We start from the raw sequence: 144179 nt of genomic DNA on the forward strand, positions 1-144179 counted from the left end.
AAGTTGGTACACAAGTTCTCCAAGTCAATGTGCATGACATGTTGAAACATGGCACCAATAGTCCCCACCTTGTGGCCATTAGTGAAACACCAACAAACTAGTAATTAAGTTCCATATCTTTTAAATATATTGTTCCATGGTGACCAAATCCAGCAGAATTGAATAGATGTGGATGCTGAACAAGACTGTAGCATTTGACAAAATTTCACCTGTAGGCAGCACAACAAGATTTTGATTAAAAAAAATTACTGCTGGGAGCAGCAGCTTGCATTGGCAGTAGCAGTAGCAACAGCTAGCAGTTCGCAGCTCTCACACGAAATTTCTTTAGAAATTGTAGGATTTTCTAGTCATTATTATTGTGTGATTCGCACACTATGTCATCTTCTATGTTATCTTCACTCTTTATTATCATTGTATGAGAGCTGCAATGCAGCTCAATCACTGTGTTATCTTCGCTCTTTATTGTGTGAGAGCTGGAAAGCAGCTCGCACACTACTACTTATCTTCAGTCTTTATTAATTATTAGTGAGAATGCTGAAAGCATTCAAACTATTGTTATCCAAATCTATATTTATTATTATTATTATTATTAGTGTGAATGCTGAAATCACCATTGTTATCCAAATCTTTATTAGTGTGAATGCTGAAATGCTGAATGCTGAACATCAAAATGTCCAGCTCTTTAAGGACATTCATGCTATTACTTTTCATCTTTCTAGCATATTCCATGGATTTTTTATATATTTTTAAAATATTAAAATTTATAACGGAAAGTCTATGGGAGGAATGTCTGAAAGCTAATATCTGGAAAACTAAAAAGTGCTAAACTATTCATATCTGACGTACAGGTCCGCCATTTTGGATTTTTTGATAAACACATGTTTTGCTTCTGTTGGCACATATTTCATCTAATCTTCACCAAACTTGGCACATACCATATTTAGAGGACCTATACAAAACTTGTTCATTTGTTTTTTGATATCACTTATGGTTTGTTTGTTATTGGTTATCAAAGTTTTGAAGGAGGGGCCTAACGCACTTAATGTGGGAATGTTGTACACAAGGTGACATTACAGAAGTGTGTAACATTTCATAAAATTCTGACCACAGGGGGCGCTAAAGTAACTTTATAACATGATATTTCTGCAATTCGGGTGTCTTTTATGAAATGAAACTTGGTATACAAGTTTCCATGAGAATCTGCATGATATACTGAATCATGGCACCAATAGCCCCACCCTGTGGTCATAAATAACACACCACCATACTACTTAACTGCCAAATATCTTAAATGTAACATGCCATGGTAATCAAATTTTATTTGTACAGATGGTGATCTTGAACAGGTCTTTAGTATTTTCAGCAATGCTTTATGATTTATTCCAGTTTTCAGCATTCACACGCATTTTCTGCAGGAAATGCATTTCTAGATTTGTTATCCAAATCTTTATTTATTGTGTGAAAGCAATCTCAGCAGCTCATTTTCTGAAATGTAACGTTTCAGTGATTTTATATAATTTTGTAAAACATTAAAATTTATAATGGTCTATGGGACGAACTGTCCAACTGAGTTTGAGCCTTTGTCACTTTCACTCAACTGCTCGGATGTCCCTTACCCCGGGATTCCACCGGGCTCTGACGCCGTTTTGCTCCATCCTCTGCACAGTGCCCTATTCCACCGGGAGCGTGTCAGAAGCAGAGCGTCTTAACAGCAGGGAAGCCATCCACGGTTTAAAGTCAGTTGCACTCCTACTACAGTAATTACAGCAGCCTAGTCAAAGCTTATAGAGTGCCTTATAGCTACTGTAATTACTGCAGTAGCAGGGCAACTAGCCAATTTTGTTAACTTGCTCAGCTTTCGTTGATTTGGTCATTTTCCTTGATCTTTGTGCTTCTGCTATGGTTAAGTAGGCTGCATAGTTAAATGGTTTCTTTATTCATCTGTTTTAATTGCATTTATTGTTGATATACAACCAGGAGTCTGCACAGGGTGTTTTATTTTGAAAATTGACCAGATGCTAAATGCTGTTTCTGTGTCTGACGCTTTTATCTCGGACACACATATCCCAAAACTCATGAAAATTGGCAGATGCGTCAGTTGAAGTGTAAATCGCATATTTTATTGGTCTCGCAAAAAGTTGGGGCAAAATGGCACAACAGCGCCCCCTGGAAAATTTCAAAATTGAAGCCCCGCCTTCCAGATTAACGTAGAAAAATGAAATTCACAGGGCATATGTATCATGCACAAAAAAAAGCCTCTTTAGCTTTAGCTACCGTTGAAGCGCGTTGCCGTGGCATGGCGTTGAGTTGTGATTTTTCGCCATGACAGAGATAATTGCTATAACTTTAGTGTAAATGCTCCAGTCTGCACCAAACTTTACATATTTGACAAGAGTCCCGCCCTGAACACGTCTACATGACAATATTTAATCAGTGATAAAAACTATAACTGTGCCACACCCTGACGTATGCAAGGCTGCAGAGGGTCCATTCATTGCTGCTTTAATTATTATTATTTTTATTCCCCCACGCTATTTCATTTTTACGGGGCTTGAGATGCTTGAAAACTCATGAAAATTGGCATGCACATCAGAACTGACAAAATTCCAAAATTCTGTAGTGATTGGACTTGGGCGTGGCAAACAGACTCCATAGCACCCCCTCCATTTTGAAGTTTCTTTGATGTGCATGAAATTCGGTGGGTTCATTGCTCTCATCATTATCAACATACATATTTGTACGTAAAAAAGCTTCTTGGAGCCATATCCTAAGTACATCAGGAAGTCAACCATTTTGAATCTACTTTGCATTTTTTTCGCTAAGTGAAGCCATCGACAGGCGTTGTATTTGAACAAGCTCTTCCTTAACCCAAGCGACTTCAAATTTGGTAGGTTACATCTAAACAGCTTTGTTATGCTAAACTGCAAAGCTTTTTAGTTTTCATGGAATGCCCTTGGCGTGTCTGGCCAGACAATTTTGCCCAAAACATGTTTGGGGCATTAAACAGGACGTTGTTGTAACTTGGCTTTACATTGTCCAATCAGCCCCAAATTTGTCATGCTTGATAAGAGTCTAAGCCTGAACACATCTACATGTCAATATTGAGTCATAGTCATACCACCACCTACTGGCGACAAGAAGTCATCCTTATGAGTGAAACGTCCTCCGATTGACATGAAATTTATGTGGTGTGGTCTACACATAATATATATATCAAAATGACATATTCTCAGTGGGTGTTCTCTAGCACCACATAGTGGACACAGGAAGTGATAGCTGTTTCCTACATGCAATGTCCAATATTCACGAAAATGTATATTCCTGTCATTTGCCTTCTGGTAGATATATTGCTGCATTAATATTTCTCTTAGTAGTATTTCTCTTAGTATTGCCTATGTACAACAGAAGTGAGGCTTAAATGATGCAAAATCCAGTTGTGTTAGTTATTTAATTATGAAAGTTGTAAACGTAAAGCTGTAAACGTAAATGAGAGACAGCAGAATCAAAGTGAAGGTGAGTGGATATGATAATAGTACAATATTAGTCTGCTGGCATGGCCCCAGGTGCAGCCATCGCATTCTGTTTCATTACTATTTTTGTGAATAAAGATTACCTTTTTTGCACATATTCCTGCCTACTGATCTTCACCAAATCACTCCAAATGTACTGTAGCCTACATCCACGGCAAAGGTTAACAATTGCTTTATTCCCCATACTTCTTCCCTTTTGCTCATAGGTACCCAGTGGCTGTTTCATGGGTCCTTGGTAATTACAAAATATTTACACTGTAATTTGCAGGCTGTAATCTAAAGTGTGGAAAAGACATGAGTGAATTGTATTATGGGAATAGGAGGATCAAGCATTTTTGGATTTGGACCCGTACTAGAAACTAAATGTCAGGATATTTCGACCTCTGCTGCACAGATTTTGACCATTCTTTTTTAAATCTGTCTCTCGCAGTTCATCCAACTTTATGGAAGTACAATATTAAATCACTGAAGTATCCTGATCAACCGCTCAGCACTACATAAAAATAGTCAACGGTGGAATAATACTCCATTAGAGTCCTGCATTCAACATATTATTGAAATACAAGTATACAAGAGAAATTGTACTCAGTTACTTTACAACTCTACCATTTACCACTGTTACTGTAGATTTTATACTGTATCTTCTTTAACCAGAGTTTTGTTCACTGAACTTGAATGCTCCTATTCAGAAGTGCCTGCCTCACATACAATCAGACACAGTCACACCAAAAAGAATCCAAAGTGCAATTCTGAATGATTTTACATGTGGAAAAATCATTCCAAATGTTTTGTACACCATAAATCATACAATCATAGATTTAATGTCTTCAGGAACATTTCTAGAGCAGCCAAACCTCCATACACACCGTGGAGTGAATCAGCAGACACACTCAGCTGAAAGTGTGTTCCTGTGTGGAAACAATACACCAAAATAGCTGTGGGAGTGCGTATATCGTGGACCATCTGTTGTTTCAAACAACGTGGTTCAGCTGCAGTACTCAGGTCACCTCAGATACTGGCGATCATTGGTTTATACATTTACCTTTCTGTGGAACTTGTTCACATTGATCTGATGCAGAACTAGCTTTTTCCAGTTTGCTTCTATTGCAGGGTAGGCTCTTATGCAACCCTGTGCTGATCACCATATTTCCACTGTTACCACAACTCACAAGGCAGGGAGTAGGAAGAAAGCTGAAACATGGAAACAATTCAATTGGCCCAGTGTGTATGAGCAGACCATAGGAGCCCAGTGAACTCCCCATAGAGCAATCCATCACCAGATCCCCGAGAGAAAGTCACAGTTAACTTGTTTTCTTTTTTTGGAAAGGAAGAGGAGTGCCCATACCTGTGACATCACAAGAAATTTGAAACCATCATTTTCAGCAGCCCTCCCTCCTCACTGCCTGCTCCCACATTTGTAACCCTCTCCCCAAGCTCTCCCTGAAACGCTGTGTGCTTCTCTGCAGGGCTCCAAAAACAGGCCAATGTTACCATCCTCCCAGCCCAAATTACACCTCTGATCCCAGGACTTCACCACACAGGTTCCCCTCTGCTTCAGAGAGTCAGCTGGGCCTGCTTCTGGAGGTAAGTCACTCCATTCCTCTGGCTGAGTTGGAGCTACTGTATTGCCACGTGGTTTTGCTACTTAAGGAGGTCTGCTCGGGAAGAGTGAAGGAGCATGGGAGAAGAGCAGAGCTTTACTGCGTTGCAGGCACCTCCTGAGCTACCAGCCAGTGCTCAGAGGCTTTAATTTTGAAAGGTCTATCTGACTTAGATTAAACTAGTTGTAGAACACAGTGTGCAGCTGTGTTCCACTTGTGATCTAGTAGTTTTAATAGTTCTTGTTCCAGTTTTTGTAATGCTTGGTAGCCCTTTTATTTTTTACTATAAAGTTGCTTGACAATAATCACTCTTGAGATTATAACATCTTTGAAAAGGCAATTCTCTAATGTATTAACTATTCAACTTTTGCTTGTTTTATTAACTTTGCTAACATGGTCAGGGGGTAATTGCAACACAATGATATTTTTTAAACTAAGGGAGCTAGGGAAAGTCACCTCTTGGTCGTGGTCTGGTTTGTTCTATAGTAGTGAAGTTAAGTGTCTTTGCTTATGCATAAGAAGGTTTCCCAAATATTCCCAGAATTGTTAAAAAAAACTATTATTATAAATCTTTCTGTAGTAGCTTTCTAATCCCCTTCAAAGTACTCTCCTTGGGATGCGATACACTTGTCAAAGCACTTCTCCCAGTCCTGGTAACATTTCCTGTAGTCATCTTTTGTCACTGTCTTGTCACCACTGGATTTCTTCCACGGTGGCGAATCTTCTCCCTTTCAGTCCTAATTCACTCATAGGCATACGCTACGTAGCGGCAAATCCGATAACTACACCCTACCCCCGTGCTATCGATGTTGTCCTTAAATTTTAGGCTCCCCCCTCATATGTATTTTCTCTATTATGTTTACTCTTATTACTATTTTACTATTTTACTTTTTCCTACTTTTACATTTCAAGTGATAAATGGTGAGTATAGGTGTCAAAGAGGGTTGCTAAGTGTAATTTTTTTAGATCTGTTCTGACTAAGAAATAAGTTTGAACACCTTAAGCTCTGTTGATAGATTATGAGAGAATGTATCATGTACATTTACTCATGATATGTATGTTTATTTCAGCAACTACGTAGTAATGTACAGTAATAAAATTTCAAAATGCAATTCAGGAAAAATCCAAATAAGAAAAACAAGAGGAGACAGTTTTGCTGATGTAGAGGTAACTTGAGTGTTAGCAGATGCCTCCCATACTATAGACCTCAGAGGTTACGGAGCTGCACATGAAAAAGGGTGACAGTATTACATAAGCTGCAAATGTACACAGTCCATGTAGGAAAACAGGGCAGGGCCTCATTTAGGCACACATTGTACACTATATGTTCTCTCATACCTCACTCTGCGGCAGGATCAAGTCCTGTACTATCCCTTTCAGGTGAAAACAGTATCTGTGATTTCTATGCTGTGAAATACGTTAAAGGTCCCATATTGTAGGAAGGGAGATATCCATTTCTTTTTTGATTATAAAGCAAGTTTACGTGCTATATGAACACTGTGGAAGTATCAAAATGCTCAGTCCCTGGAAAAATGCACACAGCCCGTATTCAGAAACTGTGCCTTTAAACGAGTTGCTTAGACTTCCGTAAGATTGTGATGTCGCAACTATATGCTCAGCTTTTGCCTTGGAGGGGCGGCCCACCCCTCCTGAAAGAAACAAAATATCTTTATGTGTTATTTACCTAATTTATATGCACTCGTTCCATTTCAGCTCAGTGTGAGAATCTCTGCTGCGTTTTGCTGTCATTTATGGTCGCGCTAGTTTCTCTCCTCTTCTCTGCTCTCTGTAATTCTCCTGAGGGTGGGGCTTGGCCCCTCCACACACACATGGAACGGAGCAGAGGAGAGACAGACAGCTGAGGAAACACTGCGCAGTTGTTGGATGTCAGGAAGCAAATTTGTAGTTGCACAGCCTTCCAAAGGTTGGATAACATTATCCTCAGCCTGGCCATTGCAATTTACTGGTGAGTTTTACTGAGAGCCCTACAGTAGTTTTCCCTACATTAGCTACAGTACACTACAATCCGTTACCTGTGGTTGGCCTGGGCATGCATCACTCAGAAAACAGTCAGCCAATCAGAAGAGAGGGGCATTGAGCAGACACAAAACAGCCTGTTCTTGTTAGAGCTCCAAAGAGAGGTTTAAGAGAGGAGGTGTAAAACTATATTGAGATGGTTTTTGGTACTTAAATCCACAAAAATATCTTATGGATATCAAGACTTCAAATAAAACAGAAAAGTGTTAAATATGGGACCTTTAAAGGCTTGCATTTAATTTCTAAAATGATGAGGAACATGGTTTGTTATCATTTGGCACACATGGGGGAGTTTCTTAAAGCAATGATACCAAACGTGACAAACTCACTGTGATAACAAGACTTCAGGAAGCTGCACACAGTCACTACAAAAAACATTTCTGTTTGTGTACAGATTAAACAAACATGATAGAATTAGTGAATCAGTGAGCTTTATTCTTTGAATAGTTCCCAAAATGTTGAACTATTCCTTTAACCGGATTATTGGCTGATTCTACTCAACATGTCTGTTCAGCCAGTGAAATAACTGTAAGCTCTGAATGTGAATGAGCCAATTCATAAAATGAAGTGTAGTTGTTTTACACCAGCTGCAGAATTAAACCCATATGTGGACATTTAAGACATACTGTGTATTGTAAATTGTAAAGTTAAAAAGATTTTCACAGACTGTGTTGCAAAAGAGATGTTTAAACATTTGATTCTCAATGACCCAGGCTACGGCACAGAGTCTGTCAGGAATAGTAGTTTCTGTTTACAATTGTCAATGTGTCTTTGGCCAGAAAACATTGGCATGGAACTCTCGAGCCTGATTGGTGCACAGGATGGGTGGGTGTACCTGCATTATTATAAGTCACATTGTGTCGGGTGAGCAGGCAGCCACAGAAAACCACCTGTCTTTGACTTTTAAATACTCTCACGTAATTGTTTGTTTTCTGTTTTGCATTTAAAATTGAATATTGTCCTTTTGCTGAACAATAAAAATGCATCATCCATCTAAATTCAACCAAATCCAAACTGTAATCTAATCAATTATAATTTGATTACAATTTAAACATTAATTCCCCATAAAATTTGATCCAAGTCAGGTTAAATTTTTTAAAATGCTGAAACACAGTGCAGACATATATCTGTCTGTATCATTAAACTAAGACCAGTGCTGTGTGAGAAATCCCCTTTGAATGGACAGACAGAACCTGACCTTAATCCAGACCACCCCCCAATCTATATAAAGTGTGAACTATTAACAGTGTGAATGTACAGTTTTGTACAGTTTTAAATGACATACTCTCAAGCACACAAACCTCAATAAACAACGTGTTTAACATTGCCACCACCTGAAACATATCACCCAAAAATATGTATTTTTCATATAATTAAATATATCTAGATGTTTCATTTCTGTGTCAGGAACATGAACATATTTAGTAATGACACTATGAAAAGGTAAAATGGCCCTCTGTATAGGGACCCTATTTACAAATAATGTCCACGTGACGACTACTGTACAAAATGTCAATGTCTGAGGAAACAGCTCAGTCATGTTTGAGCAGGGAGGTCATTCTCAGCTGTTATCACTCTGTCTGTCATTACTGGGGCCTACAGGGAGGAGTGGAGCCATCCAGACTTGGTTTCACTCCAGCCTCTTATCTGAAGAGCCACGTTGCCTTTCACATGGCTTTGGGAATATTTTGGCCCACCAATACAGGACTGAATTCTTATATATTACACTGGCAGCTAAGGTTTGATTCTGTTATCCAGTTACATTGTTTTTCATCAACAAAGACCCATGTACAAACTATTCAAGTGGTCACCAAAATGACAAAATTTAATTCTGTGAATGTCAAGCTAAACAGATATGAATTCAAAATGCACAGTTTCCACATTAACAATCAGTAGTTGGTTAATTGTTAACAATTTATGGATGTTTTTCCATAAAAGTTAATATTCATACATACAGACGTGGCCCAAATTATTGGTACCCTTGTGTTTTATTAAAATAATGCACCATTCACCCTGAACAGTGTTGAAATTGAAAGATATTTTATTATCAGTGCATGTCTATGTTTGGTTTGCAACGGAACAAAACAAAACTGAATTCATGCTTATTCCACAAAGACAAAATTATTGGTACCCTTTAGTAGTGATACTTAAAGCAGACTATTGTGTTTTAATTAGTATCACAGGTGTTTTCAATCTTATCATCACTCATGCAGCCAGTTTAAAAGGAGAAAATTACTCACTCTGTTGTGTTGTGCCACTGTGTGCATCATACTGAACATGGAAAACAGAAGGAAAACTAGACAGCGGTCTGAAGACATTTGAAAAAAGGTAATAGCCAAGCATGGTCAACGTTAAGGTTACAAGACCATCTCCAAAGAGCTTGATGTTCCTGTGACCACTGTTGCCAATATTATTGAGAAGTTTAAGGCCCATGGAACTGTAGCCAACATCTCTGGACGTGGTCGCAAGGGGAAAATTGGCCCAAGATTGAACAGAGGGATTGCTTGAATGGTCGAGAAAGAACCAAGGAAAACTTCAATACAGATCCAAGCTGATCTTCAAGGTCAAGGTACAATAGTTTCAAGTCGCACCATCTGTCACTGTCTGAATGAAAACGGGCTCCATGGTAGAAGACCCCATTTCTAAGAGGGAGATAGTCAGACTGGACTTTTCCAAAATGCATGTTGACAAGCCACATTCTTTCTGGGAGATTGTGCTTTGCACAGATGAAACAAAATTAGAGCTTTTTGGTAAATCACACCAACCCTATGTTTACAGAAGAAAAAATTAAGCTTTCAAAGAAAAGAACACCATGCCTACTGTGAAACATGGAGGAGGCTCAGTTATTTTCACAGAAAGTTCTTGACTGCAGTTATTGCCTCCAAACACTGTGCTACAAAATATTAAGTTAAGGGTACCAATATTTTTGGTCATGCCATTTTCATTTGTTTTATTATAATAAATAAAATGTTACGTTATAATTCAAAAGCAAAGTTTCAGTTATATTCAATATGAAATAAAGAATGTTGGATACCACATACTTCTGTCACTTTCAACTTAATACAGAGAAAATGTAATTTTTTTTTAAAAAAGGTGGAAGGGTACAAATATTTTCGGACACGTCTGTACATACAGGTGGACACAAACACAACGAATGTATGTTAATGTTGCTCAGTAACTGCTTGATGCGTAAATAGGGAACTGCTTGCTAACACACTCACCATAGCAACTTTATAAAGTGATAATATGTTAATTTTGTGTTTACAAATTGTTATACTGCCCCCAAGTGGCCAAAAATCTGTCCATTGCTGGTCGGACAGTTGCTTTGTGTGACTGCTATGTACTTGGAAAACCAACAACTGGGAAGCATGTTGCATTATTATCTGCGAGCTGTTACTTGCAGCACAGCTGTATCTCACGGTTTGTGATTTTCAAAAAATGTATTGCTTAGTTCTTTTTTTGATGGGTTTGAAAACATAAAATATCAATATATATTTTGATTAATTAATTAATTAGTTGTTCGGTCCATATAATGTCAGAAAAGGGTGAAAAATGTTGATCACTGTTTCCCAAAGCCCAAGATGATCTTGACCAAGAGTCCACAATCCAAAGATGTTCAGTCTTCACAAAATATTCACATTTAAGAAACTGGAACAAGATACTTTTAGCAATTTTTCTTAAAAAATGACTCAAAAAGATTAATAGATTGCCAAAATAGTTGGCAATTAATCCTTAAATTATTGCAGCTCTATTCTTGAGGCACCCCAGGGTGCTGTAGCAATCTTTGGGAACCACTGAATTACCATAAACAACAAACCAGGGGCTTTTGGGCCCCCTGAGAGTCTGGTATTCAAGCTTTGTCAAATCTCAACCCTACTGCTGGCAGCACTGAGTCCAGTAATACAAACTTAGTTATGCTTAAATGTTTAGGTCATTTTTAACAGTACAAACATTACAAGATGATACCAGCTCTAACCCAACTTAAACTGAAAATTGTCATGTGTGTGCCCTGAAGTGTGTGGATAAATACCGCGGTGTTTGTTGTTTTGTCTTTTCTTTCTTTGATACATTCAGACCAAACAAACAGACACATGGACAGAGGTGGGTCTTGGCTTGGTGGACTCAGATGTGTACTTTGATACTGATGACATGGGACTGACTGTAGCTGCCAAGTTCTCCTTGCGTAATTCACTTTTTCTCGTCATTAGTCGTCTCTCACCGACTGTATGCTGTTTTATAAATCAGCAGTAACAGGATAGGGAATGGATAGTTTGGCTTTTGAGACAGACCATGAACCTGCACAGATGTATTATGAAATGTATCAATGTAACAGTTAATCCAACTGTTTTTCTGCTTCTGCTTGTTGACAGATCAGAGTTTCTTTTCATTTGGCATAGCTTTTGCATTTTCTGTTAACCAGTAGCACCAATGTCAATATATTTACCATCTGACATCTTCGAGATAGATGAGGATAGAGAAAATGGCCCGCTTTAAGAGTTTTTCATTTTATTTTGGCACCTTCGGTACATTGCTGTGTGGTGCGAATGCTAACATGTGTCTTTGTGGTTTTTTTCCTGTTAAAGGTTTTTTTTTGTGGAGTTATGGAGGATAAATTGTTGTGATTTGTTATTTTGTGTTATATAAATAAAATGGCTTGACATTCTGTCATTAATTTAAGTTTTGCTTGTTGGTCAATTTCAGTACCATATTCATTGGGTGCCCAGATATTATTTCGGGTTTTGACAATAAACCTTATGTGCATTGCTAAAGCAGTTGTAACCAGCTGACACTGTGATGGTATCAGTGTTCTACACTGATCAACTGTTCAATATAAAATGACTTAAATAAGCCATGTGAGCTGTGTTTTGTCTCTTCTTTTTCAGATCTGTCTCCATGCCTTTCTATTCTTTTTGAAATTTTCATCTATCTGAAGAAATAAGTCGGCCTACCGTACCTGTCATAAGTATGGAACTACAGAAGCTATCAAATGGTAATCACCAAAATGACGTTGCCACGCTAGTGGAGGGAGGGTATGTTCCCTATATGTTTCCTAGTTTCTCAAATTGTTCTGAATTCATACTAAATTAAGTATGCTCATATAGTTTAAAATTTCAGAGGTTCAGTGTTTCTTTTGTTCTTGATGGATCGCAGAGTGCCACCAGAGGAAGAGAAGTTCCTGCAGCACAAGAGTGATGGGTCAAAGAGACCTGAGTTCACAGATGTGAGTATGAGTGAGGCAGAGGCCATGCAGCCTGTTGTTCCATTTGTTCTTTCTGTCTTTCAGATAATGGCTTTGCTTAAGATACAGTACATAATTCATAACAATAAACATTTATTTTTTAAATGTAAAAGTTATCATCATGTGCTAGGGGACAACAGACACCTGATCTCACAAATACCAGGCTACAACATCATCTGAACTATTTCATCTGCCCTTTTATTATTTGGAATCCAGGGATGGTGCACCCACAGAGCTGCTATATCTGCCTACTTCACTCATTCGGTGGCTGTGATAAGTCTTGCTTTTTGATGGAAAATAGATAGAAATATAAGATTCAGCCCCTTTCCCCACGCCAAAAAATGATGTACAGTCCCTAATGCAGTTGCAAACAGGATTGGTATAGAAACCTTCCCGTTGGTGCACTCACGTATTGGGGGGAATTTCCAACATTCAAAATTTAACCCTGTCTCCTATAAACTACAATCATGAGCAGCTATCTTGCATCAGTGGTTACATTTAGAGCAAATGTAACGCTGGAGGTCAAATGTTTGGCCTTAAGACCAGCATCCTCACTTCACATCTGGTCTCATGTTAGTAGTCAGGGCTAGACATCCTCTGACATCCCATTGAAATGATATTTCAACTTCACTCAACTTTTAATCAGTGTCCTGTCAACTGGTGGACATAATTTTATCATGGTGACAATATTTACCTAACATTAACTGAAAAATGTTGACAATGAACATAATCAAGGAAACATTGCTTCCCTCCCCCAAAAAACATGCATGTTAATGGAAAACAGTTGCATATCAAAGTATGTTGTAGATGACATGGTTGCATGATTTGTAAGAAAAATGCTGAAAGGCATTGCATTGCCTTGGACACTGTACTTAAGTGAATTGTGATGTTAAGACACAACACGCAGTTGAACATTAAATCACTGATATTGTGTCTTTTAGTTTATATATTATATTTTTTATAATTAGTTTATATTTTATTTTTATGTTTCTTCCAGTTTGAGGGTAAAACCTCCTTTGGGATGTCTGTCTTCAACCTGAGCAACGCCATCATGGGCAGCGGCATTCTGGGTCTGTCATACGCCATGTCAAACACAGGCATCGTCCTTTTCCTGTAAGTCCCAGAGCTATACACACTTTGGAACAGGGAGGACAACTGAACGTGACACAAACACACACAAACACCCACACACATGTTCTGTACCTCAGTAGTTCCCCGAAAGAGAAGGACAGTACACAAACAGAAATGACAAGGTAAATATTACACAACACTTGGTTAGAAAAACATGCTTATGGCATACATAGTTATGACATATATGAAGTTCCTTAAATGTTTAAAAGGAAATGATATCAAATCTAAAAAGACAACATCACTCAGGTGGTTGTAAAACCCAGCACCTGGACTCTTTAATGCTGAACACTGAAGCATGGATTTTATTTAAAGTGCTGATGTTGTGCATGTACATCAGAAGATCATTATCCAGTTAGCACAGTTTTAAGTCCACAGATGTGCCTGTTAGCCATGTCAACATTTTCACATGATGATTTTGACACAAAAACACTGTGACGTAGAAATGATATGCAGTACTGTGCAGGTTTAAGCACTGAAGTTTATCAATTAACTTCATACAAAGTTTATTAACAGAAGAAACTTAGATGAAATCAATATTTATTTGTGTTTTTTTGCTTAAAAACATCACCAATTCTTCTCAGTACACAGGGAGATCTAATGTAGATTCAAGCCTCGCGTACTGCCCATAATTCATTGTGTGGGTGTGCCAGCATGAGTTGATATCAAACTAAATCAATTTTTACATAGTGTTCTTGATGCTGTGTGTTAAACCACACTATCTTTGTTCAGAAAAGTGCAATATAAATATATATAACTGCAGTGCACAGACAGATAGGCCAACAGCTCTGTCACCATTACTGAATAGTGTTCTACTCTCAAACTAATCAACATGTATGAGCTGAGGTAAATGACATTATCTATCATTACTGTTTGTGTTTTACAGGGTCCTGTTGACATGTATTGCCTGTCTGTCCTGTTACTCTGTCCATTTGCTGCTACGCAGTGCTGGAGTTGTGGGTAAGGCAATTTTGAAAATACTGTCTGACTATAAGACAACCCTGATTGAACAGCTGTTTTTGTAAAAAAGACTTTCTCTTACAACACATTTTCATACTCGTCCTGTTGGGAAAGTTTCTCTGAGATACTATTAATACAAGGAGAAGAGAGTCCTCATCTGGGAAGTCTTTTCTCTCATATTAAATTGAAAATAATACCATTAAAGCAGAACGTAGATCCCTAATTTGTCAGTTACATGCACACTCTCTCCTATCAGGCTCTTGGAAGCGGTCAAAATGATTTTCTCTGTCAGTTAGCATTCATCATCAGGCTGTCTGTGCTTATCATCTGTAACAGTAGTAATCTTGGCTGCTTGACAGACAAGGATGTCCTGGTCCTTTTCTATAGTAAAGACCCTGTCGATTTATTTCAACTCGTTTTCAGTGATCATGAATTTATTTCCCCCACAGTAGAAAAACACCTCACACAAGCCCCCAGAAACTCCTGTAGGTTAAACTGAGCAAACCAAACACTTTTAGGGCTGACAAACTCCAGACCTCATTTACACCTGTTATTAACATGTGATCTGTATGTGGATATATTATCTGGATAATTGTATCAGATTCATACATTCTCATTTTCTCAATTGTGCCCATTTTGTGTTCAAATCTCAATATGCCAATGATTTAGGTGGGGCATTTATGCCTGCTGAGATCTGATTTCACTGCAAGCCTGACCACCTCTAAATGTGGTCTTGCAGATCCTATGGCATTCCAATGCTGATGTGTTGTGAGTGCATTTATGCCTGCAGTAACATACATTTTTACTCATCCAGATACAGATCACATTTTAATGAAAGGTACAAATGGGCTACAAAAAACTCTATAAACGGACTTGAATACACTTGTTAGCAACAATAATGTTACAAACTACCCATAATGCAACTGGGGTTGCAACAGAATGAGATTTTCATGGTATGATAACCCTCTCAGGAAATATCAGTTTCCCGGTATCACGGTATTTCACAATTATAATTATTATCAGTTACAATGACCCTTAAAGGAATGAAAACAGAAGCGTTTTTTTTGGTTGAACACTTTATTATAGTTGAAACTCAAAACATTTTTTTTAATGTTAGTACGTGTAAAAACTTGGTTTGCATGTTAGCACCAGTGATGGAGGAAGTATTCTCATCCTTTACTTAAGTAAAAGTACTAATACCACACTGTAAAAGTACTCTGTTACAAGTAAAAGTCCTGCATTGAAAATGTTAAATAAAAGTATGTAAGACTTATCACAGAAATGTACTTAAAATATTAAGTAAGTACTCCTGTAATGTCCCCTGTGACTAATATATATAATATCAATAGATTATTATTACTCCTTATTATTACTCATTACTACATTAATGTAAAAACAGGATTTTACTGATCTAGTTGGTTGAGGTGGAGCTCTTTTGAACTATTTAGTATCCAACTGCAACTAATGATTATTTTCATTATGGATTCATTTGCTGATTATTTTCTCCATTAATCGATTGTTTGGTTTGTAAAAATTCTCAAAATAGTGAGAATTGCCGGCACAAGTGCTCTAAACGATAATCAAAACAGTTGCCAATTTACTGTAGGTGTGTGACAGCACAGCCAGACTGATCTGGACTGGACACCTACTTTGATCTGCACAGAGGGAAGTGTTCCCTCCTTTGGCAACCACTTGCATCCACATTTTTTACAAATTGGATATCCATCCTTGAGGACGACCCCATATTCATTTTTGCGATATCCAAAATATTCCCACGCTGCTGATTTCAACTTCTTTTTGGGGGGATGGAGACTGAACCAAATATGTCAGTCTTGCTTCTCTCTGCCATTTTCTCCACTCCATATGTGTATGTGGCGCCAGTTGCTGAGTCTGACAGGCAGTCCAGGAGGAAAGGAGATGCACACGTCTTTTTACAAAACCGGTAATAATCAAATGTACATGGTATGATAACCGTCAATTTTCATACCATGGTATACCGTGAAACCGGGACACCGTTGCAACCCTTAATGCAACACACTCTGTAGGAGCCACTAATGATTATTTTTATTATTGATTAATCTGCCAGTTATTTCTTCGATTAATCAATTAATTGTTTGGTCCACAAAATGTCAGAAAATAGGGGAAAATGATTATAATATAATTATAATTTCCCAGAGTCATATATGATGTCTTCAGATGTCTTGTTTTGTCTGAATAACAGTCTAAAACACAAATGTGTATGACAAAGAAAAGCATTAAATCATCTTATCTTAGCAGCTGATACCTGCAAATGTTTGGCATTTTTCTTTATAAAATGAATAAAATGATTAGATCATCAAAGTAGTTGCTGATTAATTTTCTATCAGTTGACTAAGCGATTAATCCACTAATCATTGCAGATCTAGAGCCAGTGTTACACCAGTACACTCCATTAAAAAAAGATGTGATCTTGTGAACATGTAGTTGTCTAGTCCTTGAATGTAAGACAACCTCTACTCTTTGAAATTTTATTTCCATAAAATATCATCTTATATTCAAGCCAATCCAGCAAATTTGAGATTATCCTCAGATCTCAAACTTCTTCTATATAAGGCTCATTCAGCTGTTATTACTGTGCAGGTATCTGATGGTTTTGAGTCAGTTTTCACACTTTGCTGTTGGTCTGTTCAGGTATTCGAGCCTATGAGCAGCTGGGCCTGAGAGCTTTTGGTCATACAGGGAAGATCCTTGCAGCTGTCATCATAACGCTACATAACATTGGAGGTAAGACACTACTGGTATCTATATGGGGTATTTGAAATGTTTCTGTCAACCACCAACAGGAGTTGTGTGAGTAGGTGGTGGTGGTACAACTTCATGATGGCGCCAGGGAAACAAATAAGCCAGAATAGCTCTGTTTAGAGGGAATTCCGTGTTTTCCTCTTCTTCAGCCATGTCCAGCTACCTGTTCATTGTGAAATCTGAGTTACCACTGGTCATCCAAGCCTTTCTTGGCCAGACATCCAGCTCTGAGTAAGTACTGCCAACAACTTTGAAATCCACAAAATGTAAATGTAATAAAATTCAATCTGAGTTTCAACTGTGTATGTCCATTACAGAGATATGTGTTGCACGATATATCGTCTACTTATACTTTTTCAGGATTTTTAGATATCTTTATCTCTAATTTAATTTTGACTAGTACAAAGTTGTAGATACAATTTTAAATACAATTTCTACTAGTAAAAATGTCATTGTGTATCTTTAATTACCATTCTGACTAGTGAGAATACAATTTTGACTAGATGAAATGCTATTATGGATATCTAAAATGTAATTACAGATCGGAGTGTGGTTTGATTAAATTTTAAAACAGATTGCCATTATAAGTGACCATTTTTACATTTAATAGCTCGACCGGATATGTATTGCAGATATCTGTAGCTCAGTTCTTCCTAGTCAAAATGAACATTTCAGATATCCACAATGACATTCTTTCTATCCATAATTGTCATTCTTCCAAACGTCATTTTTCCAAGGACAAATGACGTCACTTTTGCCATTCATGTGTATTGGGCTTTCAATTTCAGACATCCACAATTACATTTTTGTTATCCAGAGTGAACATACTTTTCAAGGATTTTTAGATATCTTAAATTTATTTTTGACTAGTAGAATCAAAGTTGTAGATATCTTGAAACACAATTTCTACTAGTAAGAATGTTATTGTGGATATCTTTAATTACCATTCTGACTAGTGAGAATACAATTTTGACTTGGGGAATTGCTACTGTTCAATTAAATATTAAAATGGCTTGCCATAAGCACCATAAATGAATGAAGCCTGATAAAATTATGACATCAGTACTGTCACTGCTGGTGACACCAAAGAACCATGTGACTGTAGTAACACAGTCAGCTCCTCCAGTGTCGCCATGTTTAGTTATGTTTACATTGTAGAAAATCTGAAGTTCTTAAGAAAGATATTCTGGTGTTCTGCCCTCATCTGCCACCTTGTCAATATACTTGTTGGTCCTTCAGGGGCACACAAAGTACAGTCAACTATGTGAACAATGACATTAATGTCACAGATGCTTTTCTGCATGTATGTGTTGGTAAAAAAGCTTATCTGTGTGATGTCTTATGTTCTGCACGCAGTGATTGGTTTATGAATGGAAACTACCTCATTATCATCGTCACTGCCTGCGTCATCCTTCCATTGGCCCTGATGAAACACCTGGGTATGTAACTTCCCTTCAGTCTCATTTTACTCAACAACCTGTGTATGTGTACAACTTTCTTTCATTATATTATGTTTTTTAGAAAGAACACAGCCCCCTTGTTTCCTTAATGTTTATCATTTTAAGCAGCCTTCACAAAGACTGTCTCTGCTATCCAATATATCTGCCTGTAAGTATTTTGAGGTGTGTCTGAAGCTTATTTTCTTGCATTCTTCAGGGTATCTTGGTTACACCAGTGGCTTCTCTCTCTCCTGCATGGTCTTCTTCCTCTCTGCGGTGAGTCACTATGAGTGACTTCATACCTTTTGTGTATTGGTAAAATGATTTGTTCTTACGTCAAGGGAAACTAATTCCCAATAAGCTACAGTATACCAGCTATAACAAATGGGACATAACATATACTGACAACCACTGGCTGTGATGTATTTTCGTTTGGTTTTTGAAAAGGTTTATTTTTTTAATTACAACTTTGGTGTCTTTAAAATCGTTTTGTTCAGTCATGGAGTAACAGGTCAAATCAGCAGGGTTTTAATTGCTGAAAGTATGGAAACCTGATCACTGTAATCTCAAAAACGTTGAAGAATATTTGTTAAATATTGTTCAGAAATTACATCATTAATTTTAATCATGTAAAGAATCATTAACACAGTTATCAGGACTTGATCAGCTCTCCAAGGTGCTGATCCTGCTGCTGGCAGCAGCTAGAAGCTGTCTCAAGAACCACATGTATTTGTATCACTCAACAAAGGTATCAATTAAAACGATACGGATTTAATAACTGAAATGGTTTTAATCAAGACAGAGACTTCACCAGTGAGACTAAACTGAGGCTTAACTGTAGAAGTAGTTTATGACATTCCATTGGTTGATTCTGCTGTCATCAAATGTTTCTGCGCTCCTACTGGCTAGTTTTACTGCTTCCGCCTCTGTTTTTTTCTCCTATGTATGCTCGTTCTTCTCTCTCGCGCAGTTTAACTGAAACTTTGCCTCACTCAGCAAGTCAGAGCCCAGAAGCCCCACTCCACTGTAATGTGACAGTGTTTATATCAAACAGCCCCTGTTGCATAAAATGAGGTGTAAAACCCACAACAAAGCCTAACATTTAACATTATCAAATGAAGAGAGATGTCATCTCCTTGAGTCACTCACGGCAGGGTTTACAGCTCTCATTTACAACCATTGCATACGCACAGAACGGGGCTTGAAAGAGACGTATGCCACTTTCCATGCAAAAGTTGTGATCTATAAAAACAAACTTGACAGGAGAATGTACGTAAACTCTGACCCATGCATACGAAAATTTAGAAGACAGGGGAAACTAGCGATGCAGATGGTGAGGTGGTGAATTGAAGCCAGATTGTATAAAAAATCCTCTCACACATTTAATTTCATTTAATATCAAACTTTAATTATAGATACACATTATCATAAACATTCAAACCAGCAGTGTTATCTGTACTTGTGTTGGTAGTGAGCCATAACTATTTCATAAGCACCTTTCAATTTGAAAAGATATAAGCCAACTCAAATCTTAAAACAAAAAAACGCTCAACATTTCATCAGCGCTGTCTCACCCGGAGCGCAGAGGAGAGGCTCAGCTAAGGAGCAGCACAGCAGCAGCAGGAAAGTCTGGCTCTCCTTTCCCCGATATTAAGTGTGAATATACTGATCCTCACCTCAACCACATTAAATAACTGATGAAATTATCATCATCGGTTGTAGAAATCCAAGATGATATAGATTTGATGACTTAACGTTTGTTACGTTAAACAAACATAACTTTAAAAAAATTGCAGAACAGAGCGCTAATAGATTTTAATATCTTCTAATGCTGTGCATATATCATCAGGTATGATTTTAGTTTCCATATAGTTTATGTGTGTAAAATTGCTGCAGTGAACACGACTGTCACTGGAGACACCACGGTGGTGGCCACACAAACTGTCTTCTCCAGTCACCTCATCGCCACATCTTTACCACCTGCACTCATATATGGACTGTGTAAATTAGAGAAACATCTGTATGCTCGATTTTCAAGTAAATATCAATGAATACAGTGTTTATTGTGTAAAAACTAATTAAAACTGATTAACTGGGAACTGGTCCACTGCAGGGTGTACAGTAAGAAACTTAACTAGAGATGTCTCATTGTACGATCCACAGGAATGTTTATTGAAGTTGTATATGGCTGTTTTGGGTTACAAACAAGCTGCAGCATTTATTAACTGACACACTGTAGCCTGTACTGTACATTTACTGCTAGATTGACAACTTACTGTTAACCTTTTCCTCTGCTCCACTTGCATTCACCATCACTTTTCTACTGCTCACTCTCTCACTTAACCACTCACATGCTGACTCAATTGGCTTCTCTCAGAGTGTAAATAAACCCACTCACTGTCTTAATCACACCATAGATCTTGTGCTGACTTACGGCATCGAAATGGAACATTTGATAGTTTTTCCACAAAATCCCATTTTATCAGACCATTACTTGATAACTTTTGAATTCCTATTACCGGATTACACATCATTAGACAAAAATGTCTTCACTAGATGCCTATCTGATAGTGCTGTAGCTAAATTTATGGAAGCAATTCCATCAGTACTGAATTCTGTGCTATGTCTCAATACTTCAGAGGACTCCTATGCTAATTGTAGTCCCTCCCAAATTGATAATCTCATTGATAGTGTTGCAGGCTCACTGCAAATGACACTCAACTCCATTGCCCCCTTAAAAAGGAAAATAATAAAACATAAGAGGTTAGCTCCATGGTTTAACTCCCAAACCCACAAATTAAAGCAAATATCACGAAAATTGGAAAGGCGTTCCACCAAACAGAAGAATCTCGCCTAACCTGGCAAGATAGTCTTAAAACACATAGGAAGGTCCTCTGTAATGCCAGAGCAGCCCCTTACTCATCATTAATTGAGGAGAATAAAAATAGCCCTAGACAAGGTTTCTTGTCTGTCTTTAGTAACGGGCTATGTACCACAGTCCTTTAAAGTATCTGTAATTAAACCTCTTCTTAAGAAGCCTACTCTCGATTCAGGCATCTTAGCCAACTATAGACCTATATCTAATCTTCCATTTCTCTCTAAGATCCTTGAGAAAGCTGTCACCAATCAGTTGTGTGACTTTCTAGATAACAATAGTTTATTTGAAGATTCTCAGTCAGGATTTAGAGCGCATCATAGCAAAGAGACAGCACTGGTGAAGGTCATAAATGACCTCCTGCATCAGACAAAGGACTTCTCTCTGTACTTGTCTTGTTAGATCTTAGTGCTGCATTTGACACAATTGATCATCAAATCCTATTACAGAGGCTGGAACATTTAATTGGCATTAAAGGAACTGCATTAAGCTGGTTTGAGTCCTATTTATCAGATCAATTTCAGTTTTACATGTTAATGATGAATCCTCCATGAAGGCAAAAGTTAGACACAGAGTTCCACAAGGTTCCATACTTGGACCAATTCTATTCACCTTGTATATGCTTCCTTTAGGTAATATTATTCAGAAACACTCCATAAATTTTCATTGCTATGCAGATGATACTCAGATATATTTATCAATGAAGCCAGATGAAACCAATCAGTTAACTAAACTCCAAGCATGCCTTAAGGTACATAAATACCTGGATGACCTGCAATTTTCTGCTACTAAACTCAGACAAAACTGAAGTTATTGTGCTTGGCCCTAAACACCTTAGAAACACATTATCTAATGATCTAGCTAATCTAGATGGCATTACCCTGGCCACCAGCACCACCGTAAGGAATCTGGGAGTTATCTTTGATCAGGACATGTCCTTTAACTCCCACATAAAACAAATTTCAAGGACTGCCTTTTTCACTTATGTAATAATGCAAAAATCAGGCACATCCTGTCTCAACAAGATGCAGAAAAAATAGTCCACTTATTTGTTACTTCTAGGCTGGATCATTGCAACTCATTATTATCAGGCTGCCCTAACAAGTCTCTAAAGACTCTCCAGCTGGTCTGCACGTGTACCGACTAAAACTAGAAAGAGAGATCATATTTCTCCCATCTTAGCTTCGCTGCATTGGCTTCCAGTAAAATCCAGAATTGAATTTAAAATCCTTCTCCTCACATACAAAGCCCTTAATGGTCAGGCACCATCATATCTTAAAGAGCTCATAGTACCGTATTACCCCACTAGAACACTGCGCTCCCAGAATGCAGGCCTACTGGTGGTTCCTACAGTTGCCAAAAGTAGAATGGGAGGCAGAGCCTTCAGCTCCTCTCTTGTGGAACCATCTTCCAGATTCGGTCCGGGGGTCAGACACCCTCTCTACATTTAAGAGTAGGCTTAAAACTTTTGATAAAGCTTAGGTTGGACCAACCCCTAGTTATGCTGCTATAGGCCTAGACTGCCAGGGGACTTCCATAAACCATGCTGACGTGTTGATGTCCTTCTTCTGTCCTTCTCCAGCTGTTCCTGCTGTTGTTGCTGTTTCTTGCTGCAAGTCATGTATCTGTTGTTGTTGTTGTTGTTGTTGTTGCTGTTGTTGTTCTGCTTCTCTGTGTCCCCATCCCCCCACCCTCTTCTCTCTCTCGACTCAACCAGTCAAAGCAGATGGCCGCCCACCTGGAGCCGGGTTCTGCTTGAGGTTTATTTCCGTTAAAGGGGAATTTTTCCTTACCGCTGCAAGTGCTTGTTCGTTGGGAAATTGTTGGGTTTCTCTCTCTGTAAATTAAAGAGTATGGTCTGGACCTGCTCCATGTGAAATGTGCCCTGAGATGACTTTTGTTGTGATTTGGCACTGTATAAATAAAATTGAATTGAATTGAATGAAAATGCTACACGCACACATTACATACTGCCCTATGCCTTAAAAGGAGCTATGCTACCAAACGTTTCACAGGCAACAACAGAGGGTTGAGCTGCTGTAGTGGACTGTTAGTACCTTTGGGGAAGGTATAGTAGTTGATAGGTTCAAACAAATTACCTACATACAAAGGCATGGTTAAGATACTAACCAAAACAACATGTATTTTGGGAAGGTTTGTTTTTTTTGTTCCCAAAGGCAGCAAAGTTGACATTTCTTCTACCTCCTCAAACTCTCTTTCTGTCACACCAGGTCATCTACAAGAGATTCAACATTGCTTGTCCTCTGGAAGTGTTTGGCAACCACTCTGTGATCACAGAAGTTCCAGAGGACTCGTGTACTGCCAAATTCTTCACCATCAACCAAGAGGTCAGAGATGAGCTCCCTGAATTTGAAGCACAGACACAAAAATGATCATCTGCATTTCAACTGTTTATTTATGATGTACTCTGTTCAAAGGCTAATGTGTGCTCTGAACACATTTATGGTCAGAAACTATTTGTGGATGCATCATGTTACATGCAACACATGGCTAGACACGTTCAGAGTTGATGTGCTTCCTGGAAAACAACCAAGTAAAGTGACTCTGTTATTTGATTTGCAGACAGCTTATACCATCCCCATCCTGGCATTTGCTTTTGTCTGTCACCCTGAAGTGCTTCCCATCTACACTGAACTGAGCAAGTAAGAGCCACACATAGATTCTGACATTCCACATACACAGCATGCATTTCTCAGTGGTGGAAGAAGTATTCAGATCCTTTACTTAAATGAAAGTAACCAATATAACAATGTAAAAATACTGAAAGTTGAAAATTGTTTAAACATTAACATGGAAACCAACAGAAAAAATAAATCAAAGCAGAGGTCAATAATTTCTGACAGTTGGATGAGCAGACCTGATGTTCCCTCCACAAAAATTACACTTTGACTCTGCAGTGTGTTCCAAAATGACAGACACCTTTAAAGTGCTGCTAAATGTCTAATTTATAATCAAAGTCCATTATACCAGGAACTTCAAAAAGCGCCACACTGTGCCACACATACTGGAATACACAAAAAAGAGCAGTGCACAAGCCATGTCAGGCCAACAGCTATGTTATATTATATGAGTTAGGATAATATACTTGTAGGCTGGTTTTGGACTCAATGGTTTGAATCTCATGAAGAGTCTTTGAAAGATTGGAGAAGTTTGAAAAGTTTGGAAGGATATTTCGGACTGAAGGTGTCAGTCAGGACGAGGACAATGCGGCATTCATCAGCCACATTTTCAGGACTAATCAGCACTGAGCTTCCCACCATGATGATACACATGACTTTCTGCTGTTCCTCTAAGACACACAAATACAGTTCAATTATTAGAACAATATACTGTCACAATTTTTGATGAAAGCACAAAGTTCAAGAGACAAGTGATGCTTCATTCCTTTAGTCTTGCTGGAGCAAAACATATAAAGATTTATTTATAAAAATAAATTAAGAAACACAACAAATAACATCCACAAGAAGCTTATTTGGGCAATTTTTTGTGAGCTTTAAACACAAACACAGTGCCAGTCTGTATTACCTCAGCTACCAGTTGTATTCAGACCAAATCACCACCACAGGGTTGAGCTGAGGGGTGTGGGCATGTTTATTTGTGCTCTAGAATGTAACAGCTGTGAAACAATCAGAAAATAACGTTTTATTGATCTGACTCACCGGCTTTCTCTCTACCAGCACTCCCTCTCTTCATTCACTCTCCAGCTCGCTCAACCACAGCTCCTCTCTCTCTCACTGGTGCTCTCAGCTTTCTCTTTTTTTAAATGAGTCAGGAAGCTGACAGCAAAGCCTAACTTTACTTTTAACATTATCAAACAAAGAAAAATGTCCTCCCCTCCTCCTAGTAACATCTTTGTACTCCCTCATGGTAGGGTTTTACAGTTCTGATCTGATCTTACAGTCTGATCTCCAGCTGCGATTAGCCACCGCAGCCTTCAGCCGCAGTGACTTCAGGTTGCATTTCTCCAAAAGTTGACTCTGGCTCAACTTTCCAGCTGCAGGACAGTGAGGCGCATCCGCACCCAAAATGTACCACCCCCATTCAAATGAATGGAAGGACTGGCGTTTTTGCTGCACCACCTGATGCGGTTTGAATGCGACCTAAGCTACCAAAATAAAATGCATGTGCAATATTAGTTTGTACTCAGGAGTTATGAGATTTTACCTGAAACATGGGGAAGAAACCACTGAAGACCAGGTGGGGATAGGTGTGGACAGGCTGTGGGTGGATTTTAGGCTGGACACTGCAGCAGACCAACACAATTAGCATCACATCTTTTACAAATTACATAAAATTGGTATAGTATTAAAAATACACACATGAATTTATATACTGTAGACTGCAATAAGTCCTCATTCAGGTGATATAACTCTTCATTAATCTAAATTACATCACAGACATATCTGTTTACCACTGACATGCTAATGCGGGCTAGCATGCTAACACCATAATCACGATCAGTAGCACACTTTTTACAAACTTCATCAAATTTGTACAGTGTCAAAAATATACACACGTACATTTACCTTCTGTATATTGCACTAACTCCTAAACAGGTGATATAACTCCATTATTCTGCCGAACAGCTGTGTCTATTCCCTACACAAAAGGCTAAAACTTGGATTTAAACAGTGAATAAAAGGAGCCTACTAAAGTGTCTTTAGTAGAACTTAATTCCTAGGAAATGTTGTATTTTGTATCCCACTTTGGCGCCGTCAGCCATTGAGGCACATAGCTATTGACTTGCATCATAAAGTGACATGCAACCATGCATGCAACATGGTATTTACGTTTTTTGTGGAGCCAGGGGGACAGGTGTAATAGCCGAATAGCTACCATGCATGGCAAGCCGTTTTAATAGCTAGACTGGATATGTACTGCAGATATCCATAATTCAATTCTTCCTAGTCAAAATGAACATTTCAGATATCCACAGCATCATTCTTCCTAGGACAAATGACATCACATTTGCCATTCATGTGTATTGAGCTTTCAAGCACAGCCCAAGGACACATCTACATGTGGACTGGAGGAGCCGGGAATTGAACCACCGATCCTCCGATTAGTGGACGACCCGCTCTACCTCCTGAGCCACAGCCACCCCATATATTATCCAATGTGTCAAATTTTCATCTGAAAAGTAACTGGTGACTAAAGCTGTCAAATAAATGTAGTGGAGTAGAAAGTAGGAGTGTGCCCAAATACAAATATGTTATTCGACAAAGCACAAATAGTGTTGTATTTTTAAAATATTTGATATTATAATAATATGAATATTATGTTTCATACAAATATTTTTAAAATTATTTGTCTCGGGAAGAAAACACCATGCCAAATACAAGTGCGCAGGTCGGTTACATCACTATCTCAGTCTTTGTCCTCTACTCCGCTGTTACATCTATCAGCAGGTTTCCACGAGGAGAGTCACATCCACCTGCTACATGATACACATTTCCTAATTTGGACACTCCCAGAGTTGGGGGTGTTTGTCAGAGATAAAGCTGAGTTACTGATACATGCAAAGTGCTCCCAAGGGACTCTCCATAACCTGTTGCTCCCCTTCTCCTTTCCCCAAAGTTAAATTGTAAAAAATAGGTAATAAATGAAAAGTGCAAAGCATTAATCGCCTATCAAGTTCTTCCCTACACATTACACAGTGTGCTGTCTCTGTGTTATGGGTGTATAAACAGGTAGAGGTCTGTCTGCAATGAGGCGATGAGTATAGTGGCTCATAGTGATGAACCTATAGAGATTTACCAGCGACTCTGTAAATCCCTGTGGCTTTACAGTTTCAGCTCATTGTTTAGCTGTCCAGCTGCAACTTTACCTTTTTGGTTCACTCTCAGTGCTCTCATAGTGTAGTTTTCAGAGAAAAAGTTCTAAAAACCCACTGTACACTACCTGCTCAGCACCAAGTGGCAAACAGACACAGTTAGCTGTAGACTAGCTGGTGAACATATGTGGAAATAAGCAACTGTTCGCTAACAAGTTCAACATGTCATCTTAAAAGGTGATGGTATGGCAGTGTTGTGTTCATTATTCACTTTTGTTGTTTCCAAGTGGGAAAAAAAGTTATTGCAGGTTTAATTATAACCTTTTCATAAAATAAACTATAGTAACAACTTTTTTTCTTCCTCTTAGCATCATGTACTGGATTCGCTAAAAGTCTGCTATCTTCTCCCCCTAAAGCCCAACCAAGAGAAGAATGCAGAATATTGGCAATGTTTCCATCCTCGGCATGTTCACCATGTATTTCTTCACTGCCATATTCGGCTATCTGACCTTCTACGGTGAGAGCTATACCTCTTTCAGTCTCCTTCAAAGCATAGCTCAGTTTGATGACAGTAAGGTGTCACCGGTTCTATATCTGTGTGTGTTTGTGTGTGTGTGCAGGGAACACTGAAGCAGAGCTCCTCCACACCTACAGTAAGGTGGACCCCCTGGATACTCTGATCCTATGTGTGCGGCTGGCTGTCCTGGTGGCTGTCACTCTGACTGTACCTGTGGTCCTGTTCCCTGTAAGAATATGTCTGTCTGCCCTTCAGTTAGACATCCATACATTCAATACAGAAGTAAAGTGGACAAGGGAAAGCTAGGCCAACACAATGAGAGGAGGTGGAAATATTGGTGGTACAACAGTTCACATGATAAATTCAGCAAAATGTCCATTTTCTTTAACATTTGGAGATCTACCAAACAGAAAAGAAACTCTTCTTCATTCAATTATCAGTTAAATTGACAACTTTATCTCATAAAGCATAGTGTGTAGTGAAGAGTCGTGCAACATGTTTTAATTCTGATGAATCATCAGTACATTAAGAGACCACTGAGAGATTTCTGAATGTACAAAACTGTGTTCATGAAAACTTGAGAGCTCTACAGAGATAAACATCCAATCACAGATCTTTGATCGATTGCAGTGCGACAAATAGCAGAGTGAAATATGAGGTAGAGCTGTGCAGAATTTGTTAAATAAATTCAACAATTTATAATATAATTGAATAAGTTCACTTGCAGATTTTGGATACATTGTTGGTCCTTTGCAAGGAGCACGTACACTGAATTATCTGTTTTACCGAGCAAAATTATTAAGATAACTGATAAAGTGACAACTGTGCATATTTCTATGTGTAATATTTCCCCAGTATTTGGAAGAGAGAAGAAAATAATATTCTTGTGCTTGCTGTGATACCTGAGCAGTATCATGCATGCTTATGTCTGTGTTCCTGTCAGATCCGCCGAGCTCTCTTGCAGCTGCTGTTCCCAGGGAAACCCTTCCACTGGCTCCGTCACATCGCCATCGCTCTGTGTTTGCTGTTTGCTGTCAACCTGCTGGTCATCCTCGTCCCCAACATCCGAGACATCTTTGGCATTACTGGTAGGACATTATACTTAAAAGCTTAAAGTTGGAGACTTCGCCATGTAACTAAATAATGGCACTCCATACTGTCCAATATTCTAAAAATTGTATATTATTATTATTGCTTTGTAGTGTGATATGGAAATCTCTGTGGGTGTGTGTACATTTGCTTCGGCATGTTGCTTTTAACTCTGCTCTGCTCTGACTTTTAACCCCAACAGAGCAGCCTACAATATGAAAAATTAGTCTAACTGGTTCACTACTTTCTAAACAAGGAACTGCACTTTACCCGTGTTAGTTCAGGTCACACTGCATGGTACTTTCAGGTCACCATCAGCACATTCTGGTTAAGCCAAACCTGCGCATTCACCTATCTGTGTTGTCTCGGGCCATCTCCCTGACCTTGGTTACCAGGACAACGTCGGTTCACTCTTTATTAGAGTGGCTCCAGTTTTCCCCAAACAACACAGACGGTTACTCTGAGTCTCAAGGAAAGGAGAAAATACCTCCTTCTGCTTAAGAATATTAGTATAACCCCTAAAGATGGAAAATTCCACAACACTCAGCTCATTATGAATTATTTCATGATTTTATTTCTGTTTTACCAGAGTTCATTCTTATTACATAACTAATTTTATTTAAAAATGCTCTTTTTAGAAACACTTTTTATTTCATAGTCATTCTTCTTGTTTTTTTAAAAACAATTTTTTATGAAAGCTGTGTTGTCACCCATCCCAGACTGACCTCATTCCGTACCTTACTCCATAATTCAGGCACATGGTGTTCTGAATGCAAACCTTAGGAGAGGACCAAAGCCTTTTTTAACTTTTTTAACACATTCAGAGGTTTTTCCATGCTCTCACAGATATCTACAGTCCATATGGAGTAATGAAAAGTATTTAAATCCAATATTTCCACAAAGATGTACAGCCATCTGGTGAAAAAATGCAGCAGCACAGTCCATGAAAATAAAGTTGGTTTTGCTCTTCATGAAAATTAGATGTAACAGGTTAAACAGTTCATCTTTTTCTCAAGGTGTGAGACAGTAACATACGAAGTGCAAGGGTCACAAATGAGGCTAGTGTGAAGAGGAGCTAACTAGGTAGCAGTTACTCAGCCTGGAAGAGAGGTGAGAGGCAGGAACAGGCAACAATATTATAAAAGACTGAAAGAAAAGAAGCATTTGGAAATAAAAAGTCCACTGTATAAGTCCATTAAACAGTGTTACCAGTTTTGTTGTATTGTTTCCAGTTAGTTAGTTATGTTTCCACTGAGTGTTATCAAAACTCATAGTTTGTATCCTTGGGGTCTGAAAACCTTTAGAATGCTTTAAAACACAGCAAATCTGTTTTTTAAAGTATTTTTAATGCTACACTGCTCTACATCCATGTTTACTAGCTTGCAGTCTTCTTCTCTGCCTTTGCTGGCATGTTAATGCGTATCATGGCGCATTCTAGCCACCTGTAGATCAGTGCAATAATGAATTACCTGCATGCACGCATGCACATGTGTCCTTGTGCGCATGCATGAGACAAACAAACCAGGTACCAACACATAACTGGTACATTTAATTTTCATAACGTCTTATTTATGTAATAATGGCCATAGTGTAATTCTATATTACAAGTGAACAATGTGCATCTGCAGTATGTGCAGTAGTGAGTGCAGTAGTCGAAAGTCAACTTTAATGACAGCTTAAAATATGTTTTTAAAGCACTGAAAAATTTGCCACAGCACAGGGATTTATCCAAAAGACAGTTTGTTTGTTTGTTTTAGAGCTTTATTGGTTTCAGACAAAATCTATTTGAGATTTAACCAATATTTTAAAATGAAATGATTTATGCCATCTCCTCTCTCTGTGTTCAGGGGCAACTACTGCTCCCAGTCTGATCTTCATCCTTCCTGGACTCTTCTACATTCGCATCATCCCTACCAGCCGTGAACCCCTGAAATCCAGACCAAAGATCCAGGTAGAGTTATGAGCCTGGAGGTGGAGCTCAGATTCAAACAGATAAAAAGGAAGTATGACTGTATTTATATAAACATAGATAGTAGTGATTTCATTTTAATATTTTCCTCTTTATTTGGTTTTCAGGCCGTGTGTTTCACAGCACTGGGTTTTATATTCATGACCATGAGCCTGACATTTATTGTGCTTGATTGGACGAGCGGGGAAAAACGAAGTCTCGGTGGACATTAAGGTGCATCTTCCCAAATCCCACAGCAGTAGCAGCCCCCCGTGGTAACCCTCCTCCAGTCTTCCAGATGGAAAGCAAGATTCAGCTTACTGCTGGAAGGCTATACCACTGCCTAGTGGTTTATTAATCACAAGGACAATCTGTTCCTCTAGACTGTTGAGAGGCCAGTTGTGTCCCGTCACCCACCCAGGTTGATATGCTCCACCAGGATTGGGCAAATGTCTAAATGCAAAAACATGTTTAATTATCGAAGTTTGATATTTGGTATGTGCTTTGCTTTATAACAGTGCTATTCAAAACAGATCCCATCATGACATTTAACATTTTAGTCCAATTATCTCTGCTCATCAGAGAAACATACAGAATGAGGAACCTGAACAAATGTATAATTCACTTCAGTTGATGTGATTGTGCAGAGCAGTGTTGGACTGACTGAAACTGGAGAAAAAATGTTGTCTTCCATCAGCCAAAATCTGGCATTTAAGTTTATATAACTGTGAACCAATTAATTTGATATCATTAATTTGTGAATTTATTTGGGACATGTGGATATTGTTTAATAAAAATTCACAAAAGATGAAACCTGTCTGTTTTTATTTATGTTTTTTCTATTTCTTTTAAGTGATATGATGAATAGTACAGATAAAAGACCATTGTATAGGCTTTAAAAAACGTTTCAATTACATTAAACAATGTGGCTGTTTGCTCTTATTTGCCACAACAACTTAGCCAGTTGTAAATTGGAACTGTGTTTCAGTCAGCTTATTTTGGAGTTTTTCTGCCCCCTGGTGGTCAAAACAGTTCAATGCAGCTTTAAGATTATATATATCAAGATCAAGTTTGAAGCACAGGGGAGATTTGCAGTTGAAGCCCACAAACTCTGGAACGAGTTGCCTCTGAATGTTAGGCTGGCCCACACACTGCCTGTTTTTAAATCCCATCTTAAAACACATTTTTACTCTACTCAGTATGAGAGTTGCATTGCTTTGTCTTTTTGTCTGTTATATTAGTCTTTGTGTGTTTTGTGTGTTTTTATTATATTGTTTATGGCTTTTGTTATTTTGATTGTACAGCAATTTAATCAACTGTTTTCAAATGTGATTCATAAATAAACTCAAGTTGAGTTGAGTATATATTGTTAAATTTGTGGCGGAACCAAACATCAAATGAACAGCATTATAAAAGGATGGAAGCCATTTGTTAGTTACAGAACAAATTAGGTATGAGTGGCAGTTTTCTCCTTAGTCACTGGCTACTGTGTTTCAGCAGCAGCTCTGAGATCAGTGGCTAATAGTATTTCATTCTCATTTTTCTGGCATATACTGCCTCTTTGGTATGGTGCTGCTGCTCTACTGGCATACAGTACCCTGGTTATTGTAAAGCTGTGTATAGGCCTATGTGCAGCAAATCTGTAACCAGATTTCTCCCTTGACCTCTAACCTTATTTGGAACCATGGCATGAAGGACAAGCAACAACTGATAACATTTATCAGCCAGCGGCAGCTAATGTTACGGGGCAAGCAAGTGGCAGCAAAGAAGATCAGTCAGAGTGTACAACACAACTTAAGGTTGTGTTGTATATGGCAACAGTGCTCACACATACACCCACCATGTCACAGTCAGTCAGATGGAGGAGGCAATATCAGTGACCATAACCAGCCCTATCGATGACTGCATCGCCAACAGTAAATACGTCGGGGTGATAGTAGGTGAAACTACTAATATCATGGTTGAGAAAATACTGATCACCTAGTGATACCTAACACTTCAGCAGAAAGGGGAGGCTGAAACCTTGTTCACTGGCAAGTATGCAATGCCCTCTGGCACTGCAGAATGCATTACGGCAAAAATAAAAGATGTGCTATTGGGCCGTGGTGTAGCTATGGCTTGGGTCGTTGGACCGGGAAGTAATGCAGCGAGTGTGATGGTGGGTTGAAAGGCCAGAGTTGCACAACAGTTGCACCAGAATGACTGTCCCTACCATATAACCATTCACTGTGCGCACAGAACAGCACTGGCTGCCCGCAATGCCTCTAAGGCTGTGTGTGAAATAAGTGCATATGTCACCACAACTCCAAAATGAAATGGAGGGACACGATCCACTGAGCCTAAAACAACCATTGGTTACACACTGGCTGTCTCTGGAGAGAGCAGTTAAGGGCACATGTGCCATCTGGGTTGGTCTGGTGTTGGAGTTGAAGGAGGAGGAAGCTGCGAGAGACCGTCTGGTAGCTAAGGGTATTAGAAAGCACCTCCAAATGTATATGTTCCCTGCCTTGACTCACCTGCTGACTGACACCTTGGCCGTGGTGAATCGCATGAATCTCATGTTCCAAACAGAAGATGTTAACATCTCCTCCATCCAACCTGTTGTGACCCTAGCTTGCCTAGAGAACATGTTCTGTGGCATCACACTCACGCAGGCAGATGCGCAGACCTTTTCAATTTTGTACACGGAGTACACCCAAGAGGCAACTAAATCTATCAAAAAAAGATTCCCTTCACAGCATTTGGGCATCATCGCTGACCTCGACACCGTACTCAACACATCTCGCTATCTGGGTACTGACAGTGCCTTGAAGAGCTACGGACTGGATGCTTTGGAGCACATCTGTGACCACTGCAGGTCACAGAGGGGTGCACTTGCGCCACTGCTGCAGAGAGAGCGCATGCTGCAGGACCTAAAAACTTTGGCTGAAGTGGCACTGGTAATTCCAGTATCCAGTAATGACAGTCTACTGACAATTTTCTCTGCAGCAATCTCCCTTGATGCATTTGATTACGCACAAGCAAGCACCCAGTTTAAGCCTATGTGGACCAGGAGGAAGGGGTGACCTCAGGCTAGGTTAGTTTAAGTCAGATAAATTCTTGTAAGTGGTTTGTTCATATTTTAATTGTAATTGTCTAAAATTGCATTGTTTATATTTGCTTGTTAAGGCGCAATGGCCGCAGTGTTTTTTAGCGGCCCCTGCTGTGAATGTGGAAAAAAATGTGGTGTTGACATGAAAACTGACCGCATGTGTCTCTGTTCATCTTTTCTCTCCATAAATAAATGCATAATCTATAAATTTGTTCTGTAAATCAATGATTAAAAATGAAAATTAATGAATAAAAACAAAAGCTATTAAACATCTTATTATCATTAAAAAAATGAAAATGAAAATGACAGGTAATAATAGATTATGGCAGATTTTTTACAACCCTGTACATCAAAATGACGGTGTTGTGGGGATCTTCAGATGGCCCAGAGATCTTCATGTCACCTACAACCTAAAAATTAATTCACCATTTGTTGTGAAAAAGTCTCACAAGAATACACTGGAAACTGATAGAGTTCGATGTGAACAGGTTTACTGTACACCAAAAGAAATACAAAGCAAACCGAGGCCTTGACCCAGGACAAAGAACCTGAAACCGAATGAGAAATCAACATCTTATACATTATTTTGTGATCCCTCCTATGGTGGAGCCAGTTAGGACTCCACTTAGTTTTGTACAGGGTCTGTCTGGCTTGAAAACAATAGTGTCAGAATTCCCCCAGAATTTACAGTTTGCACCTGGCTTGGAGATAATTGTGTCTCCTGACATATTGTCTATAAACCGTAATCCAAACAGCTTTCTGTGTGCAGTTTTTAGGTGAGTTCCATAAGCTCAGCAGCACCAGTGGTCCTCATTATTTACCCTGTTGTTCAGGTGCACATTGTTGAAGTGCTGTACAAAAGTGGATCATGGGTAAAACCACTCATCATGATCTGCATGTCATCCTGTTTGTGGTGTTGACCAATCTGCAGGCTGGGACTAAGTGGGAAAATCTGTGCTGACCATTTCAAATTCCCTGTTGTTGGCCTTCTTGCACTACAGATGTTAACCTCAAGATGACCATCCATTCTGTGTTTTATGGCACTGTTGGGATGAAAATTTAGATCTTGTCCTTCTAAAATTTATTGACTCCAGTAAACTTTTTGTATTCGGTGGCATTTTAAAAGATAAACAAATGGACAACAAAATCACACAGACATATTTTTTATAATGACACGCTTTCTCTCCTCCCGGGCAGTCCCACTTCTGCCGTCATGGATTATAAAAAGTTTACAGTAGTTACCCCATGGAGTTTCTGACCTCTAGTGGTGCTATGGAGCAATTTTTAAAGAGTGGGTCTCCATTTTGTTTGTCTCATGTACACGAATGGGAACGTACGTGCACTTAATACGTAAACAATCGACTTTCAATCGTTTCATGGGGAAGGAAATGGATTCAGTACCTCTGCAGGGCACCTTTAAGATACGCTTTTAGATACATCAAGGCTCAGAAATCTTAGAGATCCGAAACATATTGCAGTGCAAGACCAAAGTTAAGTAGTTTTTCATGCTTTAATGTCTATTTGTCTTTTTTACTACTACTTACTGTTATGTAAAGATTGCCTATATATTCATGCATGAATATTTTTTTGTGTTTGACATGTGTTTATACATGTTGTATATAAATTATGTGTCCCTAAATAAAGTTTTAAGATAGTCTTTAATTAGAATTTATTAGGAACACCTATGCAATATAATGCAATCCAATACAACAGCTCTGCAATAAGTTCTGCTGCTATGTAGCTTATACATTTTCAGTTTTGAGGTCATAATGGGTGCTAGTAGTGTACTGGAGTGCATTATATTTAAAAGTGTTCCTAATATTCAGCCCCCCTCATGTATGTTAATGGGGTGGATTGTATTCTATTGCATTAGATTACACAGGTGTTGGTGAGTGACCATTTAAACAAAGTAAAATTAATAAGGCCTTTATGAGGACACCTACGTGTTCTAGGTGTTTTCAACAGCTGCTGTCACTACGAGCAACCATGACACATTTGACCAAAAGTCACCAGTAAATTTAGTCACTAGTAGATCTGAAACACCGGTCACAAAGAAAGAGATTGCGCCATGCAATAGCTGCTGCTAGTGTTCTGCCCTTAAAACAGGGAAAATACTGAGGGAAGAGGGATGAAGAAACCCGCACACTTCTCTTGTTTTCATTCGTTTGTATTGAGTTTTAATTATGCACAGTAAATAAAGTATGGATACACTCAGTCTCAGGACCACAGTTTCCACAACTAAGTTATTCTCTGTTTTTTTTCTAAATAATGTAAATTATATTTTTAACCAACATAGACTGTAACTTAAATGAAATACATTTACTTTTTAAACTTGCGTATTTTACCTAACACATGAACTGAGTCCTCTCAGTAATAAAATAATGTTTTTAAGAATCTCACAGAAAATATCTCAGTGACAAGCTCAAATGCAGAAAATGGCGGGACAACAGTTCCACGCTAGATCGAGACAATAGCAGTAGCTGCTTACATGGTGACGGAGTTAGCCCGAAACTCTTTAACAATATAAAAGTACAAAATTCACCTCTTTCACTCACAATGAACAACAATGACAAAACAACAAATATCAACAATGTGTGTCGCTAAGTTTATAGTGCTTTGTGTACGGTAATTACCTTAAAACAGGGAAAATAGTGAGGGAAGAGAGATGAAGAAACCCGCACACTTCTCTCGTTTTCACTCGTTTGCATTGAGTGAGGGAGAGGAGCGCAATTCCCCCTACTGGAGCCCTGAGGCATTACCAGTAGATGGACGCACAATCAATCCAGAAAAAGAACGCATATTACCTATTTGTATTGTTTACACTCTGGCTGGATATTCTCCACAGTAATAACCTTAGCAACATAACCGAAATAACAATAAAATAATGTATTAAGAACATAGAACAGGAGAAATATAATTACATAACTCTGAAAAGAAATAAAATTATGTTTCTGAAAAATCTAATTATTTTTAAATTCTTAACTACCACACTAGTCAGTTGCTGGACACCAGCTTCACATTAGACTCAGGCTGCTCCAGCCTCTCAGTATATAGTATAGTCCTATAAATGTCTGGTTCCTGCTGCCGCTGTGCAGTCACACTTTGAATGTGAAACAATCCAAGTGGAAACTATCATGGCTTGAGACTCAAACCAACGTGGAAGTACCTTAAAGTGCAATGCCAGAGGCACCTGGCTGCAGCAACATGGTGGACTTCATGGCTGAGATCATGCGGGAGGACATCAACAATGGTCATCCATACACAGAAAGTCATATGATGACATGCAGCAGAAGTTGTTCTTGGCGGTATTTGTTACATTGGGTTGTGCATGAAAGGATGGCAGGAACCTTGAATGCATGACAGTGAATACATGCATGTTGGAGTGTTTGCGCTTTTTCCTACTGCAGTTGGATCAATATAGGTCAGAGGAGGCTTGTCCACAGAGGCAGAGGAGGTTGCTCCTCCTCTATTTTTGAGAGACAAGAGGGAGATGATCAAAATATAAAAAAGAATAATTAGTAAAGTAAAAAGAGAGTAATTGGTTGAAATAAACCATTAGAAAATCTTAGTATCATATATAAAATAATTTTTCTGTCTTCTTTGGAAAAAATCCATTATTGAAATTCTGATCAAAATGTTTCAACAGTGACACTTGCAGGGCAGGCGAGAGGAGAAAGAGCAGTGTGTGTAACGCCGACATTTCACCAGGCGTGTGTGCGCCGCGTTCCAGCTCCAATGCAAATTTGCTCTGTCCTCTGCACAGCGTCCTGTGTGCAGGAACCACAAAATCACGCAATAATCTGGATGTATTAAGAGAACAACAAGCAAACAACAGGTTACTGTGCCTGTCCGACGACAATTAAACCTCTAAAAAATAAATTAACAAATGAGGCATTCTCAAAACCCCAAAAAACTAAATTATTTTTACATTGCAAACTAATAAATATATTTTTTAAAAAACTGTTAAACTTTAAAAAATAGCCAAAGTAAAAAAAGAGGCATTTTCAATACCCAAACAAAAACAACCTTTTTAACATTGCAAAATGACAAACATATTAAGTAACTGTTCAGATTTCTAAATTAGCAGAAGTTAAAAAAACAAATGAACACTTTCAGATTTTTACAAGTAACTATATACAATTGAGCACTTTTTGCTTTTTTACTAGAGGTCTGTGTAGTAGGACCCCCCAGTGCTTGTGTCTTCCCATTGTGGGTCACAGTTGGAGGAAAGTATTTCTGTGAATGGCCCCATCAGTCTTGTGGTGGTTTGTGGGGGATGGTTAATTTGCCGAAAGCCAACTGGCTTATAGGTGTGACTGGAATGCCCTCTGATGTTGTGAGTGGGGGGAGGTAGTGGTGTTTGTGGTGGAGGGTGAACAGGATGCCAACCAGCAGTGTGTCGTGGGGGGACAGTAGTTTGGTGGAGTTGTGCTCTGCTTTTTTCAAGGACATACCAAATTATAAAAATTCCTATTTTTGCTTATTTCCTCCTGTCCATGTCCAGTCTGTGCAACACTAGCACAAGGCTCAGTGCAAAATGATATGATTCATCTAGTTCATTATCAGGCATGTGTGGTTTGGTTTCAAAAATTTAATTAATTTAAATTATGTTTAAATAATTTCATACAGACCTTCTCGGCTGTAGGTGGGGCAAAAGGAAGGACATAATCTTGGCATACTTCCATTCTTTTTGATTGCCACCTGCTGATCCACTTGGAAGATTTCTTTTTCTGCTTTTTACTTAAGAATCCCTTAAAGCCTTCCATCTTGCCTTGCAAGCATCAAATAAAAAAAGAAAAGACACAGATGTATAAAAAAAAAAGACTTTCACATGTAACTTAGATTTTCTTGTTTCTCCCCTCACAGGTACTTGGCTTCTGGGGACTCACTTGTCAGCCTAGTTTTCAGCTATCACCTAGGGCACACAACCATGATCAACTCTGTCCATATGGTGTGTGCAGCCACTGAGAAGGTCACGATGGAGAGGTTACTACCCAAGCCAACACAAGACACTTGGGAGGAAGTGGCTCAAGTCTTCTGGTAAACATGGAATTTCCCAAATTGTCTGAGAGCAATAGATGGAAAACATGTTACTATTCAAGCATCACCACTGTCTGGAAGTCAGTACTTCAATTACAAGAAGACTTTCTCCATTGTGCTTTTGGCATTTGTGGATACTGACTACAGGTTCTGTGTTATTCAAGTGGGAGACTTTAGAAGAACCAGCGATGGTGGGGTGTTTGATTGGATTTGGGGAGAGGAATGGAAAACGGAACACTTCATGTACCACCCAGCACCTCTCTGCCAGGTGCTGCTCGCCTGGGTGACGTGCAATTTGTCATGGTGGTGTTGCAGCTTTCCCACTCAAGCCCTGCTTGATGAGACCATAGCCCGGATGGAACCTCACTCACCAGAAGAGGATTTTTAACTACAGACTTTCAAGAGCAAGGATGGTGGTGGAAAATGCCTTTGGCATTCTGTCCTCCAGGTGGAGGATATTTCATTGCAGAATCAACCTGCACCCACAAAATGTGGACACACTTGTGGTGGCTGCATGCAACTTCCTGCCTGCCCCTAGTGACAACATGAGGTTGCTGGATGAAGCAGAGCAGCTGGGGAGACACATGCCACCAGTAAGGAACATGGGAGGAAACAGGGCATCAAAAGAGGCCAGTAATGTGAGGGAGGTCTTCTGCACCTTCTTCAGCTTTCTTGAGGGCAATGTGTCTTGGCAGGACAGGATGGTATGATAAAATGGCCAAAGAGGTTATTGTGGACTGAAAGACATTGTGTATATATTAATTTGTACATGGCTCTCTTTTGTTATTCAGATGTTATTTGTTTTCATGCTCATAAAGGATTGAAAGACGCTGATAAATGATTACGCTAAGATAAGTTATTGTTGTATGTGAAAAAGCCTTCATTCTTTGTAATGTCTTTTTGAAAATAAAACATTAAAAGAAACATTTTTGTTTGAGAATATAAGTCTGTGAGCCTCATGGGAAAAGAGGTGTTGCCACTCTGTGGATCCCCTTCAGCAATTAACATTAGTATAAGAAAGCTAGAGACCGCAAGTGAAAGCACTTCCCCCACGGTAGACTCCATTTGAACAGCATTTACACTGGGTAGTTACAGCCTTTAGGCCGTATTCCTACCAAATCAGGCGTTGCAGTGAAAACGGCAGTCCTCCCATTCATTTGAATGAGGGAAGTGCGTTTCAGGTGCGGGCGTTTTGGCCACAGCAGCGCCGCACTGTACTGTGGCTGGAAAGTTGAGCCAGAGTCAACTTTTGGAGAAACGCAACCTGACGTCACTGCGGCTGAAGGCTGCTGTGACTGATCACAGCTGGAGATCAAGTACAAAGACGTTACTAGGAGGAGGGGAGGACACTCCTCTTCATTTGATAACGTTAAAAGTAAAGTTAGACTTTACTTTACAGCTTCCCGACTCATTTCAAAAAAGATGAGAGAACGAGAGAGAGAGAGAGAGAGAGAGAGAGAGAGAGAGAGAGCAGCTGTGGTTGAGTGAGCTAGAGAGTGAATGAAGATAGGGAGCGCTGATTGCGAGAAAGATTCCTTAGGGTGGAATCTCTTATTTCAATTTAATGTACTTCATTTTTTTCATGCTAATCTATGATTGGCCAAAATATGTAAAATGATGCTCCAAGGGAGGACATCCTCCCTAACCAATCAACAACCAGAATACAATATTGACATCAAGTTGGTCCAATGACAGTTTCCAAATTTCATCTTCAAACTTCTTCAAACTGTGTGCGGTAGAGCGATAGTCAAAGCAAATTTTAGCAAATTTTAGCAAATTTCATTTCCTCTGAAATAGTCTTTAGGCCAGCTTCACTTCTGGTTTGCAGTATTGCTCTCAGAGAGCAGGTAGAGGTTCAGTTTCAAGCATTCTTCTGCTTCTTCTTCTTCTTCTTCTTCGTTTTCTTCTTCTTCTTCTTCTAGAGTCTAAGTTGAGGTTTCAGGCTTTAGTTAACTTGTAGTAATTTAAGTTCAGTGTTGAATAAAGTTTACTCTGACTACGCTCAAATTTTCAGGGGTGTCTACTTCAAAATAAAATACTGTACTTGTTTACTTCAAAATTAAATTACTATACATGAAAATACGAGACTTAATGTTACTAATAAAAGAAAAACAAATCAACTTGTTGCAATAAAAGATTAAATAGATATATTTGGTTGAAAAACAAATAAAAGAGACGTCTTAAGAGTTTTTTCGAGTTCTTGGAGGCCAGCTCAAAGAGGAATCTCTTTGATGCTGTTTTTAAAAGTTAGGATAAAATGGGAGGAGTTTGGGTGCGTTCTAAAGGGTTTTGCGCCGAATTATTGATGAATATTCAATTTCTTTGTTCTACGGGCTTTAGGTGTGGCTGGTGCTTTGTAGCCTGCGTCTCTGAAGTAAAGGAATTTTGGGGAAGTCTAATTCTGAGTACATGCAAAAATCACCCTTCAGAGTCACTGTAGCCTAATATTTCACATTAAAGCTGTAAATACATTCTTTTCATAATGTCCAAGCATTTCATGATGTTTTTTGATTGATAAGGGTTAAGCAGTTTACATGATTAATGATAAGTCAGTTCTTCTAACAACAAACATTAACCTTCATATTAACACTTCATGATGTCTAAGCATACAATCTTCATTGGTTCAACTTTCTCAAACTATTTACACATCTTAAACCATCTACTGAAATAAAGTTTAATACTATAGTGAAAGGAAATAAAGTTAGGCAACACTTATGTGATAAGATCACTTTCAGAAACATATTTAAATATAAGTTGAACATAACTCTTACTTCATAATATAAAAGCATTCAACGTGACTATTGTTTAATAATAAAAGAAAACTTCAAACTGAAATCTTTCAAACATTATATCTTTACATTCCTATTACTTCAGAAACTTCATTATTTCAACACAACTACTTGTCTAACTTAACTATTAAAATATGATTGTCTATGAGGTTAATAGATCACAAGTTAAACACTTGGGTGATTTTAAAACGACCCAAAAATGTGCACACACTGCACAGCTGTACTGTATTTTGACCCAATGTGGAACTGCTTGACATAGTGTAAAATGAGACCTATAGCGCCACCGTGTGGTCAGTTATTACGTGTTTTGTGTTTTGGCTTATAACTCATGAACCGTGAGGCCTATCCAAACAATCTTTGCACAGAGTATACCTTGGATGATACCAAGTAGACTGATATAGGTCACACCCATTTGCTCCAAAAAAAATTCTGCCATTTTGAATTTTTCATAAAAACATTTTTTGCTTCTTTTGGCACATTTTTGATCCAATATTAACAGAACTTTAGTTGCACATACCACATTTAGTTGACCCTGAACAGAGCTTTTGCGTTTGTTTTTTGGTATCACTTACCGTTTTTCTGTAATTGGTTACCTTTGAAGGCGTAGCCTGATGCATTTAACGAGCCAGAATTCTTCAATGCTAATTTGGATCAACACCAAATTTGGGAATCTTGTACATACAATGACAGTGCACCATTTTATAAAATTTGATACAATTGTACCCACAAGGGGCGCTACTGTAATACATGATATTTCTACAGTTCTGTTGTCTTTGATGAAATGAAACTTGGTACACAAGTTCTCCATGTCAGTGTGCACAACATATTGAACATGGTACCAATAGCCCCACCTTGTGGCCATTAGTGAAACACCACCATACTACTTATCAATCAATCAAATTTCATTTATATAGCGCCAAATCACAACAAAAATCTCATCTCAGGGCACTTTTCACATAGAGCAGGTCTAGACCGTACTCTTTAATTTACAGAGACCCAACAATTCCCCCATGAGCAAGCACTCGGCCTACTCTTAAATGTAGAGTGTGTCTGCCCCCCAGACCGAAACTGGAAGATGGTTCCACACGAGAAGAGCCTGATAGCTGAGGGTGCTGCCTCCCATTCTACTTTTGGAGACTGTAGGAACCACAAGCAAGCCTGCATTCTGGGATCGCAGTGTTTTAGTAGGGTAATACGGTACAATGAGCTCTTCGAGATATGATGGTTAGCGGCTAAGCTAACTGCAGAGCTAAAATAACAACTGTGGGACTAGCAAGAAAAGTTGCTAAAAGAAGGAGAGAGCCAAGAGTGCTTGAGGGGAACTAGCATGAGTTTACATATACAGTGGGTATTTATCTATGGAGCTATTTCCCTATCTTTATTCAAGAGCGCGGTGTATCAATTTGAGAGCATAATTTATTGATTTCATGTTCAAATTTTGTAATTTGTCCCTCAAACCTCTGCCCTCACACTCAAATAGCCTCTGCTTGCGCTTATATTTGCTGTTTCTGCTCAAACGGTGTGCTTGCACTCAAATATAATGTTGCTTGCACAGATTTCCTGCGCTCCAGCTTCAGCTCTTCTCCTCGCACTCAGGCTGCTTCTGCGCGCTCGTGGAACTTCTGCTCTCAGATTTCTCCTCTGCTCTTGGATTTTTTGTGCAACAACCCTGTCAAGATCCCCCAACCAATAGAAGGTCAGGTTTAGTGTTGACCAATGAAATGATCCCTGCCTCCTTGCGAGTTTGTTCGCTTTACTTCTTAGAGCGTCCCGTATGGGCGGGTACTCTTTAACTGGGTTCATCCACTCCCGCCCTCCAGGGCTTTATAAAATGTACTTCTCTTGCTTTATTTATGACTTTTGGAATAAAAGGGCGGTTCATTTATACACCAGCACCTGTGAATTTCACTATAGTCGTTGCATATTTATCCACAGTAATGAGGAATATAGCAGAATTAACTGAGTTAAGAGCAGCAAAAACACTATCAGTAAACACAGTCAGCAACCAGAAATGACACAGTACGCTTACTGCAGCAGGTCAGCACATCTAACCACATCAATGGAGGTAAAAGACCAGCTAGTTCATCAATAGCTGAGGAGGAAATATGCCACTCACTTTACCTCCTGTCAATACAATCAATCTATATACATGCAGCAGGGTGTTCTATGTTTCTCCTCAAGTCCAGTGAGTTTCACATTACAACAACTTAACTCTGACTAGCCTATTATCCACTAGATCAATGAACTCACAATTTTAGACGGTGGGGAAATTGATGACTTTAAATACTTACAAAAAACTGTGGTGATGTTTTGGTATTTCAACAGCTGATATGACAATGGATGTGGATATGAATATTTTGAGGGTTTGTAAAATAATTTACAGTGTTCGATAGTAGTGTTGTAGTAGCAGCATTGCTGTTCACAGCAGGGTGGACCATGGGCAGACAGACAGACAGAAATGCACGTTGACTGCCTTTGAGAGACTGATGGATACCCAGCAAACTATTTCAGGTTTGGATTTGGGTTCTATGAACATTAAGAAACTTTCCATAGTAACCCTCAGGGAACGTTCGCTGTGGGGGTCCAGTGAACATTCTGCAACCCTGCAGGTACCGTTTGCGGGATGTTCCCCTAACTGAAATTGTTTGCTGGGAAGTACTGTAATAGTAAATACATGTTATTTTCTCATTAAGGGCAGCATTTAAAAATAAAATAATGTGCATCCGAAAATAAAGTGGATCGATGATATTGGGTTCTTAGATCAATCCTAGTTCTGTGCTTTCAGTTATGATTTGAGTGGATACATTTGCTCAAAATATTTGTGCTGTGTAGTGGCGCTTTACAATCACCAATCACGATAATTAAATGAACCGATGATACACAGACCATATAGGATTAGCATCACCAACGACCACCTTCACACTTGTCAATTCCATTCTGGAAAAACACAGGAACACAGTGGAAATCTAAAGATTTATTTACTTTGTATTACTTTACGTTCAAACAATAAGAAAATTACAACTCCTTTTCTTCTCACTGTTTTCTAGTCTATTAAGTAATGATACAAACACCTAATGCAAAATGTATCTAAGTTAATGGTGATGAAGCCTGCATTGTAGTGGTTCTCTGAGCCAACCTCAATGCAGGCAACATGACAGTACTGAACAATCATTCAGTGAAATGAAGTCTGGTTTCCCCTGTGTGCTCTGCCCTGCACCTCTTCACTACGTCAGTTCAGCCTGGAATGTGTAAACTTGTGTTTAGTGTTGATGTACAGACAGACTGTCACGTCTTTAAACATGTCCTTAGCTATGCAGCACCAGTTGACATAAAACAGTCTAATAAGGTCATATATGACTTGAGGTCCTGGAGTTGTGGGTACCTTAAAAGCATTGACCTTATGAGGGGCCCTCCATGTGTTTGTAGCAATTGTGTTAGACACAGTGTATTTAGGAATATACACTAGTAAATTTGGCAAGACAGCTAATTAACAACTCAAAACTAAATGACAAAATAACTGTCACTGCCTTCCAAAACTATATGACAATTCTCTCAGCATCTCAGTGCCTTCCACTAACATTACATCTACTTCTCTGATTTGGTTAACAGATAAAATTACAAAAGACCAATGTTGCCATTTTCCTGGGAAGGAAATTATGAGGTCTCCTCATAACGCAGATCCCACCTTGAGGACCCTTATCATTTGAGATATTTTGCTTAAGTGGTGAATATTCCCAAATTTGTAACTGATCAAATTACCACAATCCAAATGCTAGTATTTTTGCAAGTACTCCATAAGATCAGTCTATAAAATGTCAGAAAAGAATGACGAATATCATCATTTCCAGAGCCCTCTCTAAGGTCTTCAAATACCTTATCTGTCTGCTTCAAGGGTAACAAAAAATATTCAATTTACCATGATGTGTAATAGATTTGTAGCAGAAAAGTAGTGCAACTTCACACTGGAGGAGCTGAAACCAGCAGATGTTTGGCTTTTTTTCTTGACACATTTGCATCAATGGGCAGGAACACCAATTTGGAAAAGTAAGTGTTGCTTTTAGGTGAACTGCAAGTATTGTCTGTACATTAATTCATAAACAGAGTACACATTCCAGAATGAAGAGGCACAGACAACATTAGAACAGAACAAATGCAGTGTGAACTGACAGGCAATGTGGTGCTTGTGTTAGACATCATTCTGCTGTGAGCTAACCTCAGTAAAAAACTATGGAGCTACAAAGTACATGTGCTTGCTCTGACAAAAATAAAACTCTACAGACATTTTCTCTGCAGTTAGATAGACAGTCTCCTGTCTCTTCTCTGAGGTAGTAAATAAGTAGAAATATCATTAAAGGCAAGTATAGAGAACAATGCTTGACTCTGGAATACACCACCAGGACTTGAGTGTGTACCCAGTCCTTCAAAGTTGAATTTTTAAACACACCCTCATCTTCAACAGTGGTAAAACTGCCTAACTGTTACAGGTTAAAACATTTTCTAATGATTCTGCAGAAAGATATATGGCAAGGTAGAGGTAGAAAGTTTGAATTATAATGTCAATGTCTGCCGCTAGATAAAGACTTTAGATTCATAAAATCTACCTTTATAGTTTCAATCTAATGGCACAAGTAAGAGCCAAAATATCTAAAAGCAAATACAAATAAAAACAGAAACCCACGGTTCTGCGTGTTTGAGGTACAGATCTAATTCATCCTTTTTTTTTAGAAATGTCATAAGTGCTTAAATCCAGTCAGGAGATTAGACACTCAGGGAGGCACAACAGTAGCATTTTAAGACATTGGTGCAACACTTGGAAGCTTGTGACAATGCTAATGAGTCCTTCAACACAGTCAGTGGAATTAAGGCAGAAGAGAGAGCATTGTCTCTACATATCTTCTTTCCAAAATCACATCAATCACTTGCAACATCCATCCGGAGGGCTCCTCCGTCTCCACTGCAACTGTCCGACTTCATGAGTGGGGCGTCCACTATTGGAAGGCTGCCAGTTAGGATCCATTATTCTTGCCATGCTGCAGTGTGACTGTTAAAAGGGAACCTGCAAAATCCAATTGCTTGTCCACTGCTTTACCAGGCCTTGGAAGTGAAGAGGGGGCCGTGACAAGAGAAGGAGGGAGGTGTGTGTGTGTGTGTGTGTGTGTGTGGGGGGGGGGGGGGGGGGGGGGGGTTCACCTTTCATTCCCCATTGCATTAGAAACTCTTGAGCTCCAACTTCACAGCCTTGGAGAGAGGGCTGTCAATACTAGCAGTGACATTAATAAAAGTAGGAAATAGGTACAAGTGCTCTGGGAGAAAATGCTAGAACTGATGCTGCACTACATCAAAACTTCTTCTCAAAACTTACTTCAGTTGTCCAGATTGAAAATAAAAAAAACAGGCTCTGAGACTTCCTATTGCCTAAATTAAAATTGTGTTCCAAAGTGCCTCAGGTCCCCTCATGTAGTTAGGGCTGCCCCCTTCTACTTAGGAAAATTCGGAGATGGAGACAGCTGAATGACACACAAATGTAGACAGATATTGCAAAGCACTTTTATGGTCCTCCCTATGTCATGAGGCATGAGTATACAGGTGAAGTTTGATTTGAAAATGACGATAACATTTTGTTTCCCACAGGCTGAGGTTAGTGGTGAACTTTCCACCCACATTTTCTGTGAGCAGTGGAAACATTCAAGCTGCTACAGGGACTGTCAAATCCTAGCTTTACATGCCACAACCCTTTAACATTTCACATATTTCTCTAGCCCTGATTCAGAGCTATCATACTATGTGTCACAGTTGTGGATTGCCATCTCATGGAACGTGGACATTCAGTCACTCAGTGGCTAAATTTGTTCTAGGAAGAATGATGAAGAACCTCAGAGGGTGCAAGGGAATTTTCTTAGTGACTTTGAGAGCATAAAAAGCTCAAGCAGGTGTAAGGTAACAAATAACATGAGTTATTCTAAAGCTTCTTTCACACATAGTTCCCAGTAAATTACTGGGATAACCTTTCAGGCACTGCTTGTGATTTTCACTATTCACACATGACATGGCAATGCTGGAATAGATGGTGCAAGAGACAGTCCAGCAGATGGCAGTAATGCAACTTATGGGTGCCAACGGCCATAAAACTCAACAGAAGATGGGGCAAGGCCGGATATAAACATACGTAAACAAGTCAGGGATTCAAATGACTCATCAGCAGAGTCTTGTGATTGGTTTGCTCACTCTACGTGAAAGCATCTTTCATCAGACAGACGTAAGCCTTTACATGCTTGTCCCTGCAATGTTACTTTCATTCACAACACAGATGTACTAGCATTTACCCTGAAATGTTACTAGGTCTTGAGGTGGGAAATTGACGGAAATTGGCAGATTTCCCTAAATATTGATCCCTGCTCTCATTCAAACATCACCCCATGCAGGAAATGTTCCTGAACATTTCAGGGATAAACTGCATATGTAAAAAGGGTCTTAACAGAGAGGTGTTCTATTAAAATCAATGCAAACCATGTCAAATCTGCCATTGGTGGCCTGAAGATAATAAAGATTAGTAATACTGCCATGTATCTTATGGACACTGATAGCAGCACTGAGCACATGCTGCTGAGCAGCAGTCCAGCAGTGAGTGAGGAAGTAGTCTTGCAACATCATATTTTACAGGGTTTGCGTTGACTAATGGAAGACACATTTCACTGTTGAAGTCCCTGCTACTCGAAAATACTTTTTTTCTTGTTCCTTCATTGTGGTGTTGTTCTCTTCACTGTGCAGAATGATGAATGTGCATTATGTTCACATTCATCTGCTGAAAGAGGAAAGTTTCTCTGAGCTTACCCTAAGTCTCAGTTTAAAATGTGTACCTATGAGCATGATCTCTGACATCACAACTAGTTTGGAGCCAATCATGGTCCAGTATGCAATTTACACAAGTTTGATTTAGAAACTTGAAGTCTCCAGAGCACATAGACTGAGAATGGACTTTACAGTGAAGTAGGAGACATCAGGGGCCAGATGCATAAAACTCTGTGTAGATTCATGACTAAACTGTGTGTACGAAGCCAGTAGACATACGCATTCTTTTCGTGAGGTTTATAAAGCCGTGCGTACACATGGTTATGCTTTATGACCATAAATGGATGAAGACACACCCTGAACCAGCCGTTTTCATATCAATTAATCACCTGCCCACCAGAGTACCACCAACTAATCAATGATTAGTTGGTGGTACTCATATCTTAACTGGGGGGGATGTTTAAAATGAATTATGTTTTTGGTACTTAACACTAACCTGACAATTGTTTCCCAACTTAAAAATCACTAGGGAGAATGCTTACTACCAGGTGAATTCATAGTCAACATAATTCCCAAAACAAACTATGAACACCTGAGTGACTTCATGTCTGGGTTCTGTGGGATGGCTTTTCTTTTTTAAATAGGTGTTTTTATCTATTTCAAGGGACAGGCAGCAACCCTGAGATCAGTGACCTGGTTAGCTGTGACAGCAACTTTACATTTCAAAGTTCTCAGTTTGACCTTTTAATACAGCGGATTAAGATTGAAGTAGTTCTACAACAAAGAACAACTGCACTGCTCTCTGAAGGTCTGCTCAGACAGAGACGCATGATGGACTGAGGATGCTCGGAGCATCGCAGGAGGGGAGCCACAGATGAGTAGTTGACTGGCAGTGATTAAAAAGTAGGCAGGAATATCAGATTGGTTCATCCATTGGTTGCCAGTTGGATCTGACAGGCGATCTGTGCTGCCTCAAAATCTTCAATAATACAGTATATGGAGTTCAAGAAAATGTATTCTAAGCAACACTTCTGTGTCTTAACAGTGCCTATTGTGTCAAACATTCTGGCCCACAGAACACTTAAAAACAGGTTTAAAAAGATACCCATAGACAGCAGTGGAGCAGCATGGTTTGGTTTGATTTGGCATGACTTGATTCTTTTAAGGCCTGCGATGCTGAAAATGGAACTTAAGTGCATTTTAATCTAGTGACGCTACATTACAGCAACAAAATGGGGGAAAGCAGCTGTGTAGCATTGAGTTTGTGTCACAATGCTGATGTGACCTATCATAACATCATTCGTCTTAAAAATTTGCAGTGCTTCCAATTTAGAGTTCTTACTTGAGAAGCTGGTCTGTTACATCAGAATTTTCAGGCTCTTAAGTTCAAGCCCCTCAACAGTGTACCATTTTCGACTGACAGGTTGTTCACTTAACTAATCATGAATGACAAGTATGGGTTTACAGTACTCTTCCTAAACTTTAGTAAGTGCAGTCTTACTGAACTTACACTTAAAATAGACTGATTTTTTTATGAGGCCTAATTCTGAATTCAATAGAAATGAACACCACTTGCAATAGTGGTTGATGGTAGCATTTGGTTATTTTAGATTTAAGTCTTCTGATGCACTTGGACACATCAATTAGTGTAATGCGGGGTGACTGGATGGGTTACTGCATGTTTTAGTGATTTAACCAGCAGAATACAGACTGCTGCTGAGTTTGCATTGTCTATCTTTTTCCCCATGCACTCAATAGTGTGTAAATCTTGAACCAACCGTTCTCAATCTGTAAGACTGTTAATGCTCTGATACTCTCAAAATATAAAGGTCATCCTCAGTAAGGATGGTGACACTGTCTTACACAGGATACATCACTGTATACAATTTTTTTCCCAACACTGTATTTTCCATAATTTCTCTTAATGACCTAAAACTGGAAGACGTTAGCATTGTGCTGCACCTGTGACGAGTGTGTTAAGTGCATCCATGGTTGTTAACGGGTAAAGAAATAATAGGCTACTCCATTTTGGTTGTAGTGAGATCAACTACATTTCCTCCAATGTTCAAGCTTCCTTTTTAAATTATGAGGTAATACTGATGAGGTGACTTGTTGTGTTCAACAAAAAAAAAAGTTTTGTAATAAAAAGATGCCATTCACATATTTGACCCTTTTCATGAAAAATCCATGAGCACGTGTGAAGGCAACAAATTTTGAGGGGACAGAGCTGCTTACTGCTGAAAGGCCTGGTAGTAGTGAGGTAGGGAGCTGGAAGTGCTCATAGCAGGACTGCTGTATGCCTGAGGTAGCTGGCTGTGGTTATGGGCTCCAGGGCCCTGGGGTACATGAGCCTGGGGGGGCTGGAAGAAGGTAAAAGGCCCTGGAGCCTGAGAGGACAGCCCAGTTGAAGAGGATGGAGAGGGGGTGGAGGTGGTGGTAGGTGGATAGCTCATCACTAACCCTCCCATCCCCATGTGAGGGCTGTAGGCCGGCAGGCTGAAAGGCAAGAAGCCCAGCAGAGGCCCAAGGTCCATGTTAGTGGTGCAGGACAGCTCGGTTGAGGGGATAGTGGGGCTCCTAGACAGCAGGTGGGGGTCGCTGCTGGCACCCACCCCTTCACCCAGCACCTCCCTCTGAGGGGAGGCAGAATTAGAGGTAGAAGAGTTGACTGCACTCAGATGAGGTGGGGGGGCGCTCTGCAGGTCCAGCAGGAAACTGTCCACGTCGGCGCGAGGATATGAGGTAGATCCGTGCTGGTACCTGGACATGTTGCTGTAGGACTGCTGCTGCTGGGCTGCTGGTGGCTGCAGGTGATGGTGGTGTAGGTGAGAGGATGGGGGGGGCATGTGGTGACCGACATTCATGCTCGAGGACAAGGAGCCCTGCATGAGGCCATGAGGATGACCCATCCCGGGGACAGGATTGGCCATTGGGTATGAGTTGTACATGTCCCTGGAGAAAGTCTCCATGGCCTCCTTGGTGACAGAGCCCATGTCAGAGGTCACAGGGTTAGGCTCCTCCTTCGCTGGGCACTGGGTGGGGGGGGTGAGTGTAGCCACGGGAGTGCTGGGTGTACCAGGTGGCATCAACCCTGACTCCTGGGCGTGACTCTTCTTTAAGTGACGGGTCAGGTGGTCTCTGCGGCCAAAGCGTTGTGCACAGCGGGGGCACAGGAAGTCACGGCGCCCAGTGTGCACCACGGCGTGGCGCCGTACATCCTTACGGGTGTAAAAACGGCGGTCACATCGCTCACATGAGTACTTCCTTTCTCTCACGGGCAGAGCAGCGTTAGTGTTGCCCTCTGATGGTGGAGGCCTGTCAATATGGCCACCCAGGTGCTCCAGCAGGGATGGGGCCCCCTCTGTGCAGGGCAGGCCTGCTGCAGCGCTGTGGGCTGCCACCAGGTGGCGTCTATAACCCAGCTGGGTGTTGTACTGCTTCCCACACTCCTGGCAGTGAAAGAGCTGCCTGTTAGCTGGGTGGCTCTCCTGCAGCTGGCTCTTCAGATGGTCCTGCTGGTGGTACATGGTCTAACAGAAGGAACAGTGCTGGCTTTGCTGCTGCACAGGGACTCTGGCCAAGAGCCTGAGCAGACACAGACAAGACTCATGAGGATTCTCCAGAGAGCTGACCATCAGCGTACTGATCTCTGGCTGTCTAGTTAACTTAGAGTGCTAGAGTTAATGCTAAATGCTGTTTGTTGACTGTTTGACTGTCTCTTGCGGCAATGACTAGTGGTCTGTCCTGCCTCACTCGGGCATGCCTGTGTCCAGCAGTTGGTTCCTGTGACAGCAGCTGCCATAGCAACCCCAAAAGGGCTGCAGTGATGAGGAGCTTTCGAAGCTCTCACTGGGTCTGTGTGTTTCCTGAGAAGAGCTGTTGTGTTAGCCTGCAGTCTATTTTAGTATTCAGCAGCCCTGAGTGCCACAGTCACAGCAGCTGAATCAGAGAGGCAGGAACATCTTTATCCACCTGGAAAGCAAACAAAGAAAACAAACAAAACTTTTAATCCATGTTCCTTCATCTAAAACGATTTCCTATTCTGAAACAAAACTCGGAAAACGAAAAACAGCTTTTTTTTTTAAATTATCAATGTTTATAACACTGTTTTAAAAACAGAAATAGAGCCATTTTCCATTTAATTTGGTCCTGAAAATAGAATTTTGAGTTGTTTCCTTATTACGGATTTTCATACGGTGATGCAAAATGATTGGGGCAATTTTAAATTATCTTTGTTATCAAAAAGTGACCTGGAAGCTTTCATTGACGGTGTTTTTAGCAGTAGAAGCAGGTCGGGGCAAGAAAATCTGTGTCGGCATGGAGTGGTGCATTGTGCACCCCCAGCTTAATGCTTGCCACACACACACACACACACACACAGTGAACTTTTATTTCTATAAAATGTCGTCTTTACATCCCTGGCTAGATAATACAACCCAAATAATAAGAGTATAGTTAAGACAGGTTATGCAACAACCTGACTGGTTGACTGACTGCATCCATGTAGTTTTAGGCTATTTATCTAAATATGCAACAGTAAATATGCATATCAGAAAATGGAATCGCTCTCCTCCAGTAGTTAATTCAAGACAAGATGAAAGTTAGGAAGTAGATGATGCACAGGCAGACACTGAGCTCACACAACATTGCCTGTGCATCCACTATGTGCCACAGAAATGGATGGAGAGGCCACAAAACAAAAGCAGACGATCTTTAAGGTTCTTGCAGCACATCAAGGGCACTGAAGGCTATGCCTAATATCCTTGCAATGAAATTTGCCCTTTGATGCCTTCACTGCAATGTGTGAGAATTTCTATTTCTCACTGTCAAGATGACTAAATGTGACCGCAGACTTGTCAGTGCTCAGTGGCTTTGGCGTTTTAGTGCGCACTCTGGAAGCACCTGACAGGTGAAATCCAAGCATTCCTCTCTGCTCCGTTTGCCTGTTGACTAGCTACTGTATTGTCAACAAGGCTGTAAATTGCTTGGCCATCTTCCGAGGTACCTGAAGGACTTTGATAATGGTTACTACTTTAGCTGAATGTAGTTCATAATAAGTTGAGTTAAAATACTATTCAGCTGAATCGGAAAAAAAGTATTTTTCTGTTGAATATAAGATATTGTTTGTTTAAGTTGAAACACGGTAATAGTACAAGTACTATTATAAAAGACTGATAATCTAACTAAAAGGAATGGAAATAAAATATAATAGTGTTAAGTAAAACAAACATCTTCGTAAAGACAGTAATTTGACTATACAGTACAGTACACAGAGAGGGGAATGAAGTGTCATCTGAGCTGTTAAGGTACATCACTGCCACCTAGTGGACAGATACAGATGGTACTATGTAATGGAGTTTTGTGTTAAATAAAGGTTACAAAGTGAAACACAAGACGTGTATGGTCCTGAGCTCTCACTTCTACACTCATTTCTTGCCACCCTAACATAACAGTGATGGAAAAACCAGGATACATTACAGCCGATTTACTTGGTCAGGGATTAATATTTTTAATGGTTGGACATTTCCATTTTGGCAGATATGTCTGCTGAGATTAAACTAACTATGATCAGAGGGCGATAGGATCCGTGGCCTGTGAGGACATTTATTATATTCGGTTAATATTTCCAAAACTATAGCCTATGTTCTGTTAATATGCAGGCTACAAGGTTTTTATTTCTTCAAACTGGGAAATTTTTCCACCTGAGAAGATAATTACTGTTAGCAGCTTTTATCAGTAGGCATATTTTCAACCAAATTATCAATAATGGACTGTGCAATGTCGGACCTACTCCACACTTCTATTAGTGTAACGGTGGAAGAAAACTCTCAATGGAATTTCAAGCCAACAACACGCCACCATCAACTTTTATAATAGGTAGGTAGAATGCTCGAGATGTGCTATTGTAGCTTTGATTATTCATTTGACGACAGGATTAGGCTACTGTTGACAGATTAGTGAATGTGATATATTAACAGAGGATGTATGATAATTTTGCAGCCAATTCATGTTGAAGTTGGAAAAGTTTAGAGAGAGAAATTACATGAGCGTTGGTAGGCTATTAAGTTTGATAAAATAGTCAGGAGATTACCCTGCATATTGTAGGCAGTTCGTCCACGGCTTATTCTAGACTTGAAGGTATTACAAATTGCAAGCTTTGTGTCTCCTACACTCACACTGAAGAACTTTCACACCAACTACATGTTTTATGTACAGTGTGTGTGGCTGTACTGTCTGTGCTGCAGCCATGGTACAGACAGTATGCAGTAAGATTCCTTAACTGCTGGAAAAGTGAAGGGGATAGCCCCGAAGTTAGCAACAACAATGCTAAACAGAGAAATACAGAACAGAGAAATGTGTGGCTGCTGCATTTGGATGATGATTGTCCTAAAAGGCTGACTTCCTCTTGTCAGTAGGTGGTGCTATGACTATGACTCAATTTTGACATATAGATGTGTACAGGCCGGGAATCTTATCAGGCATGACAAATTTGGTGCAGGTTAGACAATGTACATTCAAGTTACAACTTCCCACTTCATAAACACAATGCCTGCAAATGGCAAAAATTGCAAAAAAAAATTGCAAAGTAAATTCAAAATGGCTGACTTCCTGTTGGACTTAGGGTACAGCCCCAAGAGGCTTTTTTGTGCATCTGGACATGATACATGAACCTACCAAATTTCGTTTATCTACGTCAAATTTAAGGGGTGGGTTCTTTTAATTTGAAATTTTGTGGGGGGCACCCTCGAAACATTTTGCCACACCCATTCCCAAGACCCATATCATTTGTCAAGTCATGCCAGTCCTGATGGATGTGCAAACTTTCGTGAGTTTTCGAGCACTCCTAGCACCTCAAAAATGCTAAAAGTAATTAGGGGGCACTATAGAGCCAAGGTGTCACGCCCAAGCCCGTTGTGATATGAAATCTAAATATTACTGCAAACATACTTGCAAATTCTCACGAGTTTTTGCGCATCCAAAAAGGTCTCAAACATTTGTTAATATAATGAAAAATTATGTATGAAATCCAAAATGGCAAAGTGGCTTCTTGTCTGGCAAAAAATTCCCAAAAAATTATTTCTGGGTAGAATGAAGAGAGAAATTAACCCACCAAATTTCATGAAAATCAAAGCAACTTTGTTACGAAATGTCTGCTGACTTCCTATTGTCAGTTGGTGGCACTATCACTATGTCAATATTGATATGTAGATGTGTTCAGGCCTGGACTTTTATCAAGCATATGACATTTGGGCCAGATTGGACAAAGTCTAGTGGAGTTACAACAATTCCCTGTTTCATGGCGAGACATGCAAGTTGACCAGCAGCCACGTCAAGGGCGTTACCCGAAAACTCATGATTTTGATAACTTTTCATCACAAAGCTCTTAAGATGGCACCTACCGAATTTGAAGTTGGTCAGTTCAAATCTCTCTACGCTGCACAAACAAGTTAAATATCACTTCCTGTGTGCTGCTAGACAACACTAATTATACTTCATATTGCTATATATCAAGTGTGGCGAAACATTGAAGTTTGCCGCAACGCCACAGCAACTGCACATAATGAAAACTCTAGATTTTGATAATTTTTCATCGTAAAGGTCTTTAAATGACACTGACCAAATGTGAAGTTGGTCGGGTTAAATCTCTAGAAGGAGTTTGTTAAAATACTATGCCTATATATTGCAAAAAACTGCGCTACAATCAAACTGTATAAAAATATGGACGTTGTTACTGTGACGTCACCCGTTGGTTTCTGAAGAGCGGTTTTGAAGCTGAGAGTAAGCCACTCCGGCTGTTGCCATCTTGGCAGTGAGTGACGCTGCCTAACTCCCAGCCAATCAAAAATGGGCAAAGAGGCGGGCCGAATGGCTGAAGCAAGCCACCTAGCGGCTGGCAGACCTGTCACTCAAAGCAGCCATGTCCTTCATTATGCAGAACTTTACGGCTTAATAAAATTTAAATGGGTGAGTTATAAAAAAAAATTCACCCCCGGTGCAGTTGTCATGAATGGGTAAATTAGCTATAGAGACCAAAACCGTGTTTTGTACCAGGTTGTAAACATGTTTATTTCTGCTGTAAAGTTGGGCATTTTAACATGGGGGTCTATGGGGATTGACTCCCTTTTGGAGCCAGCCTCAAGTGGCCGTTCAAGGAACTGCAGTTTTTGGCACTTCCACATTGGCTTCATTTTACAGCCCCAGAGGTTGCCTCTTGGCTACAATTGCAGTAAAAGTAAATTCAAAATGGCTAACTTCCTGTTGGACTTGGGGTAAAAGGCTTTTTTGTGCATCTGGACATGTGCTTACCAAATTTTGTTGATTTACTTTACATTTAAAAGTCGGGGCCTTCATTCTGAAATATTGTATGCGGCACTATTGAGCCATGTTGCAACATCTCAGCTCAAGAACCATATAGCCTAATTTGTCAAGTCATGCCAGTTCTGATGGATGTGCAAACTTTCATGTGTTTTCGAGCACCCCTAGCACCTGTAAAGTGCTATTGCACTGCACAATGCGTCTTGGGTGCATTTACACCTGTATTTAGAGCTGTCCACTTGTGATGGGATCACCCGAGACACCTGTTAGTACCAGGTGTAAACAGGGCCATATGCTGGTAAAATATGCAAGTGGCTGGCAGACTTGCTTTACTCACTAGCCAAAAAAACAATCTATTGAATGGCTGGTAAAATTTGAACATTCACTAGCCATTTGGCCAGTGGATAAAAAAGTTAATTTGCACCCTGCACACACAGCACACACATGCATTTACATGCACATGTACACACCCACACACACAGTGTGATGTGATCTGTTGAAATGTAATTGGGGAGATGGTTACTTGGTGAATTACTATGTTCCTCCATATGATGCATAATATTACTGTTAACTGGGGATTCGTTTTAATACGGCTACTGTAGCCCTTCATCCTTCCCTAAACATAAACTCTTAATCAACATGCACACATACACACACAGAGGATATATTTTATATCAATCTTAATGTTGTGTTAATGTTCATATTACTGTTAATGTGCACTGTCAAAATATTTGAACAAATTGTACTTCACGGTTCTTCTTAATATTGTTCTTGAAACCTTCATGCTAATAAAGCCCTTTGAATTGAACTGAAACAGTAGTCAGCAAATATGCTGGTAAAAACGAGCTTGTTGTATATAGTGATTATGTGTTTGTCAATGAGAATTCTGAGCAGAAAGGCTTTAAAAAGTACTGAAAAAATGTTTGGTAAATTCTGTGTAATAGGTTTTGAAGGCATCATGAAGTTAGCCACACATACAGTAAGTCCCTAAAATCCAACACCATCACTAATCACTAGATGAGGAGTATGTTTTCAGTTTCATTTCAATGGATATATTTTGCTAGAATCTGTTTAACAGGCTTTATAGGGCTAACAGGCTAACAGCTTCTCCAGCAGGCTAACCTGAATCAGTCACCTAAAATGATTTAACATCAACCAGGTTGTATTTTTTTTTCAGTAATTTAACAGTATTTCTTTCACATAAAACACACCACAAAAAAAAATGCTTAGCTTTTTTACCCCTAACAAAAAATTACATTAAATCTCTTGAGCAGAGAAATGTGACTGTTTTCAAATATGGTAAAATAAAACTTATGATAACAGATAAAACTGTTTGATTTAAGCACCAACCTCTCGATTTAATCATGTTGTTGTCCATTTAAGTGTGTTTTTGAGTTATAAATTTGAGTAATAAAATTATTTATTTTTACTTGAATTTGATTATGAACTGTTTATGGGTTAATAAACACATTTCTTCTGTTAAAATATTTTTATTCCATTTATAATAATTAATACTGTTAAGAAGAAGAAGAAGAAGAAGAAGAAGAAGAAGAAGAAGAAGAAGAAGAAGAAGAAGAAGAAGAAGAAGAAGAAGAAGAAGAAGAAGAAGAAGAAGAAGAAGAAGAAGAAGAAGAAGAAGAAGAAGAAGAAGAAGAAGAAGAAGAAGAAGAAGAAGAAGAAGAAGAAGAAGAAGAAGAAGAAGAAGAAGAAGAAGAAGAAGAAGAAGAAGAAGAAGAAGAAGAAGAAGAAGAAGAAGAAGAAGAAGAAGAAGAACAACAACAACAACAACAACAACAACAACAACATACAGACGGGTGACAAATTTAAGGAAAAACTGGTCCAGGTCTGAATGCTTGACCCCTATTGAGGGGATCTGGTGGCTCTGTTATGCTTTGGGGGGCATTTTGTTAGCATGGTTTCAGTGCACTTGTCCCCTTAGAAGGAAGGGTCACTGCAAATCAATAAAGTTGTTCTGAGTCGTCACCTTTATCCTATAATGAAACATTTCTATCCTGACGGGAGTGGTCTCTTCCAGGCTCCCCTTTAAAATGTAGTCTGTGCATCTGCGCTTGGTGCGACAATACCATAACAGCAAAGTTTTGGTGAGGCGTATGGAGAACAGAGATGCGTACAAGATCCATGGTAAAGCAAATTGATTGCTTAAAATTAAGGGTTTAAAATGAATCACTCATGCTGATTAACATGGATCTTTACCACAAGCAGACATGCTGCTCCACCAAAAACATCTCCTCTAAATGCACAGTAAGTCGCAGATTTTAGAGATTCTTATAAATCATTTTAGTTCTAATAATTAAAAAGTATAAAAATTGAGTGAATTATTTGTAAAATTATTATAACTAATTTAAATTAGTTATTGTTTAAAGGCTTAAAAATTGCTTTAACCATTTAGGGAACATCAATCGTTGATCAGATTGCTAAATCGCTCAAGTCTAGCATGCAACGTTGTCAACTATGCTCATCATTAAAAGTCTGACATGACTGACATGCACAGCTTAACATTAATTAGGTTCAGACTCAAAAACAGTTTCTAGTTCACTTTTTTATTTCAACCTACCAAACGGTCTATATGTCGATATATTCATAAAAGGAACATTAAGCCCATGTAATACTAATGGTGTGAAGAAAAATAGCCTTTTATTTTCAGTCCTCATAGAGAATAGTAGAGGACTAGTAGAGAATAGAGAATTCAGTTTTAACAACCGTCAACAAGTGTTAGCAAACCATACTGTATGTATTCCACACATCCCACTCAGTCCATTTACCATCTATAGCACCACATGTTTATCTAATTTTTCTAGTTTTTGGACTTTTTTGTTCAGTGATCAAAACTTATTTCTTTGAATTCCTTTACTTTCTCCATCTGGAATATGCACAGTAACAGTGCATATAGGACTAAACTTAGCACAAAAAGTAAGGAAATTTGTATTTGGTAGATTATTTCTTTGTTGTAACAATGCTTCTTGGCAATAAATCTTATACCATTGGAAAGCCTGTTTATTTCCCTTTTAAATGGTGCCACATTTGTAATGAACATGCATTTGTGGGATGAGCAGCAGAGCTGAGGATGTGGGTTGCGCCCATGAAAAATTTGCCAGATCTTCTCTGCCAATGCCAAACAGCTTATTTTCCTGTTGCTACTGACTGAATTTAGTTGTTTTCTTCTTGCAGTACCATCTAACTTCACTATCCTTTCTGTGGCTGTCAGCCCCAACCCCATTGGTTCCTACTTAAGATGTTAATCTTTAAGAACGCCTGACAAATATTTAGCTTCTCTCTCTCTCTCTTTTTTTTTTTTTTTTTTTTTTTTTTTTAAAATGGCTCAGTAATTTCCTTGTAAGGCCCACAGTTGCAAAATTACAACAATTACTAAAACTAAAAAAATCTGTAATTTTTTTTTTTTTTTTAAAGACCACGTTTACATAGTCAGTGGGTCCTATTGTTTATCCTTGCGATGCTATTGGATAGTAAATGTTTTTGGCCATGAACTCACTCTACCTGCAAACTTTCTGTCAACCTCATCTTCTTGTTTTATTGGACTGGATTTGTCAAGAGAGAAGTGAGTAAAATTCCTTAAATATTTTTTTGAGGATACTTAGCTATTCTGGAATACGTTCACCAAATTTGATTTTGAGCTTGTTATGTCTATGTTGCCATTCTACAACGCTGGGTGAGGTTGGTAGTCAAAATAGCATGTGCATCTTACACATTACATGTGGGCATTGCACTTTTCACATTTTCACATATGGAAAAAAAAATACCAAGAGAAATATAATGTCTTTGATGACTCACAATAAGTTTTAAATTTGTTTTCTCTTGTTAACATTTTGAGTTTAGACAAGAATTAAACAAATGAATAAACGGTTTCTGGTTGCAGTATTTGAAACTATCTGTATCAGAAACTGTATCTGTATCTTATCAGTTAAAAAAAATACATTTAACTGATCCTGGGCTTTTTCTGGGCTTTGTTTGTTTGCCCAAATAGTTACCTGTTGCATTAGTTAGGAACAGATTCTGAATGTTTTGGGGTATGGTTGTTGCATTGTTCGGGGACAGGTGAGAATGGTCCTGATGTGGGGATGCAAGTACTCCTTTAGGTATGATAAGTAGAGAGCATAATAGGCTAGTCAGATAGTATTGTGTGAATTTAGTGTAATGTGTAAATAGGATTAGGATTAATTTGCATTGATATTATTTAGCCTGGAAAATACTTAGCTCTTTATCCTGAACACTTGGTCCACCACCCTATCTATTAATATATATATATATATACACACACACACACACTATATAATACTTATGCGCATTATTAATACTAGGGCTATAGTCTGCTGGTCGACTGGTCAATTAGTTGGTCGACATGTTCTCGTCCGACTAAATTCTCATTGGTCGAATAATCTCCATGTTACTTTCATAAGGAGAAAAGTGCTACATCAGTAGCTTTCCAGGATTAATCCATTATTTCCTGCAGTGGGAGGAACAGAATAACAAATTACCTGTGAAAACGGGGGTGTATTCAAAACACTCCCATTGTTTTCACAACTTTGAACTCACCCAACCTAATGGAGACTGCTGGGTCTAACTGTACTCAACGTTTACTGAGCATTTACTGAACATTTACTGAATCAGTGTTTCTCCTATAATTATCACTACAAGGCCCCCTGCCAGGCCACAAAATATGTTTTAATGCCAAAATGAACGCCAAATATCCATTCATTCAGAAATCAAGCGTTTGTGCAGCAATGTTCGGTACTTAAGTCAACCTCTGTGTTGTTGCCTGGGAAACTATTGGTAGCTCCATTAAGGAATACGGCATTGTGTGTGTGTTTGGGTAGCGAGTGGGAAATAGCGAGCAGCAGGAATGGATGCGAACGGAGCAGAGGAAAAGGTTAGTAGTAAGTTGTCCGTCTGGCAGTAAATGTACAGTACAGACTACACTAAAAAGTCACGTCTGTTGTTTCCCCAAGTGCTGGAAAAGGGAAGGGAGTTATCTCCAAAGTTAGCAACAATGGGTTAGCCTAACCTGAAGACGCAAAAAAGAGAAATGTGTGGCTGCTGAGTTTACTGTGCACTCTGTCATTGAACGGTCTTTGGGACCATCATTGCAAATGAACATGGCTGAACACTGGGATAGAGACAAAATTCAGTTTTGTAAATACAATTTTATTCTGTTTTTTTAATTAATAAATGACTTCATAAAAAAATGACTGCTGTGTGATTATTATTCATGATATATACTGTTATAGGGCTAAATAAGTCAACCCTGCAAATTAACCCTTAATTTTTCTGTATATTTGTTCAGAGAATGTGAGTACAAATACAGAAATTCTGCTCCCAACTGGCCCGACATTGCAATATTACAACATTTCCCTAAAAACTTACTAAAACATAAAAAAATGAAAACCTGTTAATTTCTGCATCGGAGGCCTCCTACAACATCTGAAAGGTGAAAAAAATGCTCTTTTTTTCTATATTTGGGCTTTACTGGGTAAAAAGCTGGTCACTAGTTTTTAAGAAAGATTACTTAGAGGGAAATTGTACATTTTAACCAGCATATTAATCCACATATGGTGCATTAGTTTGGACAACAATTGAGCTCTATGGCACAGATGAGTAAGAACAGAAATGAATAAAATTACACTTTATTGTCCACAAAAGTGGAAATTTGTCTTTGGCCCATCAGACAGTTCATGATATATCAGGCTTTGGATGCACACACAAAACTTAATAGGATCAATCCATTGTTGGCTTGACTCTGTACATGGAATTTATTTACATGAAGAAGAACATAATATCACCAGACTGGCCCTACAACCGAACTACCTTTGAGTTGGCAGTGTTGCACTTGTAACAACAGTATCAGACAACTGTACCAGTTCATTTGGTGTTATAAAGTACTGTCTATTGTCACAAACGTGTGATTTGGAGCTACTCATGAGTGTACATAAACTATTTAGGCCTGCAATGACCTGAACCACTACTTACATCAATCATTTAACATTCTGAACGGGACCATGCCTTAGAATGAGTACATTTACTATCAGTAGCTACTGCAAATACCTTCACTACTTTTCCTTTACAATGGTCTAGTCCTCTGTTGTAAATTAGACTTTAAACATTTTTTGCACTGTTAGATGTTCTCCATGTAATTATATAATAGGGACAAGCAGTGAATATCGTAATAAGAGGACTAAATGATGACTTTGCAACAAGAGTAAGGTGATGGGAGGTGGTACTGCCATCTTGTGGGTCCTCAGCATGGAGCTACTATGAAGGTTGAATTCCCACATTTTTTCTGTTTTTTTGCTGCTCCAATATGTCAAGCCAACGACAAAAATGTTTATGTTGTTGGAACCCAATGAAGTGAGGGAAACCCTCCACCCAGGCTGATGAGAGCTTGACTGAAATCAAAAAGAAGTCTGAACTGGTAGAGACTGGTGAGAGGGACATTAACAGACCGGGGCTACATTTGACTGCTAGCTTTGCTGAGCTCACGAAAGTCGGCGGCGGAGGTGAAATTATGGTCAATGCTTGAAGATTTAGGAGTTTATTACGCTGGGTTTTATATCGACGGAATCCGCCGACTGATGTTAGTGTGGCTGTGGATGAAGTTAAAGAGCTAGCCGAGGCAGCATGCTGGTTAAAAAACAAAAGATGAGCGGTTCACTAAGTTGTACCGGAGTTTGTCTTGCGGGAGCTAACTCCTCTATATTTCACCGACCAGGGTTAAAAAGTCCTGCTTGAGTCAAAAGACACGGATACAACGCTACTTACCGACTGTGCCTCTGTCCAGTTCTCCGTCCCGCCTCCATTCTGTCTCCATCTCGACATTTTGGGACAAGTTTTAAAGATGTTTATGACAGTCCGGGCCTGGACTGCTGGGCGCCGCGCTGGAAGCCATGCATTATGGGAGAATGACGTCACACCCCAGGCTCAGAGGAACTTCAGAAGGAACAAGCTGGTGGCTCCCATGGATGTATTACAAGAGCTGGATAGGGCTCCGCCGCTCAGCCTTGCAGCCAATTTTCCCAGTGGCCATTCGCGGTATTACAGCGAAAGATCGCCCTGCGGCCCAACAAGCATTTTCCCCATAGACCACCATTGTAAAAGAGACGTCTGTAAAACTGTTGACAGGACACCTCGAACTGGAAACACGGCCAATTATGACTCTTTCTATTATGAATTTCTGATCCATGGAGGTTTTATATTTGTAAAACTTTCCTCGATCCGAGAAAAGCGTCTTTAAAAACCCTGACGTCATCACAATGTAAAGTCTATGGGTACATCCCAAGCCTCTTAAATTGCGTTCACGTTTCCCTCACTTGCATCTTAGTCCCTCTCACCGTGAATGCATGGAGAGACGCAAGAAAACCAAGCAAGGAGAGAGGAAACTAGGAAATTTGTTTTTAGAGACATGAGACGTCCTTTCCTCTGAAGCGTCACATGAGGCGACGTCCGTTTCTGATGACGGCGTCAGTTGATCACAGCTGGATCAGTTGTCAGTCGGCTTTAACGGTTGTAGAAACTTCTGATCAAGTTTGTGTCTGTGCCCATGTGCACTGTGCTAATACTAATAAAGGTGCACAGTTATCACCGCTAGAGTAGCTGTTTTCTCTCTGCAGCCTGTTACCTGTTTAACAAACACCTAAATAAAAACCTGCATACTGCATTTATACTGTGTCCTACTCAGACGCACAGGAACCATTTTTACTCGCGGAATGCGTTTATACTATTTATTGATTATTTGCAACTGTATTTTTGGATAATCCTGATAGTGAATTCATAATTCAGTAACCCAGAATATGATCAGGGTGTCTTCTGTACACTGGAAAATATGTATTTGGCCAAATGTTTCTGGGAAAGTGGAAATTATGAAACCCGACGCTCAGGAATTTTCAGCCTCACATGTGACCGGATGGAAATTACGATAAATGATGTAAAATATAAATTTGTTTAACTGTTATTATGGATAGAATTCATCAACAGGAAGAGTCTGTCTGTCAGCAAAGAAAACAGTTTAATGGAGGAAATAACATCATGAAAAGAAAAATCTTTCTAATAAATGAAGACAGTTGTTTATGGGTCTTTTGTTGATGAGACTGACAATTAACAGATTTTTAACTATATGATGAATCAGAAAACAAGTAAGCATAAAACTTGTGGGTGATACACTTAAATTTAATATAATCTGTCTCCACTTCAGTGATGTATCAGATCAGTCAGATCAGCTGCAGCGTCCAATCAGTAACTGATATCCAATAAGGAGGCGTGTCGGCCAGTAAAAGACTTCCTGAAGGCTGCTCTCATGTTTCCTCGCTCCTTGATCCTCACTCCCATGGATGTATTATAAGAGCAGGCTACTGGACTAAAAAAGGGGCCTAATCAGTCCTATAGGAATTGCTCGACTGGCGCGTTCGCCAAAAAAAGTTTCTAGCTTCCAGGTTTGCTTCCGCGTTGTGTGCAGTAGTGTTTCCCCCACTGGCCCCGCCCACGAGTTCCTGCTCGGCCCATAGACTTTACATTGTGGTGACGTCACAGATATTTAAATCGCTTTTCTCGGCTCAAGGAAAGTTTTACAAATATAAAACCTCCATGGATCAAAAGTTCATAATAGAAAGAGTCATAATTGACCTTGTTTGAAGTTTGAGGTGTCCTGTCAACAGTTTTACAGACGTCTCTTTTACAGTGGTGGTCTATGGGGAAAATGCTGTTTGGGCCGCAGGGAGATTTTTAGTTACAATACCGTGAGTGACCACTGCGAAAAACTGGCTGCAAAGCTGAGTGGCGGCACCCTATCCAGCTCTTATTATACATCCATGCTCGCCCCTCGGAGCAGAAATAAGAGACTAGGGTTGTGGTCGAATAGTCTTTTTTGCTTTAGAAGGCTCCTAACTGAGTGAAATGACCCGGAAGTATCTATGTGGCAGCCATGATAAGAGCTGGTTGAATTCTCTAACTGCTAAGGAAAGGTGCTCCAATGCTTCCTTTCTAATCTCCTTTAGCATAGGGTACACTTGACCATCCTTTACGAAAGGAAAGGAGATAATCCCATCCCACAATTCCTTGCGGCAGCAAGCGACGCACCAGTCACAAACTCAAACAATTAAACCCACATTACACATCCACAGCGGTCCGTGTCCTCTCCGTCCAAAGCTGTGTTCAGCTTGTTTGATAACAGAATAAACAAATGGACAAAGCGTTAATACTAATAAATACGTTTTTCGTATGAATTAAAAAAAACAGAAATGTGTGTGCTTTTCCCGTTTTCGTCTTCAAGTCAGCAATTAGAATAGAAATTAAATCAAAACCAGATGTTGGATCTCACTAGCTGACCACTTGTTTCAAGACTGTAAGAAACCCGAGCCTTTGGTTGTTCGTATCTAAGGTGTGAAACTCCACCCATGGAACCACCTTAACAAAACCAGAGAACCCCTTCCTCTCTGCCTCTTTTTACCTCCAGCTGCTGAAGGAGCAGCTCTCAGCTCCTCTTTCTCCTCACAGCCCTCTGCTGGAGCAGCTCTCTGCTCTCTTGTGTGGCCTTCTCACAGCAGACACACACAGAACTCTTTTCTTTAAAGCAGAAGACACGAGAGCCTGCCTAAGACACAGAAACTGAAGTTATTTAGTGCCAGCAGCTACCTCTCAAGTCTGCTGGCTGATTTAACAAGTACAGGAGCCACGAAACAGAGTTAGCTTGCCACTAACGCTACACAGAGGCATGACCTGGGCCCTCTGACCTGCACGACTGGAGTGCTGTCTCCCCAGCAATGCCTGCATCTTTCAGCTTTGGAGGCAAACCCTTCTCAGCCTGTCTCTTCCACGGATTCACCAGCTAAGAAGTAGAACACCACAAAGCATCTCTTTTTTCATGGACTAGTAACAACTGTGCATAGCCTAGAAACACAGTGAAGCATAGCACGGCTAAGCAAGAATGTTTAACTTAATCACTGTACTGTACCTGTATTGATTTGGTTAAGGTTATTCATTGAACTATTGTTGTGATGTCCTTGTTGTTCATAGTCAGGTTATAGCATAGCCACACCGCTAGGTTAATGTTAGCATGCTTAACACATGTTACGTCCAGTAACTAGGCCTTGCATGCAACAGACCTCTTCCTAACCTGGCACCTTTAGCCTACACCAATTGGCCTTGAATAGAGAACCACACAGTTAAGAGGTTTAAAACCCAGTTTTGCAAACTTTGGTTCAAGCAGCAAATATGGTTCAAGACACCACATGGGGGGCTTTTCAATTCGCTAATTCTATGCTTCCTTGCATCCTCTCTCCTCTGTGACCCGGAAACCGATCTCCCTCCACCATCATGGAGGATCTTCCAATCCCTTAAATATACCTGGAGGAGATGAGGAGCAAGGAGAGAGGAAGCTCCTGGAGCAGCTTAGAGCGAGGAAACACAGGTGTATCATATGCGGAACTTTTTTAACGGATAGCAACACCCCTTTGATCCAATCTGTTTATTGATTTGTCAGCTGATCTGACAGGACAGTAAACAGTCAGGCTGTTATTGTAATACAATCAATCAATCAATCAATCAATCTTTATTTATATAGCGCCATATCACAACAGAAGTCATCTCAAGGCACTTTTCACATAGAGCAGGTCAAGACCGTACTCTTTAATTTACAGAGACCCAACAGTTCCCCCATGAGCAAGCACTTGGCGACAGCGGTAAGGAAAAACTCCCCTTTAACGGGTAGAAACCTCAAGCAGACCCCGGCTCTTGGTGGGCGGCCATCTGCTTTGACCGGTTGGGTTGAGAGAGAGAAAGAGAGAGGGAAAGGGGGAGGGGGGACAGAAGAAAAACAATGACAACAACAAACAACAACAAGCACAAGCAGCAACAGCCAGGGAAGGATGCCATCAGGACTGTGAAGGACCGCGAAGGTTCGGCCCGGGAGTCAGGTTTTTCTGTGAGATGAGAAAGCACAAAAAACTCCAGGGAAGAAGCAAAGTTAGTGACATGCATTGATGTTACATGAATGCATACAGATGGAGAGGAGGAGGAGAGAGGAGCTCAGTGCATCATGGGAAGTCCCCCAGTAGTCTAGGCCTATAGCAGCATAACTAAGGGCTGATCCAAGGCGAGCCTGGTCGGCCCTAACTATAAGCTTTATCAAAAAGGAAAGTTTTAAGCCTACTCTTAAACATAGAGAGGGTGTCTGCACCCCGGACTGAATCCGGTAGATGGTTCCATAGAAGAGGAGCCTGATAGCTGAAGGCTCTGCCTCCCATTCTACTTTTAAAGACTGTAGGGACCACCAGTAAGCCTGCATACTGGGAGCGCAGTGTTCTAGTGGGATAATACGGTATTATGAGCTCTTCAAGATATGATGGTGCCTGACCATTAAGGGCTTTGTAAGTTAGGAGAAGGATTTTAAATTCTATTCTAGATTTTACAGGAAGCCAATGTAGTGAAGCTAAAATGGGAGAAATGTGGTCTCTTTTTCTAGTTTTAGTCAATACACGTGCAGCTGCGTTCTGGACCAGCTGGAGAGTCTTTAGAGACTTGTTAGGGCAGCCTGATAATAAGGAATTGCAATAATCCAGCCTAGAAGTAACAAATGCGTGAACTAGTTTTTCTGCATCTTTTAGGGACAGGATGTGCCTGATTTTTGTGATATTACGTAAGTGAAAAAAGGCAGTCCTTGAAATTTGATTTATGTGGGAGTTAAAGGACATATCCTGATCAAAGATAACTCCCAGATTCCTTACGGTGGTGCTGGAGGCCAGGGTAATGCCATCCAGAGCAGCTTTATCATTAGATAATTTGTTTCTAAGGTGTTTAGGGCCAAGCACAATAACTTCAGTTTTATCTGAATTTAGTAGTAGAAAATTGCAGGTCATCCAGGTCTTTATGTCGTTAAGGCATGTTTGGAGTTTGTTTAACTGATTGGGTTCATCTGGCTTCATTGATAAATATAATTGGGTATCGTCTGCGTAACAATGAAAATTTATGGGGTGTTTCCTAATAATATTACCTAAAGGAAGCATATATAAGGTGAATAGAATTGGTCCAAGTACAGAACCTTGTGGAACTCCGTGTCTAACTTTTGCCTTCACGGAGGATTCATCATTCACATGTACAAACTGAAATCGGTCTGATAAATAGGACTTAAACCAGGTTAATGCAGTTCCTTTAATGCCAATTAAATGTTCCAGTCTCTGCAAAAGGATTTGATGGTCAATTGTGTCAAATGCAGCACTAAGATCTAACAGGACAAGTATAGAGACAAATCCTTTGTCTGATGCAGTTAGGAGGTCATTTGTGACTTTCACCAGTGCTGTTTCTGTGCTATGATGCGCTCTAAATCCTGACTGAAAATCCTCAAATAAACTATTGTTATGTAGAAAGTCACATAACTGATTAGAGACTGCTTTCTCAAGGATCTTGGATAGAAATGGAAGGTTAGATATAGGTCTATAATTGGCTAAAACACCTGAATCAAGAGTAGGCTTTTTAAGAAGAGGTTTAATTACAGCTACTTTAAAGGACTGTGGTACATAGCCTGTTACTAAAGACAGATTGATCATATCTAGTAAAGAAGTGCTCACTAAGGGTAAGGCTTCCTTAAGCAGCCTAGTTGGGATGGGATCTAAGAGACAGGTTGATGGTTTAGCTGAACAAATCATTGAAGTTAGTTCAGACAAGTCTACTGGAGAAAAACAGTCCAAATATATGTCAGGATTTACTGCCGTTACCAAGGTTCCTGTGTTTGGGGAGAGAACGGTGCCTGTTGAGGGCAGGAGATGGTTAATTTTGTCTCTAATAGTTAGAATTTTATCATTAAAGAAGCTCATAAAGTCGTTACTACTGAGAGCTATAGGAATACATGGATCAGTAGAGTTATGACTCTTTGTCAGCCTGGCCATAATACAGCAGATCTGGAAAACTACCTGTGGAGAAGGAATGAAAGCACAACAGCAGCTTCTCATAGCCTATTTATTTATAAAAATAAAAATTACTGAATCATGAATCAATCATAAAAACACTACTATTTTTCTTCATGAGCCAAAAGGCTTCTCCTTTCTTCTTCTCCGTTTCAGTGCGTCTCAGCTCCTTCAGGAAAACATGACGCTGCACAGCTGCATCTCCTATAAAATCATCCTGAGCCTGAAAAGCACGTCAGACTTTCACAAACTAAATAAGCAACATTTTATTTAAACATATTCTGCAGGCTCTATGTTGGCAGATGTGGTTATCCATACAAACCGCCCAGGGCGATAAACATCCAAAAACAATTAACAATTCAATAAAGTACATAGAAAAAAGCAGTAATATAAAAGCCATACTTCAAAATATCAAACATACATCTTACATATAAACATTATATCAGATTCATCATCACATATATCAGAATGTACATCACCCATGTTCAAAAATATATTGTTTACTAAATCTAAACAATACATTTCTTTTCCACCCGTCTCTTTAGGTTGACTGCATATAGGCAGTTTACCCTCTGGGCCAGGGGCCATTTGGGGAAGAAGAACCGGATCTCGATTCCAGCCTGTGTGGTCAGCTCCATCAGGGCTGTTTTTCCCTCCCCAGAGTACCATGGATTTGAGTATGCCTATATGTATGATGATTTTTAAGTGTTGCATTCAATGTTTGCCATTAAATATGATTTACTGTTTATATTTAATTAAGTGGTTGAATTTGCATTTAAATGCTATTTAGTAGTTGTGTTGTCTATTACCATCAAATAAATAATAATAATTATTATTGATATTATGATTGTTAATATTATTATTGTAGTGATGTAATGACAAGAGCTTCTTTGACACTGACCTGAGCTCGGACTTGCACTAATATTATAACTGTGGAAAATTCACACACATTAATACTGTCTGCAAGAAAGACTTATTCCAGTAATATGATATATAACATATGTATGATTTGAAATGTGAACAGAGGATCGAGGCTGGATTAGAATCTCAAAACAGAATCTAAATATGTTACATCAATAGAACATTCTGCAGGGTTTCTACAGTAATGGAAATACACAGAACTCTGAATTTGAACATTTTTTTCTCAAAATTAATTCTGATTCTTAATTCTTATAATAACAGAACAATCATGGATCAATCAGTTAGTTGAACTTGTTAAGTAACTTATTTAGTGTTGTTCTTTCTGCTCTTCCTCAGTGAGCTGTGTTATGGTGCTGTGAGGATGTAAATCTGCTCAGGTGCTTGGCAACAGACAGTGCCTTCTCTGGTTTGTCCACACCTTTGTGCTGGGCCAGGGTGATAAGAGTCTCAGTTTTCAGCTCCTGTAATGTTGCGCAGATGGATTTGGACTTACACCTAGTGATCACTCCTGTCACAATGTTCTTCCAGAACGAATAATCTTTGTCTGCTTTCAGTGGGGTCACCACATACTGTTGAGCAGCCTTTGAGTACTGGTGTTTATGTTGCTCCGCACCTTCCTTTGTTGTAGCTATCTCCCTGTTCACGTTACTGTTGTGATCCAGTGCAGCAACACGCAGACGCCTCCAAACTCTCCCTCAGAAATTTCTTCCTCTTCATTGTGTACTTTGTGTACAAAGAGTGAAGACTTTCCAGCTGTCCTGTGTGAATGCCCAGGGTGGTTTTTTCCAGTTTCATCAGGAGCTGCTTGTCAAGCACTATCTTCTGCAGGTGCTGAAAGGCAGCAGAGCTGGGGAGGAGCCATGGACGCTGACTCTCTTCCGCCTGGGTGTAGGTAGGGTGCTCACACTTTGTGATTGTCTCACCAGACACCCAGTGATGCACATTGATTATGTGATGCAGGAGCGAGATCCACTTCCCCTTTAACCTTGTCACATATCCCTCACATGTTGAGACACAAAACCAGAGATGGTTTGTGATCATTCTGATCCTCTCGAACAACTCCTCATTGTGGCACTGCAGCAGTCGTTTTTTTGACAGACTTCACAATGTGCCAGAGGTCATACTCATGCTGTATGCATTTATATTCCTGACGCATGACTTTCTGCACCGATGGGTGGCAGTCGGTTGCCAAAACAGATATGGCCACATCATACTCTCCCAACTTGGAAAGGCACCTCTCTCCAGACCATGTCAGGGAGGTGGGTGAGTGGAGCAGGTGGACCCAAATGCAGAGACGGCAAGCAGGTTGGATACAATGCTGAATATTTAATGAATGAACTCAAAAGTCACAGGAGACACTGGAACCAGGACAAAATCCATAAACACAGGAAAAAAACGCAGGAAAAAAACTCAGAACACGCACAGCACAAAAGCAGACGACTCAACAAAGACCGAACTGAAAACTGGACTATAAATACACAGGGTGTGATTGCAAACTAAACACAGGTGAGGGAAACGAGACACAGGTGAAACACATGGGGTAATCAAACACAGGAAGTAAAGGTGAAAAGACACAAGGAGAAAATATTTCAAAATAAAACAGGAACTAAAGTAAACAGACAACAGGTGACACAACACACGGGCAGACTGGGGGCAGATAAACTGGGGAAGACACTAGGAGCAGGGCTGAGCTAACCAAGGTGATGCAGGGCAGGTGAGAGGAGGTGTACATAAACACAGGAAGAACACACAAGGGAAACCAGGCAACATAAATGCAACACTGAAAACTCAAGAGAACAAAATACACAAAGAGTCCAAAAATAAGAAAAAGTCCAGGCAGGACGTGACAGACCATCCACCTCAAGCCAATAACTGTTTTTCACCTCTGTGACTTTTACAGTTTCCTGTGCCACCGCCAACTTCAACTTGATGTCCAGAAGCGAGTAAGTGCCATACGAAGCGTTGTGACCTGGGCTGTCATATCTGCAGTCTCCTGACACGATTAGTGGCTCATCACATACAGCACTCAGTACAGCCTCATTGTGTACTGTCCAGGCATTGTTGACATCTGGGATGACATAGGCCTTCTGTATGTTGAACCACTGTCTTATAAAGATGGTTTCCATACCAGTGGTGTCACACACCTCCATGAATGGACTGCACTCATTTCCACTGCAAAATACAGCAGCAGGGACAGAAATAGTGCATTCCATTATTCCTCTTATGAAAGGCTGAGAATGCCACATATAATCATGGCCGTCCCGTCAATGCATTCCGTATTAATCCTAAGCCCAAATCCACTTTTGGTGACTGTTGGTGGCCTCACCAAATATTTGCCACAACCTTCCCAATGGCACACACGAAAGAGCTTCAACAATTCCCCTGTTGACACAATACTCTTTCTCTCTTGTGAGACATTTGGTTCCTCATCCTCAACATCACTGACACTTTGATCCTCATCACTGAGGCTTCCCTCACCACTCAACTCAAATTCATCATCATAAGCATTATCTTGACCCTCTTCCATTGCACTTTCTTCCTCAGACTCTTCATAACCCTCACTGCTAAGGTCAAGATCTTGCGGAGATGATGGTGCCCTAGCTGGGGAGAGGCCTTCCACAGATGTACAGTATGAGTGGTCATTGTTTATAACTTGGTTGGTAAGTATGTCATCTGTCAAAGTGCCTGTGCAAATGTACTGCTTATTGCCTCCCTCCTCTGTATCCGGTTGAAATGAATCTGTCAGGGTGCGCACACTGCCTGTCTCCTGCTCTATCTCATCACTGATGTCAGCCTCTGGGAATTTGCTGCTGGCCACCAGATGCATGCATGTCTGCCTAACCTGTTAACACAAATGCATTGTTTTTAGGTACTCAAATGATGTTATCGGCCTTAACATGAAAGACTTTGTACTTACATCCTGACTACTGATTTAAAGGATATTAAAGAATCACATACCTAAACACTTTTTCTTGTGTTGTTATTCTTTCAGTAACCATGTATAGAAAACTATCCAATGTATCCTCTGTTTTGTTGCAGTGATGGTTTGGCGTAATTGGTTTTGGTTCAATGTCCGTACCAGTTCTGGTGGTAGTGCTTGTTAAATCAATACAATTACTCTTATTTGGTGTTTTATTATCATAAGATTGATGTGTGTAAACAACGTTAATCAAAATTAACAAAATTATATGTTAATATCACATTTCTTGTAGGAGCCAGGGTACAGAATGTAGCAGCCAGAATCATATGTCATAAGTCACCAGTTTTTTTCCTCACTAACATATTTTCTTTTTTCACTAGTGTCTATTTTTCCCCTGGTGAATGATAAAGTTCTACTAGTCATTATTCTTTTGTGACTATCAAAAGTATGAATGTACAGTTATTTCTAATGTCCATGGACAATCATGCACCTTACTACATGAGCAATGTCCTCCTGATTTGCACTGTAATGTACAATGTATTATAGCATATTAACATAACTGAACAGTGTATGCTCAGCAAATAGTATATTATGGTTTTTTCTCCAGTCTCTATTCTATTTGTATTTATTATATTTAAGTCAGTCTTTTTAGTTGTATATATAATTAAGTTTTTAATTGTATTGGTTTCTTTTACGTTCTTCATTATTCTTGTATTTGAGTTATGTCAAGTGGCTGCTGTAACACTAATTTCCCTTTGGGATTAATAAGTACTCTATCTAGAATCTTTTTTATTAATGTCTAGTTTCTATTTTTGTTTTTACTAGGTGCTGTAGTAGATAATAGTTACTAGTACTAGTTTTTAGAGACTGAGGGTACTGTCATGAAGTGTATGGACAAATAGAAAGTTCCAGTGCTACTTGCATAAATATCTACAATTTATGTTCAGTAAAAGGTAAAAGCCAGAGTAGACTGAAATACTGAATAATTGCCAAATGCATCAATATATTATTTGGCCTACCGCCGCGACTATTGGTTCTTGTTGTTGATTTATTAGTGTTATGGTAATTTTGGTCATGCCTAAACCATTGCAGTAGCGCTAACATCGGCCAATCAAAAATGCTTATTTTGTTGTTGCTGGACGGACAGTCAGATGGTCATCACTTTCGGTTGTAAAAGTAAGATACTATTCCATAAGTAAATTATTGTGCCTTACATTGTTTCGTGATGGCTACAACATATATAAATATGTATATCTATTTTATTTTTATTTATTTTTTAATTTGCCACTAGACACATTTTACAGCTTTTCAGCAGTCGGGCCATGTGAAGGAAGAGCTAGCTAAAAAAAACTTAAGTGCATGCATTGCAAGAGGAAGAAATAAGATGATGGTGAGGAAGACAACAGGATTGGAGTTAACGTCAGGACTCCTATTAACATTTGGAGTCCTGACTGACTGCTTTGGAAAACGTGGAGTCACGGTATGAAATATTTCTTTGGCGGTTTGCATTAGCTGTGATGACCTGTGACTATGGCGTGGGATAATATGAGTTGAGGTGAATACTTTCAGGCCCTGACGTTTATATGGGTTGTGGTTCATTTTTAATTTCTGACAGTAATTTTGACTGCTATCATATCACACAGCTACGTTTCTGTGACAGATGTTTGTGAATACTGCTTTTTTTGGTAGTTGATGTCTTACGACCTGCCAATTTCTGTCAGTTGCTAAATGCCCTACCTGTCTCTCCCCAAACTCTTTAGAAACTCTTTAGAAATGGTTTTGTGACCCTTTCCAGCTTGGTGAGCATCAACAACTCTTCTTCTAAGGTCCTCAGAAATCTCCTTTGTTTGAGCCATGACACACTTTCACAAACCTGTGTTGTGAAGCTCAGAGTTTGACAGTGAAGACCCAGATTTCTCTTCTTAAATGAGGCAGCACCTCTCAGACTCACACTTGATTGTCATCCCATTGATTGAAACACCCAACTCTGATTTCCCCTTCAAATGAATTGATAATCCTAAGGGTTCACATACTTTTGCCACGCACAAATATGTAACATTGGATCATTTCCCTCAATAAATAAATGAACAAGTGTAAGGTTTTTGTCACATTTGTTTAACTGATGTCTCTTTATCTATTTTTAGGACTTGAATGGAAATCTGATCACGTTTTAGGTCATATTTATGCAGAAATACAGAAAAAGGCGCTGGAAGGAGAGAGCCAGGAAGCGGGCTTCTTTCATCGCAAATCCCTTTGGCTTCACCAAATCGCTGTTGGGGCAGAAGCGAGATGGCAATCTGGTCTGCTCAAAGGAGGAGCTAGATTTGCACTTCCAGAACATCTACAGTGACCCCAACAGGCAGATACAGCTGGGCCAGTGTGATATCCTTGTAGGCCCACCACCTCCAACCAAGGTCTTTGACACTAGGGAACCACTTCTGAAGGAAGTCCAGGAGATTGTGAGGAAGGCAAGATCTAGCTATGCCCCTGGACCAAGTGGTTTCCCGTACAAGGTCTACAAGTACTGTCCATTGCTACTTAAGCGACTTTGGAAGATCCTAAGAGTCATCTGGAGGAGAGAGAAGGTGGTGCTGCAGTGGAGGTGTGCTGAAGGAGTCTTGATCCCTAAAGAGATTCAAAGAAGATCAGCCAATTCAGGATGATTTCCCTGCTGAGCGTAGAAGGAAAGATCTTCTTCAGCATAGCAGCGAGGTGGCTGTCTGACTTCCTCTCCAGTAACAACTACATAGACGCGTCGGTGCAGAAGGGAGGGATCTCTGGAGTGCCGGGGTGTCTAGAACACACTGGAGTGGTGACACAGCTCATCAGGGAAGCCCGTGAGAACAAGGGTGACCTCACAGTTCTGTGGTTAGACCTAGCCAATGCGTATGGCTCCATCCCCCACAAGATGGTCAAGACCACCATGACCAAACACCATGTGCCACATCATGTTGCAGACTTGATCCTGGATTATTATGATCAGTTCAGGAGAGTCTCAGCAGGAGCCGTAACATCTGAGTGGTATAAGCTGGAGGTTGGGATAATCACAGGCTGCACCATCTCGGTAACCTTGTTTGCCCTAGCGATGAACATGATTGTGAAGTCAGCTGAGCCAGGGTGTCGGGGCCCCCGAACCCAATCAGGGATCTGCCAGCCACCAATCAGGGCCTTTATGGACAACCTGACAATAACCACGGAGTCTGTACCAGGATGTAGATGGATCCTGCAAGGGCTGGGAAAGCTTATCCAGTGGACGCAGATGAGTTTTAAACCAGCCAAGTCCAGAGCACTAGTGGTGAAGAAGGGCAAGGTCACCAAAAGGTTCTGATTTAACATCAAAGGGAAGCAAATACCAACCATCTCTGAGAAGCCGGTGAGGAGCTTGGGCAAGGTGTTTGACAGCAGCCTTAAGGACTCTTCATCGGTTCAGTCCACCCACCAGGAACTGGATAGCTGGCTAAGAGCAGTTGACAGATCCGGCCTCCCAGGCAAGTTTAAAGCGTGGATTGACCAGCATGGCATTCTGCCAAGGATACTATGGCTGCGACTTGTTTATGAGGTCCCCATGTCCACTGTGGAGACCTTGGAGAGGAAGGTCAGCAGCTGCCTCAGGAGATGGTTGGGGTTGCCCAGAAGTCTCAGCACCATCGCCCTCTACGGGAACAGCATGAAGCTTCGGATGCCCTTGAAGTCTTTGGAAGAAGAATTCAAGGTCACACGGACTTGAGAGGTGCTGATGTACAGAGACTCAAGAGACCCGAAGGTGGCCCAGGCTGGAGTGGTGGTGAAGACAAGAAGGAAGTGGAGTGCTAAGGCTGCTGTGCTGGATGCTGAGTCCTGGCTGTGCCAAAAAGATCTGGTGGGCGTGGTGGCTCATGGCAGAGTGGGCTTGGGGCTGTTCCCAACACCTCAGCAAAGGGAGTGCGAGGGGAAGGAGAAGCAGAGGCAGATTCAGGAGGAGGTGAGGGCTGCAGTGGAGGAAGAAAGGTCAAGCAGAGGTTGGTCAGAGGCAACAGGGGGCCTGGACAAGGTGGGAGCAGGCAATGGACTGAAAAGTCACCTGGACAGACCTCTGGCAGGCAAAGCCACATCGCATCACCTTCCTGATTCGGGCAGTGTATGATGTCCTGCCCAGCCCGGCGAACCTCTTCACCTGGGGACAGGTGGAGACTCAAAATCGCTCACTGTGCTCAGCAAGGGGTATGTTGAAGCACATCCTGAGCTCCTGCCCAAAAGCTCTTGGCGAGGGCCGTTACACCTGGCACCATGATCAGGTGCTGAAACTGTTTGCAGAAGCCATCAGCAAGGGTATCAGCAGCTGCAGCCGAATGCGAAACACCACCAGTGCAATAGCTTTTGTCAAGGCAGGAGTGCAGCCAAGGCAGGACACAAGACTGAGGCGGCAGGGATCCTGTCAACAACCCGGGACTGACAGCTCTTAGTGGACCTCGAGAAACAGCTGAGGTTCCTGCAACACATCATCAGCACCACCTTGAGGCCAGATATACTTCTGGTCTCTGAGGCTACTAAGAACATCCTCATCATGGATCTGACGGTGCCTTGGGAAGAGTGTTTGGGGGAGGCTCGTGAAAGGAAGAGGACCAAATACGAACACCTGGTCAACGGCTGGCGAGAGCTGGGCTGGAAGGCGAGGTGCATGCCCATTGAAGTAGGCTGTAGAGGATTTGTGGGCCAGTCACTCCACAGAGCCCTCAGTGTACTGGGCATCACAGGAGGAGCAAGGACCAGAGCTATCAATAACTTCACCGAAGCAGCAGAGAAAGCCTCGAGATGGCTCTGGATCCGGAGAGAAGGTCCATGGGGACAAGCGAATGCCACCTGAACACACACCGCGGTCTGATCAGCCGTGGTGAGGTCACCTGGAGGAGGGTGTATGATTGTTGTAAGACCCAAAACACTTGAGGGCACCAGGTTACATCACTAACCATGTGTTCAGGAGCATCAGAAGATGTATTCAAGAACTTGCTATTGAAATATCTTTTGTACTTTTGCACAATTTTAAAGTAGTCAGTATTTAATAAATATCCTGTTTTAACTTCTTGTTAAATTATTACTGTTATTATTTTATTAATAAATTTTTGTAATCTTGGGGGAATTCCTTGTCTCAGTCCATCATTTACCATCATCTGTATCATTATAAGGGATCTGTGGCCTTTTATCTGGTGTGAGTTGAATATTAAAGGGTCAGTGCAACCTAAAATTCTAACAGAACCAAATTTGGGCCTTGCCTGTCTGGGCCTGGCCACATATAGGCTAAATAATAGGGAACCTAACACTGACCCTTGTGCAACACCCATTCTGCACTTCATGTTACTGGACAATGTGTCACCAACTTTAACACATTATATCCTATTAGATAAATATGAAGACATCCATGCCAGTGCTCTAGATGAGAAGTTAAATTTAGAGAGTTTCAATATTAAAACATCATGATTGACTGTGTCGAATGCTTTATGCAGATCTAAAAATACAGCACCAATTACTCCTCCTTTGTCAAGTCTTGATTTAATTTGCTCTATTAAGTGCAAGGTAGTAGTTTCGGTGGAATGATTAGCTCTAAAGCAAAATTGCATACAATGTAGACCAAAATTGCTTGTATTAAGAAATGTTGTCAGTTGTTTAATGACAACTTTCTCAGCAACCTTTGAGAGTACTGGCAGTATACTTATTGGTCTGTAGTTACTGGCTTCAAGGTGGTCTCCTGATTTAAAAATAGGCGTGACAATGGCACATTTCCAGTCATCAGGAAAGGAGCTGTGTTTAAAAGACAAATTAATTAAATGAGCAATAGAGGGAATTAAGATATCTTTGTGTGATTTGACAAATATAGTGTCAAATTGGAGAGCATCTCTACTTTTGGAACTTTTTATGGAGCTGATGATTTTGTTTACTCGTAACTCATTAGTCTCAACCGGCTCAAAAACCTGACCTGTATCATCTATAGGAAAATTTTTTCCTAACTCATATACAGACTCAAGAAAAAAATTATTAAAAACAGAAGCAACAGTAAGATGGTCTTCAATTAACTTTCCCTGTACTTTGAGTTTAAAATCTCCTTGGGTCCCTCCTTGTGAGATTATCGATGTTTTTCCAGATCAATTTACTGTTGCCTTTTGCCTCATTCAAAACATTGAGATAAAAATGAGATTTAGCTTCTCTTAGCTCTTGGATAATTTTGTTCCTTAAACCTTTAGAAATCAGCATGTCAGTGTCCCTTCTAGTTTTAATTGCCTTCCTTAGTGCAGCATCTCTAGATTTCATTAGTTTCCGCAAATTTTCATTAAACTACGGTAAATTGTTTTTATTTTTAGATTTTATCTGTATCCTCACATTAAATCTTTCCCTCACAGAGTTGATTCTGTGAGTAAAAGTATCACAGCCATAGTCCAGATCATCAGAGGACAGTACATCATCCCAATTCAAGCTGTTAATTTCATTGTTAAATTCTTCTTGCTTAGCTCTGGGTATGCATTGAAGGATCGTTGTCTTAGTTGCCGTAGTCTTACATCTACTTTAAGTCAGTTTTCTCGCACATAGGGTTAGGTTATGATCTGATAAGCCAGTGATTAAATTATAACTTTTAGTTTTTCTTTGATTTGTGTACTGGTCCATTTCGCAATCCTTGTTGGGCCTTTTACTAGTTGTTCTAGTTGGAATTTCTCTGTGATCATTTTTAGTTTTTTCCTCTTAGTTTTATCCTCCCAATTCACATTAAAATCACCCATAAGTAATAATTCTTTGTTGAGATTGCACTCTTTTAAGACTTCTGTGAGTTGATCCTAGAAAGTGTCATCTGCAGAAGGGGGCCTATATATACCTATGATGTTAAAAGACATTTGCTGGGATAACATTGTTTTTATCCCAACATATTCTAACGTGTTACCCGCATTATTAACCATACGTTCACATTTGATGTTGTCTCTCACATAAAAAAACACCCCTCCTCCTCTTCCATCAGGTCTGTTTCTTCTGAAACACTGGTATCTGGGCACCGTGAACACGCTCGCAGGAGTTGTTTGTTTCAAACCATGTTTCAGTCAGACACAGAAAGTCCAGATTTGAGTCAGACACAAGATGAGTTAGCTGATTGCTCTTTGCAGTAATGCTTCTGATGTTAAAATGTCCACCGAATAGCCACCTCGGTTTCAACTTCAGGTCCCATAAGACTTTTGCATGACTGACAGTTTGGAAGGATTTGAATAACCTCTGCCTCCTCACTGCAGGGTTTCGACACACAGTAGTGTCAGCAGCAGGTTTTGTGAGAGAGACTCTGGACCTATCAAGGTTTCCACAGCCCGGTAGCAAAAAGTTATTCATTGAGACATCATGCCTCGTGTTAACAAAGTTTAGTCTGTCAAGGGAGAGGCCTGGCTCAGAAAGTTGCTGCTCATTCATCACTGGCACCAGAGGAGTCCCAGACACACTTGGGCACATATCCGCATTGAAGTTCTGCAGCACTCCAGGGGTCACTGGTCCAGGATTTAGCTGAACATCCCCGGAGAGCAGGATCAGCATGAAGAGGAGACCTGCTATTCTCAGAAATGGGGTGGCAGATGACCGGTCCACGGCAAAATATCGATGTGGCAGGAATTCTGGGATCAATTTGAGACTGCTATCCATGAGAATAGGAAGCTGAGCAAAGCTGAAAAACTTACATATCTCAAGTCATATCCTGTGGGTCCAGCAGCAAGAGCTGTCACAGGGCTGAAAATAACAGATAGCAATTATGACATCGCCATAGTCATGCTCAAGGAGAGATTTGGAAGAAAAGACCTAGTTGTGAGTCCACACATGGTTAAATTGCTGAACTTGACCCAAGTTAAAAAATTCAGACATTGATGCCTTAAGACAGCTCTATGTTGAGTGTGAGGTTCAAATTAGAGGCTTGCAATACCTAGAAATGGTTTCAGACACATATGAGGGATTGCTCTGCCCCATATTACTCCACACAAGCAGTTCAAACTCTCCCCAAGGCTGTTTATTCTGTGATAGCACAAGTTATAAATCAGAACTGTGCAGATAATTCAATCAGCATGCAAAAGGAAAAGTTGAAGAAAATGGGGAGGTGTTTTGTATGCCTAGGACAATGGCATGTTGCCAAATTCTGTTGAACCAAAGGTGTTAATGCAGCATGTGTGGACGGAGACACCACCTCACAATGTGCAATAAGGGTGAGCAAACTGAACTCCTAAATAGTGCTCAAGAGACTACTGATGCCATCATCTTCTCTGTGGCTCCCCATATAGTAAAGATAAGTACAGGAAAGCAGCATACAGTTCTTCTGCAAACAGTAACAGCATGGGTGGAAGGAACAGTGGGAAAGAGGATGGTGTGTTGCCTGATGGATGGAGGAATTCAGCGGAGCTTCGTCCTGGAGTAACAGATAAAGGCATTGATATTACCAGTTGTGAAAAAAGAGACTTTAAAACTTCACACTTTTGGCAGTGACACCCCAGTAACAATGGAACGCAGTGTTGTAAAATTAGTCCTGCAAAATATCAGCAACAAAGAGCAAAGTATTGAGATTGAAGCTGTTGAAACACCACAATTGAGCTCCGCCATCATGCAGGTTCCTGGAGAACAAATTCAGCTGCAGCTAGAGAAAAAGGGGCTGCCATCAGCAGATATTTCAGGCAGCAGTGATGAATAACTGGAGCTGTCAGTATTGATAGGTGCTGAGTACTCCCGGAAAATAGTGTCTGGCAGAGTAGAAAGACTATCAGAATCCCTGGTTGCCATAGAAACCTTATTTGGCTGGACACTGCAGGGACCAGTATCCATGTCAAGCATAAGTGAAGCTTCATGCATGAAGATTGGCATTGAGTAAACCTTGCAGGTTTCAAACCAGTTATGTGCATTCTGGGAAATAGAGTCACTAGGCATCTCCAGCAAGGGTGAGGAACGAGTTGATGACATTGAGGCCCAAGAAAACTTTGACCAGTCAGTCAGGTACAACAAAGGGCAATATGAAGTGACATTGCCATGGTGACAAGATGCACCAGAACTCCCAGACAATCTGAGAATTGCCCGGAAAAGATTTGAAGGGCTGAAAGAGAAAACTGAAAACTGACGTGACTCTGTTCAGGAGATACAATGATGTGATTGAGGACTATCTTCGACAAGGAATCAACAAGGAAGATATCCTAGAGAGTAAACACACAGTAGGAACTGAGAACAGCAATGCCAAGTACTATTTGCCTCACCATGCAGTAATCAGGAAGGACAAAGTAACAACCAAGTTGAGAGCCTTTTTCGATGCTTCTTCACATGAGGATGGCAGTCCTCCAACGACTCTATTAGCAACCGGACCAAATCTAAACCCAGACCTCCTAACCATCTTAGTGAGATTCAGGCTGCATCCAGTTGCATTCATGGCAGACATCACTAAGACTTTCTTACAAATATCCATTGCTGACAAGGACAGAGATGTTTTGAGGTTCCTGTGGCTCACAGGACCCTCTGATGCTGAGGACACCAAATCACGCACACTGACAATGACTCGTGTGGTTCGGACTGTCATCAAGCCCATTCTTGCTTGCAGCTACAATCAGGAACCGCTTCGAAGAATACCAGACAAGTCACCCACAGACCGTTAACATTCTGAAAGACTCACTGTATGTTGATGACTTTATTGCCAGTTCAAGTGATCTTGAAGGCGCTTATGCACTAACCACAAGTGCAAGGGAGATCTTGTCTACTGCCGGCATGAACCTCTGTAAGTGGACCACAAATTCCTCTGAACTGAAAGCCAAGTGGCTGCAAGAGGATTTTGACTTCACCCTTGAACCTGAAGCACATGGCTGTGTTAAAGGTGCTTGGTTTAGTATGGAGGCCTCCATACTTTGTCTTCCACCTCAAACATCTAATGGACATTTTCAGAGAAAGAGAGAACACAAAGATTAGTGTCCTGTGGTCATCAGCTAAAATATTTGACCTCATGGGATTTCTGACACCATTTACAATAAGGGTGAAATGTCTCTTTCAGGATATGTGGCAAAGGGGCATTAGCTGGGATGTGGAGCTACCAGACGACCTCTCTCAAAGGTGGCAGCGATGGTGTATGGAGCTGCTTCAGCTCCATCAGATAGTCATTCCCAGGTTGTGTGGAACTGAAAACCCGCAAAATGGACAAGGCCAAGATCTTCATGTGTTCAGTTATGCAAGTGAGAGAGCCTATGTTGCAGTAGTGTATCTACAAGGACAGTCAGCTGAAGGAAAAACTGTGACCAGACTGATCATGTCCAAGACAAGAGTAGCACCCATTAAGAAACTCACTCTGCCACGTTTTGAGTTAATGGGGGCTCTGGTTTGCAGCAAGAATAGGGAACAACCTGTTAAAGACAATGAACATCAGCCAACCCAAATCCGCATGGGGTCAGATTCCATGATAGTCATACAGTGGATTTACAGCTCAGCTCAAAGATGGAAACATTTTGTTGCTAATAGAGTGATGGAGATACAGTCACTGACCACGCCAGAAACCTGGTCACATTGTAATGGGAAGCTCAACCCAGCTGATCTCACCACAAGGGGTCAGACAGCCTCAAAACTGAAAGAAGAGGAACTCTGGTGGACAGGACCCCCATTTCTGAGTTCAGCAATGCAGCAAGAGCTATCTAATGAGGAGCTCTGTGAAGAGGAGATAAAGGCTGAGCCTCAAGCCATGTCACAGTCCAGCTTAGTAACTCAGAAAAGACATTGCAAGATCTGTTATTAAAGCTGGAGAACTACAGTAAACTGAGAACTGTATTCAGAGTCACAGCCTGGATTAAACGATTCATCCACAACTCTCGCTCAAGGGAATGGAGACAAGGAGAGCTGACAGTTGAGGAGCTAGTGAAAGCGGAAAGGCACTGGATTTTGGAGGCACAGAATCAAGGTTTCCAGAGGGAGAGCGAAATGAAAGCAGGTCGAGACATTCACAAAGACTCAAAAATCAGAGACCGTGAGGCAGTGAGTAGCACCCATGGATTTTGCCTTCCAGTCACAGACTGTCTAAAATGCTGATTAAACATAGCCATGACCAAGTGAAGTACTCAGATATCAGAGACACTCTAGTGCAACTAAGGGACAAATATTGGATTCCTCGAGAGAGACAAATGGCAAAGGGGATCATTGCAGCTTGCACTACTTGTAAGAGATTCAGAGTAAAGGCCATGCAGTAGATAACAGCACCCTTGCCAAGAGATTGGATTACAGAATCACCTCCTTTTGAAATTGCCGGAGTGGACTTTGCAGGTCTTCTTTATGTAAAGACCAAGAGCTCAGTGGAAAAGGCATACATAGCATTGTTCACCTCTGCTGTGACCTGTGCAGTCCACCTGGAATTGGTGTTGGACATGTCAACAGAAAAATTCTTCCTGGCATTCAAGAGATTCATATCTAGACAAGGCCTCTGTAGGGTTGTCTACTTAGACAATGCCCGGACTTTCAAACAAGCTGATCAAGATCTCAGAGCACTCTGGAAAGCCATCAAAGAGTGTGAACTGTTGAAGTATTTTTCTGAAAGAGGCATCACATGGAAGTACATTGCAGAACGAGCAGCTTGGTGGAGGGTGGGGGGGTTCTGGGAGAGACTGGTCTGATCAGTGAAGACATGTTTAAAAAAGGTGGTGGGAAGAGTTTCATTGAGCTTTGAGGAGCTGTCATCTCTATTGGCAGAGGCAGAGGAAACAATCAATTCAAGAACACTCAGCTTTGTTTACAATGAACCGGAAGAACCACAGCCTCCGACACTGGCTCATTTCCTGATTGGAAAGCAACTCTCCTCTTTGCCACCTAAGCCCTTTCACGCTGCCAAGCAAACCTCCAATTCCAGCCGAGAGGAACTGACCCGGATATGGAAATATCACCAGCGCCTTCTGAACGAGTTCTGGACTTGCTGGTGAAAGGAATATTTACTGGATCTGAGATCTGCTCATACCAGAAAGACACCACACTCTACCTCTCTAAAGGAGGGCGATCTGGTACTCATTGGAGATGACAAGACACGCCAGATTAGGAAAACTGGGATGATCAAGGAACTGTTCTTGGGAGGAGGTGGACTTGCGAGATCCTGTGCTGTGCGCACACGACAATATTAAGAAGACCAGCTCAACTCCTATATCCATTAGAGACTTAATTACATGAACTTTCTTCATGGAGGGGAGGATGTTGTGTCTTTAGTTCAATGATACAATAATTCATACAGTTCATTCATATAGTTATTCATATAGTTAAAAATATAGGTTAAAAGGGTTAAATGTGGAGTCATTTATGTGTTATTAGGAGTTAAAAATTGTAAACAGTGACAATTACAGACCACTAGGCAGCAGTAATGTTTTAGTCCAGAGGTACAAGCAGGAAAAAAGGAAGTAAGCTTGAGAGAGTTTTTGTTCGCACAAGATGTATGTTAGTAGTGCAATTCCATGCGATATTTTGATGTAATAATCTGCACTTATTCAGTAAAAGTTTGAACGCAGAAACGTGAGGTTCCGGTCATTTTCGTAGAAGTTACAGCCAAGTCCCTACAGAGCCTTCAGCTATCAGGCTCCTCTCCTATGGTACCATCCTCCAGATTCAGTTCGGGGGCAGACACCCTCTTTACATTTAAGAATAGGCTTAAAGCTTTCCTTTTTGAAAAAAAGCTTATAGTTAGGGCTGACCAGGCTCACCTTGGACCAGCCCCAAGTTATGCTGCTATAGGTCTAGACTGTTGGGGGACTTCCCATGATACACTGAGCTCCTCTCATCTCCTCCTCCTCTCCATCTGTATGCATTCATTTACCATTAATGCATGTTACTAACTAGCTTCTTCCTCAGACTTTTTTGTGCTCTCTCTCATCTCGCAGGAAACCCTGGGATCTGGCTTGAAACTTCACAGTCCTTTTGGTGTCCTTCTCCGGCTATTGCTGCTGTTTGTTGTTGCTAGTCTCATCTCTATTACTGTTATTGTTATTATTGTTGTTGTTCTGCCTCTCTGTAAATTAAAGAGTACAGTCTAGACCTGGGGGGTGTTCCATCAAGCTGGCTAATGGGATAGCCTGGCTTATGTCGATAAGACTCGCTAATTTAAGTGAGAGTTCCGTTCCATTACTGCGGCTTATATGAGTCCCAGCTCAGTAACCATGGTAACTTAATCAGCAGAACTAGCCTGCTCTGTGGCAGGCTAACAGTCAAGCTTAACTCAGCTGCATGTCGAAGAATGTCTGACAGACGGAAACAGACTCTCAAAAGATGCTTCCATCAAGTGTCTTTTCACACTCGCATCACTTGTCTGTGTTCAGGAAACATAAAATAGAAGAACTGTGAGAGACTTTTACAAAAATACTTAAGTAAATCCCCATTTTATTCGGGGTCACTCCTGTATTGGACTGGACCTTTTTATTTAAAAGCTTAGCGTTTATAATTTAAGAAATAAAAGTGTGCCAGCATTATTTTGAAGTTATTTATTTATTCAGTCACTCATTTTGTTCAAGCTATGAAGACAACAAGAAAATTAAATAAAAGCCAAACCATGACCTTCTGCTGTGTTTAAATGTGTACAGTATTAACTGCTTATAGTAAGCAAAATTCACCACTCTCTTCTCCTTTTCTGCCGCCGGGAAAAGAAGGAACTTGTCTCTGGCAAAGGTCAGAGCCTGCTGCTTAAAAAATGCTCACAATGCGTTTGAAACAGCTGCACTGTATTTTGAAACAGTCAATAAAATTCATTAGCTCTATATTCATGTAGGGTAATAAATATACAAACGTCAATTAGATGGTATTCTGCATGAGAAAAAAAAAAGGTTATGATATTATAGTGATATTTGACCCGGACAGACGTGATCACTAAGTGGTTTCCACTGTATTTATATCCTTCTCCAGTTTCGTTATTTCCAACTGCAACTTAATTTTTAACTTTCATTGACGCTTGTTAATGGACATTTTGTGAAAGAGACAATGTGTCAAAAAGTAGATGATAATGTTGGTAACTTTCTTTAGCTGCGTTGATGGAACACCCCTCTGCTCTATGTGAAAAGTGCCCTGAGATGACTTTTGTTGTGATTTGGCACTATATAAATGAAATTGAATTGAACTGAATTGAATTGAATTAATTGTTAATATAGGGTTACCTTTTAATTGTTTATCCCACAAGTAATACATAAATACATGTTAGCCCAAAAGAGTTTGCCATATGCTACAAAGCAGTACAACAAGTATTCTTAAACATTAAAATGTTAAAAAATGTAATAGTAAAACAAAACAGAACTAAAACACTTTTTAATGTTTTATGAGGTGATGGGATCCTTCTCACAGCAGTAAGTCTCACTCTGTAAAAGTCCTATGTGCTTAATATTATTAGGTATTGAAATATCTGGGAAAAGGCTTGGCCTTTGTCACAGGTAAGTGTCACACAAATTTCTTTACAAATGTTCAAAGTTCAAGGTTACCTCTTCAAAATACCAATATTCCCAGACTCAAAGAATTTCAATTTACTATCATAGAAATTGATTTAAAAAAACAAACAAAAAAGAAACAAACAAAAAAAAACAATCAAAAAACAAAACAGCAAACACTTAGATTTGAGATGATGAAGCAGTGATTTGGGGGCAAAATTACTCAAAATTGATTAGCTTTCTGTCAATCAACTAGTCACTTGATTGACTAATAATGTCACCCTTTGACTGTATTTGTTGTAGTTTGTATTATAAGCTGTTAATATGTGTTTGTCCAACTTGTTGATGGGTTTCCTTTGTTAAAGAATCAGTTGACCCAAAGATACAAAGAATAATACACTCAATGGCCTTTTTGTTAGGTACACCTTACTAGAACCGGGTTGGACCCCTTTTGCCTTCAGAACTGCCTTAATTCTTTGTGGCATAGACTCAAAAAGGTGCACATTGACATGATCATCATCAACTGCATCATGCAGTTGCTGCAGATTTGTCAGCTTCACATCCATGATGTGAATCTCCCATTCCACCACATCCCAAAGGTGCTCTATTGGATTGAGATCTGGTGACTGTGGAGGTCATTTGAGTAAAAATTAACTCATTGTCATGTTTAAGAAACCAGACTGAGATGATTTGACCTTTGTGACATGGCATGTTATCCCACTTGAAGTAGCCATTAGAAGATGGGTACACAGTGGTCATAACAGGATGGACATGGTCAGCAACAATACTGAACAGAACCAGGAAACAATGCTCAGTTGGTACTAAGGGGCCCAAAATGTGTCAAGAAAATATCTCCTACACCATTACACCACAACCAGCAGCCTGAACTGTTGATACAAGGCAGGATGCATGCTGTTTATGCCAAATTCTGACCCTACTATCTGAATGTCACAGCAGAAATTGAGACTCATCAGACCAGGCAACATTTTTCCAATCTTCTATTGTCCAATTTTAGTCAGCCTGTGCCAACTGTAGCCTCAGTTTCCTGTTCTTAGTTGACAGGAGTGGCACCTGGTGTGGTCTTCTGCTGCTGTAGCCCATCTGCTTCAAGGTTCCACATGTTTTGCATTCAGAGATGCTCTTCTGCATACTGCATAATATCTTTTTGAAGAATGATGTTCATCCCTCCAGAAGAGTTCAGAGACTGTAGAATCAAGGCCAAGGCATATTGAAGCTGTTCTGGCAGCATGTGGTGGGCCTTGGCCTTGATTGACACCTTACTAAGACACATTATGTTGGCTTTTCCTTTAATTTGTCACCCATCTGTATGTACAGCATGTTTTTTGGGTGGCTTAAACTTAACATTAGTCAACAATTAGGTATTTATTCATCAACATTGTAGCAATTGTAACAGGGATCAAACATGAACAGTGTCTCTAGTCTCTAGAATATCAGAAAATAATTTTTGGGGGGTAAATTGAGCCGTTGACTCAACTTGCCCCAACATCACTGGCACGTTTTACCCCACAACCTCCATTTTGACAAAACTGTTTCATACAGTGGCTCAGATCCACAGTTATGCTAAGTTTATGACCTTGTTTTGTAGCTTACACTGATTTAAATTAACATGTAATAATGTCCAAAACGAATCTATTTTAATTACGATACAAGACCAATAACTTAAGTAACATGATGAATTCATGACAAAAATCTTTTTTTTGCTCTGTGTTGCTGACCACTCTCTCCATGTGCTTGAGTCCAAGATGGATTGAGTAATGTGAACTATACTTTCTTAAATTGTGGTCCCATGATTACTTTTGTTTATGGTTACCTAGATAAAGGGGGTGGCTCATTTTATCCACTGGCTCTATTTACCCTGTTCTCCCCTACACAATTGGTCAGCCAGCCGAACGTTGGAGTTTCCCCATTGGCTGTTGCTCTTTCAAAATGAATTAGCCCAAGGAGGCAGCAGAGGACAGCTGTGCAACGCAAAGAGACTGTGTTTCCACCCCTGAACTCTGTTGCTCTCAGCTGTGGTGTTAAATGCAGCAAAGTCGGCTAAACTCCTGTTTAAACAGACGCGTAGTAGTGTCTCTACCATCTCCTCCTCTACCATTCAGTGTGATCAACTTTCTGGCTGACAGCACTATCAGCAGCCAGCAGGAGAGACGCTCAGTGGTGTGTTTGGATTTTATAACTGAACTAGTACCAGGATGCAATATATATATATATATAGCTACAGGCTATAGCTTATGTAGCTGTTATATCAGTTTAGGGTGGGGCAGCTGCGTGCAGGAGCACTTGATTTGACTTTAATTGCAGTAACTAGTTCTATTATTTAATTCTAATTAGAATTAAATGTGAGTGGAAAGTACTGTTCTCTGCGACTGCATTTTTTTGTTGTTGTTTTTTACTTAAATGTAGCTTAACTATGTTATATGATATACTACTTCAGTACACTTTACCAGCAAATATTACTGGGGCCACTACAGAAAATTGCAGATGAACGCTTAATATCCAGGAATTCATATTGTACACACTATCACTGACTAACCCCTTAACAAACTGGCCACACTTTCACATATTGACCATACACAGTCCAGCCATATATTAGGTTTTGATCTAGTCTTGTTCTTTTCTTTTGTGTGCCTGTTTTATTATTGGATAATGCTTGGTGCTGAAGTGATAAATAGAAAAGGTTAGACCTCAACATAACTTTTGTCTGTGGTCATCATCCAATAGTACCAGAGAAGTGGATTCATATGTGCAGAGAAAAATAGATCCTGCAGCCAGTCGTATCAGTTTTTATATTATTATGTTTTAAACTAGATTGTGAATCAAACATTTTGCTATTCTAACAGATAAACTTAAGTTATATTTTATATAGATAACATGTGATATATTCTATGTTCTGGGGGTTGGAAGGCTCAATCAAAACGAAGCTATTCTGATATCAAATACGATTATTTACATGCAGCATCTGTTCAAATGTAATATTTGCATACAGAGGGCTGGACATTGTTTTGTTGCATTCCTGCGGAGGGTTTGACCTTTGACCTGGTTGTTGCATTCCAGAGAGGCTTGTCCTGCAGCAGCACCACAGCCAGCCCGGGTCTCACTGCTTTCATGCTACAGCGAGACCATGTCGAGCTAGTTTAGGCATAATAGCGACTGTTATCAGAGACTAGCAGACACCGTAGCATCGTCCCGAGCTAAAAGGAACACCTTGTTTTGGGTCTACACAGTTAACCTATAACGTAGTTAGCCATTTTGCTCAGCAGCTAAACCGCCACCGAGGTTGCTTTGCAGACACACAGCAGGCTCGCCGCAGACACCAGCGCAGAGGAAATGAAGGACAAACAAAAGAGAAAGAAGGAGCGGACCTGGGCGGAGGCGGCTCGCATGGTAAACAGCCAGTTTTGAGCATTTAACTCGCTGCATGTGATTTCTGTGTGGATTGGTGTGAAGTGATGGCTACAGATGTGTTGTTGTGTTGGGATATTCTCCTCACGACCACCGCCGGGGCTCTGCTGTGATACCAGCCAGCTAGTAACAGCAGCGCAAACCTTGCCGGCAGGCGGGTTATATTGGGTTTAAATGTTATCGAGAAGGCACATTTTACGCTTGCTTCATGTCTTTCTGGCTGCTGACATAGAGAGCCATGCAACGCGACATGCTAACCCTGGCTAGCACGCTAACATCCACCTCTCCGGTTTTGAGGTCTTTGTTTGCTAGGCAGCAAGCTAGCTAGCCTCACGCCAATTACCATCTGAGCAACCCGAGTAATTTAAAAGATAAACCAGCACTACGACAAGTTAATGCTCTTCATGAGAGCAAAATGGTTAGTTAAATGTAACATTGCTGTAATGGCCAACTTCGTGTAAGAGTAACAAACTGAGCGTAATGCACGCTCTCGTTACCAAAGCTAAAAGCTAACTACTAACACAGCTGTCTTGAACATCCACATCGGCACCGAGTGGTGCAGGAAAATAAATAAATCCTGTCATAGGTTGTTTAATCATCCTGCCTCTGTGGAATATTCATGAGAGTCATTATCAATAGATATGAAATACTATTAGTCACATGAAACATTTGTAAGCTAAGCTAGGTGGGAATGATTTCCATAGGAAATCAACTTATTTAATTAAAAGGCAAACTGACAACAGCGGTTAGCCAAATGTCGGACAAATAAGTAAGTTCAAGATTGTGTAAAATTGTAGTCAGGTGTGTTTTTTCCACAGGGTTTAGTGTTTTTCCTCAGTATGAGGGCAATGGGTTCACTAGCTGCTTCTGTTGGACAGATACACCCTTGTTTTCTCTATAGCTTCATATAGCTGCTATATCATAAACAAGTGCAGAGCCAAAGTGAAATTAGAATGTCCAGATTTTCACCGAGAAGAACAGAAAACCACATTCACAGTCTCTTAGTAGGGTACAGTTTCATAAATTTCTAAAGATGACTGTGTTGCATAATACGTTGTGCTATTCACTCATTTTGTTAAAACAGAAGATCAATTAAAGGAATGGTTGGGACTTTTTGAAAGCATATCCATATTCTATACTCACTGAATATGAAATACATTGGAAGGATTCAGTTTCACAGTTCTTGTTTATGTTCCTCATTGTGCTGCAGCTCACCATATATAAACTTAACACAAAAAGTAAGGAAATTTGTGTTTGGTTTCTTTGTTGTAACAATGCTTCTTGGCAATAAATCTTATACCGTTGGAAAGCCTGTTTATTTCCCTTTTTAAATGGTGCCATATTTGTAAGGAACATGCATTTGGGATGAGCAGCAGAGCTGAGTATGTGGGTTGCGCCCATGAAAAATTTGCCAGATCGTCTCTGCCAATGCCAAACAGCTTATACTGCCATTGACTCTTGTTTGGTGTTTGGTGGATTGGATGATTGAAGTTTGAAGAAACAAGACATATTGGCAATTTAAGAATTTATTCATTTAACAAACAGGAGCCTTAGTAGCATGTGGAAGAACGATACACAGCCACAACAGCCTGGCACCTCCTCCTCACGCTGGTCACCAGCCTGGTCACACACTGCTGTGGGACGGCATCCCATTCTTCAATCATTATTTGTCGCAAGTCAGCCAATGTGGTTGTGTTGGTTACTCTGGCACGAACAGCATGCCCAAGCTGATCCCACAAGTGTTCAATGGGGTTGAGGTCAGGACTGCTGGCAGGCCATTCCATCCTCTCCACTCCCTAATTCTGGAGGTAGTTTCTGATAAACCCTGCTCTGTGGGGTTGAGCGTTGTCATCTTGGAGGATAGAGTTCAATCCCAGACTGTGGAGATATGGGATTGCCACTGGTTGCAGAATCTTATCTCGATATCTCTCTGCATTGAGATTGCCTCCAATGATTACAAGCCTTGTTTTTCTAGTGAGGGAGATGCCGCCCCACACCATCACACTGCCTCCACCAAAAGATGTTACTCTATCGGTACAGCAATCAGCATAGCGCTCTCCGCGTCTTCTCCACACTTTGACCCTACGATCCAACTGCCATAGGCAGAATCTGGACTCATCGCTGAACAAAATGTTCCTCCACATGTTCAGGTTCCAGTGCATGTGTTGCTGACACCAGCGCAAACGGGCCTGACAGTGAGGGGCAGTCATGGCAGGCCTCCTGGCAGCCCTATGAGACCAGAGATTGGCTGCGTGCAGTCTTTTCCAGATTGTCTGAGCAGAGAGCCGTCGGCCATATTGTCCTGCAAACCTTGACTGCAAATCTATAGAAGACAGCCTACAGTACCTAAGTGCTGACAGGGTGAGGAAACGGTCTTCTTGGGGTGTCATCTTCTTGGGACGCTCACTTCGCAGCCTGTCTTTGACATCACCCGTTATATGGAACTTTGCCTTTACTTTGGAGATGGCACTAGGGCTCACTCCAAATAATGCCACAACTTGGTTTTGCGGAACATCAGCTTGAAGTTGCCCTATCGCACGGGCCCCATCCAGATCAGTCAAACGTGGCATGCCGATTCTTGGAGTAGACACCTACTGACCACTGTAGCAAGTGCTGCCAGTCAGGCACCTGATTGGCAGCACCTGGGGGTACCAGAAGCTCAAAACAAGAGTCAGTAGCAACAGCAAAACAAGCTGTTTGGCATTGGCAGAGAAGATTTGGCAAATTTTTCATGGGTGCAACCCACATACTCAGCTCTGCTGCTCATCCCACAAATGCATGTTCCTTACGAATATGGCACCATTTAAAAAGGGAAATAAACAGGCTTTCCAGCGGTATAAGATTTATTGCCAAGAAGCATTGTTACAACAACGAAATAATCTACCAAACACAAATTTCCTTACTTTTTGTGCTAAGTTTAGTTAAGTATATTTAACAACTTCACAATCTGGAACAATATAAAAACATCCACATGTCAGGGTTTTTCTCGAGGCATAAGCAAGCAAGCAAGCAAAGTTTATTTATATAGCATCTTTCACAAACACCAGCTACAGAGTGCTTTACAGTCAAAGAAATAAAATAAAATAAAATAAAATAAGCAAGTCTCAAGTATATAATTACAGTGTATGTTCAATACATCTAACAACTTCCACTTTTATTTATTGCAAAATAGCCTTGCATCCCTTTCAGACATGAAACAACATAAACAATAAAGGAGATTCTTCTCATATCTTTGTTTGGGGTGCAGGGAAAAAAAGGGGACCAGCACTTCCTCCTTTAATTTTCAATTCATGACTTGAATAACAAGCCAAGCACTTTACGTACAGCATGTGAGCAAATAGTAGATAATGAGGGTCCTGACTTGATTTGTCATTTTGTGCTTTGTGCACCGTCTGGCTTTATTAAACAGAGGCCAGAATTCTCTAATAAATGATAAAATCTATTATGGGATTAACTTAAGAAGTGGGGCGAGCATTTACAAATGTCATTAATTAAGGCTTCAACATCAAAATAAGATTTAAATCCAGACACCAAATAAAGCAAGCATCATGGCTCTGTCTGTAGTGAACCTGTCATGTCTGAATAAAGCCATAAAGAACATTTGTGTAACAGGCACCTATGTCTGAATGTCAAAAAGCCGTTAGTTTAACAGATCGACAAAACTAGCAATATTTCTTGTGTGAAAGGGGCTAGTAGTGACCCTAACACTCACTCATAGACTAACACAAAGGAATGAGCCAGGGGTTGACATGAGAAGGTTTGTTTTTGAATATTGGACTTAACTGATGGTGAAATTGTTTTTAAAAAAAATGTTTCCATGGAGGAAAACCATCAGCATAGTTTGGACTGAGGCCGAAACAGAGAGAATAAGACGCATTTTTAATTTTTGATGTTTTAATGCGGATGTGCCCAGAGCAGATAAGTGAATTTTTATTGAAAAAGTTTCATCAGCAGTAGAATTTGGCAAAGATGTATGCAAATATACATGTATGGTAGGAGTGCAACGGATCACAAAACTCACGGTTCGGATCGTATCACGATTATGAGTCACAGATCGGATCATTTTTCGGGTCAGCAAAAAAAAAAAAAGGAGACAAAAAAAACTTTGCTTTCCATATATTTTGTAAAACACGTGCATCAAGGAACTTTTGCCCATGATCTTAAATGAAAAGAACATTCAAGATGTCCAATGTTAAAATAAAATCTTAAAACATATATAAAATATTCAAAGCTCAATTGTTAAATTAAATTGCAATATGAAGCATGATACCTTCCTCTTATAAACATGGAAGGGGCACTGGCCAGGCCAATATTATGGAATATTTTAGTTTATCACAGATATATCTTTATCTGCGTATGTGTTGCCCAATCAGTATCAGGGAACTTTGGATTAAAAGGCAATATGTTGACATCAGTGCTGGCTGAAAAAGATTTCTTGCGGCTTGCATGGAATAGATTGAAACAAAGGAGGAAGGATAAATACAAAAAGACAAAATAGTTATTGATGACATTTATTGTAACTATTGAAAATTCACTTAATATTCATAATACCGGCTACGTACAGTATAGTCCAGATTTTAAACAAAGTCCTATAGGCTTTATATTAACTTTAACAATTTGTGTTGTTTATAGTTGTTATTGGTGCTAATTAAATTTTCAGCCGTTTGCTAATTTAAAACATGCTCATAATTTCTGTTGGTGTGAAGTTTTTGAAGATTATTTTGCGACTGTAAAATGTCCTGCTCCTTACTTACAGTGTCTTGGTCACAACTATATAGTAAGAAAATGTATTGGATCCATATCAAATTGTTTTTGTGTGCACCTGTAAAAAAAAAAAGAATGTTTTTATCAGATTCTTTTAAACCTTTGAATGAGTTGAGCTCTAAGTAGAATGGGAAATCTCCGCAGGTTCCTCATTCCTGAAACATGAAATTTACAAATTAAGCTCTGATACTAACACTGCCAAGGTTTTTCCTGCCTGTCTAACTCAAAGGTGGGCAGCCTTTGTATTACTGGCCACTGCCTTTGTTGAAAAATTCCAGCATGTGATCTTGACGGAACGATAAAGGTGGAACTCATTTATTCAGTGCAGCACCCGGACATCGCACAGCGCACACACGCTAGAGTTATCTTGTACTTCATCTTCAAAATTGTTATCCGCCAGTTCTGTTTCATATTGTATTTCAGTGGGATAAGAACACCAGTGAATGGTTTGGCAAAATAGTGCCCTCTTTTCTATTCATTCAGTCAAGATTCGGTTTTGAATTGAGAATCGATATTGAATCAAATCGGCACCCGAGTATCATGATAGTATTGAGTCAGGAGATAAGCAATATCATCCCAGGCCTACGAAATCAACTCTGTCATCTTGGTATAACATTTAAATCTCTATGGACACCACACCGCGCACATTCTCCATCTTTTGCCACCTTTGTCTCAAAAAGATCCAGAGAAAACCCTGCACTGCTTCTCTCTACCCCTCTCTCTCCCAAACGCTGCTGTTTTGTAGGCCTCCAGTTGATGCTATTTATTCCCATTTTGTCTGTTGTATTTTTGGCAGTGATTCGCTTCTTTAAAATAGCTCTTAGATGATTTTTGAGGTAGTTGATTATGTAACTTCATTAGGAGATGCGTAGTTGGCGCTTGTTCTTGAGTGGGGATTGACCTTAATTTGTCTTGTATTCAGGCTTTTTTTCTTAACTAGTGCAGAAGTGTTTGTCAGTTTGTGTGGTAAAAACAATGTGGTTGTTTTCCAGGTTTTGGAGAACTTCTCTGATGCTCCTATGACTCCCAAACAAATCCTCCATGTCATCCAGACCAAGGGGCTGAAAGAAATGCGGTCAGACACACACACACACACACACACACACACACACACACACACACACACTCTCACACACACACACACACACACACACACACACACACACTCACACACATAAAAGAAAATCACATTATTCCAGTGTTGCAATTGAATATCTTATGTACATATCTTGTATTTTTAGCAAACAGTGAACTGATCACACAGCATACACATCAACTAAATATGTCTATCAGTGTGGTTATGACTGATTTCTTTTTTCTTTTTTTTCTTTTCCTCCTACATGGACCATGTGACCTGCTGCTGTCCTAAACAGGAGGTAGGTTGGAATTGTGTCAAAGGAAATGAAATGACTGAGCCATTGCAAAGTGACTGGGCATAAAACAGGGGCTTCACAATTTAATAACAAGGTTCTAAAATTAGGAATGGCTGCCACCTTTTTAAAAGTAACAAAAGATTCCCTAGAATTAATTAGAAGAAAATTGATTCTTTGTACTGTGCTCATCCTATGACGCTGTAATAAAATCTCAAAGAAATTTGATTTTAAAAAAAATATTCTGAAAAGCAGATTGAAAATCTTTGCAATGTCTGTAAAAAGTTTGAAATTCTAGGTTGTAGATAACAGGAGATTTGAGGACTTTAGAGTAACACGGAGGTTTCTTTGTGCTGATTGTTCAGTGTTGTGTTTTACATAACCAAATTATACTTTGAAAACTTTAGTCTTCATTAGGAGTAGGAGATATGGTCACGGTAAATGTAGTTTGACATCATAATATCAATATACATTGTATATAGTAAAGTTTATGCAACATCTATTAAGAATTTTTTTATAGATAAAATAAGTATCTAACAAATGCTTCCACTGCAGTGTGTCCCCTAAGTTGATTGGTTTGGCCTGGCGGGGGGTGATTAGCAGCCACGCATTTCTCCGTTCTCTATTTCTCTGTTAAGCGTCTGCAGGTTAGGTTGATCCATTAGGGATGCACGATATTATCGGCACATCATCAGTATCAGCTGATAAAAGCTCTAAAATTAAATATCAGCATCGGCCATTTCTGCCAATTATGAGAGGCTGATTTGTTGCCATCCCCTCCGCTGCCTGATTGTGCTTCCCTCCATGGACTGTTTCACCCTGATGGTCCCGGTGCTTCCTCCGCAGGCTCCACTTCACTCAGCTGCCCATCAGACCAGCTGCTTCTTCCCACTTTAACCTGAATAACAAACCGGGGCTCAGTGCTCTGTTTGGATCCACATGCAGAACCGGGGCTAACGTTAGCTGGGAGGCTAGCTGGCTGTGCTTCCCTCCTCCCCCATGCTGCGGCTAACGCTCCACTAGCCTTTCAGCTAACGTTAGCCCCGGCTCTCCATATGGATCCAACCAGAGCACCCAGCCCCGGTTTGTTATTCAGACTAAAGTGGGAAGAGGCAGCGAGTCTGACGGGCAGCTTGCGTGAAGTGGAGCCTGCGGAGGAAGCACCGGGACCGTCAGTTTGAAACAGTCCGTCGAGGAGCTGCTAAGTTCGGCTGCACAGATAGGAAACACCTCGGCTGACAGGATGTACCACTCTGTTTGGAAAAAAAATCTTTTTGGTTTATAATGGCAGTTAACTAGCGTATTGGGTGCTTTACCGCCACCTTCTGTTCTGGAGTAACCCTAACCCCCCTTCACTTTTCCAGCAGTTGGGAAAAACAGACGTGACTTTTCTTGGTCTTGACAAGCTGCAGCATTTATTAACTGACACACTGCTGCCTGTACTGTACATTTACTGTCAGATTGATAACTTACTGCTAACCTTTTCCTTTGCTCCGCTCGCATTCACCGTCACTTTTCCGACACCCGCTCTCCTGCTTAACCACTGCTTACGCACCGCCCTATTCCTTAAAAGGAGTTACACTACCTGCAGTCACCCAGGCAACAACACAGACGTTGACTCGCATATCGAAACAGCACTGCTCAGAGGCTCCCAAACGCTATTAATTTGAGTCTGAATTGACATTTGGTGTTAATTTAAGCATTAAAAAAATATTTTTTGGCCTGGCGGGGGTTCTCGTTCAGGCCTGTACTATTATAGGGGAAACACTGCACTGGATTAGCAAAAAATACTTCATCACACTGATGCAAAAATCTAATAAAAATCCAATATTGAAGTATTAAAGAACAGTCACGGCAAAATATAACAAATTGCTAAATATGTATTATTAGTGTGTTATATCACATGAAGTGTTTTGTCTTTGTATATGCTATATTAGTATATATTAGTATTAGTATATGCTATACTAGTCTAAGTTACTGTCTGTCATGTTGTTGATATATTAAAAAAAACACACTAGCACAGTATAAATTGTGTAGAAAATCTTTGATAGTTGGCATATTTATATTGTGTCATGGTGTGCAGTATATCACTCTATTGCCCAACCCTTACCCTCATGAGATGGACTGCTATGGCAAGCTTTTTGTATTGTACATTGATGTTAAATTCAGCACCAGGTAGCAATAACATGTCTTTAGAGCTGGTTTTGGCTTCAGTCTGACTCTGTGTGTGTGTGTGTGTGTGTGTGTGTGTGTGTGTGTGTGTGTGTGTGTGTGTGTGTGTGTGTGTGTGTGTGTGTGCGCAGTGGCACAGCTCCTTTGGCCTGCCTGGTCACCATGCTGCACTCTCAGGTGAGAGGAGACAGAGTTAAGAACAGCATCTTCTTCAAGCTGCCTGGACGGATGAGCCTATTTACTCTCAAGGTATTCAAATGATCCTCTTCTGTCTAATAGCTCACTGGCAGGTCATATCAGCTTACGTTAATTCCGTGAGTAACTTTATGACAAGACAAAATTTAACTTGTCTGTTGTCATGTTAAAAATGCTTTCTGCAGCTGGTATCTGGACCACTCCAAAGATTGTTTGTGACGGAAGAAGCTCCACTCTGTTATACCGCTGTACATAGCAAATGGACTTTCTGAAGTTCAAACAACTCCACCAGAGTGAGACATCTACTCTCTAGAGGATCGCATCAGGAGTAGCATTATCCAGTTAAACACAAAATGCGAGGGGTCTCTCAATCAAACAATAACACAAGATGGAGTTTGATGACATTGTTCAGTAGCGTGGGATCATGGGAGTAGTTGTCTTCCTTGTTAAACCACCACTGCGTCTCCTGGTTAGGATTCCTTCAGTGTTTATCAGATCAGCAGATAATTCAGCTCCCGGCTCTCCAAAACAAAGGGACCTGGTGATTAAAACTGGTAAAAACACTGAATAAAGCAGTTTCATGTTAAAAATAACTGTTTCTCCCACTGTTTGACGGACAGAGGATATCTGGAGGGGCTGCAAGCCAAGCTGCCGCTAACGCTTGCTCGACTCGTTTCTCTGATGACTTAAGATCCAGACATTCAGGAGGTTTTTACCAGGAGCCGAATTATCCGCAGAGGTCACCTCCTCTCCAAAAGAAACGGACCTGGTGATTAAAAGTGGTAAAAATACTGAATAAAGCAGTTTGACGTCAAAAATCTCCCACGTTGTTCGGTGGCCACAGGACGTCCAGAGGGGCTGCGAGCCGAGCTGCGGCTAACATTTGCTCAGCTTGTTTCTCTGATAACTTGAGATCCAGACATCCAATGACTAAAATCCTTCATCCAGTTAAAAGATATAGTTAAAAACGACCAAGATCTAAAAAGTGTATTGTAAAAATGTGGCATAAAACAGGATAAAAAGTCAATTTATGACAGCTTCTGGGAGACAACCAACACACTGATGCATGCGCAAAGGGGATATGATGGCATTGACAGGCGACCATATGAAACGGACCGTTAACTTGATTAAAATTACAGATTTCTTTTGATATGAATCTTGTTGGAAACATTTGGGATAATATAAGTACACAACTCAACAAAATATATAACATAGGTTTAGGCGTTTTTAGACATTTTAATGTGGAAAAGTTACATATTAGGCCTTTAAACTTTCAATCTTATATCAATAATGGAATCTTATTAATAAAATATTTTTATACAGTACACACTTAAGTATTTGGATCAAGTAGCTTGTGTCAGATTTGGTAGCTTTAGCTGTTAATGTGTCCATATATGTATATTTAAGTCAATACAAATATCTGATTGGACTTTGCTGATACCCAGTATTAAAGGACTTAGATCAGGGCGAAAAAACTTGATCGGGACATACCTATTATGGACACCAAAGGAAGCCAGTATTGATTGGTAGCTATAATTGCTTTTAAGGATATGTACACTACAGGATCAAACTGACTTGGGGAAAAAAAAAAAGAAAGGTAGAAAATCACATTTTAGTCCTTTTTTATTTTGAAAAATGTAAACATCCAACAATGGCTCATTAGCCATAAATATTACTGAAACAGTTTAGTTGTGCTGCTGTGGAAAAGGAAAACTTTCCTCTTTCCTTCAAGTAGTCAGGACACCTGCTGACAGCTGTTTTTTGATGATTTATGGTTGCTCCGAACTGGTTCTTACGACATCCAACCAAGGTGGAAATCAGATCTGTTTATAAATGTTCCAAACAGCTTCACTCAAAGGCAACCATCACAGAGAGGGGACGGGGACAGAGACACACGATATTGTTTAAATATGGAGATAACAGCACATATTTTAATAATAGCGTTGCACTCGGTCAATGTCACGGGAGGATCGTCCAGCTCAGGTCTCTCATTTGTCATTCTGACAGCAGCGCCACTACATGAGCATGGGTAACTAGGGTAACTCGGCTATGCCAGCCAGTTGTGTACTGCCAAAGCATTCCGGGTGGAACAAGCACTCTAGTTTGACGTCATTTTTTGGGTCACAGAACATACCGAACTGAGGAAAGTCACGTACCGAACCAAACGTCCTGTACCGAACGGTTCAGGACAAATACACGTACCGTTACACCCCTAAGGGGTTCAATCATATAATATGGAATAGTTTATTGTAGCAGTGATTATGATGCATGACCACAAAGTCAACTGATAGGAAAAAACGTTTTGATTTGAATCACACAGAGAATACTGTGACCTGCTAACTCTGTACTGTTCATGTGCCATAGAAAAATGCCCTCCAGTGGACAAAGACAACATCAGAATCAGAAACACCAACAGAGCCAGCCAGCGCCACTGCCCCCCCAGGCTCCAGCAGCAGCACCCTAGCAGCAGGTGGGGCCATGGCCTCGGTTGGCCCCACTGAAGCCACTGAGCAAGAGAGCTGTGACTCCACTGAGACCACTGCTGCTGCCAGCGGAGACAATGATGGTAACACCAGTGACCTCTCATTATCTACACCAGTTCTCCAGAAATTTTAGGTCACCAGTGACCTACTCTTACATGTGAGCTACAAAGACCCACATGGAAAGATTTAAAAAAAAACAAACAAAAAAAAACATTCTCTTTCCACAGAAGAAAAGGTTGGATTAGATCGTTCTTGATAATATACTGGTATGAGGACAGAGTACTCCTGGCAATAGTGCAGGCCTTGTCTTTGTTTGTGTGGATGCTGCTGTTATCTAAATCCCAACAACCGTGCAGTTGTCATCCTGGCAGTGAACCAGCTTACATACATTAGCACAGTATGCTTTCACTGATGTAGATACTGATCATAGTCCCATCTGTTTGATTGTGTCTCCTGCTGATGTTGACTCTAATCTTACCACCTTTTCCTTTATAATTATGCCGATGTATCTTAGCTTTATATCTTGTCATGTGCACACCAGTTGGCAATACAATAGAATTTCCTTTTTTTGACCCCAACTGAGGTTACTACTGTTATTTATATAGTATTGCCTATTTCTATGCTTTTACTTTCCCTTTGGGATTAATAAAGTGTCAGTCAGTCAGACAGACACATTGAATTCTATTCATTTTTCAAAAATGTGAATGCTGACAAGCATTCACACTATTGTTATCCAAATCAAGAAAATGCATTTCCTGCAGAAAATGCATGTGAATGCTGACAGCTGGAATGAATTTCAAAACATTGCTGAAAATGCAGAAATCTGAAATGAATTTTGTTGAAACTGAAAGGTGAAATGCATTGCACTGCACTGCTGAAAATCCTGGAAGCTGAAACGTAAAACTGGCAACATTGGAAGCTGAACTTTATTAGATAAAGAAGCAGAGTTGAAATATATTGCTATAAAAAGCTAAATTAAAATGCTGTCAAGGATGGAAGTTGGAATATAAATAGCCTGAAAAGACTGAAAGAACAAATGCATATAAGTAGTTGGACAGAAAGCAGTTTTTGGGCGTAATAAACCTTTAGAGCTAAGTAGCTAGAAAGAACGCAGGATTTGGGTGGAATGAACCTTTAAACGTAAAGCGTTAGACAGAATGCAGTATTGGGGTGGAATAAACCTTTGAACCTTTAAGGAGTTAGACAGAACTCGGTATTTGGGTGGAATAAACCTTTAAAACAGGTCTAAAAATAGCTTCACAGCACAGCCACAGGTTGCTATGGTGACTGTGCACCCCTCTGAGTGATTGAAAATTGGGGAGACAATCTGTTTCTAGGCCAAAATCAGGCACGAACAACTTCCTATAACTCAAAAATTAAGTCACAGTGAAAAAATGTCTTCAGCATGAGCGACCCGAGACTTCAGTGGCGACACTGATGTAGGATATGTTTCTGTATGATTTAAAATAAAGGAGCTGTGATAATTTATATTTGATCATCATTACCGTTTTTGACAACGAATTTCACACCTCAGATTACATTGGAGTGAATGAGACTGTTGGACAGCACTCTCTGTGCTTTCGGGCAATTTACTCAAAAACCGTGAGTCCTATTCTAATGGAAGTAACATTGGATGAGAGAGGACAAGTTTGTCTACATTTTTTGTATAAATTGTGCTTGTAGAGTGTAAGATGTAGAAGTGAGATCATAATGTTTTGAAGAGATGTCATGAGTGACATCACGCACTTAGTATGAACATTCCGTGCAATACACTCTAATGTAAAATTCTGAGAAGGGCTGAAAATTTCATAAAAGTTGAACTGTGATTGTGTAAAAACCGTACAAGATATCAAAAAGCTGAACACAAGTTTAATAGCTGAAAGTCTTGTGACCCATTTAAAGCTAAAATGAAATCTCTAGCTGAAAGTATGTGGAAGTAGTTGAATGTCAAAGTGGGGTGGGTTGAAGAGGACTTGAACATTCCGTCCATTAATTTCAATGGCAGAATTTTTTTGGAAAAAGCTGAATATTTTAAAAAGTATAAAAGGTATAAAAAAGCTGAATACACACATAAATGTCCTTAAAGAGCTGAACATTTTGATAGTCGAATGGTTGAAATAGCTGAAAGTGATGGAGTTGAAAGGTTGCGAAAAATGTACGAATGAAGAAAAAGAATAATCAAGATTTGGATAACTATTGTTATCTGTGTGTTTTAACTATAAAGACACACAGAAAAGTGACTTTTGTTTTGATACTATATTACTAAATCTAATTAAAAATACTTGTTGTGAAAATAGAATTTAACAATTTCAAAAGCCATCTGATCTCAAATATTTGCGGGGGCACATTCCTCCTTAAGTTGAATGGGCACGATACCTCTGGGTCAGTTTGAAGTAGCATTAGCAGCGTTACTCGCCTTGTGTTGAAGCCTCTTTTGGGTAACTTTCCCCCTGTAACTCATTATTGACACATTAGCAGAGAGGAGAAGTAGCCTCAATCTTTGCTGTGTTTATATCAACAACTTTCATTAACAGTGGTTTAGCTTAATCTGTATTAATCACACCATGTCATCAGCCAAGCTCAGTGTTGCACATCAACTGTGGAAGGAACAGGAGCACGAAGCTCTACTGATCCAAAGCTCCGGTCTAACAGAGAACCACTACTTCTGTGCATGTGGTCATCTCAACAATCCAGGGAATGATTTAACTCAGTATTTCTAGATGAGAAAATGAAAGACCATTCTAGGCTTTATGAATGCTGTGCATGTGTAACTGTGTTTTTCCCTGACCCGCAGCCTCGGTTGATGAGAGCTCGTCCAGTGCGTCCTGCTCCACAGAGCTGCAGGCTCCCAGCAGCCAGCCTCAGACCCGCCTCAGCAGAGCAGCAGGACAACAGGGGCGGACTGACACACAGCAGACCCAACATGCTCAGCACGCCCAGACCAGACTGAGCCGCTCCAGACAGGTCAGCACCATGCTTGGAGTCACTGGGAAATAACACACGTTCATTAGTCAAGGATTTACCAGCAATTATTCAGTGCCGTTCAGTGTACTGTCTCTGTTTTAGAGTTGATTGTGGATTTATCTTAACAAGTTTAAAACAGTCATTTGCCATGTCTCTCAGTCATACCATGTGTTTGGGCTTGATCTATAGAAGAACAGGAAGACTATATACTGACTGTAGAACTGTGACCATCTTACCATTCTGTGTTGCTACAGTCAGGGAGGCAAAGGAAGAAAGCGGTCATGATGCCTCGCGTCGTCCTCACCCCTCTTAAAGTGAATGGAGAGCATGTTCCCTCAGGTAAGAACCACTTGTTTGTCCTTAGAGCAAAAGCATATATAACGAACCAGTAACTAAAGTCAAAATACTGAATCCTGATCAGCCTGACAGGTCAGGCGTTAACATTACCTTAATGTATAAACACAACCGCTAGAGTGAATAAAGAGAAGATGTAAAGCACACTGCCAAGAAAATAAAAATGGGTTTATTTGAATCCATTTACCAACTACTAAGGCAAGACATCCAGTAGAGATAACACGGGCCAGGATAATGTCACTGTGTGAGTCTGTGTGTGTGTGTGGTCTTTGGTGCTATAAATCTGGAGATAGCTTTAGCATTTGGCTGAATGTCTGAGTTAAAGGAGTGCTTTTTACTGCGGCAGGGCCCATGAAGAGAAGCCGAGGAGGGGTGGATGTGGACTTTGAAACACCAGGCTCCATCCTGGTCAACACCAACATCAGGGCTCTCATTAACGTGAGGACCTTCTCAGCCTTCCCTGCGCACTCCCAGCAGCAGCTGCTGCAGCTGCTGCCAGAGGTGGACCGCCAGGTACATTGTTTTTCTGTCATCATATTACATACACTGATATAACTATCACACTCAGTCATAGAAATCAAAAAATAATAAAACCCCTTAGACCATTGCTCTGCCTCTTTTTCAACTGCAAATTCTCTCAAAATCATGATTTTTTAAAAAAAAAATAAAAAATCTGTTTATTTATTTATCATGTTGTATTAAAACAGCAATTTACACAGTCATCATTAGTTAGATATTTACAGAATGATCCATCTTTTCAGCATTTCAGTGTAATTTATAGAATGCAAAAAAGCTTGAAAAGAGCTTGTATTCCCCTGCTTCCCCTGCTTTCCGCTGAATCACAAGTCAGCTGGTTGATCTGATCCAAAATGGAAGTTGGATTTTTTAGAACCACCACCGGTATCCCCCTCTCTGCCATGTCCTACTTTGCCTCCTCTGCCAAGCTGTAAATCACTGAGCCGTCCTTATAAAACACTCTCAGTCTGGCCAGGAATGGAATCTGGAATCTTATATTATTTAGTGCAGCTTTCGCTTCTGCATTCTCCTTCCACTTCCTCAGCAACTCTCGTGTATAGTCGTGGTCCAAGTGTGCCCTTTTTCCTTGGAAATCGAATCCTTTTTTTCTGCCAAGCTTTTTTAAGCACATTGTTTTTCATTCTGTAGCTTGAAAACTTGACCACAATTGATCCTGGCGGGGCTTCAGTCGGCGGTTTCAGAGCAGTCGCCTGGTGCGTGCTCTTGATATTTAGCGCTGTAGAAGAAGGGAGCTCCAAACCTTTCATTAGCAGCTTTTCCACAAAGGCAATCATTGATGTCATGCTTTCTTCAGCTTTCTTTTTCCCCAAGTCAGTCAGTTTAGCCTCTGTTTGCACCTGAAGCTTTACCAGCTCCGACAAAACATCCTCCGATGACTGTATTCAAGCCTCATATATACATAATAAATAATAAATAGATAAATAAAAACCCCATTGCTATAGTATGTATATGGTAGTACTCTTAAGTGGGAAGTTCCAGAGTGTCTCAGAGTATAGCACTGGTGTGCATGCATGTTTGTGCTCCTTGAGAAAGAAAGTCTAAATGTGTAAATAAATAGTAAATTAGTATAAAATAGGGAGGGGGAGAGGGAAGGTGAGACAAAATATTTAGTGGGTGGAGAAAAAATGGTAAATGGATGGGCTGTACTTGTATGGCGCCTTTCTAGTCTTCCAACCACTCAAAGTGCTTTTTACACTACAAGTCACATTCACCCATTCACACACATTCATACGCTGATGGCAGGGGCTACCATGCAAGGTCCCAACCTGCCCATCAGAGGGAATCTAATCATTCACACACTAATGGCACAGGAGCAATTTGAGGTTCAGTATCTTGCCCAAGGACACTTTGACATGTGGCCTAGAGGAGCTGGGAATTGAACTTCCGATCATCGGATTAGTGGACAACTCACTCTAAAGTAAGAATACATAAATAAATAAACGTTGGGGTCTAATTGTGGATGAGTTAGGGCTGTAGTCTGCTGGTCGATTAGTTGATCAATGCTCTCGTCCAACTAAATTCTCATTGGTCAAATAATCTCCATGTTACTTTCATAAGGAGAAAAGTCCTACATCAGCAGCTTTCCAGGATTAATCCATTATTTCCTGCGGCGGGAGGGACAGACTAACAAATTACCTTTTAAAGTTTACTGAACATACTGAATGTTTACTGAATCAGTGTTTCACCTATAATTATCACAACGTTTGGGAGTCTCTGAGCAGCGCTGTTCCGGTACGTGAGGCAACTTCTGTGTCGTTGCCTGGGAAACTATTGGTACCTTAACACCGTTTAGGAGTACGGCATTGCGTAGTGTGTTTGCGTAGCGAGTGGGAAAGAGTGAGTGGCAAAGAAATGACGGTGGATGCGAGCGGAGCAGAGGAAAAGGTTAGTAGTAAGTTGTCAGTCTGGCAGTAAATGTACAGTACAGACTACAGTGTGTCAGTTAATAAATGCCAGTTAAAAAAGTCACGTCTGTTGTTTCCCCAAGTGCTGGAAAAGTGAAGGAGGTTAGCTCCAAAGTTAGCAACAATGGGTTAGCCTAACCTGAAGACAATAAACAGAGAAATAGAAAACAGAGAAATGTGTGGCTGCTGAGTTCACTGTGCACTCTGTCCCATTACATCCATCCCCCCGCGACTACGATTTTCAGATTTTCATTGACTGACTACAGCCCTAGTATGAGTACACCTGGAAGAAGAAAAAAAAAAAAGCAACCCATGTCCCTTCAAAAGCTAAACAGGTAACTAGAGTAGCTTGGGAACATAGGGGAACTTAGGGGTATAACTTTCCTCATATTAATTTACTTAAAGTCTGATCTAAATGTGGATACATATTCTGTCCAAGATTTCCAGAAGCTCTCAAACTTCTCTTGTTCAAGTCTTAAAGCAAATGTTAGTTTTCCCATCCAGTCCTCAACCATAGGAGTTTCTGTTCTTAACCGTTTTCTTGTGAGAGCTTTTTTGCTTGTTGTTATCAAAATGGTCGTTTTCAGTACCTTTTCCATAATAGTCTTAATTTTTTCCCAATATTGCAGGAATGGTAGACAACACAAGAACACATGACATTGGTTTGCTTTGTCTTCCCCACAGGCTCTCCAACATGAAGTGTCTGTTTAAAAAAAAAAAAAAAAAAACTCTTGTGCTAGCATTTTGAAGAATGGGCTGAAGTACTTTTCCATTTTTGTTCATTTAATCTTTCCCACTTTCCCTCTTGTAATGCAAAAATTTTCCTTCCTTTTTCAACTTTTCCTTTATATATGTTGTTTCTTCTCCCCTTAAGTCTTGTAGCCCATTGTATAACTTCAAAATATCGATTTATATCTCATTAGGAAGACCTTTTAAAAGCCCTGATTTATCTTGTTTAAGTCTCCCTTTTTTAATGTTCTCCCGATGTAATGTCTAAGTTGTAAGAACCTATAGAAATCTTCATTCGTTAATCCATTTCAATCCAGATTTTTTAGTTCCTGGAAGTTCCTCAGCGTTCCTCTTGTATAGAGGTCACTGTATTTTATGAGTCCATTTTCAGCCCATTTTTTAAATATAGCAACTGTTTTGTTGGTTATAAAATCTGAGTCATAGGCTATCCATTTTATCAGATGGTAAGGTTCTTTGGTCTGGTTTTTATCACATTAAAACTAAATTTTGAGTGATATCTTTATCCATGGGTTAGCCTCTCTAACATATGTGCACAGTGCCCTGTCGCCTCTTATAGCTTGCAGTGGTATGTCACTTGATATCTGACATTCTATCTCTTTCCACTTTGCTTTGTAAGACGGGTTACATATATACAGTGCTGCTTGAAAGTTTGTGAACTCTTTAGAATTTGCTCTATTTCTGGATAAATATGACCTAAAACATGATTAGATTTCCACTCAAGTCCTAAAACTAGATAAAGAGACATCAGTTAAACAAATGAGACAAAAACCTTACACTTTTTCATTTATTTATTGCGGAAAATGATCCAATGTTACATATTTGTGCGTGGCAAAAGTAGGTGAACCTCTAGGATTAGCAATTCATTTGAAGGTGAAATTAGAGTCTGGTGTTTCAATCAATGGGATGACAATCGATTGTGAGTCTGGGAGGCCCTACAAAGAAATCTGTTTGGCGATGAGTAAACACCACATTCCAGGATAAGAACCATATCCCATCTGTGAAACATGGTGGTGGTAGTATCATGGTTTGGGCTGCTTTGCTGCCTCTGAACCAGGGCAGCTTACAATCATTGAAGGAGCTATGAGTTCTGAGTTGTACCAGCACATTCTATAGGAAAATGCCAAGGTATCCGCCTGTGAACTCAAACTCAGCAGAAAGTGGGTCATGCTGCAAGACAACAGCCCTTGACACAAGTCATTCTACCAAAGAATGGTTAGAACAGAAGAAAGATAATGGTTTGGAGTCCTGACCTTAATCCTATAGAAATACTGTGGAAGGACCTGAAGCAGGCAGTTTATGCAAAGAAGCCCACCAGCATCCTTGAGTTGAGATTGCTCTGTAAGGATGATTGGGCTAAAATTCCTCCAAACTGATGTGCAGAGCTGCTAAACAGTTACTGGAAACACTTGTTTGAAGTTATTGCTGCAAAAGGGGGTCACACCAATTACTGAAAGCAAGGGTTTACATACTTTTGCCTCATACAAATATGTAAGATTGGATAATTTTCCTCAATAAATAAATGAAAAAGTTGATTTTTTTTTTTTTTGGGTCTCATTTGTTTAATTGGGTTCACTTTATCTAGTTTTAGGACGTGTAAATATCTGATCACATTTTAGGTCATTTATGCAGAAATACAGAAAATTCTAAAGGGTTCACAAACTTTCAAACAGCACTGTAGATTAGTGTTCTTATTTGGGCTGCTTGGTTGTAATTTTTAATGTTTGGGAAGGAGAGCCCTTCTTTTTCTTTAGATAACTGCAGTCTTAAACCTGATCCTAGGCCTCTTTCCCTGTCAAATAAATCTCAAAATCATTTGTCCAATTCTAGGAATTTTTCATTTGGGAGTTTGGCTGGAATGGTTTGAAACAAATATAAATGTCTTGGTAATATGTTCATTTTTATTGTTTCTACTCTCTGTACTAATCTAGGAAGGGCAACAGATTCCATCTTGTCAAACTAGATTTAATCGTGGAGATCAAAGGTTCATAGTTTATTGCTATAATTTTGTCAAGGTTTTTGGGAATGTCCACTCCCAAGTACCTCATTGCCTCATATTCCCAGTTTATTTTAAATGTGTCTCTAACATATTGAATTGGGATGTAGTTGAATGTGAGTACCTGGGATTTGTGGGCATTTAGTCTGTATACTGATAATGAGCCATATTCTGTTAACTGTGGTCAATTCTGGGAAGGAGGTATTCAGGTGCTCCAGGTATATTAAAATGTCATCCCCAAATAGAGCTATTTTTCGATCTTCTTGAGCCATCTTAATTCCATTTATTCCCTTGTTCTGTCTCGTTCACTGGCTCAAAGGCTCTATAAAAACCACAAGAGAGTAGATAAGAGAGAGATAAGAGTGGGGACATGGGGCAGCCCTGTCAGCATCCCCGTTCTAACTCAAAAGTGCCTGACAATCCCCCATTCATCCTTATCTTAGCTGTTGGTTTACTCTATAATGCCTGTATTGTCTTAACAAATTTTTCATGAAAATGTAATCTGGATAATACTTTCTACAGAAAAGACCAGTCTGCAAAGTCAAAAGCCTTTTCTGTGTCTAACCCTAGTATAACAGCTTCCTCATTGTTCTTTTTTATATGACTGATTACATGCAGTGTACGTCTGATATTGTCCTGGGTTTGCCTTTGTCTTATGAAGCCTTTCTGGTCCAAATTGATAATCTGTGGTAGAATTGTTTCAAGTCTTCTTGCTAAAATTGAGGTGAGAATTTTATAATCCTAATTGAGTACACTGACTGGCCTATAATTGGAGCAGTCCAGCCTATCATTCCCTTCCTTTGGTATTACTGCTATCACCGCCTCCTGCTAAGACGGAGGGATTTCGGTTATTTTGGAGTACCCAATTGAATGTTCTCGATAGCAATGAAGATAGTGACTCTTTTTTCGTTTTGTACCATTCAGCAGTATAACAATCAGTTCCTGGGGATTTATTAGTTTTGAGTCTTATATATATATATATTGCCTTCTCCAGTTCCTCAGCTGATACGTCAGCCAATAGAGTTGTGTTCTGTTCATCAGAAATTTCAGGAAGGTTAAGAGAATCAAGGAGAGAGTCAGTCAATTGGGCTCCCTTATGGTATTTCCAGGGGTATCGAGTTTTATAGTATTTTTGAAAGCAGCTGTGAATTTTCTGAATTTTCTGTTTCATTTCTTCAATCTTTAATTCTGTATATTACTCTCTCCATTTGTTGCTTCTTTAATTTATAAGCCAGGAGTTTAGCTGATTTATTACCTATTTTGTAGTATTTTTGTTTCAGAAGTGTCAGTTTTTTCTGAATATCTAAAGTGTATATCTCATTTATTTGATCTTTTATTACCGTGATCTGTTGGTTAGTGCTTACTTTGGTTCTGTCTTTATTTTTTCTTTCTAGATTTTCCAATTCCAGTTCTAATTTGTTTAATTTCTCTTGTCTAACTTTTTTTGAAGTGACATTTTTGCAGTAATTTTCCCCCTCAACACTGCTTTGCAGGCGTCCCACAGCATTAGGGGGAATAGTTTATTTGAGTTTAGTCTCCATGAGAATGATTTTGTCCAACTACTAGTATCCAGTTCCATATAGACAGGGCTATGATCAGATAAATCCCTCAATCTACTTTTACAGGACCTTATTCTGTTGATGTCATTGTTATACATAAAGAAATAATCAATACTTGAGTAGGATGTATGTGGTGCAGAGTAAAAAGTATAGTCTTTAGCCGTGGTGATCAGCTCTCTCCACCAAGGGCCTGATGTGCTCTTTCAACCCTTAGATCAGCTCTATCAGGAATTCCCAAGTTCTCTTTTACTAAGTTTTCCACAAACGCTGTCATCATTGGGGAATTATCCTCCGATCCTTCTACTATACCGTGGATTCTAATGTTGTCCCTTCTTGACCTCTTGATCTGTAGTTTCAACAGTTCCATCATAGCTTCTTCCATTCCCTGTACTCTTTCTTCTGCTTCTGAAATTTGATTTTCGGTTTTGTCTATTGTTTATCTATACTTTTTGTTTTCTTTATGTCATCTTTCATTTCCTTGAGAGCGTCATAGTATCAATGCCTTGTGAACCTCATATAGCACTTGATAAAGCTTTAACTGAAGGTGTTTTTTTTAAGCAAGGATCGGGGAGCTCTGAAGTTAAGCTGCTACCATCATGGCCACTTGTCAGGAAGTCCCAGCTAAATGGGTTTTAATTGTGTTGTGGTCTCGCTATCAGCTATCAGAAATGTCACCAGTTGCTGTTAATCAAAAGAGAAAAAGGCTCAAATATGGATCACTGCTTTATCTGGACATGTGACTGACAGTCATAATATTCTGTGTTGACAGAATGCCAGCATGCAATATGTAAATTTGTTGTGCAAGAATGTTTACAAGAGTTACATGTGCATTGTTTTTAAATTTCCAAGACATAAAAAAAAGAATATTTGTGTGTGGCATAAATTTCAGCAGAATTGTATACAAATAAAGTGAGCAACTTAGGACAGGTTACTGTATGCAAGCTCAGTTGTAGAAATTCTGTTAAGCTCAGCTCAAATTCACAGACAGTGAAATACAAGCCTTGTTTTGTCATTTTTGGTGTGGTTGGATTATTTTGATGTGTGTGTGAGGCATAGGCCTCGCTATTCCTCAGGTATTCATTATTCATTTCATTCATTTGCTGCTATTTGCACACTACAGTATATCCTCTCTCCATGCAGATTGGACCTGACGGTATGGCCAGACTGAGTAGTTCTGCCCTCAACAATGAGTTCTTCACCCATGCCTCCCAGAGCTGGAAAGAAAGGCTGGCTGAGGGTAAATGATTCCTCAATCATCGACAAGAGACTTCTGCCAGGCTTAAAAAGTCACATCAGATGAGACCTGATGGTAATGCATTGAGTACGGTGGGAAAGGAACTAGTGATAACAGCAGCAAAAAGTAGCGAGAAGGTTGTGATGAAGAAGGTGAGGAAATCATAAATACCAACAGTGAAATCTTTGCTGAAAGGCAAGAATGTGCTCTAGCATTCTTCAAGTAGTGTGAATGAAACCAAGGTCATAGAAATGCACAACTTATACTACATCTGCATGATCTTGGTGAATCAGTCCATTCAGAGACCTGATTCAGACAATGTCCTACCTTTTGCAATTCTGATGGTAGCATTGTCTTAGAACCTAACTACAACTGAACACCCACTGCTTATTTTGACAAGTGAAGAACAGCTAAGTCAGGTTTATAAAAAAATTTTTTTTTTTACTGGTATACAGTTCCAAAAAGTTCAGTTGCGGAGCTGCTCTTTTAAACATTCACATGTGTTTGACCTGTTTAGGTGAGTTCACCCATGAGATGCAGGTGCGTTTCCGGCAGGAAATGGAGAAAGAGAAAAAAGTAGAGGCCTGGAAGGAGAAGTTTTTTGAAGAGTACCACGGGCAAAAGTAAGCACCAACTCATTTCATCCAAGTCTGACTTGATTATTTATACAACAGCCACTTCAGGATTTTTTGTCATATTGAGGTGATTCAGATTATTTAGAATAGTTAGAATATTGTTAACATCTATTAGTTGACCAAACATTAGTGACAGCAAATATCAAAACCATTATTCAGAAAAACTTGTAAATAGCCATTTTTGACTGCATGCCATTTATTTCCATCTGCCCTGCGGTCCTGCATGTAGTGTCAGACAACTTTAACATCACCTACATCAGTTATGGCCACTGTGTGAATAAGATGAATGTCAGTGTTTCCACAATGTGCTAAAATGTAGTTTGTGTACCTGTAGGTCTGGCCTGACACGAGAGGAGTCCCTAAAGCTAACCATGAGTGAAGCCAGTGAAGTTGCAGCCAGTGTGCTGGACAGTGATGTGGCTGTGGTGGCAACTGGTGCTCCCAAGAGACGCAGCGTGGGTCGGCGGAGGAGAGACGGCAGGATGAGGAGACGCACCCGGGCTGACCTGCGTCGCAGGGCCCGTCGGACCCTCTGCAAGGCCACCCCCTCAGCCCTGCAGTCTGCAGAAACAGCTGAGGCCAGTGCTTCTCTGAACACCTCAGCAGTTTCTATTGGCTCTCCCATTTCTGACAACACAGTGATTCAAGGTGAGGTGGTGTTGCAGACAGAGTGTGGCGTGGAGCTCCCAGCGGAGAGTGCCTCCATTGAGCCAAAGTCCTCCCCCACTCCAGAACCAGTCACATTGCCAGACCCCACACCTACTCCCACTCCCAGCTCCAGCCCCAGCCCAACCTCCACCAGCGCCAACGAAGAGCCCGAAGTTACGGCCCGCCTGCTCCCGGAAGAGGCTGCACCTGTACTGGCTTCCACCTCGTCCCCTTCATCCTCCTCCTCCTCTTCTTCGTCTGCCTCCTCACCTGCCTCCTCACCTTCTGATGGACAGGGAGCTTTTGCCGCAGGCCTAGACTCCTCGTCATCCTCCTCAGCGTCCTCCAGTGCTGCAGTAGCTGTCGATCCCCTGGATGACACCGCCTCCGTGGTCACCTCCATCACAGGGGGTACCGCCACCAGCAGCCGTGAGAGCAGCCCCTCGGCCAGCCCAGCCACCACTCCTGTACCCAGCGCCCAGCTCAAGGAGCAGAAGAGAAGGCCAGATGAGACTCAGGCCTTCTCCAGCTTCCCCGAAAAGAGGCCACGGCTCGACAACCGTCAGTCCTTTCGTACCACAATTGACAGTGTCCGTTCGGAGAAGCCGCAGCCGACAACCGAAGAGCCCAAGGTGCCACCAATTCGGGTAAGAGTTTCCAGCCTAAACCTAAAGGGTTTGAGGCTCCTTTTTCTGTTCACAAAACTAATGTGCCTGTTCCCTAAATTAGTTGTTTCCATGTAAAGTTTGACTAACTGTTCTTGTGTCTCTGCCCCAGATTCAACTGTCCAGAATCAAACCTCCCTGGGTCAAAGGGCACCCTACCTACCAGATCTGCCCCCGGATCGTGCCCCCCGGTGAGGGCTCGCGGCGGTCGGGGACGGGGGGTGCGCGCACCTTGGCAGACATCAAAGCCCGCGCCCAGCAAGCCAGGGCCCAGCGCGAGGCCGCTGCTGCTGTTGCAGCCTCTGGCGACGGGGCAGGGCCGACCGGGGTCGGGCTGCGGCCTACTGCTGGGCTACCGGATAGCAGCAATGGACGACGAGCGCGAGAGCATCCAGGACCTATCGAGCCCGGAGGAGGAGGAGGAAGAAGGGGAAGTGGTGGGATGGAGGAGCAGGGATCGTCTTCAGGCGCTAATTCGTCTGGAACACAACTACAGCTTCTCAATGTAGAGGTCACACGCCAGCCATCCCCTTCCTTGTCCACTACCTCAACCTCCATGTCATTGGAGCCCCCACAGACCCCAAGCCCTCCTCGAAAGGAGGCAGGTAGGGGGGCAGAGGCTGGAGAGGAAATAGAAGCAAAATCAGCCAGTGCTCAGAACTCCTGCAATGGGCTCACAGACAAGGAAGCCGACTTACCCTCTCCAGAGCCTGACACTATATCTGAGTCTATAACCACTCAGCCAGCTAGGCGAAGCCAGGTGACTAAGTCTGCTGCTGCCCCCTCAGAGAGGGTTGACCAGGGATGTGAAAAACCCTCACTGGCCACAACCTCCATCCCAGATTCCCTTCCCAGGTTCGGGGCTCAGGGTGTGGATGTTATTCAGTCACTGGCCAGCTCCTGTCAGCCCAAAGAGAAAGAACAAGGGAAGGAGGCTGGACTGGGTGGTGTTATCCAGCATGGTTCCCACCGTGTTGACCTCCAGGAGGCACTCTCTTACTCAGCTACAGTGAGACAGCAAACAGACGTGTCCTCACCTCAACATGTGGACTCCTCGGTTGGAGAGAAAGATGATGAGGCTGGGACACATAGTGACTCCACAGAAACAGCTTCAGACTGTGAGAATGAAAGCCAGGAGGATCAGCAACAGCAGCCTGACCAGGACTGGTGCCCCCAACTGAGCACCCAGAGAAACGGCCAGCTGGTCATCTGCAGCCCTCCACCCCAAAACCAGCAGCCAGTCATCCAGGCCCATGTGTCCAGCCGCCATGGTCAGACCGTCATTCAGCCTTGCTTCCCAAACGGCCTGCCTCACCCTCAACACAGCTGCCCCCATTACCAGGACCACCAGTCTCTCTCCACAGCCCATGTACAGGCACTCAGGGACACCAATGTTGTGGTCAAAATGGAACCTGGAGATGATTGCAGAGCCTCCAGACAGAGCTCTGCTGAAGAGGATTGTCATGGAGGTTTAAAGCCTTCTGTCACTTCCCCAACAACTGCTGCTGCCTCCAAGAGACTGACCACCACAGCCAGACCAGTGTCCAGTGTGGAGGCCAACAACCCTTTGGTCACCCAGCTACTACAGGGCAGCCTGCCCCTGGAGAAAGTTCTACCCTCACACTCTGCCAACAGGCTGGAAATCAGCCGATTGTCAGGACCCCAAATCAGACCAGCAGTGGCAAGGACCCCAGGGCCTCGCAACAGACCTGAGGTCTCAGCCCAGTCTCTTAGCCCAGAACTGACTGCCACTTCTCAGAGCCACAGCAAGTCTCCAATAGGCTGCCCAGTCTCCTGTCTGATGGAGGCCCCAGACGCATCACAGTACCAGTCCCAGCAGCCTCCCGGGGCTGTCCCAGTCATCACCTCTCTGCCACCCTCCTCATCTTCCTCCAGTACTTCCTCCTCCAGAAGTAAATCAGACCTTAGCTCTCAGACCGCTGTGGAATCTGCAGTTATCAAAGAGTCTCCTGGTCCTCAGCCCTCACAGGGGGCCACTCCAGACAGGCCCCAGCCAGTGTACAGGACCATGCCTAATGGCCCCTCTCCTTCCCATGCAGACCCCTGTCCCACAGAAGTGATGCCTACTATTAAGATAAACTGGCGGCCCCCTAAGTCTCAGCTCCCCCACGCTCACCAACAACAGCCATCTCCTGCTCCCAGTGTAAAGAATGAAGTCAGTGCAAGGCCCTCTTGCCAAGCTCTTGCCAAATCCTCCCCAACTGTACCACTGAGTGTTAATAAAAGGGAGCCTGGGAGCTCTGCGGACAACTACCTGAGTGGAGGAGCCATGGAGGGACTCCTCAACATGGAGATGACTTTTGCCAGGATGGCAAAGAAAGAGCACAGCAAAGCTCCATACTCCTCTGGCTCCCCCTCGCCCTCATCCTCTGCCTCCTCCCTTCCCTTCCAGCTGTATGGGAAGCTCCCCAAGCAGGGTGTGGGAGGAGTAAGCTACACAGCTAATGTGTCAGTGATGGACAACGGCGGTTTCTCCCGGAGCGTGGCAGACAGCGTGCTCCAGCTGCGCCCCCGCTTGGCGTCTGGCCAGACCACCCTCAGCATCCAGGCCTTTACTGACAGTACAGCCGAGGAGGTGGCGCTCAAGTGCTCGTGTCGTCTCAAAGCCATGATCATGTGCCAAGGCTGTGGTGCCTTCTGCCATGACGATTGCATTGGGCCCTCCAAACTCTGTGTGTCATGTCTTGTGGTCAGATAGTATGTGGAAGTCCCTGTGCACTGTAGAACTGCTATCTGTACAGTATCAGCAGCAGGACTGGCGGGGCTCCAGCATGTACAGAAGCCTGATTAGGGTAGAGCACACAGGAGGAGGCTGTCGGGCAAGATTTGCCTTGTATTATATAATTGGTCTGTATTTTTTGTTGTTGCAAATTTTCAGATTTTTTTTAGTTGTACTGATATTATTATTATTATTATTATTATTGTTGTTATTGTTATTATTATTATTATTGTTATTATTGTTGTTGTTATAATTATTGTGAAATTGGGGCATGATTGATTGTAAATTGTGCCTTTTTTGTTTTCTTTCCTCAAAAACATTTACCTCATCTCATCTTGCTCCACCTGTCATCATTTGGTGGCCATCATTGTTTTGGCCCCTCGTTTGCTCAGCAAACAGGGACTTATTGTTGTCTTTGCGCAAAGAAGTATTTTTTTAACCATTAAATTGAGTAAATTACATTGTTTCACTGGTCTGTGTTTTGAATCATTTCATGATTCCCTTAAACTCCGGTCTGTAATTACACTTAAGCACAGTGCTATAAACAAAGAAAATGATAATATTGTGTGTGTGTGTGTGTGTGTGTGTGTGTGTGTGTGTGTGTGTGTGTGTGTGTGTGTGTGTGTGTGAGTGTGTGTGAGTGTGTGAGTGTGAGTGAATGATTAGAAACTCCTCCTGATTAACAGGCACCTTGCATGGCAGCCTCTGCCATCAGCGTGTGAATGTGGCATGTAGTGTAGAGCGCTTTGAGTGGTTGGAAGACTAGAGAGGCGCAATATAAATGCAGTCCATTTCCCATAATTGAGTGGTGATAGGGTTCTGAGTCCTTAATACCTTTGATGAAGATAAACTAATCACAGATAATGTGAGAGAGAGAGAGAGTTCCAAGTACAGGGAAGACGAGTATAATATGAGCTCCTGGATTTGCATGTATTTTTGTCATTATAAATTGAGAAGCACAAAGTAAAAATGTGGACATCTTAAAGACAAGATCAAGGACAAAGTCAAACAAAAGCTAGCAGGAGCTTGTTGCTAGAAGAGAGGAAATGGGAAGAAAATCAATAAACAGATACTCAAAGGGGAGTGAGTAGGCCTACATATAACTAATGAAAGAAACAACACCCCTGGACTGTTGAAAACCTTAAATTCTAGTCGTTTGTTCAAGCGTTAAAAATAGACTACCAAAAATAACTTCGATAAGCCATTTGAGCTGAGGTCAAACTGTGATATTTGGAACCCCAAAGTGGCAGTTAAAATCAGTTAACAGTGGCAGTTGGAAGCTGCAATTTGAACTTTTATTCAAAGAACCCTGACCGATGAGCCATTCAAAACAGTAGCCAACCCTTCATCAACGTCATCAACATACACTACTCACAAGACATTAAAAATGACACAGGGGGAAGCACGTTCAAACAGGTAGTAGCCAGAAACCCTTTTTGCTGATCTTTCTAAATGTGGAGAAATGAGTAATCTCATCCTCTACATTGACAGACCCGAATCCTGGCACAGAGCCATTATCAACCATCACCCTTCAGTGGCAAAGAAAGGGCAAACAAGGAATACTGGCAGTTAAAGATCAGGGACCCAGAGGACTCAAACAGTATAATGACACCTGTCAGTGTTTATAGAAGTGGTAAAGTCATGGTACAGTGGTATCTCTAGCCTTTCTAGGACAGTTTCCAGTCACGTAAATCTCTGGTTGTCACATCCTAATACACACAGGTACAATTGACCTGAGGACACAACAGGAGAGTGGCCCTGTCTCTTAGAGCTGTCACTGAGAAGGTATGTCGCACCTTGCCTAACTCTAAGATAGCGATGTCCACTCTGTAACCCAGGAAGGATTTCCACCCACACACAATACAAAAAGTGAATGTCAGCATCTCCAGAGACTGTGAACTATAGCCAAATGTTCACATTGCCCACTACCCCTCTCTCACTGTACAAGATCTTTATGATTATGTACACCTCTTCAAGGAAGCAGTTCTACTGTTCACTTAGACACTGAGAGATGTCACACTGAACCGAAGACAGGAGGAGCAACACAACCCCCAGCGCTCCAACAACAGAGAGGCATCTCCCAGGACCTGCCAACAGCATGCTGAAGAGAGCCTTCCAGCCCAGGCCCAAGTAGCAGCACCTACAACCACTACCACAGCATAGACCTCTGGAGAGCATCAGCCATACCCTGTCTACACAAACAACCCCAGACCCCTTTCGCACCACCACCACCTCCACTGCAGCAGCAGCAGGAACAGATCCAGCTGAGCCATCCAGGACATGCTGAGTACATTATACTCTCATCTTATGGGCCACAGTCATGGTCAGTGGTAATGAGCAGGTAGTGGTTCTTTAACAAAAGGTCTGCAAACTAAACTAAACATCATATGTAAGTTATAAACTTGAAATGTATGGTTTATGTAAATATCACATTGTAAATTTATTTAATGTTTGAACAGTTATTTCTGTCTTCTCTTTAAAATGACAATATGTTACAGTTGCAATGAAATCATTTAGTGTATCTGTTTGGAAAATGCAACTTAGTGCAAAGTAGATGCCCTCACTGGTTGTCCCCCTAACTATAGAGAGTTAATAGTCCCATCAACAAAACTAAATGGAGTCACCCAGGGTAGAGACTCGGGGGAATGTTGATATGGTATAAGTCAGAACTACCAGACTCAATAGAAATAATGAAAAAAGGGAGATATCACATTTGGTAAAATTTTAAAAATATATTAAAAGATTCCACTGAGAAAACTATTTTTTAATTGCAATTTATATTCCCCCAATAGAATCTCCATATTTCAATGACAAGATTTTCTCCACCATTCCAGGCCCAGGGATCTGTGCTGATCACTGGAGATTTAAATGCCACAACTGTTGAGGATCTTGACTTCACTGGTACTGAGTTACATCACTGGAGCTAACCAAAACTTTCTCTATTCAGCGGATTTTGTTTCCATTTGCTCCAAATTGGGACAGTGATTTGGTTTCTCACCAAAACTCTGATTATACTTCTTGATCTTTTAATAGTTTCTGCCTTCAATATCAGAACAAACACTTGTTTTTAATGACTTTTAGTCGTTTGGACTAATATACAGTTGGGTATTACTTACTGGGCCTGATTCCAGCAGTTTTGAGCCACTGACAGCCACTGTGTAAACGCACAGCTGACGGAGCTGGCAGCCAGCAGAGCCAGTGACTAAAAGGAGTTAACATTGTTAGCGGCTTCATGCGAGTCATGACACCACTTACCTCTCCATCTGCTGCCTGTTAGGGTTGCCTTCGGTTGAACCAGAAAGTTGTTGAACTGAATGAAAGAGTCTCTCTCGACACCATATTAGCCCAGTGCCCCAGCACCTCTGTGGCGGCAGGTGAGAGCACTGGCAGAGACCTGGAAGCCATGGTGCCATGGACCAAGACAACTCAATCCCTGACTGAGGACCAGTGGATTCAAATGGGAGCCAGACCCAAGACTCTCCTGTGTTCCACCCCAGGACAGTTGGCACTGTGGACAATGGTTCATCAGGGAAAACATGGTGGTAGATCCCCCCTCTTGCTGGCTGTTTGACCCTCTGCCCTCTTTAAAGTCGCAGCCCTTTTGTTCATTCCATGGTCAAGTCCTTTAACAGCTGGTACATCTACTCATCCTGTTTCCAGCCCCCAGGTGTTTCCTCCATCCAACGGGACTGGCTCCACCCAACAGTGGTCCCGGTCCTCAGTCTGATCCTACGAGGGTCATCATCGGGGCATTAGGAATGTGAAACCACAATCTTCCACAACTCTCTGTTTCCCTAGTGCTACTGTCAATAATATCTCTGCTAAAATCTGTGAGGTACTGGAAGCGAACCCCTCAGTGAACACAGTAGTAGTTCATGTGGGTACGAATGATATTCTGCGGTAACAGTCTGAAATTTGGAAATGTGATTTTATCCAGCTCTTCGACATTTTAAAAGAGTCCAGAGTGAGAACCTTCATCTCCAGACCAGTCCCCACCCTCAGCCATGGGATGGGGCATTTCCCCAGGCTTCTGAGCCTCCACACATGGCTCACTATTGTTCGCCAGGAGTAAGTAACCACACCATTTTACACCACATGGACAATCAACATGCCACTGACCAGCTTTGGTCATTCACCTCCTCATGTGATTGGCTACTGACCTCACATGAGCCAGGTACATTTTCCACTACCTTTCATAGCACTACTAGCTCCCCCTGCAGTAAGCCTAAGTATAGTAACATCCTAAGCTCTTACTCAATACTTCCTGTTGTAATCACTACCAGATGTAACACCACATTAATTTATGGCATGAAATTTATTCATCTCAGATCTCTATGCACACATAAACCACCATGTACTAATCCATCCCTGCCAGTGACCCTGTATATGGCACTTTTGAATGTCAGATCTCTTTTAAACAAGACATTTCTTATTAATGACCTGATTTTAGCTAATAATAGTGATTGCGTGTTTTTAACTGAGACATTAATCATTCATTTATTTTAGGTGATTTTAACTTGCACGTGGACAATCAATCAGTTTTGCATTGGAATTTTTTAATTTGCTGAACTGTATGAATTTTAACATGTTACTCAGCCTACTCATAACAGAGGCCACACTTTAGACCTTTTAATGAGCCACGACCTGTCTGCCAATATCTCTTCAGTTGTGGATGTTTGCATGAAGAGAACCAGAGAAATTGTAGAAAAGCAGAAAGAAGGCAAAGAAAGAATAAATTAAATGTCAATTCTCAAATCTGTGAACAGCTGACCGTTTATAATAAGACAATTAAACATGCAAGACAAGCACACTTCTCAAAATTGATAACCGATAATCGGAATAACCCCAAAATCCTCTCTTCAACCACTGACCATTTAATTAAACCTGTTTTTATGAAGTCTAGCAGTATGTTTACCAACTCCAAATGTGAAGAATTTGCAGTCCACTTCAGAGATAAAATAGACACTATTATATCAAATTTATGTCAGTGGCAGCCTATAAATCTTACAGTTTTTCTTCATTGCTTACACACTTTAACTTTTATGATTGCTTAAGCTCTATTTTAAAAAGGCTCATTTTGTCAAAACACTACACACAGCTCACACAACCACACACACAAGTAGCAGAACAGCTCAGATCTTTTGCAAAATGAAACACTTCATTCAAAACTATACAATAATTTATAAAAATCCACTTTTGTCACCGTATGGCACACACATGGTTCATATGATTCTGTTATGGTTCTATTTGAACCAGTAACACACTGCTGTGTTCAATCTAAAACACTTTTAACATCGCTACTTTTCTAATGATATAGTCTCGGTTTGATTTTTTCAGAGATATTGTTATAGTAAAGTACATGAATAAAATATTGATGTTGTGCATATAGTAGGCTACATTTTACTGATTTTACTGACAGTAAAGAAAAGTTTTTTTTCACCTGTGCTCTTGTAAATATGTCCAAATTACTGTTGCAACACATCTACCGAGGTTGGGCTGAACTCTCTGTCCATCGCTCTCAGTGACAACCCATGGTTTACAACATGGTCAACCAATGTTGCTTGAATCTCATCTGATAAATTTGGTCCTCATCTTCTTTGTCCATGCCTTCATCCAGGTCTACCTCTACCTCTTCTTACCCCTCTTCCTCTGCAGGCTCCACCTCTCATCCTCACTCTCCCTCTTCCTCTTACTGCAACTTTGCCCTCCATATTTTTGGAAGACAAAAGACAGAATGGCAAAGAAATGACATCAGGTTACATTTCCATGTCTAATGTAGAGAAGTGTGTTTAGTGTTTTACAAAAAGTGTGAGGCTAGGAATGTACTTATAGTTGTGCAGATCTGGGCTGAGGTTTCCTCCAGTGTCAGATTTCACTAACTATTTTATTTTTAATTTTAGTGTGTAAACGATCGTAAAAAACTGTAAAATCACCTAACTTTTGCTCTCCTAACCTGATAGACAATTATGATTTGCTTGGCACATTAGACAAGAAGTCATATTGAATATTTTTACATATTATGAAGTAAGAGCTATGTCGAATTTATATTTGAAATTGTTTCTGAAAGATTATGTAGTCACATAACTGTTGTTTTAACTTGTATCTCACTATGGTACTAGATGTCTAGATTGTTTGAGAACACACAAAGAGCACTAAATATTGTTAATTATTGAAGCAGTTGTAGACACTGTACAATCAATTAAACAATCAGTAATGATGTCCAAATAAAAAAACACAAAACAAAAATATTAGCTTGTATTTTTGAAGCAAAACCATGTTGTTCAGCCGCCCTTTCTCCAAAGATTATGAACACAAACCAGACAGCTTTATTACCTCTTAAAAACAGTCAGGTCCCTAACTGGACACTTCCTCAAACTGTTACACCTCATTACAAACAAGTATGCTCATATAGATCTCCCAGAAATCTAATGGTCAGTCAATAACTTCAAACAAGGACATCCTTCAAATATAGCTTGTCTAGGTACCTCATGATCCACACGTGTAACATGTAAAACACACCCAAAACTGCTGATGTCTTGTCCAAGCTGATAAAATCAAACCTCCAAGGGATGTACCTTTGAGCTGGTGTTGAAATACTCAAGACGTCTCTTTTCTTTTTTTGACCGAGTATGCTCGTATTTTAATCTTTTATTGAAACAAGTCAGTTTGTTTTATTTGTAACATGAAGTCTTCTGTTTTCACATGTAGTATTTTCCTTTTAAATTACGCTGACCCACGTGAAGGCTTACCCGAACCTGGACAAAAGGCAAGTGTTGTCAGATTAAACTTTATTCAGCATTAAACTAAGATTACAAGAAGCCAGCGAAAGCCTGAATCCAAACCTGGCTCACGTCTCTCTGAAGAAGACACAATACCCAGCTGGACCTTGGTTGTCTGTTCTGCCAAAGTGAGGCGGTCACATGGACAAATAACCCTCTGCCAGGCACTTAAACTCTGTGACTCACTCCTTCACAGCGTTGCCTGGTAGCTTAGCTGGCAGCAAAGACTCATCAATGGCTCAGTCTGAAACAAGACTCATTCACAGCACAGCCCAAGCTGGGCTGCACCAACTTAACCTCATCAGTGACTCAACACTGCAGCTAACTCCAGCTCAACCCAAAACAACGCTGGACCTGCCGAGATGACATCTCTGCAGCCACAAAGCTTCAACACAGTAGACATAAAATGGCTTTTGTGATCAATAGTTGATGTTGAATAACATTAAAATTAAGACGATAATTTTAAAGAGACGTATGATAGCTTTCCTTAGGATTCCCCATAGCTAGACATTAGCCTTTAGTCACGCACTTCTAGCCACTATTTCTAAATGATTTTTTTAGGAATTATTTTATTTCTATTAGCATTTAAAGGCCCTATTATTCTTTTTGTTTACTACCCTATGCTTTATCATGTATCATTAAGACGTTTAGCTATTAATAAATGTCTTCATTTATCCTAAGAAGTCATTTTCTTTGAGCACAGCAGACACAGGGCCCTATTTTAACAATCTAAAGCACACGGTCTGAAGTGCATGGCACAAGTGCATTTAGAGTGTGTCCAAATCCACTTTTGCTATTTTAACAGTGGAAAAATGTAACTAAAATGGCTGCCACGGCTTGTAGGAATTTCGTAGAGAGATCAAACCAAAACAGAATTTTTCATCTCATCAAGACCTACAAATCATATGCTGACACCCCTGAGCTAAATCCAACAGGAAGTCCGCAATTAACCTTTCAAAATATGATTTTTCCTCAATTTTGGCTCCCGAACAAACGCTATCTCCTCCGAGGGCGTTAATGGTATCAGCTTCAAACTTTAAAAAATGACTTATGACACTGTGCTGAAAAAAAGTTGTTTGTAATAACTTGAATGGTTTGGATTTTATAAGCTCTGAAAGTTGCAGTGTCACATCACATCAAATGTACCCCTTACAATGTAAAACAATGGGGAGGCAATCTATGGGCATGGACTTTGTGTCAAACAGAGGCTTCTGACAACTAAAATATAAGTCTGACCACTTTCAAACCTGTATCAATGGATTCGCCACAAAATTTCCGACTATAATATGATTTTTGATGTAAGATTTAGCCAAAGTCATGGGATTTATGTGGAGATTTTACCAGAAGTGTACTCCTCTCCAACTGCTCCTCGTTATGTGACTCCCTCAGTGCTGTGAAACATTCCGCTATACACACTCATTATAAAATAACAGGAGGAGCAACAAAAGACTTTAAAACTCACACTCTAATATCTCTAAAATATTAAAAGATAGAAAAAACATGTAAATTCAAGATTTGTAGGTCAAAGTCTCATTTAAAGGTCAAATGAAGTCTGTATATAAAACTATGTGGAAGCAGTAAATGTTCAAAAAGGTGTGGGTTCGCTCACACTCTCCATTCAAATATATGAGTATTTCTCTGTGTCCAGCTGCAGTTACTTATTGTCTCTACACACCTGACAGTACACATGTCAATCAAACTTTGACCAGGTCATGTGGGTTAAAAGTCTGTACTTTTCTAAAAATGGACTTGATGAAAATTAGGAAATTAATTTGTTTTAGACAAAAACTCACTATGCTTCCGTATTGTCTGTTTCTCATAGTGCCACCTACTGTGCACAGGAAGTCTGCCTATCAACACACATCATCAGGTTTGCATGATATTACATGGCATGTTCTCAACAACATAAACTACAACATGCCTTTATTTCGCAGGTGTGTTTTTTACTTTGTGGATGTTTTCTAGCTCCAAATAGCTTCATTACTTCATGCACTGTCCAAAGTGCGTATGAAGAAGTCCACGTCACAGCCCAACGTGCATGGGGCGCAAGGGCCTATTCATCGCTGCTTGCAGCTTTAATTTGTCATATTTTGCATGTTTGTGCACTGCTGCACATCCGTATGTGTGTAAAAAGCAGAGTGCACGTGCGTTGTCCACCTGCCTATGTAGCCGCGTATTACTGTCTTGATAATGCGCCCTTAAAATAACAGTGAAACACTGTACCATTGACTTAAGACCAGGTTTTTGTTGTTTAATAGCGCAATCGCTCTCTGCTGCCTCAAGATAGCAGTGCGCCAACAATGCTCCTGACCACACCTCATTTTAAGACCAACATGCCCATGGGCGCACTGATAGGCGCAAGTGCATTTGCTATTTAAACAACGTGGGCGCTGGACAGGAAAATGACAACTGCGTCGGTCTTAAACTAACAAATACACTTGCGTCATGCTTGGCACCTTCCTCCGGGCATAAGATAGGGGCCCATGTCACTGTTTTGAAAAGAACTCATGGTTGTATGAGACTGATTAATTGACCAAATTGAGAACTGAATTCAGAGTTTAATGTTTCCTCTGGACATTAAAGATTTCCCAAAGGACGTGGCGCCCATCAAACGAGGTAATTAATTATTAAATGTAGGTATAACTCCCACAGCCTATTGAATTGAATTGAATTACTGCTCACCTCCAACATGAGAGACCAAGACAGGCCTTTCGATGCTACTGTGACTGTGATGGTGCTGGCTGATACCACAAAATTTGGGTTTTTGCCATCAACCACTTCACAAGTAACACCAAGACCAGAATCACCAGTATCGATATTGTTAAAAGTAGTTAGTGTATATATCTTGTAGCAGGAGAGCAGTGTGTCATGAATGAGTTGGATGCATCATTAATGGTTGTTATTGTTCTATTAATTAATCACATGCATGGTAAATGAGTGTTTATTTTGTAAATCCTCTCAGAATGTGACCCATCTAGAGACAAACTGTTTCTTTTCCTTTTCTCATTGATTCTATTTGTATTGATACTCAAAACACTGTCAGTACTGATCTGACCACATCTACACAAAATGCAAGCTGCTGAAAGACTGGAGCAGCATGCACTGTTCAGCACCGGTAAATTGGAGAGCTTGTGCAGATGGGAGACACTGCAAAGGGATACCTACAGCTGATGGGTAATGCATGTGACAACATCAAGACAAAGGTACTGTGTATGAGAAGCTGTGCACATATCTTTCAGTGTGAAGTGTATTAAAATTAGAAGAGTTGGGACCACAAACATCGCTCCAAGTAGTAGTATGGTCTAAGTGATCAGGTAATGCGTTATCCTGCTTCTTCTCTTGTGTTTTTACTCTGAGAGTGGCAGACATTGTGAAGACAAACTTTACATTTAAACAAGTTTCCATATTATAAGAGTTAATCCACTGATGGTACTGTATATACTGATGGTACATATGGTACATAAAACTTTGACCTTTTTTCCACAGCAACAATCAGTGAATGGTAATGGTTCAGAATGGCTTTATGAGTCAAAGTATAAGACCTTGTTGCATCCAACAGTCCTGCATCTAACAATAATAGTCTGTATAACTTGAATCAATCCAAAAATACAATCAGTCCAGTCCAGAGTCACTGTGGGTTAACCTTTATTTCAAGAGCAACTTAAAGACTAATCCATACACAACCATCATTAACACATAGACAATATAAAATAAATATTCACTATCACTTTCTTCATCACCAAATAAATACCAAATATGTGCAGCTCAGTATTCCCCGTGTATTGCAATGTACTCAAAATAGTTTGTAGAAATAAAAAGGAAAATCATATAAACAAAAGCACCAAAAAAGAAACATCTTTAGAAAATTATTTAAAAACTTTCAGTTACAAAATATTTGCACTTAAAAAGATCCCAGTATTTTAAATAAATAATAAGATATATAAAACAATTCATAGTTGATTTCTTAAAATATCTCCTCTTTGATCAGCAATGCAGAGGAAATGATTCCCTTCTTTTGGTTACCATTTAAAATCTTATCAGGTAGCATTTTGAAATAAAAAAGTTAATAGATAATGAATAAGTAAGCCAACAAATATAAATAATACAGCAGACATGAATAAATAAGTTGTTATTAAACCAACATTTGCAAAGGACTTAAATAGTTACACAGCAATAGTTAGAATTAATCTACAAACTAGTCCTGTAGGTGCAACATCACTATGGTCAAATTGAATACTATTAACATCATTGAGTGGAGATCGGACATGTTCACTAACTAAGAGAATCTGCTCAGCTCAGGCTGTATACTGCACTCTTGACTTTGTTCTTCTCTCTCTGTGCCGTCTGTGTACACCTTTAGATGCCTATACTTACAGTAACAATTTTATTCCAGTATGCTACCACACAGGTTACATCCACACCCTCATCTGTTCACGCTCACACCATCATAAAGCAACATGCAAACAGGAAACAAATGCAAAGAACAGATTACAAAGTTTCAAATGAGAAGAATTAATTACATACAGTATCTAAAGGGTTTGGAAAGAAAGATTGAGTGTAGTCACTGTGATGCCTCACTCCCCGTCCTCCTCCTGTCCATCACACTTCAATGCCCTTCACGGCCTGGTTGATGGACTCGAGCAGGGCCCGGTTTTCAGGGTTCTGGTAGCAGTCTTTATTGGTAAACATGTGGGTCAGGGTCTCCACATAACTGTCGAAGTTATGCTCTGACAGCGGCTCCTGCTGAACACAGACAAGTTCACAAGTCAGAAAATTGGCCACAAGGCCACACCTCATGCAGCTGTTTGCCCCCATACTCCTCTGTTGCATTTTTTAAATATATTGGTAGGGTGGGTCCTAGCTGAATTTGAGGGTGTTCTTACTCTGAGAGTTCAAGCACAGTAAGTTCAAGTCCAGAGTTGCAGGCTGCGTACAGATTGACTTTAGCCCTATATGAAAAAACACAGCCCGCTCATTTATTTGAATGAGGCCAGTCTGGCAGTGCAGCAGAGATGCAGATGTAAAATCATCCAGCAAAAGAAAGCAGGAACCAGGCTCAACTTTTGCCGCAAAGTAAAGTGACATCATCTGGCAAGGCCCCACGTTGGCCAATCACATACTGTACATGCAGGCGTACATTCCTTATTGTCAAGATGAAAAGTAAAACAGCTGCCACTGTCATAACTTTCCAGAGTTTTAAAGTCCTGTGTGTGAGTATTACAATCTGCTGTTCAGTGTTTAAGTGTCTGAAGCCTTCAAATTCATGGATTTGTTACTTCCTGGATTATATTTCATGTGTTGCTGGTACCTGAAGCAACACACCACCACCATCACAGCCCATAGCAATGTTCTAAAGCAGGGCTGTTTTGTTCTTAATCCCTGTTTAGAGTTCAGAAGCCGTATTCACAAAACATCCTCAGGCTAGGAAGATTCCCAAGTCACTAACGCCTGGGACATACAGGATGCGTGAGCAGCGCATGTGCATCGCGGAACCTCTTGCTTTTCATTTTGGCGCCCATGTTAACAGGTTAGAGCAGCCACACAACCCGCGTGAGACACGTGTCTCTTTGGTTATGCTGATTTAGCTCTTTGCTTTCATGCACTTTACAACACTCACACAACACACACACATTCTCCACTCATGCATCACATACACTACTGAGACCACTGATTTCCACACTCCATACTTTAAATATTTAGTTTAATCTTTAAATTAGTTTAATTTAGTTTTGATAAACTTATCTTTTGTTGAAACTTTAACATTTAGCATCCCTTTTGTTGTGGCCACTTGAGCCAGGTCATGACAAAATGCAGTTTGGAGCTCTGACTTATTCATGCATCAGAATAATTCATCAAACCAAAAATAACCTCTTCAGGCCGCATTTTGTTTGACAGTGGTTTGACAGTGGTGTCAAACAAAATGTAAGTGTACATTAAATAATCCCTAACTGCAACAAATAAATGAATAAAGCTGATGTCATGGTAAAATAGGCATTGTAAGTAGAGTGACCTCATCAAAGCATGATTTTGTTCAGTCAACTGTAGAAATATCTCAGTGTCAACATGTAGATGGTGTTACAATATTTACTTTACAAGTCAATATTTTACTTAGTTTTGTTTCATGGATGAAATTTGTGACTGTGTATAAAATTTAAATATTTGTTCATGAAATCTACCTACCTCCTTAACCCCTTAACATCCACCCTTTTTATAGAATTTTTGCCTATTAGGCATACCCAAATGGAAAAGCTTATAACAGAAGAACTGTAAGGCCATGATGCATGTATTAGGCTTCATTTGACAAATGACATCCTCTAGTTTCTGGAAATGTGTTTGTTTAGCATGTGGCTAAAACACAGTTCAAATAAGGCTCAAAAAAGTGTTTTTTGGTCCTCGTCTAGAATGAGTCATATTTGAATAACAATAATTAGGACATGCTTTATGCCCGAACTATGCAGAACACCATATATCTTCTACATCTTGTCAACCTGTATAAAATTCCAGACCTCTAGGCCTAACCTTATGGGAGCTAGGGATTTTTAGTTTGTGGTGTCACTGCTGTCCCTGAACCTCTCCAATCATCTCCAATTGGCCAAATTGTGCCAAGATTGCTTTGACTCATTACTGTGTGATGCTACCGCTTACAACTGACTTAAGCGGGTCGCCGGTAACCCAGTGGATGTTAAAGGGTTAACATTCACTGATACAGACTGGTCACCTGTTACAAATCCCTGTAGACATAGTAGGCCTTTCTCAATCTGCATTCTTTTCTGTACTTGTGTTCTTGTGTACTTGGGAAACGTCATCAGTCGCAGCCCAAGTACTGTTCCAATTCAAAGTCCACATCCTGCCAAATACAGACCAAATACCTAGATGTGTACTTGCTCCACCTGTTTTATCGAGGATACATCAGGAGCTGACTTGTGTGGACTTGGGACAGCCAAGTATCCCAGAATGCATTTTGCACCAATTGGCAGTGATGGTGGAGATTTTAAGCCAGGCAAAAAGCTGTTGTAATTTTCACTGTAGGACTGTTAATGTAACACTTAATAGAGTTTTAATATTTTTTCAGGCAAGAAAGTATCCATTTAGATTCCCAATATGTGGTCAGTTTATCCAAATAATGCCTATTTGGAAATTTGCTCTGACATTTTCGGAAATGCAAGGAGCCACCACCCGGATGACCAGCTGGTCATCTCAGCTGCCAGCAGCACGACTCCTGAGATGATCAGCCAGTCAGCATCTGTCATCATCCCAGGGAGAACATGATCTGATGAACTGATCTGTGCAGCTCTTTGGTAATTTACTGCTGGCTCTAATGTCTCCGTAGCATTTTGGTTTATGATATAATTCCTTTTGGAAGATAAATGTTTGTTTGTCTGAATGTAAAGTGAAACGTCATGTTTTTACTGATCAGAACCACAGCACTACCTCTGGGGCTCTATATGTACAGATATCACTGCATTCCAATAAATATAAACATATTAAAATGAGCAGATCAGTCCAATTAAATTTCATTTTATTTTATTAAGCTACATAACAGTTTGGGTTTTTATTATAGCTACATTACAGACTGAATAATAATAATTTACTGCATCTGTCTATCAATGAGGTTATGTTTTTGTGAGAAAAAAAAGTGTTAGTGCAGCTTTGAGAATATTTTTGTCACAGTACAGTCAGGTAGTTGTGTTGAAGCAAGTACACTGCTGTTCTAATTGCAGAATGACTGTACTGCATCCTCCTGTCCTCGGAAGTTTGTAATCCTGAGTCGAACTTGCCAAGTCTGAACTAGCAAGTACACAAATCCAAACTTGGTGTACTTGGTATTGAGAAAGGTCTAGTGAGTTGAGTAATTGATGAAACGTGATGTCATCCATAGCAATGGAGTAAACCCCACCCCTTCTCTGACCTCAGGAGTTCTCTGTTCCTTACTAAAAATTACTCTCAGCAGCTTTGTGAATTGGTCTTAAGGCGAAACTCTTAGTCCTAGTGGTAAAATAAGACTGTGAATACGGCCCCTGGTCCAGTAAGTATCAAGTCTTTCGTCTTAAAGAGTTAGTACTACTTACTCTTTGGTAAACGTCTAACAATGGCTAAATCAGAGATGAGACATGGTCAATGTTTTGCAGGTCCCAGGTTACCTCTCTGTCCCTCTCTCTTGTTAGCAAAGAGGTGGATAGATTGGAGAGTTTTATTGTTACTGTTTAGATGGTTTTGGGAACAACAGATGGCAGTGACATCAGCTACTGCTGGCCATTCATCAGTATCAAATACTTGACTGCTGCCTGTTCATTGAGTTTGTGAGACATTTACTGAAGTTGATCTAATCTTTGCTATAAGTTCCAGACAATAACATTTGAACCCTTACAATTTGGGCACTATGGGCCCTTTTTAACGATTTAAAGCACATGGTCTGAAGCGCATGGTGCAAGTGCATCAAAATCCACTTCTGCTATTTTAACGGCAGAAAAATGGTCGCTGTGCCAGGCGCATGGTTCAAAGGGGTTGTCAATAGTCTCCTAATTAATGGGTGTGTGTGTGTTTTGGGCATAAAATGCGATAAACCAATCAGAGTGTCATCTCCCATTCCCTTTAAAAGCCAGATTCACTTGCACCTCGGCGGATTGCTATTATGATGGCACATTTGCCAAGTAGTAAGAGGGCGCCTCTCTGCAGAGGAAATGGATCTGCTTGTGCGCAAAGAGAAAGGACATGATCCATAATGAGCACTGCTGCTCCTGGACCCTCCCGTGGCCACCCACAGACCACCAGTTTAAGATCCTGGTCATTAATTTGTTGCGAATGTATTTTCAATTTTTGAATACGTTTATTTTATAATTACAGCGTTAGTTTTCTTTAAAATCGTTTTGTTCAGTCATGGAGTAACACCTAAAATCAGCAGAGTTTTAATTGCTGAAAGTATGGAAACCTGATCACTTTACTCTCAAAAATGTTAAAGAATATTTGTTAAATATTGTTCAAAAATTAAATCATTAATTTTAATCATGTAAAGAATCATTAACACAGTTATCAGGACTTGATCAGCTCTCCATGGTGCTGATCCTGCTGCTGGCAGCAGCTAGAAGCTGTCCAGATTTATTTCCTTCTTTAGTTTAATCATTGTTTTCACTTTATTTCCTCATGTGTCCCTCATGTCATCATGTATTAATGTAGCAGGAAAGTCGATCTATGTCTGATCCGTTCTTGTCCATCTGTTTAAATACCTACATGTATTGCCACGATTTGGTCAAATAATAAGACAATTTTATCCGTCATTATTGCGATTAGTTCATTCTGATAAATATCATGACCAAGAATTATGACATGTATTTTTTAAAATATGTTGATGTACACAATAGTAATCTTTCACATTGTAATCCTTTTAATCTTTTGCATGTTTGGGCACTGCTGCACATCCATGTGTGTGTAAAAAGCAGAGTGCATGCACGTTGTGCACCCACCTATGCAGCCGCGTATTACTGTCTTGATAATGCGCCCTTAAAATAATAACAGTGAAACACTGCACCATTGACTTAAAACCACGTTTTTGTTGGTCAATAGCGCAATCGCTCTCTGCTGCCTCAAGATAGTAATGCGCCAACAATGCACCTGACCACACCTCACTTTATGGATCTTAGGACAGACAGATTGTAACCCTAGGACAGAGGTCTGATCGATTCCAATCAGGCTAAAGTGATAACCTTTGGTAGCCCAGCTCAAGCTTTTGGTTATATTTAATATCTATGGTTATATTTCTGGGTATTCAGTTGCTTATAAGATTGAGAGGATGATTACAACTACTATTTACTTCCACAAGTTGAGATTCTTCAAGACTGTGTGTACAGGGAGGGAATTATTTCCTAATGGTTTGTCTTCTTTTAAAACAACCCAAAAATCATTGGGTATACTCACCATAGTAGGCAGGCGGATGTTGGTCAGGCTGCGGATCAGAGCCTGACTCAGACCAGATAGCTCCAGGAACAAGGCCTCATTCTTCTCCTCGATCTGCTTATTCTCCTCCTCCATGCTCTTCAAGTTCTTCTCCATGGAAGAGATCTGAAGCAGAGACAGACACAGAACACTGCACTGAAGCAGCAACACAGACTGACATGCAGCAGAACCAGAGATAATCATTGTCATTGGCCCATCAGACAGATGTCTTGATAATGGCAGTCTATAGGGAGAATGCTTTTTGGAGAGCAGTTGATTTTGCAGTTTCAGTACCACGTTTGGCCACTGGGACAAACTGGCAGCAGGACTGAGTCACTGCACTGTGTCTGGCTCTACTAATGCATCCATGGTGCTGGTCTGTGTGGCATCAATTTCATCTCCAGACAAACAGCCTCATGCTCAGCCTGCTGGCTGTGTTGCTGTGAGCTGAACAGCTTAGCTAACCTGAGTGTGCAGATTCATCATGTCGGCCTCCATCTCTGAATTGGACTCATTCAGCTCGTTGATCTCCTTGTTGAGCTGCTTGATGTCCTCATCGTTGTCCAGAACTGAGTGAGAGCAACAACAAACAGTTAGCAAAGAGATTATCAAGACCGCTGCCGCTTCTCGCTCCACAATTTAGTGGCTACAAGTCTATTTAACTTATCATTTTTGTTCTCTGGAACTTCTGTTTCTGTGGTCATGCATGTGATGTGTTGAGTGTGGTTGATGGACTTTTCATATTTTTAGATGTCTCCAGGCTTTAGTATTAGCAGTAATAGTTTGTGCATTTTGAACACTATATTAAACAGAAGGGAAAGTACTGTGTCCTACCATCACTGGCTCTGAACTTGGCAGTGATGTACTCATCTCCGGGGAACTTGGCTCTCTTCTTGTTAGCCGATGCCCTGGGACAACCTGACAAACTAAAAGGAGCAGCTGATCAGGACATGGAGCTATTTTGTGCTCAAAAGGCTGAGATTTCTTATCAGAAATTATATATGTCAAAATCAAATTTCAAAACCTTTTTTAAATTATTTCAGCTGATACTGTGCTTACGTAGGATATAGGTAACATGGGGCCATGTAATCTGTCAGTACAGGAGCTTCTATTCATATAGAGGTGAGTGGCCCAGCAGCTCATTTTGCTCCTGGGCCACAGTCAGGTAAATCTGACCATGAATCTTGCAGTCACAGTAATGTGAAATAAAGTGTGAGCTGTGCTTGACATAATGGTGCTCTCTGTGTGATAAAACTCTCAGATTTTCAGGATACCTGCGGTGTGTCAGGAAACTGCCGTTTGCATGACCAGAGCCGTCGCAGCCTGGCGTTGGGCAGGTCGGGCCCTCGGTCTTGAAAGCCTTCCAGGAGAAGGGAGTGCCATTAAGAAGGCCCTCCTTCTGGCGGCGTGCTGCCAGCGGACAGCCGTAGGCACTGCGGTGGGTGGCGTACTTCCCACTGATGTGGCCTAGACTGTCACAGCCAGGAACTGGACACCTGGAGTCAGGAAGAGAAAAGCCCAACTGACTGGTAGGACTCTCGCTGAGGAGAAAGTGTCAAGTGGCTAGTACAGGATTGACACATTGATCCAAATCTGGTGTTTTAGTTAAATATAATGTGTTTCCTTGGACAGTGTTTCCCTGTTGAGCTGTGGAGGAAGTATAATAACAAAAAGAGGGACTTTGGGACTAAAAAGACTAACATTGAAATATAACTATTTGATTTGACTCATTTGGATGACTGAAGCTTCATATTAGCTTCAGATAAACTTTTAAATACAGTTTTGCACAGAAGGAGGACTGTTGATTTCATCACTTTTATTGCAAGTGCGGTTATGCAAGGATCTGCATAAGGTCAGTATGAGCAGGAGGAATGATTACAGCAAGAAAAACTGTTTCAATGTACATTTGGGCACCTGACTATTGTTAAACCTGCAGTGTGGAACTTTTACATGTAAATGAATGTCTGTTACATTCAAGCCCTTGCCAAACGAGTTCACACAATGCTGATTAAGCCAGATAAATCTCTCTGTATTTCACAGTACACAGAGTTTTTAATCTGGTGTCAGGTTTGACATTCTTACATTGGCCAGATGAATGCATACTGCGCAAGCTCTATGGGGAGAGCATGCACACTAGAGACATCTGTCGACTGAGTGGCTAACTTCCAGTTAGCTCTCGGCTAACTTGAATGGGGATAAAATAATTTAATCATGCGGCTCTTCTAGACTTTCCAAATGATATCAGACCAAATGGATCAAATCCCGATAGTGAAACAAATAATTTTGTGGGGGTTGTGTGACGCTCAAAACAATTTATCCACCATTTTACAGCCGCAACAGTAGCGACGGAGGAGGCTACGGTGGAGCCTATGACGTGAGCACGTGTCATTAGTGTTTTTGTAAGTACTCTCACTGCCAGAAGGGGGAGAAAAAAGTCCCGCACTCCAGCTTTAAGACAGGCTTGAAAAAATAATCTTATTTTTCTCTCCTGTTTATGTATGACTTTCTCTTTTCATGTGTTCAATCTTCAATCTTCAGCCATGAGGGAAAGAAATTACTTCATGAAATTAATTCTTCAAATTATCAAATTAGGACACACTTTCATACATCTGGCTTGTTGTATGAGAAGAAACATTTAATAAATTAAAAGGCTGAATAAAGTTTATTTTGCCCCTTGTGTTTTTGTTTTGGGAAAGTAGTTTTTTCCATTCAGCAGACAACATACTGTGTAATACTTGTTTTCAATCTCCTCCCATCCCTCTGGCATAGCTTTCAAAAGAAATGACTTTAAGTTTATTTTGTTGTGCACTTGCTGAAGGGGGTTAGCTCCAAAGTTAGCGACCTAACCTGAAGACACTAAACAGAGAAATAGAGAAATGTGTGGCTGCTGAATCTCCCCACTTTTGCTCAGTGCACACCCAGCCAGATCAGCCGGACCAAACGTTACAGAATCCTGGCTCCATCCCAACATCCCGGATCAAGCTATCGCATTCAATGGGTGGACAGTGTTTTGCGCCGACAGAGCACAAGACTCTGGTAAGAGGAGAGGAGGCAAACTCTGTGTTTACATCAATGATGCTTGGTGCTCAAACGCAGTCAAAGTGGATGGACAATGTTTACCAGATTTCGAGTTTTTAATGTTAAGATGTCAACCATTTTATCTGCCCAGAGAATTCACCAGTTGTTTGTTGTTGCTGTTTACATTCCTCCAGATGCAAATTTTAAAAATGCAGTACAGGATTTGTATGAGGTCATCAGCATTCACATGACAAAACAACCGGATGTCCACATCCCCACCAGGGGAAGTAATACCCTGGACCATGTTTATATGAACATTCCTGGCAGCTACAAAGCCCTCCCTTGTCCCATTTTGGTATATCAGACCATATTTCCCTGCTTCTCCTGCCTACTTACTCTCAGCTGATAAAAAGGGTCAAACCATCAGTCAAACTGTTAAAGTATGAACAGATGAAGCTATAGCAGCTCTACAGGACTCTTTTGAATGCACAGACTTGCACATGTTCAGAGATGCCACCACCCAGGAGAACCATATCAATCTTGAGGAATATACATCAACAGTGACATCATACATCAGCAAATGTGTTGATGATGTGGTGATCACGAAGACAATAAAATCATTACCCAACCAGAGAGTCTGGATGAATGGAGAGGTGAGGGCTCTATCCAGAGCCAAAAAAGAGCTGCCTTTTGGTCAGGTGATAAGGAAACATACAACACCGCCAGAGCAAGACTGAAAGCTAGCATCAGCATCACAGAGAACCTGTCATGGATATCACACATCTCCACCCTAGTAAAAAAAAGCTCAGAAACGACTGTACTTCTTAAGGAAAGTTAAGAAGTCAAAATTCCCATCTCAAGTTCTTGTTAACTTTTACAGAGGAGCAATAGAGAGCATCCTGGCTGGAAACATCACAAATTGGCATGGGATGTGCATGGCCCAAGACAAGAAGGCTCTACAGCGGGAGATTAAAACCGCCCAGAACATCATCAGTATGCATCTACCAGCATCGGTGATATCGGTGAGGTGAGGAGCCTGCACAGAGCTCAGAGGATACTAAAAGACAATACCCACCCCAACCATAGCCTGCTCACCCTGCTGCCCCCTGGCAAGATACAGAAGAATCCGCTGCCATACCACCAGACTACAGAGCAGCATCTTTCCTCAAGCTGTGAGACTCCTCAATTCGTCCTCTGCACTACATTATAAAAAATAGTTTTATTTTTATTAATTATTATTTATTAATCCATTTATATAATTTCTGTTTTCGTGAGTAGCATTAAGGGACTACAAACTACATTTCATCATACAGTCTTGTGTTGTAAAATGATAACAATTTAATCTTGAATCTTGAAATGACTTAAAACAAGTCGATATCTTTCAACGTTAGTCTTTTTAGTGCCATAGTCCCTCTTTGTGTTATTATACTTCCACCGCAGCTCAACAGGGAAACACTGTCTGAGGAAACACAATGAGGGAATTTGATACTAAAAAAACTGTAAATGTTGCAGACATCCACTTGATATGACTAACTCAGACTGCTGAAGCCTTATATAAGCCTCAGATAAACTATTAAATGCATTTTTGCACAAAATGACACACTTGTGTGGACACACTTTGGATTTTTGCCCCCATCACTTACATTGAAAGCACATTTAAAGGGAATCTTTTAATAGCTAATATGAACAGTAGGAATGATTACACCGAGGAAAACCTCTTTCAGTGTTCATATGGGTACCCGACTGTTGTTTTAAGACAGACTTAAAAAAAGACTAGGTCAATACCTAGTATGTGGCTTGACCATGTATGAAAGGCTAGAGGGCTTTTAATTTGAAACGACGGATACAGGAAGTGGTGACACATGGCGACTAAGCCCCCAGGAAATGCACCGGGCTTTGACTGAAGCCAATTTGATATAGGGCCTTTCTCAAACCAAGTACGCCAATTTTGAACTTGCATACTTGTTAGTACAGACATGGCAAGTTCGACTCGGGAGTACAAACTTCCAAGAATGGGAGGGCACAATACGACCATTCTGCAAAAGGAATAGCAGCGTACTTGCTGACAGCACTATCTCAGCTTCAACACAACTACTTTGACAAAATAAACTCAACTCAAAGCTGCACTAGCACTTTTTTTCTCACAAAAAACCTCATTGACAGAGAAATGCAGTAAATTATGTTATTCAGTCTATAATGTAGCTATAATAAAAATCCAAACAGTGTTGTAGCTTAATAAAATAAAACAAAATGTAATATAGACTGATCTGTTCATTTTTAAAACATTTATATTTATTGAAATGTAGTGATATCGGTACATGTTGAGCCCCAGAGGCAGCACTGTTGTTCTGTCCAGGAAAAATATGAAGCTTCACTTCACATTCAGACAAACTAATGTGGCAGCTGCAATTGTTAGATTTCATCTGTGAGACCAACATTTATCTTCCAAAAGGAATTATGGAATTATATCATATATCAAAATGCTACAGAGACATTAGAGCCAGCCGTGAACAACCAGGAGCTGCAGAGATCAGTTCATCTGCTCATGTTTTCCCCTGGATGATGATGGATGCTGACCGGCCGCTGTTGCGGTCCAGCCAAAAATTGTGAATCTATCCTTTAACTTGCATGAAAAGTCAGCTCCTGTTGTTCAGTACTTCATCATTACAGCTGTGGGGCAGTGTCAGTCAAACTTTATCCAATACACATGCTTGGCTGGTTAGAGCTAATGAGTGATTGTAGCTCACCTTAACAGTTCGGAGTCTTCCTTGTCATCCTTGGTGGGGGTTGATTTGATCCCACCCTTCTTTGCTCGTGGGCATCCAGACAGACTGACAGAGAAGAACACAGAGGAGCAGTCTCAGCACAGTCTGTTCAGAGCTACCCAGATGATACACCAGTCAGAATGAAGAGCTCCTACCTTCTATGTGAAGCGTAGTTTCCAGTAATGTGGCCTGATCCATCACAACCTGGAGTCGGACACCTGAGACACACACAGACGCTCTCTCACTTTACATGCTTACACAACCAGTACACTGCAGGCACAAACCAGTTAGCTTCACTAAATTATTAGAGCTCACTGTTGTTGGTCTAAATTTTTCAATATTGGAATGAGATATTACTAATTTTGACTATTTTCTGTCAGTGTTAAAAGGAGAGCAGGGACAGAGTTGTAGCTGCAGACTGAGTGCTCAGTGAACATGTTGGAGTTGAGAGACAGGAGAAAGCAGACATACTTTAGTTCAGCTGTGTGGGCAGCCATGAGGGTCCGAAGTGATTTATCAGCAAGAGGACAGCCTGACAGACTGGAAGATAGGTTAGAGAGAGAACGTCAGAAAAACAAGCCCGAGAACATGACGTCTTGAGTATGAGTGAGGGAAAGAGCCAGAGGAGGACTGGGCAACACACACACAGCAAGGACAGGAGTTACTTTATTATCCGATCTCTACAAGTAGTGTAATAGTTGGGAAGGCAAAATGATGAAAGATGAACGTGTGTGTGTGGAGTCATCAGAGTGATGATATCAGGTGAAAATGAAACTGGAAGATTTGTCACTTTTGATCTGAAATCCTGCTTCAATTCTAATGACAGGTGGTAAGCTGAACTTAGGACATAAGGTGAGAGTCATGTTCCCTCCCATCCCCCCGTCTGGGTGGTCAGCATGTTGTAGAAACACTGAGGTATGTGGGTTTTTATGTTACAGTAGCTCTACTCTTTAGAACTGAAGAGGCCATTTGAATGAAACCCCTTCAACTATAGCTCAGTAGATTCTTTGACTTTGACCGATGCTGTCTGAACAACACATGAAATCACTTTAAAGAGAACTCTGACTACAAGAAACAAAACTAAAAGGCAAGGTCTTATGGAGGGCAGATCTTTATACCTAGAAAAGACTTTTGCCAAAATATATTCTGTTTCTGATTGATATTTTTTCTTTTTTTTCAGTCACTTCAGTGTACACGTCTAACGCAAAGCTGCAATTTGTAACAACATAATACACATTCTATGATTGAAAAGGAGTAGGTAGAAAAAAATCTTATATTACCTACCCCCTTCTCAGTGTACACACTTCAAAACACACTCATACACTCATCAAGACTAAACACGGATGTTACCTATTTAGTTCCCATTTAGATCATATTGTCCAAATATTTAGTCTCTATGCATTTTCTTAAATTTTATAATAATAATAAATAACATTTGAAATGATACCCCTGCAAATTCCACAGTGAATGTCACATCTGCTTTAATGTAGTGCGTACATATGGTGTTTGAAAATATTTCCTCATCATCTGATCTTAATACAACAGTCTGTTGGTATGTCCCCTTAAATCTGCCTTATTTATCATTTTTATTATCATTTTATTATTAGTAGTGTAATGTTTTATATGGGTCGTATATGTGTGGCCTCACACATCTAAAATAAGTGTAAAAACAACATTTGAAGTGCCTTGTTTATAATTGCCATACTTTCTGTCTTTATACAAGCTATGTAAGGTTTCAAAGAGAGTTTATGGTCTATAATTACACCTAAAACTGTAATTTTGGATATTCTTTCAATATTAATTCCATTTAAAGATATTATAACATCTATTTTTAACATCTACATATTACAACAGATATTATAACATCATCAGCATATCAAAACCATAAATTTGGTTTTACATCACACCATATCTTAAGCCTAACCATTTCCTTTTATCTACATTATCCTAAAGTATTTTTAAATCATCTCCAGAACAAAAAAATAATATCATCAAACCAAAACAAAATGCAATATAATTGATACTTCCAAACCATTGTTCATACGTAAATTGAAAAGTCTGGGGCCCAAAACCGACCCTTGCAGGACTTTACATTTCACCTTCATACATTCAGCTTTCCTAGCAGCATACTGTACATATTTTCTTCACTCTCCTTACTGAAGTGCTCCTTATGCATTTTTAATGGTGTTAAATATCAGAGAACAGCCTGTCTGTGTACTCTACTGTAAACCAGCAGCCGGCAAAGACTGTGCATACTGCATTTGGGGGCGTGCATCTAGTGTGATAAACCAACAATTTCACTAATTGATTCATTTCTAATATGAGATACTAAAAGTAATTCATGTGTATTCATTTGTATGAATAGGATTTTGGAGGCTGGAGCAGAAACACTCTTGTCCGTCAACTTTCTAGTTTCCAACATATTGTACCTAACACAGCTGCACATGGCTTATTTGAACAGAAACAGGGCTTTTTGCCCAACATTTTCAATAACTGCACTTACCATACCAACCCTAATTAGTGACAAGTAGTGGTACTCATTTGGACAGAAATCTTGACAGGCAGGACTCCATACAGGTCTGATTGAGCACTGCATCATGCTCAGCTACGTTTTCACAGGCTGCTATCAGATTTGAAGTGACATATTTTTTTGTGATAGCCAGTTTACATTATTCCCACCAAGAAATCCTCAAACTGGGAAGCTGTGGTCACAAAAATTCGAATCACTAGTAAAACAGCTAGGAGCAGAAATTAAAGACATCGCACTTTGACCTAAAAGAAAATCATCTGTTTGTGCAATCACACTTTAGATTTGTAAAGAAAATCAAAAGTTTGTCTGTCAGAGTGCAGGTCTTACCTGCGATGTGATGCGTAGTTGCCAGTGATGTGTCCACTACCATCACAGCCTGGGGTGGGACATCTAGAACCAAGACACACGCTGACAGATCAGTCCATGGCCTTTGAACAGGGACATTATACTGACATGCCAAAAAAAATTTAGGCTTTTGATATTTAATTTCACTTCTTCCTGTGGCGACTCTGAGCCTAATGTCATGTGTTCACGTCGTATGGAATGGATGGTGGAAAGATTCCCATGTTTAAAACTTGAGAGAGTACACATTTCCCAACAAGTCAATGTTGAACAAACTGCATTCATAAATATAACATTATATCCATTAAATTTGAATGAAA

At 40.4% G+C, this 144179-nt stretch overlaps 5 protein-coding genes and 1 pseudogene across 10 annotated transcripts in view; 4 read left to right on the plus strand and 2 right to left on the minus strand.

Moving 5' to 3' along the window:
• LOC137183986 (solute carrier family 2, facilitated glucose transporter member 1-like) overlaps positions 1-213 on the plus strand; it is an 18404-nt gene extending 18191 nt beyond the window's left edge. Inside the window, exon 10 of the mRNA XM_067591252.1 lies at positions 1-213. This exon is cut by the window's left edge and continues 6603 nt beyond it. The gene's annotated coding sequence lies outside the window, so the exon portion shown is untranslated.
• A 4703-nt stretch (positions 214-4916) lies between these two features.
• LOC137183987 (sodium-coupled neutral amino acid transporter 3-like) lies at positions 4917-31751 on the plus strand. Its single transcript, XM_067591253.1, has 16 exons — positions 4917-5114; positions 12052-12198; positions 12320-12389; positions 13405-13520; positions 14422-14495; positions 17166-17258; positions 17426-17507; positions 18633-18715; positions 18933-18991; positions 23822-23938; positions 24174-24253; positions 27801-27901; positions 28005-28129; positions 28845-28989; positions 30838-30941; positions 31067-31751. The coding sequence occupies exons 2-16, from the start codon at positions 12134-12136 to the stop codon at positions 31169-31171; spliced, it is 1419 nt and encodes a 472-aa protein (XP_067447354.1). The 5' UTR covers positions 4917-5114; positions 12052-12133; the 3' UTR covers positions 31172-31751.
• A 13066-nt stretch (positions 31752-44817) lies between these two features.
• LOC137183988 (zinc finger protein PLAGL2-like) lies at positions 44818-65314 on the minus strand. Its single transcript, XM_067591254.1, has 2 exons — positions 63756-65314; positions 44818-52619 (listed from the first exon to the last, which is right to left on the minus strand). The coding sequence occupies exon 2, from the start codon at positions 52172-52174 to the stop codon at positions 50879-50881; it is 1296 nt and encodes a 431-aa protein (XP_067447355.1). The 5' UTR covers positions 52175-52619; positions 63756-65314; the 3' UTR covers positions 44818-50878.
• Positions 65315-75910: 10596 nt separating this feature from the next.
• LOC137185243 (uncharacterized) lies at positions 75911-78600 on the plus strand (annotated as a pseudogene).
• Positions 78601-91154: 12554 nt separating this feature from the next.
• asxl1 (ASXL transcriptional regulator 1) lies at positions 91155-118956 on the plus strand. Of its 2 annotated transcripts, XM_067591255.1 has the most exons (11): positions 91157-91510; positions 97285-97368; positions 99964-100083; positions 102394-102595; positions 105307-105476; positions 105731-105815; positions 106177-106343; positions 113714-113810; positions 114325-114430; positions 114777-115737; positions 115868-118956. In XM_067591255.1, the coding sequence occupies exons 1-11, from the start codon at positions 91454-91456 to the stop codon at positions 118472-118474; spliced, it is 4656 nt and encodes a 1551-aa protein (XP_067447356.1). In that variant the 5' UTR covers positions 91157-91453; the 3' UTR covers positions 118475-118956. The 2 variants fall into 2 exon arrangements, 1 of the variants encoding a protein (XP_067447356.1); XR_010928593.1 differs by lacking the exons at positions 114777-115737; positions 115868-118956 and having other exon boundaries at positions 91155-91510; positions 113714-113882; positions 114325-114368.
• A 9946-nt stretch (positions 118957-128902) lies between these two features.
• myt1a (myelin transcription factor 1a) overlaps positions 128903-144179 on the minus strand; it is a 45696-nt gene continuing 30419 nt past the window's right edge. For 3 of the 5 annotated variants that reach the window (XM_067591258.1, XM_067591260.1, XM_067591257.1), the window contains exons 15-23: positions 143845-143907; positions 141459-141527; positions 141143-141205; positions 140970-141053; positions 136479-136700; positions 136039-136130; positions 135670-135773; positions 135187-135330; positions 128903-130017 (exon numbers count right to left, since the gene is read on the minus strand). In XM_067591258.1, the coding sequence (XP_067447359.1) occupies positions 129874-130017; positions 135187-135330; positions 135670-135773; positions 136039-136130; positions 136479-136700; positions 140970-141053; positions 141143-141205; positions 141459-141527; positions 143845-143907 (985 nt within the window). In that variant the 3' untranslated portion in view covers positions 128903-129873. The remainder of the gene's footprint in view (positions 130018-135186; positions 135331-135669; positions 135774-136038; positions 136131-136478; positions 136701-140969; positions 141054-141142; positions 141206-141458; positions 141528-143844; positions 143908-144179) is intronic. The other 2 variants (XM_067591259.1, XM_067591261.1) reach the window with 2 other exon arrangements.

Source organism: Thunnus thynnus, chromosome 6, assembly GCF_963924715.1.
Source record: "Thunnus thynnus chromosome 6, fThuThy2.1, whole genome shotgun sequence".
Lineage (NCBI taxonomy): Eukaryota > Metazoa > Chordata > Actinopteri > Scombriformes > Scombridae > Thunnus > Thunnus thynnus.

Coding starts and splice junctions, on each gene's coding strand:
- LOC137183987 (XM_067591253.1), top strand. CDS start 12,134: ATGGAACTACAGAAGCTATCAAATGGTAATCACCAAAATGACGTTGCC. Junction 23,939..24,173: donor TCTTCACCATCAACCAAGAG/GTCAGAGATGAG, acceptor TTTGATTTGCAG/ACAGCTTATACCATCCCCAT. Junction 30,942..31,066: donor AATCCAGACCAAAGATCCAG/GTAGAGTTATGA, acceptor TTTGGTTTTCAG/GCCGTGTGTTTCACAGCACT.
- LOC137183988 (XM_067591254.1), bottom strand. CDS start 52,174: ATGTACCACCAGCAGGACCATCTGAAGAGCCAGCTGCAGGAGAGCCAC.
- asxl1 (XM_067591255.1), top strand. CDS start 91,454: ATGAAGGACAAACAAAAGAGAAAGAAGGAGCGGACCTGGGCGGAGGCG. Junction 91,511..97,284: donor GGGCGGAGGCGGCTCGCATG/GTAAACAGCCAG, acceptor GTTGTTTTCCAG/GTTTTGGAGAACTTCTCTGA. Junction 106,344..113,713: donor TGCCAGAGGTGGACCGCCAG/GTACATTGTTTT, acceptor CTCTCCATGCAG/ATTGGACCTGACGGTATGGC.